At 41.9% G+C, this 144,179-nt stretch overlaps 1 protein-coding gene and 1 pseudogene across 2 annotated transcripts; one reads left to right on the top strand and one right to left on the bottom strand.

The window, feature by feature from the left end:
* Nucleotides 1-17,821: 17,821 nt before the first annotated feature.
* LOC308535024 (keratin, type I cytoskeletal 18-like) lies at nucleotides 17,822-19,035 on the bottom strand (annotated as a pseudogene). The gene has a single exon. The product of its transcript is annotated as a keratin, type I cytoskeletal 18-like (transcript).
* Nucleotides 19,036-25,448: 6,413 nt separating this feature from the next.
* On the top strand, nucleotides 25,449-129,971 carry ARHGAP32 (Rho GTPase activating protein 32). Its single transcript, XM_081113980.1, has 23 exons — nucleotides 25,449-25,683; nucleotides 38,715-38,823; nucleotides 55,820-55,911; nucleotides 56,457-56,498; nucleotides 56,883-56,967; nucleotides 63,090-63,176; nucleotides 70,885-71,022; nucleotides 73,852-73,944; nucleotides 76,614-76,736; nucleotides 78,295-78,372; nucleotides 95,365-95,446; nucleotides 109,213-109,362; nucleotides 115,082-115,184; nucleotides 116,527-116,671; nucleotides 117,141-117,223; nucleotides 118,448-118,555; nucleotides 118,963-119,108; nucleotides 119,944-120,139; nucleotides 120,964-121,109; nucleotides 121,697-121,768; nucleotides 123,838-124,797; nucleotides 125,455-126,419; nucleotides 127,616-129,971. Exons 1-23 carry the CDS (start codon nucleotides 25,568-25,570, stop codon nucleotides 129,851-129,853), a joined length of 6,357 nt encoding a protein of 2,118 aa, XP_080970106.1. The 5' UTR covers nucleotides 25,449-25,567; the 3' UTR covers nucleotides 129,854-129,971.
* Nucleotides 129,972-144,179: the final 14,208 nt, after the last annotated feature.

Here is a 144,179-nt window from a genome sequence, read left to right as displayed (position 1 = left end):
GTTACAAGACAGAGGTGGCTTACGCGTTTGGGTTCCTGTTGGGAGTTGATTGGTTGGAGGTGAGATAAGGATAATCAATCATTCCCTCAGGTCTTGAGGATGGTTCTGAGGTGTCTCTGTTTGGTTTAATGGAAAAGTAGCCAGGGGTCATTCCACCTTTAGAGCTCAGGAGCTGGAACTTAACTTCGATGTTATCTTTAGTTTAAAAGAAGCTCATACCTTGTGACCCTTAGTCAAGGCATGGCCATTGTTTCTGGCCCCCAGGGGGTTAATGACTAGCAAGGGGAATGGCTAAGGCTTACAGGGCATGCTGTGAAGAAACTGCAGCTACATAGTCAGTAAAAATCATACATTGAATTAGGCCCTTCGGTTTCACAAATACCAGAATGATCTTTGGGATTATTAGGACACCCAGCATGCCTTAGCATATAAAACAAGGGTCTTAGATTTGTCATACTTCAATATGAATTCTTCCTTACTAGTTTCTTGTGACTTTGGACAAGTTATTCAACCTCTCTTGAGTCCGTGTTTTCTAATGAGTAAAATGGGTATATTGTTACCTTGATACTCGACAGGGTTGATGTATGAATTAAATAAGATATTTGTATCACATAGTTGGTACATAATAAATGGTAGATATATTACATCATAATTTTATATGCATGGACTGCGAGTGCATATCTTTTTATATTTTGATAGTTTTGATATATTACTTCTAATTTTCCAAAGGTATCTGACAATATTAGCTGACATGTTTTAAATCCGTTCATTTGTCATGAAATCAAGTCAATTTGTTTTGCATTTTTAACTTTAAACAGCAGGTATATTTTGAATTAATGTTACTTAAAACAGTACTAGAAGTCATTAATATGAAAAGTGACCATTTCTGCTTTTAAAGATTTACAAAATTTCCAGATCTATATTATTGAAGCTCTGTAACTGAATTTTAAAATTATACTATGGATGTGCTTGGTCACTTCATGATGTTAGCGTAAGTCAAGTGCACAGAATGGCTCAGTGAAGTAAAATTACATATTGAAAATTTCCAGGTGCAGTTATCAGCTTTATTAGACAGTCTCTTTATGCTTCTGCAGCTGCTGGTGGTTAGCATTTTGTAGTGTAAGTTTTACTCCTTAGATGCTTTTATAGTCTTGCATCTCTCAGGTCAGATAACTCGCTTCATCCTATGAAGTATAGATTTTAATGAACCAGGAGGCAACAGTGAGAAAAACATGATTTCTCCCGAGTCCTCCGAATATGATCCAAGAAGGCAATAAGATATACATATTGGGCTTGTAAAAACAACGTTGCAATAATGACTGATGAAAAAATACTGAGTTGTTTGCCACTTATTTGATATAGCACTCAATGGCACTATTGTGGTCATTAGCTCTAGCAAATACTTTTTAAAAACATACATATTTTTTTGATTTTTTACAGGGAGAAAAGGAGAGGTATAGAGAGTTAGAAACATCCATGGGAGAGAAAGAGTGATTCAGCTGCCTCCTGCACACCCCCTACTGGGGATGTGCCCGCAACAAAGGTACATGCCCTTGACTGGAATCGAACCTGGGACCATTCAGTCCGCAGGCTGATGCTCTATCCACTGAGCCAAACCGGTTAGGGCTCTAGCAAATACTTTACTTAGAAACATCCTTTGGCTCTTTCTTAGTATCTTACCCCCTCCAGCTGTGTAGAGAAATGTAAAACTATGTATGGTGAATCAGTCATTGGGTGAGAAAAGGAATAAATATCAGGAAATAACTTAAGGGACAGTTCACTTGAAAGTTGCCGTGGAGTAAGCTGGAAGTGCAGTGTAGCAATTTTGCAAATTGTTATAAAGATTTGTACACGTGTAAATGCAAACACTGGGTCTTTCTGATAGTTTGCTCTTGTAAGTACGGTGCACAGAGGTGTACTGCTGGAGGCTCCTGCCACAGAAGTACCATTTGAGATGCCATGTTGGATAAAAATACACAGCACTGGCAAACAGTAGCAGGGAAATCATTCCAGGAGGTAGCAACCAGTGTTTGCACAGAGAAAGTCCTTTGAAAAAATACGACTAAAAGAATTAGAGGTTGCATTTACAGCCTTCCTGTCGAATGTGTGCTTTCTCTGTGTGGACATGATTTATCATTTTATTTGATTTCTGTATATACAGATAGAAAGGTGCTTGGTCACCGGTGCTGTTTTTGAGGCTTTAGGAAGGAGGGCCCTGCGTTCCTGTTCCGCACAATGGGTTGCGCATTGTGTGTAAATGCGCTCTGCTCAAGAGGAAGGCCACCAGTAGTTATTAAAGAGGTGCCAGGATGAAAAGGCCAGACAGACCCAGAGCATCATGTTTCAAGGAACTCTGAGGTAGTGAGCAAGGAAAACATAGCCATGACAGCAGAACAGCAAAAGGTTATTTTGTCTGTTTTTGCATGAACACTCTGCAGAGGCTCTGCTGTCAGGAAGGAAGTATGTCATCGCCATTTAGTGCTAGTCCAGTGGTTCTCAACCTTCTGGCCCTTTAAATACAGTTCCTCATGGTGTGACCCAACCATCAAATGATTTTCGTGGCTACTTCATCACTGTCATGTTGCTACTGTTATGACTCGTCAAGTAAATATCTGGTATGCAGGATGGTCTTAGGCGACCCCTGTGAAAGGGTCGTTCGACCGCCAAAGGGGTCGCGACCCACAGGTTGAGAACCGCTGTGCTAGTCCAGCACATCGAGGACCTAATGAGCCCTGATAGCCAACATCAGGGATATTTTGGAAAGCACTGCGCAGTTGGTCTGTGATCTTAACTTCTTTCAAATTAAATGCAGATTTTTTGGGGAAAACATAGGGACCTTGTAAGGAGAACCCTAGTTTCTTTTCTGTATACTTTTTTTTAAAATATATTTTATTGATTTTTTACAGAGAGGAAGGGAGAGAGATAGAGAGTCAGAAACATCGATGAGAGAGAAACATCGACCAGCTGCCTCCTGCACATCCCCCACTGGGGATGTGCCTGCAACCCAGGTACATGCCCTTGACCAGAATCGAACCTGGGACCTTTCAGTCCGCAGGCTGACGCTCTATCCACTGAGCCATACCGGTTTCGGCTTTTCTGTATACTTTTTAACTAAAGTAGAATAAAACCAGTGGATGGTTGGTTAGCGAGTCACAAACTTTCTACCAAGGTACACATAGCATCAGATGAGAGTTAAGTAGCCCTGTGTTTATTTCTTACTTACCTTACAAAGCCACATGATTTTTGCAGTGCACACAGCTTAATATATCCACATGGATAGAAATATAACAATATGTCAAATTGACACCCCCAGGTGACGTGCCATTTTAACTTTGTGTATTCCTTGGCACTTGGCTATTGTGCTTCCATTTGAAGGGTAAGGCGCTGCGGGTCAGTTTTGATTTAATTATCGGGTTTAAAACTTTATAGTTTGAAATGTCACACACTAGGATGTACAACCAGCATTTATTTCACTTTCAAATACATGCTTTTGTAGTATGTGGTTGGTGTACAAAGGCAATTACAAGTTATTTTAGATGTGAATACTCGGTTATCTAACACGAAGGGGAAACTTCCCCACAATTCTTACCAAAAAAGCAAATAAGGCCAGTGTTTTTCCCCCAGTTAAAAATATGAACTAATCTCACTAGTGATTCAAAAGATAGACATGAGTTGATGCTGGTTGTTGGTGCAGTTCTGGTGACAATAGATACAAATCTTTTTCAAGCTGACAGGCTACAAAAAAGAAAGAAACCAACCTAATTTATATACTAGTATAGGTAAGAAATGTAGCACTCAACAGGTGAAAGGAGTTGTTAACTGACTTGATGAAACCTAATTTAAAATTCTTAAAAATCTTCAGATAATCTGTGAGAACCTCTGAAGAGCACACTCTTCATGTGTGGACAGTGTTCTTGTCATCCCGATCGCGAGTGTACCAAATCTGTAATAGAAGTGTAATATGCTAATTAGACTGGACGTCCTTCCGGACGACCTTCCCTATGAAGCCAGGGCTGCGAGGGAAGCCCGGGTCCCATGTGCCAGAGGGAAGCTGGTGACAATGCCAGAGGGAAGCTGGTGCTGGCAGCCGGGGGAAGGAAGGCCTACTCTTGCACGAATTTCGTGCATCGGGCCTCTAGTTAAGGTACTAAGAATAGCGGCTGACATGGAGTAGTTTCTGTTTGCAAAAATACCACATTAAAAATCAGTGCTCTTCAAATATATTTGTTTTTCATGATAGTCTTGTTTGTTATTTAAAAATCTAGAATGAAAAATAACCCATGTTTTTATTGATTTTAGAGAGAGGGGGAGAGAGAGAAAATCAATGAGATGAGAACCATGCATCGGCTGTCTCCTGCACACCCCCTAGTGGGGGTCAAACCAGCAATAGGACATGTGCCCTGACTGGGAATGGAACTGTGACTTCTTGGTTCATGAGTCAATGTTTAACCACTGAGCAACACTGGCCGGGCCGAATTTGTTTTTTTAATAAATATATTCAGATGTGCAAAATTCAGAAGAAGTGGAAGAGTTTACAATATTTACTCTTTATGTATACTAGAGATTTTTAAAGCATTTGCAAGTATTAGTATTGGTATTATATGTATCTTTTCTCTCCTTTAAACTGAAATTGTAGCATGTTTATGTGGATTCTTCCATACGTTGATGAAAGGTTTTTTTTTACATACCACATAATTCTGTGTCATTACATAAAGTGCCTTTGTCATCATTCTTTTGTTGGGACTGCCTGGTTTTCCCTCGAATGGCTGTACCCCTGTTTTTTTAACCAATGCCTGCATTGCACTTTTAGATTGTTGCATTATTGTCTTAACTCCATAAAATATTTAGTGTTGAGAATCATTGTTTCTTGCTTTCAGACAGAAATATTGCAGAGTTATGGAAAGAATAACAAAGGATGTTGGCAGCGGCGTGAGGAAGGGTAGATCGACTTTAGCCAGTTTTTGTTTGTTAGAGGTAAAGGGTTCAGTTAAAGACTTTTTATTTCCTATTTAAAATCAGTTTCTTAGTCTGCTATCACACATGTCTCCATATAGGTGATAGCACCGTATAAAAAGGGCTTCTAAAACAAAAGCACAAAAAATCAAACAGACCTGGGCAGCATTTGGGCATCTACTGGGAGAACCTTGGGTCATAGCGCCAAGACCTAGGTTTGTATAGTGTTGAACTGGGAATGTGGGCAAGCCCCAAATTCTCAACTATCATTTTTATTTACCCTTTTAAAATTGTTTTTATCTATCTATCTATCTATCTATCTATCTATCTATCTATCTAAAAGCCTAAGCGACTGGCTGACTGTTCAGCTGGCTGATCAGTAGCTATGACACGCACTGACCACCATGGGGCAGATGCTCAACTCGGGAGCAGAAACATGGAACAAACTGATGAATCTCAGAGGGGAGGGGGAGTCGGGTGGGCAGGAAGAGATTAACCAAAGATCTTCTATGCATACTAGAGGCCTGGTGCACGGATTCGTGCACTGGTGGGGTCCCTTGGCCTGGCCTGCACCCTCTCGCAATCCGGGACCCCTCAGGGGATGTCAAAGAGCTGGTTTCAGCTCTATCCCCACAGGCCAGGCCGAGGGACCCCACTGGTGCATGAATCCATGCACCGGGCCTCTAGTAATAATAATAAAAATACTAATTGTAAACAGTTTAAGCAGTGGTTTCTATGTTCATTATTTTCTCGCTTTTTAATATAGTTTTATTACAGCTCTATGTACCCAAAGACATTTTACTGTTTTCAAGAACTTGTTTTAAATTTTATAAAAAGATCATGATGTGTGATCAAATCTTTGCGATTTCTTCCATTTACTGTTACATTGCTAAAATTCTTCCATAGTATTACTTATAAAAAAATATTGATCTGTCTTATATTGTTATGTCTATTTCACTCTATGACCATAACCGGAATGTAATTATCTGGTCTTCTGTTTGTGGACATTTGGGTTGTTTCTCCCATTTTTTGTTATTGTGAAGAGTGCTTCTGCAATTATATTCTTATGCTTGTTTCCTATTGTGCATGTACAAGAGTTCCTCTCAGTTACATGCCTAGGAAATGAGTTGCTAGGTTATAGCACATGTGAATTTTCCACTTCAGGAAACAACGTCAATCTTTTTACCAGAGCGCTTGTGCTCTAGCAAATAACTTTCTGCTTCTGTTGTGTTATGAATACAGATAGGGTTCCTACTCTCATGGGAATTATATTCTAGCTAAATAAATACGCGAGATAATTCAAGAATTATTGCAGTGTTATGCAAAAAATAGGTGGGGCGTTGGGAGCTGGGTGATGGATGGTCTTTAGCCAGTTTCTCATTGTTAGAGGTAGAGGTGGTTTTAGTTAGTGCGATTGTGGAAGGCCTCAGGGAGGGGCATGTGAGGCAAGACCACGAAGAGGCAGCTGCGTCAAAATCTGGGACTCCAGGTGTGGCTAGCGCAGAGGCCCTGGGGAAGGAATGGACAGGGTCTGTAGCAGGAACAAAAAACCATTGTGGTTGGGAGACGGGACCAAGAGGGAATGAGAGGGGTGGGCAGAGCCAAAGCCTGACAGTGCAACAAAGAGCCTTAAAAAATTGAAATAGGTGAGTGATAATGAGCTTATTACAGTTTTGGAAATGTCACTCTCACTACCATTTTGGTAAGGAATACCAGACAGGAATGAAAACAGGGAGATCGATTAGAAGCAATTGCTAGTCTAGGTGGACGGTAATGAGGCCTTAGACCAGCCGTGGCAAACTACGGCCCGCGGGCCGGATCCGGCCCGTTTGAAATGAATAAAACTATTGAAAAAAAAGACCGTACCCTTTTATGTAATGATGTTTACTTTGAATTTATATTATTTCACACAAACACTCCATCCACGCTTTTGTTCCGGCCCTCCGGTCCAGTTTAAGAACCCATTGTGGCCCTCAAGTCAAAAAGTTTGCCCACCCCTGCCTTAGACTAAGGTGGCAGTGGAGAGGAGAGGAATAGTGAGATTCAGGATATGTCTTATAGATAAAGTGACAGGAATTGTCAATAAATTAGGTTTGGATTTTTTAGGGAGGCATAAGCTTTTAATGTAGAAAACATGCCCCTTAATGATGAAAAAAAAAAAAGCAATATGCTATTTAGAAGCTTTGTCTCTGATTTAAATAATTTGCTCAGTGATTTCGGGAGTGTTAACTGATTTTTTTCCCCTTTCTTCTGCTAACTTTAGGCTTGCTTTGTTCTTCTTTTTCTAGTTCTTTAAGGTGAAGTGTCAGGTTATTTATTTATTTATTTATTTATTTATTGCGATTTTTCTTGTTTATTGAGATGGGCCTGTAATGATAAAACTTTCCTCTAATTACCACGTTTGTTATTTCCCCCAAATTTTGATATGTAGTATTAACATCCTCATTTGTCTCAGTATCTTTTGATCTCTTATTTTTTCTTTGACACAAAGAAAAAATTGTTTAATAGCATGTTATATAATCTTTCATATTTGTGGTTTTCCCACTTTCCTTTTGCAGTTGAATTCCAATTTCAAAGCACTGTGGTTGGAGAGTAAGCTGGGTGTGATTTCAGTCTTACTAAATTTGTTAAATCTAGTTTTGTGTCTCAACATATGGTGTATCCTTGAGAATGTTCCATGTGCACTAGAGAACAAGGTATAACCTGGTGTCCTGGGATAAAAGGCTCTGTAAATATTGGTTATGTACATTTGGACTAAAATGTCATTTAGGACCAGTATTTCCTTATTGATTTTTTTGTTTGGATGATCTATCCTGGTAGTCCGTGAAGAATGAGGCTTGCTCATCTTGCATCTGAAGCACGCAAGTGATATTCTCAAGACAGCCACATGTTGTGTTTTGAAGTCTAAAGTGCTTTTATGCTACTTCCCATTTCATCACACAGAACATTAAATAGATACATGGATTCACCAAGAGGCTGCCCGTTCGATTCCAGTCAGGGCATGTACCTGTGTTTTGGGCTTGATCCCCAGTAGGAGGTGAGCAGGAAGCAGCTGATCAATTTTTCTCTTCCCTCTCCCTTCCTTTCTCTCTAAAAAATCAATAAAAAAATGAAACAACAACACCATCAACAAAAATAAATATTTGAATAAGAACCATAAAGTATTTATGTGCTAATACAGTGAAAAATTATTTTGATTATTGAATTTTCGGCTTATATTTGATAGATTCTTATATTTTGTAAGTTAGCCAATCATTGAATTGATTTGAATGTAGTATTTGGTACAGTTTCTTTTGAAATCATTTAGTTTAAAGATAGCTTAATCATTTAAAAGAAAGGTTTATTCTGAGGCACACACTTATGATATATTACTCATTAGAAATATTAAAAGTACTTCCTAGTTTAATTTGATGTCTCAAATTTAGCTTGTGGAGGACAAAAATGTTTCAGTTAAACAGTTGCTTACTTTCCTGTCATATTCCAGGAACAATGCTTTCCCTTAAGATGTTTTGTAATGAAATTAAAAAAAAAAAAGTAAATAGAACAAGAAGTAAATATGTATGGAATACAGATGGTTGCATCATTCCTTACATGTTTTACCTAGATTTTTATTATAAACTCAAATGGGAGAGATTAAGGAGAGTAAACACTTTTATCTAGGTGCAGAAACAATAGTATTTCTCAGTAGCATCGAAGCATTTTCTCAAAGATATGGATTGTGGATTTGGAAAAAAAATAAATAGTTTCTTTTTAAGTATGTTTCATAAAATAATCTGATTTGGCTAAGCAGTAGAATGTTAAATTTTAGGTTCATGTTCCCAGCCTCTCTGTTACAGTAATTATGTCTTTCACAAGACTGCCACCTGATGTTCCAATTCTTTATTAGCAGCTAGCTCAGTATTTCATTTAGCAGCTTAAAATATTTTTGTTCCTTGTTATTTGGCCACATTAATATTATATATATGTATCTCTTAATATGCAGGCTGTTCTCGACATGGTGATAAAAATTAAGACCTTTAAGTAATTTAATAAAAAATATTGACATATTTTAAGGGATTCAGATATGATTTTTTCCAGTGGCCCCAAATCTTGCTGATAGCCTCTCCACTACACTACCTTTTATGCTCTTGTTATCTGCATACCTCTAATCTTCAATTGGTAGTTTAGGCAGCAGTCTTTGGGGTTGCTCCATGGTGGTGGTAGGGGTAGATTTTATCATAACACAGTGTAAAAATAATATTTATTAGCTCTTTAGTAATTCAGAGTGTTGGATACTTGAGCCAATAGTAAAAAGTTTAATTAGGAAACAAGTTTTCTTCAAGAAGGTGTGAATGAAATGACTATAAATACTAGAGGCCCGGTGCACGGGATTCGTGCACTGGTGGTGGGGGTGTGTGGCCTGTGGGGATTGGCCCGCTGTGAGAGTACCGCTCATCCCGGTCAGCTGAGCAGCTGCGGACCCACCCTCTGAGCACACTGACCACCAGGGAGCAGCTCCTGCATTGAGCGTCTGCCCCCTGGTAGTCAGTGCACGTCATAGTGACTGGTCCACCGGCCATTCTGGTCGTTTCACCATTCGGTCACTGGGCTTTTATTATATAGGATGATTTAAGGAAAATTATTTTAAAGTAAAGTAATTCTTGCCCAGCCAGAGTGGCTTAGTGGCTGAGCATCAACCTATGAACCAAGAGGTCATGGTTTGATTCCAGATCAGGGCACAGACTTGATTCCCAGTGTGAGGTGTACAGGAGGCAGCCAATCAATGGGTCAGTGGTGTAACAATGCACAACCTTACTTTTACTTTTGTGTGAATTGGGCCAAATGTACCTTCATAGGTGGCTGTGACTATTAAATAAAATTACATGTATTACATAACAGTATATGGCCAGTAGTAGCTTAAGATTGGTCAATTTTGTTGATCTTTCTCAAGGACTAACTTTTTATTTTGTCAATTTTTCTGTTTTATTATTTTTTTCCTATTGTCTCTTTCTGCTTTGGTATCTGCTTGCCTTTGCGTTTACTTTGTTCTTTTACTAGATTCTTAAGGTAGGAGGTTAGGTTATTGACTTGAGTTGTTTTAGTATTTAAAATGCAGGCATTTTCAGCTGTAACTTCCCTCTAATCACTGCTTTCACTGCATCCCGTTAGTTTTGGTGGTTGTATTTATGTTTTCACTTGTCCCCAACATTTTCTAATTTTCCTTGTGAATTCTTCTGTGACCTATTTGTTATTTAGGATTGTGTTGTTTAATTTTCAGTTACATGTGCATATCTCACTTTTCTTTCTGTTATTAATTTCCAGTTTCATTCCATGTAGTTAAGAGTGCATACTTTCAGAGCACTTTTAGTCCTTTTAAATTAATCAAGACCTGTTTCATGGTCTAAAATATTGTTTATCCTGGAAAATGCTCCCTGTATACTCGAGAAGAATGTGTATCCTGGTGTAGGTGAAACATCCCATAGATGTCAGTTAGGTTAAGTTGCCGTGTAATGTTGTTCCAGTCTTCTGTTCCCTATTAATCTTCTAATTGTTTCATCAATTATTTAAAGTAGGGTATTGAAGTTTCTAACTATTAGTGTTATATTCCCACCTCTCAACACTGGCAGCTTTATGTATTTTGGGACTCTGCTGTTAGTACATGTATATTTATAGCAGTTTCATCTTATTGACAGATTGGCCATTTTATCAGTATAAAATGTTTTCCGTCTTTTGTAACAATTTTTTTTTTCTTAAAATCATTTTCTGTTAGAATTAGTCTACCATTCCAACTCTGTTTTTGGTAGTCTGCATGAAACTTGTTTTTCATCCTTTCAGTTTATGTTTAAAGTATGTCTTTTATGGGCAGCATATAGTTGGATCACGTTTTTTAAAAATTTCATTCTACCAATGGAATGTTCAGTTGAAGTGTTTCGATCTGAAGTGAGCCTCTTGTGGACAGTATATGTAAGGGTCTTGTTTTATTAATCTAGCTAACATATGTCTTTTGATGGGAACATTTAATTCTCTTGCATTTAATTGTTGATAGACATGTATTTATTGCCATTTTATTATTCATATTTTGGAACTTTTTTTTCCTTCTTCTTAAAGAAAACCCTTTAACATTTCACATTATACTGATTTGTTGGTGATGAACTCCTTTGTCTTTTTTTGGACTTGGAAGCTTTTTACCTGTCCTTCGATTCTAAGTGATAGCTTTGCTGGGTAGAGTAATCTTGGCAAGTAGTTCCTTGCTTTTATCACTTTGAATATTTCACACCAATCCCTTCTGGCCTGCCAAGTTTCTGTTGAGAAATGACCCACCAGTCTTATGGGAGCTTCCTTGTAAGTAACCAACTGCTTTTCTCTTGCTGCTTTTAAGATTCTCTTTTTGTCTTTAACCTTTGTCATTTTAATTAAGATATGTCTTGGTGTGGGCCTCTTTGAGTTCATTTTGTCTGGGACTCTCTGTGTCTTATCCTGTCCCTTAGTTTGAGTTTTTCTGACTTCTTTCGCATGGATTTTTGGGAGATGTACTATTGCAATTTTCTTTTAAAAATTGCTTCTTGAGGAACAAGCATGGACAAGGTAAGGTAAATATGAGACATTGTTCTTACCTTTGAGATTTTAAAAAATATTTTTAATTGATTTTTAGAGAGAGGAGGAAGGGAGGGAGATTGGGTGGGAGAGGAAGACAGAGAGAGAGAGAGAGAGAGAGAGAGAGAGAGAGAGAGAGAGAGAGAAGCTCTAGACACTGATCTGATGCCTCCTGCAAGTCTCCTAGTGGGGATTGAGTCCGCATCCCGGGCCCTGCCTGGGAATCAAACCGGTAACCTTTCGGTGCACAGGATGATGCCCAACCAACTGAACCACACTGTCCAGGGCTTACCTTCAAGATTTTTATAATTTTTATTTAAAATCATGCAAATCACCTTATCCCACAAAACTAGAGTACATATTTAGTCTCATTACCTATAACTCTTACTGCCCTCATTTATTGCCTCAATTTATCATCCCTATGGTGTTCATCATGTAAGATTCATCATTTTGGCTATCATAGAGCACTGTACGTATTTGAAATAAATATTTTTAAATAGCTCATGTAGCATTACGAAAATGTTACACTATTAAAAATATTATCTGCAACATAAGATTTAATTCAAGGGAAGGGAACCTGTCATGTTTTCAGGAGTTTTAGTCTAGTATTTATATTTCAGTAATGCAGCATTCATGTAAGGCAGCTGAGAAAAGGCACACTATTTTTGATATGTTCTGCAATAATATTATTTAAATGGATTCTAAGGATACTGTGATGACATCTTGGACTCTTGTATCAGCCACCTTTCTCCTTCACTATCGCACCACCTGCTGCCAATTCCAGGAAATTTCAGCACATTAGTGTGTGCTGTGCTGCCATTTGCCTTTGCCAAGTTAATTCTGACAAATGGAAGATTAAAATCGAGGTGGTATAGGTGGTAAACCACATCCTTTGTGTCAGATAAAATATCTCCTGGGGTATTTTTCTGGTTTAGCTGAAGCAGTGATTTTGTCCATTGTCAATGAAATGTGAGTTTCCTTGAGCATAAGAGCGTGCCACTGCCTTGGGGGACATTTCTTAATTGCTCCGAATACAACTTGTATCATTTAAATTTCAAGCAGCAGAACTACCAACTGAATCAAAACAATTTGAGGCTTAGACAAATGAAAACTGAGATTCTTCAAGTATACTGTATTTTATTTGAAATATAAACTTTTGGTGGGATTTAGAGAATAAAATGAAGACATTATATATATTTTTGGGAACAACAGGTAAAGTTCAGATGAAAATATAATTTGAGGTCCAAATTAATCATGTTTGATAGCCCAAGTAGGTTTGTTCTTTATATGTAGAATAAGCAGTTTTTTAGCTCCCAAATTAGAACCTTGTTGCTTTCTTGTAAGTATTCTGGATCACACACATTTAAGTACATGTTAATTAAGTATATATATATATATATGTACATACAATGCTCTGGAGTTCTGTAGGGCATTTGATATAAGCAGACCGTGCTCTACTTGCCACCTAGAATGTTTACAGTTGTACTTCCTTATGTACTAAACTACATATAACATTCTACCACTGCAGTAGAGTCATATTAGCAGCTATACTAATAAAAGGGTAATATGCTAATTAGACCGGGTTGACCAGACATCTTCTGGACATCCGACTTCCTTCCGGACAAAGCCATGGTGGCGGGGCTGAGGCAGAGGCAGTTAGGGATGATCAGGCTGGCAGGGGAGTAAGCAGTTAGGGGCGTGATCAGGCCGGCAGGGGAGCAGTTAGGCAGCGATCAGGCCGGCAGGGGAGAGGTTAGGGGGCGATCAGGCTGGCAGGCAGAGGAGGTTAGGGGTGATCAGGCAGGCAGGCAGGCAGGTGAGCGGTTAGGAGCCAGCGGTCCCGGATTGTGAGTCGGACATCCCCAAGGGGTCCCAGATTGGAGAGGGTGCAGGCCGGACTGAGGGACACCCCCTCCCTCCATGCACAAATTTTGTGCACTGGGCCTCTAGTTTAAAATAAGAAGTAAGTATAAATTATTTTGAGGTAAATTAAGCAGTACGGTTTGTAATAGTGTAAATTTTATTGGTATAGCCTTCATGAGAATAATTTGCCCCCACAGACCCAAGAATTCCAAAATACAACAGTTAAAAGAAGATGGTGACTTTCCGTCTTTCAGATTGCCATAGCTCTGTGCTAAGAAAATGCGACTTCCCACATGTACATATGTTACAAACACCATGGTTAGCTTCCCTTTTGCACAGCGAGGGTCTTATTTGTATAGTATGCCAGGCAACTAGGTAGAGGTTAAAGTTGATAGCAATGTTACTATTTTCTTTCATTCAAGCCTTGTATTAACCACATGTGGCTAATGAACAACCCCTCCATATTTGAATTGATCAATTCTGAGTTATAGGGTTAAAAAACGTCTGTTTATACAATTTTAATACTCTTTATTTAGGAATGCTATTTCCTGTTCTTGAATTATTGGTCATTTCAGAAAGTAAAAGCATATCATTTTGGGGGCTTACTTTTTGTGCTTGTTTCTTATGGAAACGCCTGATCATGATCCAGCGGGCTGTTGGATAAATAAAATGAACTGAAGAACCTCTAGTGAAGATTCTAGCATCTGGTTTCTTGAAACCCAGTAGGTCTATGTGGATGTGGGAGAACCTGTAATTTTTTAAGCTCCTCAAGGGGTGCCCAGTTAAGTTTAGGAGTCAGTCATAGCATCTTTAAATAGTTCTCTTAAATACATTCTGAGGAACTCCTGGCTTTTGGGTTACATAGAAGGCACTGAGATGCGCAGGCCATGAATAGCTGTTCTGTTGTGTTAGATGCCCAACTTTTTTGATGGGAAAACTTTTATTTTGTAGTAAGACTTGAAATATCTGACTGTCCATAAAAGCATGTATAGTAAATATAGATATTGATTTTAAAACATTATTTTTTACACGGTGTTTTTGCTATAACATGATGTATGTCTTTCCAGAAAAAAAAAAAATCTTGTGGTTTTATAAATCATATACTAAAAAGAGAAGGCCTGGTAAAAATAAGGTTGCACAAATATCTCAAAATCGATACAGCTTTGTATTCAGAGCCCTAAGAAAATCAGGAGCGGTCCTATTAACTGTGGACCCTGCAAAAGCATCACCTACCAAGAAGGACTCCTGGTGGCTAACTGGAGTCAAAATAAAAACAAAACAAAACAGAGCCTCGCAGTCATTTCTGCATGGGGGCCTGTCACACAAACTGCACCTCAGGGAGAAGCCTGCACCAAGCTGCCTGCCTCCTGCCCTGAACCGCCTGTCCGCACTGTGTCCCTGCCATCTGAGCAGCCCCGACAAAGGTGTTCCTGGAATTGTTTTCCGCCAATAGGACCGGGGCTTTCCCTGTACAGTGGGAGCTGTGCATCTATATCCCCAACAGCGTCTTCATCAACCAATCGGAGCGGCTCTGTTCTGACAATTCAGGAGGTGCCTTTTGGGCCCATCAAAGTACAAGGATTTGGAGACGGACCAATCAGAGACCAGGGGGTGGGGACTTCTGTCTTTATAAGTCGGCTCTGCTCCCTTCTGGCTCAGAGAGCGCTCTTTCCCTTTCCACCTAAGAGCAGAGCTGGCTAGCCCAAGAGAGGCCCCCTCACAGCTGTGCGGCTTCACAGCCATGCTGCTTCCGAGTTGAACTGTAGCACGCTTGAGCTCTTCCGTGCTGGGCTGTATCACAATGGAGCTGTTTGAGCTCTAAGGCAGAAAAAGGAAACCTGAATTTCTAGAGTTTAGCTTACTGATTTCGGAATACTTGGGCTTCAAGGTTTCTTCTAGCTTTCAGATTATTTGACCCTGAAATTTCTGTTCCGTGCTCAGGGTTGATTCCAGTTCTTTATGTTTTCTGACACAAATATTTCTCTAGCCCTTCATTCTTCTGAGTGTTACGTAGCCACTGGCCAAATTCTCCTTCACTGTCATAGACACCTGCATCAGATATTCAATTTGGCAAATATTCCTAATTGCGGAGATGATGGCCTAACAAAAATGTCAGCAACAGCACAGGAATTGCCCCCATACTGATGCACAGCCAGGGGCCGCGCAGGCGATCATGGTGTCTCCCGGTGTCATTTACAGAAGGCCCGGGGGGGGGGGGGGGAGAGTATTGGTACCCTTACTGACATCCCCAGACAGTCTGGTTAATGACATGTCTGTTTCATCTGGGAGTTTTTAAGGAATTACACAAAGTTTACTTTTTGCCTTGTTACTTTCCCCCTGCTATAGTCCTTTGCTGACCAGAGACTTCATTTCATCCAGTTCTTCCTCCCATCCCATCCCTCCTTAAAAATAACTTCTGTGTGCTACTGATTTCAAGTAAATTAAGTTTTAATTGAAATAATTTCCCCCTTAAGGTTTGAATGCTCAGCCAGCTTGACACTCTCAAGGAGAATTTGCTTTTTCAATTGTTGTTAATCAAAATAAATCCCTAAATAAGTCATGAGTCATTGTTATCATGAGTGTGTACATATCCCTGAACGTTTTGGGGGCAGAAAAAAAGGATGGAGAATCTGTTTAAAAGATTCTTGAAGAAACAGCCTTAGTTTTTTTTTTCTTTGGAAAACAATGCTGCCCGTGACCTGCTCTCTCATTGTATCCTCATTTCCTGGAACACGGTGCACCTGTTTTCACTATTAAGCTCTTTAACGTGACTGTGTAGTTATTGAAAGATTATAATGAGTTCAGTTCTCAATCCTTTTTTTCTCTTAAAAGTTTAGTTTTCTAAAATCTGACTTTATATCTAAAATATATAAAATTCCCACCCTTTCCCTGGTTTACTCTCTCTTTGTCACTTGTCATTTGCTCTGAAATTTGTCAGAGTGCTTTGAAAATAGTAAATGGCTGTACTAACCTAAGGGGATATTTTTATTACTGGCTGTTTGGTTGACGCTGGCAGAAACACCAGTGAAGGTTGACTCGTCTTCTCCATTTGTTCATGTAAACTCTCCTTGCTAGTTCGTGGACATAGTTGGTATTTGTAGAATTTTTTACTTGGAGGTTCTGATGCACTGACCAGATAGTAACAGCACTTTCTTGGGGTTGGGCGGAGGAGATTGTATAGTTCTCCTTGGCAAATCTATGACACTTGTTACTAACATGTTGGATTTCCAAGCTCATGAGGATTTCTTAATGTTTTTCCCCTCTGTGTTACATTATGTCAGGAATCCATGTTTTCTCAGATATGCAGCCTGTTAACAGGTAATTATTTGACCTGATTCCTACAATCATTTAGTATCAAATATTTAAGAGTTGGTGAACTAACTTTAGTATATTAGAATGGGATTTTCCTGCATTTCAACTTTTTTCACATAATTGATCATTTATTCTGGAATGTCAGTTGTTCCTTCTTCCTGCTCAAGTGGGATCGTGTAGGAGAACACAAAATGTCATTAATGGCAGCAGAGGGTGCAAGAGCCCATTTAGGTTAGAAGTCAAACAACACTTGCAACCTGTTAATATGTCGTACCATGGAGAGCTGCCCCACTTTTACTTGGTTAAGTCATTGCGAGGTTATCTGTGGCCCTTTGGTTACTTTTTTTCTTTGTATTTTCTAACTTTTTTTCCATTTTGTTGTTCATTCGATTAACATTTTTTTTTTGAAGGCTGGTAGATAAGGCAGAAAATATAAAACTAAAGCATTCAATATAGCTTTTAGGAATTAGTGATTGAAAACATGACAGCTAGAGGAACCTGTAGAACAACACTTGGGATATAATCAGCAAGATCCAGACTGTTAGAGATTATATCGGACCTGGCTTCGTCACAAATATATGACAGGAAAAGGCGAGAAAGCCTTTAAATCATAAGAGATTTAAGACATCAATTAGCTAAATATAATGTGTGGACTTTCTGATTTAAACAAATCAGCTATTGAAAAAAAAAGATTCCTGGCCATTGGAAAATTTTGTACACTGTCTGGATATTTGTGATATTAAGGGATTAGTGGTTAATATCTTTAAGTGAGGTAATGATATTTTGGTAATTTAATTTTATGAGAATTTTGATTTCTTATCTAAAGGATAAACCCAAAACCTAGATTCATGAAACATCTTTCTTTAGTTATACCTACCATTCTTTCAGCATCTATTATTTATATATATATTGTGTTGCAAGGATACTTTATAGGTACTGTTTCATTTGATGACTTTGGTTGCAAAATGGTTAGGCATGGTTATTCTATTCAGATGAGGAAATTGAACCTCAGAGATCTTGTTTTATTTACTTTTTGATGTTTAATGATTTCAGGACTTCTTATTTGCCCACTGCACCCCAAGGGGGTTAGGGTGTTCCCTGCTTCTGAAGCTTTAATGCCTCAGAAGTTGAGGTCAACCTCATACAGGCCTTTGCTGTCCACAGTCCTGCTGGTGGTAGTCTTTTGGATGGATTGCATAGAGGTGTCCAGGGTGTCACCAAGATTGAAGTCCTCCCCTTCCTCCAGCAGGCGGCAGTAGATGTTGATCAATCTCCTGCTTGACCTTGATATTCAGCGGAGCTTCCTACTCCTGGCCCTGGCCCTGGCCCTGCCCCTCCGCCCGGGTCTGGGGCATCTCTGACTCCAGGGCAGCTGGATCCTGTTGAGCTGTTCCATCTGCATGGCATTGCCCATCTCCACCTCCCTCAGCCTGTTCTCCAAACTGGCCTTCAGATATCTCATTGAGGCCAAGTCGATCTCCAAGGACTGGACCATACATTTCAGCTCTGTGACTGCCATCTCAGCAGCTCCTATCTCAGTGGTCTGCGAGGTGCCCACTGTGGCGCTCTCCTCAATGTGCTGGCACCAGTACTTGTCTCGCTCCTTTTGGTTCTTCTGAGCCAGCTCGTCATACTGGGCCCAGGTATCTGCCATGATCTTGCTGAAGTCCTGAGATTTGGGGGCACCCAACTCTGCGGTCAGCCCAGAGTTGGCAGTCTGGTTTCATAGACCATTTACTTCCTCCTGTGGCTCTTCTTCATGAAGAGCAGCTCCCCCTTGAGAGCCTCGCTGCCTGTCTCTGGCTGCAGCCCAGTGACATGGGTGTCACCAGTGACCTTGTGGAGCCATTGATGTCACTCTCCACAGACTGGTGCATGGCCAGTTCCATCTCATCTTGAGTCTGAAGTCATCATCAGCAAGATGGGCATCGTCTACAGAACTTGCAGAGATCTGAGCCCTCAGACCCTCTCTGGTCAGAAGTAATGCCCCAGTCGCTGACCTGGGGTCCCTTTTTCTCTAGGTGTTCCCGGATTTTGCTCTGTATTCTCTGATTACCAGCTCTCAGGCTCCTCACTCTCTCCAGGTAGGAGGCCAGGCGGTCATTCAGGCATTGCAGAGTTTCCTTCTCTGTCTGGATGCCCCCAGATCATGGCCGCGCCTCTGGACCCCCCGCCACAATGGATACTGGTGGAGTGGGACATGGAAATCCTGGAGCCCGAGCCCCTGGTGCCTGCATAGACACTGGCCCTGCTGTTTGCCAGCTGGGCTGGTGGCTGAGCAACTGCCCGGAGCCCAGGGTCGGGTAAGAAGCTGGAGCAGGTGATGAAGCTCATGTTGTTCAAAGAAGGCGAGAGGCCAAGACTCAGGTTCCGGCTGCTGACCGAACTTCAGAGATCGTAAGGAAATTACTTAAGATAATAAGCGGCTTAGAAGGAATTTGAATCATTTGAGCTTCATTAAATTAAAAAATATCTACCGTTATTTCTAAAATGGAAACCATGGATACTCAAAAATACTACTGTTAAAAAAATACCACTGTTGTTTTCAATTACTTTTATATTTAACTTGACTGCTATTTATAACAGTGAAATAGTAGCTGATGCATTGCATACCAGTAAGCAATGAGTTAGATTCTAAACCTGCTTACCTTACCACAAGGGAATCGTGATATAACTTGGAGATGCTGAATTGAAACAAAAAATAGCTTCGTTATTTTGCCAGTTCTCTTTGAGACATTGTAAAATGTGCTTTGCATTCATTATATCTTTGGGAAATGTCAGATGAAAAGCACCACAGATAATAACGCTAATGCCTGGCTCCAGCAAAATCAGAAGAAATAGGCAGATATTCAATTCTTAACTAATGTGTCATTCAAACTTAAATATAAGTCTGTATGGTTTTAAAGAGCTACCTATATTAACTTCTTTTTACCTTCCTATTATATTTTATTCTTCAAAAGTTTTACATTATTATTTTTGCAATTGGTAAGTTTTACCAGAAGAAATTTCTATAACAAAAGATAATGGGAAAAATGCCTGTTTCCTGAAATAAATTTAAATGAGCAGGTAGAAACTTAATGCTCCTTTCTAGGAAAATAAAACCAAAGAATTACTGATACCAGAGTAGAAGTATATTTATTTTATCATTACTATTGTTTTCTTAAACTTTTTTAAAAAGTTGAGAGAGAGAAAGGGGGGCAGGGGGGAGAAGAGATACATCTATGTGAGAGAGACACATCAATCTGTTGCCCCCCATACTCAGCCAGCCCGGGGATCTAACCCACAACCTTTCATTGCATGGGACGACACTCCAACCAACTGAGCCACACTGGCCAAGGCTATTGTTTATTTATTTATTTTTTTTACTGTGTTGCTGTTCAGAACTTCTTGAGAACCAAAGTATGAATACCAGTCAACTTCCCTGGTTTAAACTTAATTGGCCAAAAACAGGTTATTTTGTCGCTTGAACATCTATAACCTATGCTTTGAAAATTTAAAGCAGAAAGCAAAATCCTATAGAAAGCCAGAAACCTCATCAGTACACCTGGACAGACGTTTTCTGGTAGTTTTTGCTCTCCTAAACCTTTTCCCCACACACTGCTCAGAGGCCCTTGGTCAGCACAGCCCTGGTGAGGGGCGAGGACAGAATGTTTACAGGTTCTGCAAGTGGAGACCTCACTCTCTCCATGGGATCGAATCTGGCTTTTTATTTTTTTTTGTCAAAGCTTTATTTCATTCAGCTTTCTTCCCCCCTTTCTGTGGTATTCCTTGCACCGTCTTTCCGAGTATCTGCAGTGGTAACAGTACCAAGTTTCTGTTCACATTTTTCGCACACCATCCTCCTCGGTCCCCTTAGCCGCAGAAGCAGTGGCAGCTTAAAAACATCAATCGGAAGCATGTTTATTTTAAATCAGAATTGTAGACGTCAGATTAGCTTCTATCCTTTGAGGATGGGGTGAGTGTGATGGGAGAAAAGTGCTCCTAATTCTGTAAGTGTTTTTTAAAACTTTAAGTAACTAGTTACTGCTGACTCCCACTTTTACTCTTGCCACCCCCTGTGGGTGGCAGCTGGGGAGCAGGCTGAATAAGATGAGTAGCTGCTGCTAAAATTACTTCCCTCTCAAATAAACACAGTCCAGGTAAGGATACCAGTAGGTAAAACATATGAGTAGATGAAAACATTCAATGTATTGGCATTTTTCAAGCAGTGTAGTTGGAGAAATGCTAATGGGTTTAAGCAATACCCCGAGATTTTCAAGTATGTAGGCTTAGTATAGCCTATTTATTTATTTAGGCCCAATTTCCCCCATAGTGATTGCACCCTAGTCCCTCCCAAATCTTCCACTGAGAATCTACTTAGATCATTTCTGATTATTATTCACTAAGTCTATATTTAGCATTTCTTGCAGTATTATTAATATTAGGAGGAGTTCTATTACAGTGGTAACCAGAAGTACTATATGTACAGTTTATTTTCTGCCAAAATCATAATTTTCTAGCTCTGAATTCATGAAAGTTGTAGCCTTCTTGTGCTATAACTCACTGACTATGACATATTCAATCAAAATTCTAACTCAGGAAATATTTTCTTTAATTGAACATTATATTAAAGGATACTCAGACTTCATTATCTTTACAAGACCTTTTACTATACCAATTGTGACATAATTCTTAATTTTCAACACTGTACCTTTACATTAATTAACTGGTCCACTTCCTGCTTTAGTCCTATAGATTTACTCAGATAAAAATATTGTTTTAGTCAATATGGTCATTTTAAAAGATGAGTGATTCTGTTAAATTTTTTTTTTGGCCAGTGTTTTCATTTAATCACTATATGTAGATGTTGTATTTTTGTGGTCTTTAACTCATTGCTAGGATAATTATAACTTGTTTTAGACTTTATATGTTAACAATTATATAGTTTTGATTTGTGTGTTGTTTTTTTGTAGATTGAGAGCAAAAATGAGTACCCCCTCAGACCAGTGAAGATTTCCTGAGATATCTGGAATCTAATGTATCTGATAATGCAAGCATTTCTGTTCTTATTACCTACTGAGTCAGCCAATAGAATGCTGAAGTTAACATAACTTTCTTGCTTTGTGTGTCCATGGCTGGGTAGTTGTATGCGTTGTTCTCTGTAGCCTCAGACTATTTTAATTTCATTTGGTAGAATATGTTAATACCATGTCTCCCCGCCCCCCCCCCCGTCCCCCCCTCCCTTGGCATGAGAATACCTTGAGCCTCCTGAGTGTTAGAAAGTATTCCTGGGCTGGATTTTGTGAACTTTTGAACAGAGAAGCAGTAAACGAAAGGGATGTGGCTGATGAATTGGACAGTAAGTAGATGCAGTCTCTGCATTTACAGACATAGTATGGACATTAGATTCCATTAACAATGAGGTGCAAATACCATGGATTTGGGTCTTCATAGGTTGAGGTGGGAAATATGTAGAGAAGGGATTACATTCATATTAATTCCTGATGATCAGGTTGTAAACCAGTTAGGAAAGGCAACCACAGTGTCTTCCGGAGCAGAGCCCTTTGAGAACTTCCCAGCTTCAAGGATTGGGTTGACTGCTTTCTTTCCTCCCTCCTGCTATTCAGTACCTTCTGTTCGTGCTGGGTTTTCTTTAGCTCCAGAAGAAGGGAAAAGAAATCGGAACACGTTGATTTTGGAGTTAAAAGTTCTAGTAGCAGAGTCAACCCTGTGAGAACAAGTCTAGGAAGGTTTGCTTGGTGCGTATGTCAGATTGGTGAGAAGGATTAGTCAGACTGCCCTCATGTTCTGTAGAAAATAGTGCTGACAGGCCACTTTCCTGGGTTTGAAAGGGCTTGAGGAAGTGAGATAAAGAAATGAGTTGAAAGGAAACGTGGGATTAATAGGAACATCTTAAAGGAGTTGAAATTGTTTAGAAGAAAAAGAAGATCCAGGTAGTTAAAATAGTATTGAAAAATCTGGTTCTTTACTGAGGGGTATAAAAGGTTATACTTAAAATTAGTTACTGACTTTTGGAAGGGTTATATGTGCATGACATAGTGAAAACCTGTCTCCCCCTCACTCCTTCTCTGTGTTTTTTTACTTTGGAGACAACACCTGTCATTGGTGCTGTCCTTCCGTAGAGATCCTGCACATGTCTAGTCATGCATGCTTCTTCTTCGTCTTCTTCGAAAATGTGAATTGCAGCACTTCGTAGACATTATTCCATCCCTTTATCTCTTTCTTCTTTGCCTTAAAGTGGCCTTAGGGTTTTGTTCCCTGTTGTGGCCAGTAGGGCTGCCTTGTGTTTCTCATTTAACTGTATACTAGTAGCATTCCATTCTGTGGCTAGCCCATAATTGAACTATGTAGTTTCCTGTTAATGGGCAAGGAAGGTTGTTTTTGCTATCTCTATTTTGTGATTATAAAGTTTACTACAATGAATATTTCTCTTCATCTCTTATTTCCACGTGTAAAAATAATGTAATGTCCTAGCAGGGGAATTGCTGAGCCAAAAATAAGTGCATTTTGAATTTTGGTAGATTTTTGCCAAATGGTCTTGCACAGAGGTTATGTCATTTTATATTCCCATCAACAGTGTATATTTACTTTCCCACATCTTGTTTCAGTTTGTTAAAACCTTTAAAAATCTTTGCCTGATAGATTGAAAAAGGCATCTTATTGTGTTTTTTGCTTTTCTATTATGAGTGAAATTAAATACTTAACTATGTCTTAAGGTCCTTTTATATTTTTCTATTGTTATTCTGTTTATGCTCTTTGCCTGTTATCTTGTGGATTGTTGAGTCTTGCATATATGTAGGAATCCTTTATATATTACTTGCTATATACCAGTATAGATCTCCAATATATATTTTTTGTTTGGGGAAGATTTTAAAATTTGTAAAATTTTTAAATGACTCAGTTTTTAATGGTTTCAGGGCTTCTTAAAATTATAGTTAGAAAGGACTTTCCCACTGTGAGATAAAAGCTTTCCTATGATTTTCTTTTATGGTTTTATTTTTTCATTTTAATCTTTGATCCATTGGAAATTTATTTTGCGGATGGAGTGAGGGAGGTATTAAATTTTGTCTCCTCAGAATTTTTGGAATATGATAGGGGATTTATGGCATAGAAAGATCTCAATAATACATTAATTTTTAAAATGACTCAGCCCAAAATTTGCTATGGATTTGTCTTGAGTGGAAATTATTAGACTAGTTTGCAATATACCTCTGTGTAAATTGTTCGGGAATTTTTTCCATATTTGTTGCTATCAAGAACCATTTGTTTTCTAAATGTATTCCCAGGCTTGAGAATGAATTTTGGTTTCTAGCAGAAATACATTTGATGGTCACAGTCAGTAGATTAAAATTATACAGAGTTTTGAAGCAGTAAGGTTAATACAGTAACACATTATGTAAGTTATAATTTTATAGGAAAGAAAAAAGTACAGTATTGTATAAATAAAGTCAGCTAGAAGGTCTCTTTTCCTTATTTTCAAGTATGAAAATTCAAGGGTATCCTAGTGGATGCCTTTAAATTTTTTTTTATCTGATCAGATTTCATAGATAATCAAGGCCCTGTTAAAAGGCAGAAACCTATGACTATCTGACTTGTGAGTGGATGGTACCAGGATGGCCGTTTTCTAAGTAACAGTTGTGTTGTTGCCTGTTACAGATGCTATACTTTTCACTCAATTCCCAGAAAGTCATTTTATTGCTGCTGTTGGCACCTATATATTAAATTATGTGCAAAAATGTCGCATGCTTTTTATTTGATATAATTTTTGCATGCTTTTTATTTGATACTAGAAGCCTGATGCACGAAATTCGTGCAAGGGGCTTGGCCCTCGCAGCCGGACGCTTGTTCTGCTGTTTGGTCTAATTAGCATATTAGCCCTTTATTACATAGGATAATTTTTAACATCTTTTAACTTAGGATGCTTTTTTTTTTAAAGCCATGGACAGACAAGCTTGGCTGTGAATGTCCTACTTTGGATACCTGAGCAAAGGTGTAGATGGCAGTTCTTGCTGAGGGGAAGGAAAGATGGGTGTGTTACATTAGAAGGCATGAGGTTGGCCCAGTCTCTAGACTTACCTTGTCTATAAATTGTGATCCTCCTTACCTGTGAGGCCTATAACTGTGCCTCTCAGCGTGGTTGGCCCAGGAGAGCTTTACCCATAGTGATACCTTTTCTAGTTTTCCTGTTTATTTTTCTTAAGTCTGAAATAGCAAAAAGATATAAGGGAGAGAAGCATGCCTTTTGAAAACATCTAATGTTAACTTAAGTGGACACGTTCAGAAGAGACAAATGGTGATGAAATAAATAATAAAGAATGACTGCCCTGACCGGTTTGGCTCAGTGGATAGAGCGTCGGCCTACGGACTCAAGGGTCCCAGGTTCGATTCCGGTCAAGGGCATGTACCCTGGTTGCGGGCATATCCCCAGTAGGAGGTGTGCAGGAGGCAGCTGATCGATGTTTCTCGCTCATTGATGTTTCTAACTTTCTATCCCTTTCCCTTCCTCTCTGTAAAAAAAAATCAATAAAATATATTTAAAAAAAAAAGAAAAAAAAAAAAAGAATGACTGAAACGTCCCCTTCCCCTTCCTTTGGGCTCTGCATTGGCTTATGTAGGTCACCTCCCAGGGCCCTGGGCAGTGGGCGGGGTCTGATGTCACAGGTGTAGCAGTCAGTGCAGTGAGTATGTGGTGTGTGATTTCCTGTCTTACCCACTGTAATTAACCCGGTGCGTAATAGACTGTGGCCGGCATGGCCACATATCACTGGTGTGCCGGCCACGCACCCGAGTGCAGGTAAATAGAGCCGAACAGCCTGAACACCGGCGTTCCCGACTCCATGCCTTGAGGTACACTTTGGACGACAGGATGGAGATGGAGAGTGAGAGCAGCACCTCAGGGGATGACAGTGTCTTTTGGTTGGATTCCGAAGCTGTCACCCAGGTGACTGACAGTGAAGGGGGAGGAAGGGAAGAAACTTGGAGGTAATTATGGAATCCCCAGTTCTCTCTCTCTCTCTCTCTCTCTCTCTCTCTCTCTCTCCACCCCCACGCCCCCTTCCCGTCCTCTGCGTTTTCATCTCTTCTCAGTAAGACTTTCTGTTCTCTGGGGGATGGTTTGGTGCTGTAAGAGGACAGGTTTCTAGTTGTATATCACGCTCTTCACTCCCCAGCTCGCCCTGAGCTTGTAAAATGCATGAGAAATGACTTGTTGGAACACCAGGAAGAGAAGGTGTCAGACAGGTTCTGGAGTGGCATTTCAGGAATTTCAAGTAGAGACTTGGAGTGAACTACTACCCCTTCCTGTGCCTGATTTGTATCGGAGAGATTTAATCTGAATTTGAATATAATAGGACTTTCTCTATTTTTAGAGTGTGTGTGTGTGTGTGTGTCTGCTTTTGGTGCCATACATTCATTTTCATTAAGCATAAATTCATTATTTCATGGCTTTAATCCTTAATCTTCTCTCTGGCCGTATGGCTCCCTCCCTCTACCCCCACCAGTCTTGGTTTGGGCTCTCTGACTGTAAGTCCACAATTCTCCAAGTTGGAGGAGGCTCTCCAGGCTCAATGGTGGTGAAGAAAGAGGTCTCACTCGGCCTGTGGACACAGGGCCATTTGTTCGTTAATTCTGTTGCACTGTTACAGATTTTAGGAGGCTTGATTTTGGCTTTTCTTTTTTCCAAAAGGCTTAGCAAATTAAAGTTTTTTGGAGGCATGAACAAAATCTCTGGAAGAGTGTGTAGTACAGATTATCACTGCCACCCACATGGGCAATTAAACATCATTTATAATTTTACCTGTGAGTACTCGGGTAGGTGAACATACCATTATTTCCATCAGATCTTGTCTTTGTGTTTAGTGTTCCAAAAGAGTATCTCTCTTTCTCAAGGTAAAGGACTTCTGTATCCACAGATTTCATTTTTTCAAGTCTAGGTTAAATGACAGAAGGGATTGGATATTGGGATCTCTTGATAACTCACACTAAATTAGCTAATCAGCGGTTAAAACGAATAAGACATATGTTTAAAATTTTGAAAAATAATGTTAATGCTCAAAGGAACTATTTTATTAGCACATGGCATTCTGGTGCGAACTTTCTCACTCTCTCCATGACTTTATTTAGTCTTTCTTTTTTGAATGTGCCATTTTTCTCCCAAGGTTGCTGGAGTTACTCACTTCTTTGTTTTCAGCGTGGTCATTCTCACGGACAACCAGTAGGAGTAAAGTATTTATTTTGTTTGCATTGATACTGTTTGACCCGGTATTGAAATTGTGGGGTATTTGTCAAAGGAAGAAAACAACCTGGACTCTGTTGTTATAATAGATTCGGTGCTGTGAGCCTCCATTAACTTGTTAGGCAACAAGAGCCTTCCTGGGCATGTGCCCCGACTGTGAATAGAACCAGTGACCTCTTGTTTCCTGGGTCAACGCTCAACCACTGAGCAGCACCAGCCGGACACGGATACTTCTTCTTACATCTAGTACTGTGGGAAGTTGCCCAATCTCCTTCATGACAGTAGTTCAAAGGTGTCTACCGCTGAGTCACAGATCTCTCATTTTCTAATTTCTTACTTGTAGAGGGAAGTTAATGTCTCCCATTTCTCTATGGTAAGATAGTTCTTGGACTGAATATTTACAGATCATTAGAATCCTTAGAATAGAATACTCCTTAGGGATTATCAGAAGGGGAATGTGAGGCAGAAAAGGAAAAACAAATGTTTTAATTCTTTTAAGAAAGAAAAATTCTACTCAGGAGTTGTTATATGCAGTGTACTAACCCAAATATGTTATATACAGAATATTCCTTATCTACTCCTATACAGTAAGTCTTATTTTACCTATTTTCCAGATTAAAAAGTTAAAACTTATAAAGCAATTGACCTTATTGTCAGAATACAGTAGAGCAAAATTCTGAACTCAGGTGTAACTGATGTTGAAAGTGAAAGACTAGTTTTAGAAAAGATTTTTGATATGTCTGCTGCTAAGTGTTATGCTCTGGTCGGTAGTAATAACTGCTGGAGGCTGTAACAGGTAAGCTCAGTTTTGTGAGGAGTTTTGAGCATCCGTGATGTATAGATATGTAACCAATATAAAAGTGAGTTAATGCATACAATCATGTGACCTTATAAAGATACGACCTCTAGGATACCTAGCAATCATTCCTGACTCACATTCACGAAAAGCTCTAGTTCTTTGGTGTTTGAGGGTAGGAAGGGTTATTATATAATCTTTCTTATTTTTTATAGAATCTTTCTTAGTCTTCTCTGACATCACATTATTGGCAGATAACATAGCCTGGCAAGCAGGACATGTAGTTTGAAACAGTTACAGAGATGATATGGTGCATAATTGAACCACATTTTTAGAACTATCTTTTTTTTTTGTTTTTTAATCCTCAACTGGGGACATGCTTAGAGTGAGGAAGGGAGAGAGGAAGAGAGAAGGAGAGAGAAAGAAAGAGAGACTGATGTAAGAGAGAAACATCAATCAGTTGTCTTCTGTATGTGCCCTCACTGAGGACTGAACCTAATCCCAGGTAAACGCCCTGACCAGGAATCAAACCTGCGACTTTTCAGTGCATAGGACGATGCTCAGCCAACTGAGCCACTTCAACCAGGCAGAACTGGTATATCTTTAAAATCAGAGTCTGCAGATGCCCGGATCTCTCAATCAGATCTTCACTTTATCTCCATTGTAAGGTAATTGATTTCAAACGAGACAAGAAACTTCTCACTTCCGTTACACTAGATGATTTGGTGAACATATTTTAATTTTCTTGGCATGTCTATTGCTTTATAGCATCCCAGGACTAATACAGTCCAGGAACTCGATTGGCTGGTTGCTTTATTCATGCGCTGCCTTATTTAAAACGGTACCATAAGCTAGATGTTGCAGCAGTAGAAATAGGTAACAAGGCTTGGAATGTGGTGTTATATTTCTTCTCATTCATGTTTTAATCACATTGAGGACAGTTTACTTTAATGGCTAAATTCTTCTGGAAGTTCCTGCTTTTAATACCTTGACTGTTCCTTTGTCTTCTGTAGAAATTCGTGATTTGGAGGTTCTCAATCACTTTTTATGGGCTTGGAAGGCTAGAGAGGTAGCATTAGCAAGTAACTATTGACATATATGCCAATATCATACTCTGAAACTACTTATCCTTAATAATCTATTATGTACAATGCCAAAAAAGATGTGTATTTTGCAAAAAAGGTTATATTTATATTACTTTATAACCTTTTATGTGTGATCTAGAGTGTAGTTTAGCCGTTCACATATTCTTTCAATATGTGAAATATAACTTGCACCTAACATACCCCTCCCAGTGTTTGAGAAAAATAATAAATTTAATTGTAAACAGCAGAGTCTTATGTGAACATTGCTTTATCTCAGAAAATTTTATGCCATACTGGAGTATAGCCATTAGCCTGACTGCCTTTATAATCTGTGAAATGAATCTGTCTTAATCATGGGGCATGCTAGTACAAGACTCTCTTGGTATTTCAGTCATTAAACTCTTTGCGATGGAATCTAAGGTGAGCCTTTTTTATATCTGTATAAGGTTTTTGAAGGTCAAGACAGGACTTAGAGCACAGAAACTATATAAAATTTCCTAGTTATTAAGTTGTTTATGCACAGTTAAAACTTTAAAAACCTATTTTTCCTTAACTTTTGCATTCAACTTAAACATTAAACTCGCTTAAAACAGTCAATTGTATGTTGAAACTTAGTAAATAAAAATTTCTGAAACATTTAAAATTCTGTTTATAAATGTCATATACTCAGTTTCCTTTAAAAAAAAAATCACGTGACTAGCCTAGCAAGATTATATCTCCCTCTTAAGATTTTCAGAATACTCGTACTTCCTCTTTCTCTCATTTCCCTTCTGCCTAGATGAGACTTTCTGCATTCTTTATTTATCACCATTCTCCCCCACCCCAATCATAGTTTTTTTGTTGAGATTTAATATTTTTATCATTCATTCAGATTTAATTGTACAGGCATACCTAAGAGATATTGTGGGTTTGGCTCCAAACCACTGCAGTAAAGTGAATATTGCACTAAAGCAAGTCACATGACTGTTTTGGTTTCCTAGTGCATGTAAGTTATGCTTACACTATACTGTAGTCTATTAGGTGTGCAGTAGCATTATTTTTTAGACATAATGTACCTGCCTTAATTAAAAATACTTTATTGTTAAAATATGCTAACTATCTCCAGGCTGGTGTGGCTCAGTGGTTGAGCATCGACCTATGAACCAGGAGGTCATGGTTGGATTCCTGGTCAGGGCACAAGCCTAGGTTGCAGACTCAATCCCCAGGAGGGGGCGTGCAGGAGGCAGACAATCAATGATTCTCTCTCATCATTGATGTTTCTCTCTCACTCTCTCTCCCTTCTGCTCTGAAATCAATAATAATAATAATAATAATAATAATAATAATAATAAAAGAAATAACTGTCACCTGAGACTTTAGCTAGTCATAGTCTTTTTGCTCGTGGAGGGTCTTGCCTCTGTGTTGATAGCTGCAGACTGATCAGGGTGGTGGTTGCTGAGCGTTGGGGTTGCTGTGGCAATTTCTCAGTGTACGCTAACAATGAAATTTGCTGCATGATGGATTCTTCCTTTCACGAATGCCTTCTCTGTCGGATGTGATGCTATTTGAAAACATTTACCCACAGTAGAACTTCTTTCAGAATTGGAGTCAGTTCTCTGAAACCCTGCTGCTTCTTTATCAACTCAGTTTGTGTAATATCCTAAGTCCTTTGTTGCTGTTTCAACAATCTTTACAGCATCTTCACCAAGGATAGATTCCATCGGACATCCCTCTCACAATCTGGCTCCTAACTGCTTGACTGCCAGCCAGCCTGATTGCCCCCTAACGGCTCCCCTGCTGGCCTGATTGACGCCTAAACTCTCCCCTGCCAGCCTGATCCCCCCCAACTACCCTCTCCTGCAGGCCTGATTGCCCCCTGCCCCCAACTGCCCTCCCCTGCTGGCCTGATCACCCACAACTGCCCTCCCCTGCCTCGACCCGCCTCCTCCGCTGGGCCCTGCCATCTTGTGACAGCCATCTTGTGACAGCCATCTTGTGACAGCCATCTTGTGATGACATTAGGATGTGATGTGTGAGGGTGTGACGACCACCATGCTATTATTAGTATAGATATAGATTGATTTCAAAGAGGAAAGGAGAGGGAGAGAGATAGAAAACCAATGATGAGAATCACTGATTGGCTGCCTTCTGCACGTGCCCTACTGAGATTGAGCCTGCAACCCGGGCATGTGCCCCGACTGGGAATTGAACCATGACCTCCTGGTTCATAGGTCGATGCTCAGCCACTGAGTCGCACCCACTGGGCTACCATGTTTTCTTTAGTCTTCACATGATGCGTATAGCATCTGCCTTGCTTCTCTTAGGTACAAGCACCCACATTAGGAGCCCTAGTCCTTCTAATTTGTTGTTAAATTTCTTTCCAGGTAGTTTTCCAGGTTTTATTAATTCCTTGGAGTACAGATCTCTCCTCTGTTGTGGAGAGAAGTGGGAGTGTAGCCTTGAACCTTTGGTTTCTCAGTCAGTATGCTCCCACTTGCTTTTTGTCTTCCAGAAGCTTAGCAAGATCACTGGCCAGCCGATCCCAGGCATGCCTTTTTGCTAAAGATTTGCTTTTATTAGCTTACTTTTCAGAAAGTGGGAGAAGGAGAGATCTGTTCCTCTACATATATGCAGACTTGATGGCAAGCCTACTGGAGTTTTCTCATGGCTCTGAGAGGGAGCTTTTGTCTTGGTATCTGTTCCCCAGTCCAGTGGTCCTTAGAGATGGGGTTGGCTTGTTTCAGTGTCTTCTCTAGGCTGGAAAGTGGGATAATCCAGGAGAAAATGGCCTATCACATCGGAGTGACTGAGATGTGTTAATGTGTTTCAATTTTTCTATCTGCATAACAGGGCTAATGATAGTGGATCAGACAGTAACCATTGAGAAGATATAATGGAAGGGAAGGTGCCATTTTTAAGAGCAACCAAAAAGATAGCATAATCAAAAGTAAACTTAATAAGGAACTCTAAGACCGATATAAAAATCTAAAACATTACTAAATGTTTTGAACAAATGAATACTGTACCTTGTCATACCTGGGAATATTCAACATTATGAAAATGTCAATTTATTATAAATGTAATGTGCTAATAAGAATGCTTTTTAAAAACCTAGATAGATTGATCTAGAAATTAAATTGATCTTGGCTTAATAACTTAGACAAGAAACCTTTTCTGGAAAATAAACAAAGCAAGTATTGCCCTGGCCGGTGTGGCTCAGTTGGTTGGGTGTTGTCCTGGCCATTGAAATGTTGCCAGTCCATTCCTAGTTAAGGCACATGCACAGGTTGTGGGCTTGATCACCAGTAGAGGGCATGCAGGAGGCAGCCAGTTGATTCAAGTTTCTCTCCCTCTCTCTAAATCAATAAAAAATCCTAAAAAAAAAAAAGCAAGGATAGTGGATATGACTAGTGCAGCCAGATATTATACTTAGAAAGTCTCAATAATTAAAACCTTGTGGTATTGTCATGGATAGTAGGCATAATGGGTAGAATGGAAAGCTTAGAAATATACTCAAATAGACGCGGTAAAGATGCCTTCTCAAAACCAATGGGATAGAATGTACTATTCAATAAATACTTTGTGGGAAACTGGATGCTCATCTGCAGAAAATAAAATGGGAGTTCTACCTCATCCAAGGATAAATTCCAAATGATCAAAGATATAAGCATACTAAATGAAACCATAAATTTTTTAAAAGAAAACATGGGAAAATTTTAAAAAATTATTTTGGATCGGGGTACGCATTTTTGAACTATGATTTAAAATGCAAACCAATAAAAGAAAGGGTTGTGAAATTCAGCTATATTAAATATAAAACATATGTATTATAAAAAACCAAAATGAGCAAGGACAAATGATATCCTGGAAAAACACACAGATAAAGAACTAATCTGTTTAATATACATATAATGAACTAAAAATAGATTTAAAAAAGACTAACAACCCAGTAGAAAAATGGGCTAGTGCATGAAAATAATTTTTTTCATTGATGAGAATTCTCAGGTATACTTGTGCATGTGTAGTAGTGACATATTTACAATCTTTTTGTAGCATTGTTTGTAATAGCAAAAGGTTGGAAATAATTCAAATATTATTCAGTAGGGGACTGGTTAAGTAAGTCATGGAATATCTAGTTAGTGAAAACAACAAGGAAGCTCTTTATATACTAACCTGAGGCCCGGTGCACGCATTGGGGGGGGCGGGGTCTCCACAGCCTGGCCTGCGCCTCTTGCATCTGGGACCCCTCAGGGGATGTCTGCCTGCCTGCTCGCTGTGCTTGCCAGCCGTGAGCCTGGCTTCTGGCTGAGCAGCACCCGCCCTGTGGGAGTGCACTGACCACCAAGGGGCAGCTCCTGCATTGAGCGTCTGCCTCCTGGTAGTCAGTGCGCATCATAGCGACCAGTCTTTCCACTGGTCATTCCCCCGTTCGGCCAATTTGCATATTAGGCTTTTATTATATAGGATGTGTGAAGTTCTCCAGGGTATATTAGAAAACGATGCAACAGTGTGTACACATACTTTTTATGTGAAAAGTAGGGTGGCAATGGAGGAATAAAAATTATTATTATTATTTTTTTACACAGAGCATGTTTACACATTGTTTCTATATTTTGTTTTGTGTGTATATGTTCTTTAATATATATGAACAATCTCTCTCTCTATATGTTTATATATACAGACATAGTTAGTTGCACTTTGCTGATACTGTTTTTGTGGGTTTTTTACACAAATTGAAGGTAAGACTCTCTATCAGCAAAAAGATTATGACTCACTGAAGGCTTTGGTGACGCTTAGCATTTTTTAGCAATAAAGTTTTTTTGTGCTTTTTTGTTGTCAATTCTCACCTGAGGATATTTTTCCCCATTGAATTTTAGAGGGAGTGGCAGGGAGGCGGGGTGTGGGGAGGGGGGGGAGAAGATCATTGTGAGAGAGAGAGAGACATGGATTGGGCTGGGGATCAAACCTTCAATCCAGGTATGTGCCCTTGACTGGGGATCGAACCTGCTATCTTTCAGTGTTCTGGCTGAAGCTCTAACCATGGAGCTACCTGTCAGGACAGCAATCAGTTTTTAAAATCAAGTTTTATGCACATTGTTTTTTGACATAATGCTATTGTGCACCCAGTAGACTACAGTATAATGTAAACGTAGCTTTTATATGTCTTGGGAAACAAAATATGGGTGGCTCTATTTATGAAACTATAATTAATAAAACTATAATTAATCACTTTAAGGGTTAAATAAGTCCATAATTTAAAGAGAACAAGAGTCAAATAAATAGATATTAAGTGTTTATGGTGTTGATTCATTGTGACATGACCCAATGCATATAAATAATTTTTATACCTTTTAAAATAATGTGTAACATTTGCCAATACACTTATTTAGATATAATTTGCATATCATAGTCCACAAATCATAAGCATGTATAGCTTGAAGAATTTATATAGGTGTATATGCCCAGGTAACACAATGCAGTTAAGATATAAATTATTTCCAGCACCTCACAAGCCCGTTGCCTCTCCTAGTCAGTACCTCTCCCAAAGGTACATTATTCTGACTTCTGTCACAATAGATTATTTTTGCTTGTTTTTGAACTTAATGTAAATAAAATTATACAATAGGTACTCTTTTTTTCAGCTTTATTGAGATATGATTAACATATAACATTGTGTAAGTGTAAGGTAAAACAATGAGATGTGTTTCTTAATTTCCAAACATTTGGGAGAATTTGTAGTTATCTTTTTTGTAGTAATTGATTTTTAGTGTAATTCTAGAAAGGTCACAAGTCACTTCATTCATAATTTAAATTCTTTGTTGAGATTTACTTTATTGTCTACGTATTGTCTCTTGATAAATGTTTTAGATGTACCTGAAAAGAATGCATATTCCGTAGTTGGGTTTAATGTTCTATGTTAGTTCAGGTTGGAATACTGGTTTCAAACGTTCTGTATACTTACGACATTTTTTTCTGTCTGATTATTCTGTCAATTACTGAGAAATATTTATTAAGATCTGCAACTGTAATTGCGGGTTTATCTCTTTTCCTTTTAGTTCTTTCAGATTTGCTTTATGTGTTTTAAAGCTGTGTTAATTGTCACATACAGATTTTATTATATCACCCTATTCGTTTGACACATCATTGTGAAATGTGTTTCCTTTATTTTAATGGACTTTTTTTTTGGTCCACTTACTCGTTTTTGAGGTATAATTCACATACTAAAATTCATTCTTTTAAATTCTACAATTAAATGGTTTTTAATATATTCACAAAGTTATACAACTACCACCATTATCTAATTGTGAACATTCCAGAAAGAAATCTCCTTTTCATTAGTAGTAGTTCTCCCATATCCTCCTACCCTGAGTCCCTGGCAACCACCAATATACTTTCTGTCTCTATGGATTTGACTAATCTGGACATCTTGTTTATATGGAATCAAATAATATGTGGCCTTTTGTGTCTGACTTCTTTCATTTAGCAAAAGGCTTTTACTATTCATCCATGCAATGGCATGAATCAGCACTTCATTCTCTGTTTTAATAGCTGAATAATTTTATTATATGGACCTGGTACATTTTGTTTCTTCATTTTTCAGTTGATGGACACTTTGGTGGCTCATAGTTTTTGTCTGTTATGAATAATATTGGTATGAATATCTATGTACACGTTCTTGGTGGATATATGTTTTTATTTCTCTTGGTTTAATACCTAGGAATGGAATTGCTGGATCATAAGGTATTTGTATTTTGTAAAACTGCCAACCTGTTTTCTACAGTGGCTGCAACATTTAAATTTCTACGAGCAATGAGTGAGGGTTCCAGTTTCTCCACATGCTTGCTTACTGGCGCATTCAATTTAAAAACTACAATAATGTACTGGGATTAAAGTTTACCATCTTGGTTTTTTTTTATTCTTTCCTGCTTTCTTTTGGATTAATCAAGCATGTTTTATTTTTCAAAATGTTCTCCTCTATCAGGTTTTTAGTTATACATTTATTTATTATTCTTTTAGTGGTTACCATAGAGATTGCAACTTTTATCTTTGACTTACTGCATTCTCTAAGATTGGACTTATTTCACTTCTCAAAAAATAGAGGACTCTTAAACTGTGTGCATGTACGTTTCCAATCCTCTGTGCTTTGTTTATTATAAACCTCTGAGGATGTTATTTTTGTGTGTGCTTTAGTTAGCTTTAACACCAATATTTACGTAAATTTTCCTACATTTTGTTCTTTATTACACTCTTTGTTCATTTCTGAGGTTCTGGGGTCAGTTTCTTTTGGTGGGAAGAACGCTCCTTTTATTTTCCAGTTTTTCTGGTGGGAAATTCTTTCATCTTTTGTTTGAAAATAACTTACTTTACATGATTTTACAAGGAGGAGAATTCTAGGCTGGCAGTATTTTTCCTTTTATTAAGTTGAAGATTTTCTCCATTATCTTCTCATTTCCATTGAAATATCCTCTGACATTGTTATTATTGCTTCTTTGAAGTCAACTTGTCTTTTATTTTTTTTTTTTTAAGATTTTTAAAATATATATTTCTATCAATTTCAGAGAGGAAGGGAGAGGGAGAGAGAGTTAAAAACATCAATGATGAGAGAGAATCATCGATCGGCTGCCTCCTGCATTCCCCCTACTAGGGATTGAGTCCGTAACCCAGGCATGTGCCCCGGATGGTGATGGAACCTCGGACCAAACCCGGGACCTTTGAGTCTGAAGGCCGACGCTCTAGCCAGTGAGCCAGACCAGCTAGGGCTCAACTTGTCTCTTATTCTCTAGCTGTTTTTAAGAATGTCTTTGTTTTGTTTTTTAAATAAATGCTGTTTAAAAATCCTGCTTGAGGACTTCTTCAATCTGTAGTTGGATGACTTTCATCAGTTTTGAAAAGTTTTTGGCCATTATTTTTTCAAATATTGCTTTTGTCCCTTTCTCTCATTCTATTTCTTATCTCCGAGTTGCTAGCTTTAGACATATTTGAGACCTTTTACCAAGTCTCTTTGCTGTTCTGTGTATTTCTGTTTCTATTGTCTTTGTTCTTCAGTGTAGAACCATCTGCTAGTTCACTAATCCTCTCTTTAGCCACGCCCATTGTTCTGTTAAACCCATCCATTGAGTTCTTAATTTCAGATATTTTATTTTTTGGATGAACATTTTTTTTGTTTTTCATAATTACAATTTTCTTTTGAAGTACTTTATCTTTTCATCTATTTTATTATAAACATACTTTTCTCTGAACGCATTAATTATAAATATTTTTAACAGCTTGATACTGAATTCTTCTTACCAGTTGTGTCTCTCTCTTCTACCCATGCCTGGTCCTAGTGACTGCTTGTGAGTTAGGTCATCTTGGATATTCCTGTCTTTCCTTGGAGTTTAGGCCAGTAGTGGGTTGCCACCAGACCTCGGTTTTTTGGTGGATTCAAGAAAAGTGATGATTTCGTAGATTATCTGTCTTGTTGTTAGGCTGGGAGTGATGCTTTCTACATCATACCCAGAAGCCAGAAATCCGTCATAACCACTTTTAAGCCCCTTTCTGATAATTCTAAAATCTGAATCAAACGTGACTCTTTCTCTGTTTTGACTGCGTTTTTTCAAAATTTTGTTCATTTGTTCCTGTTTTCTTAAAGCTCGCCTTATAATGTTTATTGGCTACCAGACAAGGCGGATGAAAAATTTGCAAGGGGCCTGTAGAATGTTATTTTCCTCTGAAGAGAGTTAATTTTTCTTCTGAAAGTTCTGACCATGCCCGAGGCTCGGTTTGGGGCTTTGTTTGAGCTCCTCTGTTGCTATTTTGTCCTTAGTCCTGAGGCGTGGCTTTTCTGGAGTCTCAGTTGAGAGTCCAGCTTTCTTTGTTTTGTTTGTGTTTTCAGTGCCCCTCTGTTTGGGGCAGTGCTTGCCAACCTCCCTTTCCTCAGCTTGGCCAGCCTGTGAAATGTCTGCTGGGCCCACTAGTTACCCCGCAGCTGTTTTTTTGATAGGTTTCTTGGCATCTTGTCCTACCTACGTACAAGCTGAGGAGTCAGTTCACAATTTGAGGGGAATTTCCATGTCTATTTTTGGACTCTTCCTCTACAGGTCTTTGAGGGGTGGCATTTTTTTTTACCCTGAATCCCCATCTGCTTTGATGACCCCAACATCCAACCTCTGCCTCTTCAGCCTAGTTACGCTATCATATTATCCTCAATCATTGATTTGTATAGTCTGTTATACAAAAGGAATGATTAAGTATGGACTTTGCTTCATGGGTTTTCTTCTCTCAAAGAATGTAGCCCCAGATATACTATTTGTATGGATTGCTTTCTTGTGCCTTCAGGCAAGAAGCTTTATATGATTTGTCTAAAATTCATAGTTATTCTCCTTGAGAATGTTAGTTTAATACACTGTCCTCCATAAATTGGAAAAAAAAAAGTACTGTATCTGTCCCTTCATCCTGAAATTTTACTAATGCTTAGCACAGTTCTTTAATATTGACCACTGTTGCAAATCTTTTCAAGGTACCAACTATGTTGAACTGATAAAAATCAGTGCTTATATAACTAGAGGCCCAATGCATGAAATTCGTGCAAGGGGCTCGGCCCTCGCAGCCCCGGTTTCATCCGGAAGGTCGTCCGGATGGTCGTTCTGCTGTTCGGTCTAATTAGCATATTAGCTCTTTATTATATAGGATTATCACAAATCATAAAGGTTAACTAGTTAAAGACCTCAGTTTTATCTCCTGGAAAAAAAGCAGGTGTTTGGTACATCAGGAAAGATCTCCGAAAACTAGAGTAGAAATAGAGGAACAATACTAGCCCACCAAAGCTCTTTTAAGTAAACTTTAAATCTCACGTAATTTTCTGTTCTTTGAATTGTAGTCATTGGAAAGTTTTTATAGAAGCATAAATTCTTATCAAAGTCTCACTTTTGATCTCTAGGAAGATGAAGTCCTCGGCACATTCTGAAGAGGATGATTTTGTTCCAGAACTACACAGAAACGTCCACCCCCGAGAACGGCCCGATTGGGAGGAAACACTGAGCGCAATGGTAAATCCGTGTTATGAATGTGGATGCATGCATTTATTACAATATATTTTTATCGATTTCAGAGAGGGAGAGGGAGAGATAGAAACAATGACCAGAGAGAATCATTGATTGGCTGCCTCCTGCATACCCCCTACTGGGGATCAAGCCCACAACCTGAGCATATGCCCTTGACTGGAATCAAACCCTTTGGTCTGCAAGCTGATCGATGCTCTAGCCACTGAGCCAAACCGGCTAGGGCAAAGAATTATCAAACAAAGAGTAAAATCAAATTGGAAATGCACCTCTTCCTGAAATAGATATTTTGCAATTAGTGTATATATTTATGAGTACATACCACTTAATGCTGGAATGGATGCATGCATATTTTACTTACATAAGAAAGAGGAGCTGAAGAAGCCTTACTTACAGAAAATGTGTTGCTGTTGTTGCTTTGTTCTTTTATTGAGGAAAAATTTATTCCAGGCACTGGTTTAGACTCTGCGGGTAGAACCCTGAACAAAACACGAATTTCCTGCCTTCGTGGAGCTTATATTTTAACGGGGTAGGAGGAAATGTGATTAATTAAATATATAAGATGTAAAGTGGTGGTATGTGCTATTGTAGAAAACGAATGCAGAGTAGTAGGGTTACAGAGGGTAGGGCAGTGTGAAAGGATAGTTGCTAGTTATACTAGTACACGGTGGGTACAGACAGCCTCTGGGACAGCGGTTCTCAACCTGTGGGTCGCGACCCCTTTGGGGGTCGAACGACCCTTTCACAGGGGTCGTCTAAGACCATTGGAAAACACATATATGATTACACATTGTTTTTGTGATTAATCCCTATGCTTTAATTATGTTCGATTTGTAACAGTGAAATTGGGGGTCACCACAACATGAGGAACTGTATTAAAGGGTCGTGGCATTAGGAAGGTTGAGAACCACTGCTCTGGGAGGTGATTTATCTGGAACAGGTCATTTCAGGCAGTGGAAGAACAAGTTAAAGTCTGGGGCAGAGGATTAAAAAGCGTTGGGACAAACCCCCCAAAGAGGACATGTGGCTGAAAGTGAGCCGGGGGAAAGTGGAAGGAGTTGAGGTCAGAGAAGGGGTTTGGGTGAGTGGAGAGCAGATCTTGTAGTTTCTTGTTGTCCATAAGGTCTTTGGTTTTTTTATTTGGGTGAGGGAAATCACTGGTGGATTTTTGGCTGAAAAGTAACATAATCCGGCTTAAAATTTTAAAGGGAGTCTCTGGTTGTTGTGAATAGGCTAAATGGGGAGTTAAAAGAGGAAATAAGGAGACCAGTTAGAAGATGATTGGATGAATGATAATGATAAGCTTGAACCAGGATGGTAGATACGATGAAAAATGGTTAGATTCTGGATATAGTTTTACAGATAAAAGCCAACCGTTTTTGGCTGATGAATGGGATACAGAGAGCGAGATAAAGAGAAGCCAAGGGTGACTTCAAGTGTTTTTGGCTTTGATCAACCTGAAGAATGGAGTTTACATTCACTGAGATGTTGGAAAAGCACTTTTTGTTGGGGGATTAGGTGGACCAATCCCATGCAGTATAGTTTTCCACATAAATTTAAAATACCCATTTAATCTAGTATAACATGATGTAATTCCGGTCTCTTAATAAGAACAATGAAATCTTTCTGTGGAAAGTAACATTTTATTTAATTGTAATTAAAAGTTAGTGTTTCTCATCATGAAAATTGAATGCGAATGTTCATCTGTCAGTGCAGATCAGTAATGAGATTTTACATATTTCACTTTTGAAAATGCCTTTTCACTCGGATATGTCCTGCCAAATACTGACATCTGTGTGTGAGCATATGATTTTAATTGAGCGTATTCATTGCTTAGAAGGCATTTTCAGGACTCTATTAGATTATTCGTTTAATATTTGCCTTTTAGCATAACATTGCAAACTTCGATTTGAAGGTTAGAAGGAAGCGCCTCCGTTGCACAGTGAAGTGGATTTTGCAATATGGAAATTTACTTTGCATTTGCAGTGTAGTCTGAAAAAGCCTGCTGGAAGTGGAGTTGGAGCTTGGAAAATATATGCACTGCAAGTTGATGTGGTGATGGAGATCTCCCATCTCGGTTACATGTTTGATAGCTGGAAAGGATGTATAACAGCTCATGATTACTTGCCATTCTGACAGTATTATCCCCGTGTAAGTTTTGCCTTGTAATTTTAGGTAGAATTCATTAAGAAATAGCATCAAATGTGCAGCAGAAACTAATTACAAAGGCCATTTAGTGTTCAGTAGCAGAGGTGGAAAGGATGTCCAATCCTTTCTCTGCTCCACGCATATTTTTTTGCCCTAATCAGTTTTAATGTCTCTTAGTAGATTCTACTTCAGGTTGTACTGGACTAATGTTTGCTGAGTTTACTTGAGAATATTGTCGCCTGTAGTTTCCCTGTGCAGACTGTTCATAGGAACTAATTCTTGAGCCATTTTAAACTTGGCATTGCCTCCTCGACCATTGAGCTATATTGGCTATGTTTGAGAGTCAAGGAAAGCCAATTGCAGTCATTTGCCTTGTTTTTTTTAAAATATACTATTAATTTTGCTCCCAATAACCTCAACTCTTCAAACAGCCGTTCTGACCAAAAGGCTAATAGGCTTAAACAGTCTGTTTTTTTCTGGATGCATTTCTTTGGCGGCTGCAGTCAAATACGATTTAATGGATTCACCACTGGTAAGTGGTACCATGACTTTCCTTGTTGGCTAACCAATGAGCAACCTGGAAATTTACTTTGGATGCAGCCTTGTTTCTGTTTTTGTGAAGAAGTCCTGTGTGGTGATGATAACCTTTTAGAATTTTGGAATTTTTCAGATCATGGCTTTCCTATTATTTGAGAATATTGTGATGAGTGCAGAGTTTGGTAATATTGATGTATATTCTATCTTTCAGCATAACTGTAGTGTCATTGGGTAATAAGCACAATGTTCTACCATCTGATTTGCTAACAAAACCATACTCTTCTGTGCTTTTAAAGCGTGACATTCAAAGTCCACTTGTCTCTTCTTTGCTTATTTTTACATGATCGGTACCAAGTGGTAATTTAAGAAATGTGGTATGGTAATACCTGTGGAACTTGAAATGCTGTTGAATTATAACTCAGCTAGAGGCCCGATGCATGAAATTCGTGCAAGAGGCTCGGCCCTCACAGCCCTGGCTTCATCCAGAAGGTCGTTTGGCTGTCTGGTCTAATTAGCATATTACACTTTTATTATTATAGATACTGCAGTTTATGGTGGGCGTGTGGATTGATGAGAGTGCCACGGAAGGTCTCTCACAGCTACTCAGCCCTGTCATTGTAAAATGAGAGCAGCCACAGATAATACATTGAGTGTAGCTGTGTCCCCATAAAATGTTATTTGTGGACACTGATATTTGAATGTCATGTAATTTTCACATGTCATTAGATAATCATACTTCTTTTGATTCCCCCCTCCCCCTAACATTAAAAAAATGTACAAAACATTTTTAGCTTATGGGCTACACAGAAGCAGGCAGTGGGTGGGTTGGCCCTGGATTCGTGGCCCCTGCCTTGTTATATAATTGTAACTTAAGAGGTAAGACTCTCTTAAACCTTCCAGACAGAAAAGGGTTTTATTTTACTTCTCATATGTTATTCATATCTCTCTTGTAATATTTACCCTCATCCTAGTTGGCTAGTCATATCTCTCTTGTAATACCTACTCTCATCCTAGTTGGCTGTTTTCCTCACCACATTGTGAGATCTCTGAGGAGGCGTGGGGATCATTTTGTATTCATTTTACTGAAGGATGAAGTTTAGAAGAGGATGTAAGCATGACTCTCAGACAAATATAAAATGAACACATACCGAAGATATTTCACTCATTAATTAATGAAGGAATCAGTCAAGTGTTACAACTGGTTCAAAGGAGAATTTGATGTTACAAGTTCACCTTTCTGCGGAGGTGTAAAATAGCCAGGCAAACAAAGCAAGCCCCACACCCCTGTGGAATCAGGTAATCCCTGGAGGTGCCAGCATTCCATCGAAAGGATGGATATTCAGTAATCTCTGCCATTTTTAAATCTTCCACATTTGCCTCATACAATTCTTATAACCTCCCCGAAACCTACATTGAATTTATCGAATGGGAAGAAAGGTGTTATCTGTTATTATATGGTGGTTTGTATTAAAATGTCATATGCCGCATACATTGAAAGCTAATGAATTATCCTTTTTGGAGTCCACATTGATATGTTTATGGAAATTACCAATTATATCATCCTAGAGGCCCGATGCATGAGCAGGCCTTCCTTCCCCAGGCTGCCGACACGGGCTTCCCTCTCGCACCCAGGACCCGGGCTTCCCTTGCAGCCCTGTCTGGAAGGACTTCTGGTCTGATTAGCATATTACGCTTCCATTATTATAGATGTGGTAGCACCTTATTGTATTATTAGTTTGGTATTCTAATTTTTTCATGTGTAAGTTTATTTTGTTTTGATTTTTTTAATTCTCACTTGAGGATCTTTATCCCATTGAAAAATATCCTCAAGTGAGGATTAACAGTCAATGACGTGTCTTTCCGTGTTCAGGTTATGCATCTCCTTGGTTAAGTTTATTCCTAGATGTTTTATTCTTTTTGATGTAATTATAAATGGGATTGTTTTATTAATTTCTCTTTCTGATGGTTTGTTATTTGCCTTGAGAAGTACAACTGATTTTTGTCTAACGATTTTATATCCTGCAACTTTGAATTCATTTATTGGTCGTCAGTTTTTTAGGGGTACCTTTGGGGTTTTCTGTATGTCACCTGCAAATAGTGATAGTTTTATTTCTTCCTTTCCAAATTGGTTGCCTTTTTTTTTTCTTCTTGCCTAATTGCTCTGGCTGGGACTATGTTAAAAAGACAAGGTGAGAGAGAGGAGGCATCTTTGTCTTGTTCTTGATTTCGGAAGAAAAGCTTTCATGTTTCTGTATGATGTTAGCTGTGGGCTTGCCATATATGGCTTTATTATGTTGAAGTACTTTCCCTCTCTGTTCACTTTATTGAGAGCTTTCATGACAAATATATGTGGAATTTTGTCAAATGCTTTTGCTTCATGCATTGAGATGATCATAAGATTTGTGTAACTGGTTTTGTGAATGTGGTGTACCACATTGGTTTGTGGATGTTGGGCTATTTTTGAATTTCTGCATTAAATTCCACTTGAATAATTGCCGAAACCGGTTTGGCTTAGTGGATAGAGTGTCAGCCTGCGGACTGAAACGTCCCAGGTTCGATTCCGGTCAAGGGCATGTACCTTGGTTGTGGGCACATCTCCAGTGGGTGATGTGCAGGAGGCAGCTGATCGATGTTTCTCTCTCATCGATGTTTCTAACTCTCTATCTCACTCCCTTCCTCTCTGTAAAAAATCAATAAAATATATTTTTTAAAAAAAATTCCACTTGATCATGGTGTATTTCAATGTATTGTTGAATTTAGTTTGCTAATATTTTGTTGAGGATTTTTCTTCAATGTTTATCAGGGATATTGGCTTGTAATTTGTGTGTGTGTGTGTGTGTGTGTGTGTGTGTGTGTGTGGCTTCATTGTCTGGTTTGGTAGCAGGGTAATGGTGGCCTCATAAAAAATGTTTGAAAGTTTTCTTTCTTTTATTTTTTGGAAGAGTTTGAGAAGGATTGCTATTAACTTTTCTTTAAATGTTTGGAAGAATTTATCAATGAAGCCATCTGGTCCTGGAGTTTTATTTGTTGGGGGCTTTTGATTACTGATCGTCCCCTTTTTAGTATTTGGTCTGTTCTAAATAGTCATTTTAAAATCAAAACAGAAAAAACAAACCATAAAATAGGACTCTCTCCTTTTTTGATGTATGGCTCATGATTTATTTATTCTTCTTCATCAACTTGTAACAAAATAATGAGTTATCTTAAGAAATCAAAAGCTAGAGTTTTAAAAAATGAAGAGTAAAATAATTATTTGCAGGGTCTTAATAATAAATTATATACTAGGTAAACATTACGATCTTAAAAAATAAGATAAAAGATGTAAAAAGAAAGTAAGAGGAAATCTCTCACCAGTTTTTAATATTTTAACTAAAACCACTTCAATCATCATACCTCTTAGTGTTGGGGCTTAAAATGATCTCATATGCTAACAACTGGGGTCTTGAAAAATAAAGTGTAAATTTTGTACTTCCAAAATACTGAAAAAATTTAAAAGGCACGGAGTTAATTTTTGGATTTGTCAACTGTGTGTGTGTGTGTGTGTGTGTGTGTGTGTGTGTGTCCATGAGTGTTGCTCTCCCCTTCCTTCCTATGCCTCTTCCTCTTTCATAAACATATATATGTGCATGAGCATGTTCTCTCTCTCTCTCTCTCTCTCTCTCTCTCTCTCTCTCTCTCTCTCTCTTTCTCTCTCTCACACACACACACTCACTCACAAGGGTGGGCTATTTTCCTCTGTCTCTCTTCCCACCTGCTGAAAGCAGGCATTCTCAGGGTTGTATGTCATCTCTTCATGCTTGCTCCCTCCCAGTTCCATGCTGGTCCTGCAGATTTCATTGTCTTCTCTATACAGATGACTTCTATGTCCGTGTCCCTAGCCCTGTAAGAATTCATTTCCCAGCTGAAGGTCCTGTGGAAGACGCAAGCTGTAGATTTTCGCTAAATCTCATCTTTCCCGCTCCCTCAATGAGCTTCTTTTTAACTTTACAGATCATGTTAATAACACTCACTTTATTTCAGTCACCCAGGTCTAAGACCTTGTGGTTTGTTATAAATGAAATGGTTTCATTTCATTTCCCTTAAAAGCCAAAGCCCTTCCTCACTTGATCATTTTGCTCCAGTTACATTGACCTTTTTGCTATTTATTTCTGGACTCTGCCAAGCATTAGCTACTCCGGGGCCTTTATGTTTGTGTTTTTTTTCTTCTTTCTTTCTTTTTTCTGAAAGCACTTTTCCTGCATTATCTGCAAAGCTTGCTCCCTCTCTTCCTTCAGTTCCCTCTTTACAATTAAGTGCTGCCTTCACTCACCGTCTTAGATGAAATAATAACCCTGCCCTCCTGTCTTTATCTTTCTTATGTTGCTTTAGTTTTCTCCACAGTGTTTAGACATACTGAATATTTGTATGAAAATTGTCTTTCTTTTCCATGGGATTGTAAGCTCCTTGAGTACAGGGACTTTGTCACTTATGTTTTGTCTCTTGTGCCTGGCATAGTAAATTCTCAGTAAATATTTTTTTGAATGAATGAAATTGTCATTCTCTGGACAAATTGAACTAGTTGTTTTTTCCTTGACAGCACCCGAATTTCCCTGCTTTTCTTTTTTTTAAGTATATTTTATTGATTTTTTACAGAGAGGAAGGGAGAGGGATAGAGAGTTAGAAACATCGATGAAAGAGAAACATCGATCAGCTGCCTCCTGCACACTCCCTACTGGGGATGTGCCCGCAACCAAGGTACATGCCCCTGACCGGAATTGAACCCGGGACCCTTCAGTCAGCAGACTGACGCTTTATCCACTGAGCCAAACCTGTTAGGGCTCCCTGCTTTCCTTTATCTCATTTGTTAATAATGAATTTTCTTTTCTTTTGTTTTCTTCTCCCCTTCTTTCTTTTCTTTCTGTTTTAAATCAAAAGTTAGACCATTACATTTTTCCAAAAGTACTTCCCTTGTATTTGGACCACATTCCCCATATTGCCTGCTTTCTAAAGAGGATTGATAGAGTAGTCATTCTTCCTGAATAGTCTTGAAGCGGTACTTTTGGAAGACGTGTGTATTTTGTGTATTGCTCTACTCTCTATGGTTCCTTTTACCCATCAGTTATAAAAACATTTGCCATTTGAATAAGAGAGAGAAAAGTCTTTGCAGATGCTCCTACAGTGAATTTCTTTAGCTCTTTATTACTGTGTGATGTTTAGCTGTTCATTTTTGATTGATGGGTGGATTTTACTCATGATTCAGAGACACTGATGGTGTTCATCATTTCAGTTTTAAAGGCGGGATGTCTTGTGCAGAGTTGCTTTGTGAACAATCACAAATGCACCCATTGATTACTATGCAAAGCCCAGGTTTTGAGTTTCTGCCAGTATATTCAATGCTCTTCAATAAACAACCCCAAGCCCACCCCATTCCATGGTGCATTCGGTTCTGGCTGAAGATGGTGGGAATTCTCTGGCATGAATCAAGCAGTGTTAATTATGGAAGGTAATTAATGCACTCCTGGGGGAGTTCTGGGATTTATATTAGGTTGAATGTATGAACTCATTCATTTTATAGGTTAAAAAGTGTTGAAAATGGGTAGTTTTATAACGTTAAGCCTAAAATCTTTTGAACTGGCGAACTGGTCATAAACCCAGCATTTATTTGTTAACTATTAAACTAAAAACTACATTACAAATATTGTACTCTTTAAGACTTTAAGTGATCTGGATGTTACTTTTACTGATAGAATTTGTTATATGACTTTAAGAAAATGTTTAAACTTGTAAAATATTGAAGGAGGAAGTACATAAAACACATGCAGTTAGAAGAATGAGGTGTCAGGGGTAGTCTAGAATCTTGCCATTTCTTCCTTTAGTAGAATATTTCCAATTCAGTGTCTCCATCATTTGTGGTTCTTGATCCCCTTCCATCCTTCTCTTCATACTTTGCCTATTCCAGGAAGAATTCATATTTTATGTTTTTATAATACACGGTTAAACGTGTATTTTATAATACACATTTATATGTACATTTTTACTAGTAGATCTGGTGCATAAAATTCAAGTGCAGAAACAGACCATTTTCCAGCAGCACAGAAGAATACCAGTACTTTACCTGAATAAAGTACCTACAAAGTTAATCGTTTTTAGATTTTTCTAGGAATCTTTTCATAAAATGTCTGGTAAAAGTATATACAACATGGGACCGCATGTTTTCAGCAGAAAATATCTGCTGAATCAGTAGGATTATCTTTAATGATTGGGGCAGATAGGAGTGAATATATAAATCTGCATTATAGAAAAGTAGAAACTTCAGAATGTTTTAAGATTTTGCTAATATGTCAGTGTGTTAATTTTTAAGTTGCTTGCCTACCTGTTGCCTAGAGAATTTGTATTATTATTCTGATGGCACTTGCTGATCATTTTTCTTAAATTATTTTAAACATTGCTCTTGGATAATTTTCCCCCAGCTGTTGCATGTTCTTTCCGAGGAGATATTTTCTGTTAGAAGTGAACTTTAAAGGCAACTCCTTTGTGCAAAAGTACTAGTTTTATAGTCAGGTGCAGAAATCTTTTTTTCTTTTCTTTAGTATTCCCACCCTGTTGTTCCTCATCAAAATAGGGAATTAAATAGGAGTAACTATATAGTTTACTCCTGGGCTCGTTTGATAGCTACTTGTATGATTTGTGAATTTTCCACATACTTAAACCTGCCTGCCTCCTTTGAGTCCCATTTCTGTTATTTAGCACTTGCACATTGGGAGGTCTAGATAACATACTGGAGGAAATAAGTGAAGAAAATTGCCTGTAATATGTTTTTAACATCAAGCGTATTTTGCTGTACAAAATTCTCTTGAAAATATTCACACATAACTCAGTTAATTGAATTTCTTTGTGATCTTCTTTAAGAATCATTTTACTGATAATGTAATGCACTGTAGATTTAATAAATTTAGCTTTTCTGATGTATTGGGATGATGATTATTAAATTTTACCCCATTGTCTCCTCTTTGTAAGAAAGGGAATAGTATTTAGACTAATTAAAACTTTGTAAACTTTTCATTACAGAGATTTTTTGCATTTATTTACTATGATTAAACTGTGGTTGCATTTGGAAACCGGCAGTCCTGTTTGCCTTTCTTGGCAGAATGAATTTTCCATTCAAATACTGCTTTTTCAGTTGACTGTATATATGTGTGGGTACGTCCCATTATAAATGTGTTTTTATTCTTATTCTTCCCAAAATATGGATACCGAATTTTGCCCATTAGAGTTCTATAGAATATATAATTTCATTTATTTATGACAGTTTGTTATGCATTTGCAAATGGTTGCTGTAAGGTAGGTAACATGCGAGGTGGGAAAAGCTAGCTAGTCTGCTTTCTCTCTTTTTCTCTCTTCTCCTTTATAAACACAAACCATGCTTATATAGAAAAGGCAGAAAATTGAAGAGAGAGAGAGAGAGAGAGAGAGAGAGAGAGAGAGAGAGAGAAGAGAGAGAGAGAGAGAGAGAGAGAGAGAGAGAGAGACAGACACTGTCAACCATAATCCCATTTTGCATAGTGGTGAGATTATTTTGGTATATTTCTTTCATGATTTCTTGCAATGCAGAGTTTTAAATTTAACATCATATAAACACGATTTTCTTACATAAAATTTTCCAAATTGTTTAGTTTCAAAGAATAGTTTCAAAGAATAATGCTTTGTTTATCTATCCCCCTTTCCCATCAGGCGTGGAAATGTGACTTATAATTGTAAACCATATACAATTTTATCTCTACTTCCTACTTAGCATAAGCCTTCTACCTTATTATTAAGGTGCTGCAGTTAAGAGAAGCTTGAATGTTTCCCAATGTGCATCATGGGAAGTGTCATAGGTACAAGCGTTGCTGGTTCACTGGAAGGAGAGACCTCTGGGAAAAACTAGCTGCTGGAGATAGTGTAGGGACATCTGGAAGGGGGGTTAAAACATGGCTGTGAAGGGGAAGGGAATTCAGTTTCCCTTAGGAGAAAATAGAGAGGCTTTGAGATCTGCAGAATGGGATATGGGACAGATTGTAGCACGCACATGGAAATGCATGGTTGCAAGAGAGAAGGAGAGATGGCTGAGGCGCTGAGTCAGCTCTATATTTCCCACCAGTTACGTACTCCACCTGCCAAATTTGCACTTAATTCTAGGCCTTGGCTTCTCATGAGCAGCGTACTCCCGAGGCGTGCTTCAGCAGAAGCCTTGGGAGACTATGAAGTAGGCTCACCCAGATAATTTTCCTACTTTAAGATCCACTGACCTGGAATTTTAATAATATCTGAGCCATCTCTTCCCAGCATGGCTCACATTAGTGTTTGAATAGCCAGGAAGTGACAGAGGAATCTTGGCGGGGATTCTCTTTAGAATTTTTCCTCCCACAGTGTTACATAGCCTTTCTCTGGTATTTATACTTCATGATATAGTTAACATATGTGATAACATTAGTTGATGGAAATTACAAAAATTTTAAAACCATTAATACTCCATAAAACTTGCCTGGGAGAAATTTATGTATACATAATTGGTGCTAAATTAAAAGCTCTTCATAAACAAAGTTAATGGCTACATAATACCCTATTAGACAGGACATATTATTGATGTTTCATAGAGTAGTAGGACTTTGAGTTTGTTTTATATTTTTCATGTTGATGAATATCTTTGTGATGAATTTTGCCTTGTCTTTTTACTGTTATGGGGAAGTATCTAAAGAGTATGAAAGGATTTTGTTAATTTGTATTCTAGGCAGTAATGTTTCGTGTCTTTTGTGCCATATCTTTTCATTCTTAGTTTTTCACATTTTGATAGGAGTAAAACTATTTCCCACATAATATTTGGTTAATAACATGTTGCTTTCTTTACAGTTGGCTACATGATCTGGTTGAGTTCCTGTCAAGTTCATTCTGTTTACAGCTGCAGCTGTAAAATACTGTGCTGCATCTTAACATTTAGCAACAAGAGCATTTAGTAAGAACTGCTCAGACCTTGAGACCCTGGCCCTACCTAACAATTTGGGCTTTTTGTGTAGGTTATAATTTTCATCCAGGAATTTTTGTCTTTTCAATATGTTTATGATCCTATATAATAAAAGGGTAATATGCAAATAGACCAAAAGGCAGAACAGCCAGAATACCTGTGGCCTCTTGCCCCAGCCAGCCCTGCCCCCAGTCGGCTCCCCCACCCCAGCTGGCCTTCCCCTGATAGCCCCCATCAGGGCGGGTGGGCTGGACCCCACAGTGCCTGAATTTGTGCACCGGGCCTCTAGTATCTATTATATAAAAAGCCCATGGCCATAATGGCATAACAATCAAAGACCGGCATGGGTGGGTGGGGCTGTGAGCGCGTGAATTCGCATGCTGGGCCTCTAGTATATGGTATAAAGTCTTTGGTAAGTCCGACGTTTGTTTCATCTCATATTTGGTATCTGATTGTCTCTTTTTGGGGAATTGCTCATATTTTACAGATTTTTAGTGTATCAAGTAATTTCTTATTGTGTCATGGATATTTTTAATATTATGTTGCGAGACTGTCTCCTGTTGAAATCCTCTGGAGAATGTTGACTTTCCTGGCTTATCAGGCATTATCCTGGTGGGGCTTAGGTTGACGTTTCTATCTGGACTTGTTTAGGTGGTGGTTTTAGCATCAGTTCAGTTTCGATTTGGTACCCACTGTCTCCTCTCAAAGGATGCTTTTCCTGGCTTCTCTGGCTGGAAGGAAGGAGTAAGGAGTTCTCCAGGAGTGTTACTCTCTGTACTGTACAGTTTTTCCTGACTGGGGCTGCCATCAGGCCTCAGCAGTGAGAGAAAAAAGAGGAAAAAAATAAGGATTATCCCTACAGTCTTTACCCAACAGGGTCCCCTTTGATTATTTCTCTAGACCAGTGATGGCGAACCTATGACACACGCGAACACTTTTTTTTGGTTGATTTTTCTTTGTTAAATGGCATTTAAATATATAAAATAAATATCAAAAATATAAGTCTTTGTTTTACTATGGTTGCAAATATCAAAAAATTTCTATAGGTGACAGGGCACCAGAGTGAAGTTAGGGTTTTTCAAAATGCTGACACACCGAGCTCAAAAGGTTCGCCATCACTGCTCTAGTCAGAAGGATGGGTTTTCACTCAGGGTCTTATGTGTCCATGGTACAGCTGAAGTGTTGCTCCCAAGTCAGTCCTTGGAAGAGAAGCAAAACAAAAAGAAAGAAAGCTCTTGCCTATTTGTTTCCAAATTCAAGGGCCATTTTCTAGTCAGAAAGTTGTAATTCCTTAGAGTTTTACTAGTCATGCTTGTTGCTTATATCATGAGTCAGCTTTTCCTTAGGCAATTCCAAGAGGTAAAGGGTTGGGGGGAGGGGGCGGCGGGCAGGTTTGAATCCAGGAAACACGCTGTCAGCCTATGATTAGTCATTCTTCAGGTCTTGACTTTACACCCCAATCCACTTACTGTAATTAAATATTTTAGAATTCTCAGGTAGTTGCTTGTTTTTATTTTATTTCATTTTGTTTTCTGTAGCATTTTTGTTTATAAACAGCAGAAGAGACTAGAAGCCTCCCAATCTTTTTTTTTTTTTTTGAAATAAATTTTGCTGGATATAGAATTCAACGTTGACAGTTGTTTTAAAAAGCAATGGAAAGAACCCATTCCACGTTTTCTGCTTTTCTCATATGTAGTCCTGTGAGTGTAATGTGTGTATATGCTTTCCCCACCTTGGCTGCTATTAAGGTTTTCTCTTTATCAGGGGTTTGGCTGAGTATGGAGTTTACCTTATATAATCTGTTTCTTTTAAAGGTCATAGCCTCTTATGTCTTTTCTGTATGATGGAACTTTAGTGCTTTAAACAGTTGGTTTATACATTTGTACAAGTTTCCTTAATCGTGTCCTCACCGGTGTTGAAAGTTTCTTGGGTGGTTTTGATGTCTGTGTTAACTTATAAAATAAGTAAGAAAACAGTCTTTTTAAAAATGTTCTTTGAAATATGATTCTCTTCTCACTCATCATCGTTTTCCCAGTTATAACTATTTTAGACAAATGTAGAACCAGTGTAAGTTTCACAAAAATTCCTATTGACATGTTTTCCTGTTAATTTTTAATACAAACACACACAGTCACATACTGTAGTAATGCCTACATTTATTAATGTTTTTAATGTTAATAAATTTTTTTTCAAGCACAGCATTCCATTGCATATACACCCTATAGTTTATTCAGCTATTCCCCTGTTTTTGTCTATTTTGGGTATTTTTGTTTTATAATGACCATTTTCTGGTGATTGTAAAAAAGCTATGAATGTTTATGTACATGTTTACTTGTGTACATATGGAATATTTTTGGGTCTATATTCAGGAGTGTAGTTGCAGGATTATAGGTAGATTCATGTTTAACATAATAGGAATTATCAAACAAATATCCTAAGTGGTTATTACTATTTTACACTTTAATCAGCAATAAATGAGAGTTTTAGTGCTTCATTTTTTTTTTCCAACTTTGGTATTTTACTTTTTAAAAAAAAAATTTAGCTTTTTGCAGAGTGTGTATTATCCCATTATGGTTTAATTTTGCATTTCTTTGATGAGTAATGACATTGAGTATCTACAATTATTGACCATTTGGCATCCTCTTTTATGAAATACCTGTTTAGATTTTTTGGCATTGAAAAAATTGGGTTGTTAGTTTTTAATATATTATAAGGAGCTCTTTTTAAATGACTTGTTTTTAATCTTGATGTAATCAAATTTAATTTTTTCCTGTAAGTAATACTTTTTTATTTCCTGTTTAAGGCACTTGTACTTATGTTAAAGTTATTCTTCTGTATTTAATTTTCGCAGCATTATTAATCCTCACAGTGAGTGAATTTTGTGAAGGTTCAAGGTTTTTTCTTATGTTGCATACTTTATAAAACTTCACCAATCTTATTTATTGACACATTAGTATTCTTTTGAATTTCATTGTTACTTTTTTTCACAAGTTAAGTTTTGTTGTCTATATGTGGGCTTTCTCTGGACTTTCTGTTATATTTATTTACTTTGTCCTTCCTTACTCCAGTCCAGGATCAACTGACTTAAATTACTATTCCTTTATAGTAAGTCTTTAAATCAGGCAGTGTACAGACTAGATCTTCCAGGTTATTAATTTTAATGACAAGCTATTAAATCTCGATATTTACATATCAGACAGATATGACTAGCTTTCACTTAAAAATGTTCTTTTCTCTGAAAAATCTAAAAACCAGAATCTAACAATAAGTATGTATATATACACACACACACAATAATACAGATGCCCACTAAAAGTGTGAAACTTTATTGAATCTTTTACCTATTTAATTAGAAAAAAAGATGATGAAGTAATCCTATTAGATGGCAATGTTAAAGATTGATAATATTCAGTGTTTGTGAGGTTGTGAGAGAATAGGCATCCATGTACATGGGTGGTAGTGTTGTAAGTGGGATCAGTGTTTTCTGGAGGATTATTTAGCAATGTGCATCAAAATAGAGAGCCAGGACAGTGGAAAGCTAGGAAAATTCCTTGCAAGTGGAACGGGGAAACTGAGACAGACAGCTGAATGAACTGGTCTGAGCACTTTACAGCCAGATACGGAAAGTCACCAGGGCCGAAAGCCCTGGGTGTGGTTTAGAGCCCCTGACCTTTCCTCCCCGGAGATAACATCTAGGCCTCCATTTCAGCCCCAGGCCCAGAAAATCAGCAAAACCAGGTGGGTGACGCCAGGACCAGCTGCAGTGAGTGACTAAGGTGCCCCCCAGCCAGTAGAGACCGTGACCTTGATAGATGTTACTATCAAGGAGGAAAAGCAGCCCCCCCCTCATTTCTCGCCTGTTGCTTCTTCTGTCCTAAGCCCTTCCTTGGGTCACTGTCCCAGCTTTCATAAACTCACTCTCAAAATCACCTGGACTCGTGCTGTGAAGTCTTACCTGCTCGAAGCCAGGAACCCACACATGACAGGCCGGCCTGAGGCAGACCCGCTTCAAGCCTGATGCCCGTCTGATCACAGCAGTAGTAGTGCTCCCACATGTCCAGCTTGGCCAAGTAAAGCTGCACCTTTCACAGATGCAGCACAGTACTGCTAACTATAGTGACGTGTGTGTACGCCACTTCCCCATGGCTTCTTTATTTTATAACTGGAAGTTTGTGCATTTTGACCCCGTTCACCCATTTTACTCACTCCCTACCCCCCTGCTCTGTCAAGCGTCAGTCTCTTCTCTGTATTTATAAACTTCTGTTTTTTGGTCTATATTTTTAGATTCCACATATACGTGATATCATGTGGTGTTTGTCTTTCTATTTTTATGTATTGATTTTAGAGAGAGAGGAAGGGAAAAGGAGAAATATCAAGTTGTTGTTCACTTATTTTTGCATTCATTGGTTGATTCTTGTATGCATCCTGACCGGGATCAAACCCGTAACCTGGGAGTATAAGGACGATGCTTAAGCAACTGAGCTACTGGCCAGGGCTTGCTTGTCTGTCTTTATCTGATGTATTTTGCTTAGTGTAATGCCCTCAAGGTCCAACCATGTTGTCACAAATGGCAAGACTTGTTTTTTTTTATGGCTGAGTAGTATTCTATTGCATATATTTACCACATCTCCTTTGTGAATCTCCTCTTAACTCAGTTTAACTGCTCACCCCATATTATTCTCCCCTGTTGCATCAGGTGGCATTGGCTATACTAATTAAGGTTACAAATCATGGATAATATAGCATAAATGTTTTTTATAGATTTTTGGATTTGCTATTTATTTTGTTCAGAGTATGAAGAACCTTGCAGTTGGATGTGTCACTAGAGTTAAAAAATCACCACATGAAAACTGTGTCAGATGAAGGAGTACATTTGGAAGTATTACATAGATGTCACTTTCAACTTCTGTTGTGAGAAATGCATGTTGTCATCTCCTAATTATGTTCCCATTACCATTTTACCTTTTATTAATCATTGTAACCAAGGTTACTTTATTCCACCAACTCCCTGGGGAGGTTTAAGTGTGTGTGAGACACATAATAGCTGATTTTGAAATTTGAGTATAAGAGCATGAAAATTCTTAACAGAACATTTTTTTCCCATACTGTAAAGTTAAATATTTAAATTAGGTGAATAATTTTTTCTTATTCTTAATTAAAACTCAGTAAATTATCATTTTAAGAAGAGATTATTAAATCAATATGTATTGCTCATGGTACAGAGTCAATAGAATCATTAAAATGAACTATACTCTGTTTTTTAAAACATACGGGTACTAAAGGAATAGTCATACATCTTTTTTCTTTATTATTTTTAAGGCAAGAGGAGCAGATGTGCCTGAGATTCCTGGAGACCTTAGCCTTAAGACATGTGGCAGCACAGCTAGTATGAAGGTTAAACACGTGAAAAAGTAAGTATAACTTTACCGCAGTTTTGAAATGAATTCCTATAAATGGAAATGAGTTCTTTACTTTAGTTCTGTTAAAACCTTTATTTAGATTTCTTACTAAATAAGCTGTTACTGTCCATACATTAAACTATACTGTTAAGCCTTAATTTATGACTCAGCAGTTAGTAGGCTAGGTTTGAAGACTAGCTCTGGTCTAAAAATACCCTGTAATTTTGTTCTTGCATCTTTATGTCATTGTCTATTAGACTGCATTTGTTCATCAGGAAAAAGCCAAGTATGTCCTTCTTGGTACCTTTAGTAGGTGTTCTCACCCATTTAGAAAAATCGAGTTTGTTGTTTGAGTTATGGGAATTGCTCTATCTCAGCTTCGCCTTCACAGGGTAGGGAATGGGTGCCAGAAGTTGACTCTCAAGTGAAATATCCTCAGGTATCTGTTTCAGTTTTAAGCAGAAAAACCACCTTGTCAGCGGGTAGAGGGTTAGATAGCTGTGTTTTCATGGCGGGTATAGAAAAGACAAGGATAAAAGTGTTCATTCTGCATCCAGACCCACCAACCCAGGACTGATGGGCTGCGACAACATGCACAGGTAACACCTGGCTTTGTGTTCTGTGGTGGGAATGCTGCTTCTGGCTGGAAGCTGGCTCGTCTCAAGTTTCCATAACATTCACCGACAGCGTAGTTTTCCTGTGGGCACTGACTTGGGACACGATGAGGAGAGTACAGCGATGCTTTTTAATTTTTGTTGTTGTTTTTTGACCCGTGCACTCCATGTAACTTCCATTGGATTCCGTGCATTTCTGAAAGGGTGTGTGTGGGTATATGTGTGCTCACGCGCATGTGCTTATTAAATAAACTATTAAATAGTTTGCTTGCATGAGCTCCTAAACCCGTTTTATTTTCTCCGGAGGCTTAGCAGTTTCTTCACTGTTGCGGTGTCTTGTATCTCACTGATTTATCTCATGTGCTTCAGGTTGCCCTTCACCAAAGGCCACTTTCCGAAGATGGCCGAATGCGCACATTTCCACTATGAGAACGTTGAGTTTGGCAGCATACAGGTATGCTTGAAGTGGTTCCTACGTGCTGAGTTAAGTTTGTTATTCACGACTCTTTTTCAGGAATAAACCAGGCACGTTAACATATGCTATACTAGTATAATATACGCTATACTAACATATTCGTTTCAGGTATACAAACATAGTGATTAGACATTTATATAACTTACAAGTGATCACCCCAATAAGTCTAGTACCCATCTGACACCATCCATAGTTATTACAATATTATGTTATTGTGTGTGTTTTTTTAAATACAAATAAGTGGCTCTTTTTTTAATATCTCCACAGGAGGATAATTTTTCCATTGGTTTTTAGAGAGAGTGGGAGGGAAGGGAAAGGAAGGAAAGAGAGAGAGAGAGACATCAATGTGAGAGAGGATCATTGATTGGTTGCCTCCCACACTTACTCCAATTGGGGGATTGAACCTGCAACCCAGGCATGTGCCTTAACTGGGAATCGAGCCAGTGATCTTGAGTTGCATGGGATGATGCTCCAACCAACTTAGCCACACTGGCCAGGGCAATGCTGTTGTTTTTTAATCAGTGCATTTAAGTTTGGAAAAATTTCCCCTGAATAGTACATTGAACAAACTCTATAGGTTTTGATATATAGCGTTGTATTATGTTTTGTTTAGAGAAATTGAAACGCCAGTGGAAGAAAAAAGATAATTTCTAAGAAGGACTTCTTGTTTTAAGTAAAGCCATATAGTATACCCCACGTTCAAAGGCTGTTAAATCGCGTTGTTTACCCAAATCTTCAGAAAAAAATCACTTCTACTGTCGTGGTAAACAACCTGCTTCCCTATTTATAATGGTCTGCCCTCTAGCAACTTCAGCGCGAAATTGTAGCTAATTTGCCTACAAACGTCAGGTGGTCATAATAATCTGGCCACTCAGTGTATAGTTTGATTTTGTAAATTTATTATCTTTATTACACTTCTCTCTGTTGTATCATCTCCACTGTTCAAAAACTAAGATTTATTCAAATTTCAGAAAATGTTTTTTCAGTAAGAAGGGAAATAATCCCTTGTAACATGCAAATATCAGTAATCAGTTCATTCTGTTTTACCCATTTGAGGCCTTGCTCTCCTCCTGCTGTGGCTGGTGTGGTGCCGCCATCTAGTGTGGAGGACACTAAAATGTTTGTGTGGTTTGCATTTCCTATTATTTGCTCATCTGAAGCTGAAATTAATGTTTCCTTTTTCTCTGATTTCATATAAAGCATTGAGGTAAATTAACCTGAATCCAAGAGAGCAGGTCTTACCTGAAATAAGGCCTAGGAAACGTATGACTTTAATACCTATTTCTTGAGCATTCGCTGCTGAAGTTACTGTGCAAGGGCCTGGGAAATGCTACTGTTGCTTTCTGGGGTCAGATACACTCTTGTCTTCATACTGAGAAATGTGGAAAGAGGTTGTAATGTTTGACCCAAGTGTGAAAATGTTGAGGAAAAATCATGTGAAACACAAATCCTGACTTTTCATTTTAAATGAAGTTATCAGGATTATGGTAATCAAATACAAGCCAGTATTTATTGAATGTTTTCTGTGAGTCAGATTTACACTAAGTACTATTTGTATATTGTCTGATTGAGTCTTCACAACAGTTTCAGATGAGGAAATGGAGGTAGGAAGAGTTTAAGAACTTACCTAAGATCACAGCCGGGAAGTGGAGGGGTCTGTGTGTACATCACAGCCACGAGCCATTAACACCCTGGGATGTAAGCATAGGGCTCTGGGAGAGAGAAACCTCTTCTCTGACCAGAGGGCTCTATTTGTAGGTTTGCTGTTCAGTCGTAACCCAGGTATCAAAGCAAGTCCTGACCACACAGAAATGTGGAAATGCCCATGAGGCACTCTTTTCCTGATGAGTGTATGTTCTGGAGTGAGCACCTGTAAGACAGGAGCTGTGATTCTGCCGGGGTGTCATTCTCGCTCATTTCCCATGTGTTCTGCATGCTGCGGGCATCTCACTGAGCTGAGGGGGATTCTAGTGTCTGGAGATGAGCAAACCTGGTCGTCAGCATAGGAACAGTGCTCTCTCCCAAGTCTGGAGGGAAAAGTGGACCGCGAGGCTTATGAAGATGCGTGTAGGTCTCTAGCTTTTCCCAAAGGAATTTGAAGTGCAGTTTTGTCTACTATTGATTTTTGCCTTATATGCTGAAATTAGAACTTAGTTCACTTATTACTCACCTAAAAGGCAACTCTAATATGTATTCTTCCACTTGGCATTCTCGATTCAGGAGTTTTAAAGTGGTATTGTTACTCTTAATGTGTTAGGGTGTTGACGGCGGGCATGCGTGGACCACATAATATTGTGAAACAGAAATATTTTTCATGTTTCCACACCTCGTAGAGGCTACAGAGGTGAAATGTACGAACTCCAGAGGTATGTCACAGTGCAATTGCAACCGTACCAGAACTAAATAAAAGATGAACATTTGAAATCTGTTGATTAGGCTTTGATGACCGGTATTTTATGTGGGTGGGGTGATGTAGTTCTACCCTGACTTACAAAACTGATGTCCATGCTCCCTGTAGAGAAAGGACTTTTCTGAATATTGGAAGGCTTTCTGGATAGAGTTTTATTTTTAAAGATCCTAACAACACTAATTGCAGATTGGTTACCATGGTGATAGAAAAGTGAATTTGGTATAGGAAAAATAACTCCAAAAATAGATTTGTAAGGAATCTAGAAGGATGGGACTTGGTCCTTCTGTTCTCCCTTCCTTATAGACAAAGCACTGAGATAGCATTACATTGAAGGAAGTACAAATAATGTAAATCATTACGTTCATGTCATTCAATAGGCAAATGTAGCCCAATTGTTCACATGTGGTGTGGGTACTGCATAAAATCTCGCCATTCTGACTTATTCATAGGGTGTCTTAAAACCAACAGACAATTCATCAAGAATGCTTTTCTTGAATACCTTGTAAGAGATTCTTTCCTCAGGGGAAACAAGCAATATACCAGTACACCTAAGAAAAATGTAATACATATTGTGAGAGTGCCTGTATAGGCATTCAAAGGCAAGAGAAGTTACTTCCTGTGGCACTCAAGGAAGGCTTTATTGGAGCTTGAATAGATCTGGGATATGCAAAGACAGAAGTGCAGAGCATTTAGACAAGGAAAATTAGCTTAGACAAAGGCACCTGGGAGCGGCGGGGAGGGGATGAATGAGTTAGAAGGATTATGGGAAAACGTGGTTTCGAAGATATTTGGAGCAGTGCCTTTCTTCAAAGCTCATCTAAGCTTCTGGACTTTGCATTTAAATTACCTTCTTAGTAGGAATTGAGAACGCATTGAGAGATTTTGAAAAGAAAGTGCCATAATCAGGGTGTGAGGGAAATGGAGAGAGGCCAGTGGGAAGACTACTGCGAATGTCCAGCCAGCAATATTCTAGACCAGACACTGTGAGGCCCAGACCCAGGGGAGGAGCAGTGGAGAAGGGGAAGAAAGGAACAGGTGAGGTGTGAGAGGCAAGTTTTGGGAGACTAAAGAGAGAGATTAGGGAATCAAAGGTTGAGATCAGATCTTGACCCTGGGAATATAAAAAGAAAGGACATGTGGAGAGGCGGAGGGGAAGATGGATCCGGGATGATTAGCTTGGTTAACAGTGAATGGTTATGAAACCAGACACAATGGGTCCGAGGCTGCCTGTCACTACTTGAGCCAAATTAAACAGAGACAGGGTTGAATCATATATGAGCGTTTATTCCAATACTGCCGGCAGCATGGGGGAGCAGTTGGTCACCCTGGAAATTCTGCTCTGACCCCTCTCGCCAGTTGGCTGATTATATACACACGAGGGAGAAGATGGCTAGGTGCGGCTGTGAGCGTAACATGGAAAGGGAAGAGGAGGGTCTGCAGTTGGGCCTTCAGGAGCTCAAAGAACCGTAACAAGGTGGCTAATCTTCTATGATGCTACAAACAGCTCAGCCCATTCCTGAGACTGGAGAACAGTCAGCGTTCCTAAGGCAGACTCCTGGAGGGGGTCAGGGTCCAGGCACAGCAACCAAATCAAAGCGTGTCCTGTCCTTGGTCTGTTCTCAGAATGTATTTCTTTCCTGAGTCATGGACCCATCGAGGCATCTTATCTTTTTACAGTTTTGTTTCATCCTTCAGTTTCCCGGGGCCTGTAAGAAAACTTCTCTTCTGTAGTTAGTAGGTGTATAGTTATTAGACCACTGTGGCTCTGTTCTTATTACGTGCCCTTCTCCACTATCAGGTATGTTATGCTATTGATTAACTTGGGGAATTAAGGAGGAAGAAGCGAATATGTGAAGAAAGCTGATGAATTTAGTTTTGAAAGTGAGGATTGCATTCCAGTGAGACCATGTTTGTTTATTCAGTCACTCATCAGATAATTAGTGACCCTTACTTAAATTCCAGGTACTTTTCAAGATGTTTGGGTTAGGCATATACCTGTCTCATTTTTTCCTTATACTAGTATGTGATAGTTTAAAAATCTGCCAAATGTGTATTCCAGATGTTTTTTATCCCCGTTTGTAACGCCTCTTTTCACTTGGTTTGTGGTGTCCCTTTTGTGAGAACTGTAAAGTTTTTGATGTAGTCAGTCTCTTATTTTTTCCTATCGGCGTTGCAGCTAAGACATTCTTTCCCAGCTGTGGGCATAAAGCTACGTTCCTGTATAGCTTTATGGACTGACCTCATGCACTTGAAGGAATAGCTGGGGAAATCAGTGGGTGGGCGGGCGTGGACGCTGGTACCAGGTGTTCCTTGCATTGTCCTTTATCACTGCGGGCCGCATGCGGCCAGTCAGGGTTTGGCTGGTTTCTCCTGACCTTGGCTGAGGCAGGTTCTGGATCCTCCTGTGCCTTTTCCAGGCTTCCAAACACATCCATGGACCTCTTGGGTCTCATGAAAGTCTTGTCACTTTCTGCAACTTCATTCATTCAGGTTTCATTTCACCCTTCATTTTTTTTTTTTTTCATCTAAAAAATCCCCTATGACTTTGTAGTTCATCTGTTTTTGGTTTTTTTTGGCTAATGTGAGAATGATTTTTCTCTCTTATAAAGGTGTTGTTGTTGTTTAATACTTTCTGTGGTACTGCTTTCAAAAACAGAGAACATATCTTCGTCATCCTTATATTTCTGATAACCTTAACTGTAATAACAATCATTTATTAAGTACTCACTGAGTGCCAGGTGCCTCAGTGAGTACTTAATAACTGTTATCTCATTTAATACTCAAAACCTCGAGAATAGTTACTGTGACATCATCTCCATTTTCCAGGTGAGAGATTCAGTAGGGAGGTCAATATTGCACAACCAGCGAGTGACTCTTCTGCACTCAGGGTTGTCTGACTCTGGCACAGAGTTTGCCAGTGCATCCCTAGTTAGGGCAGGCAGGTAAGGTGAGTGAGCGCCGTGAGTGGGATAAGAAATAGCAAAGCAAGCAGCACGACAAATGACAGTTAACATCCAGCCTCGATGCTGGTGAAAAAATAAAGAGGAATCGATTCGGTGGCAAAGTCTCTTGGAGCCACATTCACAGGGGCTGGTCGCCTCTCAGCCCCGGCCAGTTGTTGCCCATGTGAGAATATGGGTCCAATACTTCAGATTTCCTGTTGTTTCAATAGAAGCCTAGAAATTGTTTTTTTTTTTTCTTCATATAAAACCACCCTGATTCTAAATGCTATTTTGTGTTTCGAATAAAAATAAAGTTCAGTGTGCAGACCTGCACGGTGAGTCTACAATGAAATGTAGCTGGACCCCACGCTGTTCTCTGGGCCCCAGTCTGCAGTGTCTGTAGCAGAGCTGAGCCCGGGGAAACCAGCTGCTCACCTGCCTCTCCTTGGCCCCTGGTGCCTTCCTTCCCGCTGTGATGTCAAGTAAGGGCATGAAGACCTGCCCTGGAGCGAATGTGTTTTATTTGCTGCTGTTGTGCACGTGTTGGTTTAGAGACAAGCTACAATTCTGAGTCACTTCTTTTTTAAAATCTGGAATTCTTTATCTGCCTTCAAGTAGTAGAATTCTACTCTGAGGCACACCTTATTCCATCACGTTGATGTGAGAACGAAAGTATTACTGAACGCTTCGTTTGTTCTTGCTCACTAATCACGGCTCTCCCTCTCTCTGCCCTTTCTTCTTGGCCTCAGCTCTCCCTTTCAGAAGAGCAGAACGATGTAACGAAAAACGGCTGTGAATCGAAAGAGCTGGTCTACCTCGTGCACATCGCTTGTCAGGTAATTTTGTGGATGCGTTCTCCGTTTCACATAAAATGTACTAAGGATTGTTTTGAGCGATGGTTAAGTTCCTTTCTGTAACGCTTTTCTCATATTGCCTAATAGAATCCACAGGAAAATACTTGTACAATATTGAAAGGGAATTGGACGATGAATGGCTATTGTTAAGAAAATAAATGGTATCCTCTAAAAAAGAGGAATAAGTGTCTTTATACAGAATCAAGTGGATTGCACAGTTTAGTATGATGGCTCGCATATCTTCTGTGCGTTTTCAGAAAGTTTTTAAGGCTTTCGACACCTGTGAATGCATAACAGTGACTATGGAAATACAGACGTTTTGATTTCTTTCTCTTAGTCATTTTGGCATTTCTATATGTACTCAGAGTTGAAACAGTCAGTTTAAAAGAATCCGTTTTCTAGACATTTAATTTACAAACTGCAATGAAAATTCTTCTTGTAAGAGCAAGGGGAGTCTGTTGTTTATGGTAAGGTGCTAAGAGCCCACAAAATCATCTCTGCCTGGGGTGCTCACATTTCTAACCAGGATGGTGAATTCCACTGTGGTGTGATAGTAGAATGTGCGCATGTTCTAGAACTGTGCTGGTTTTGACTTGCTTTTAGTGAGATTTAAAATATGTTACATGTAGCATTGATTCTTTCCTCTACCAACTAATCAGGTAATATAGTTTATTTAGTCTGTGTTTATTGAGCCTTCTGCCTGTCTTCAAGCAAAAATTTCTCGTATACAAAGTTTTTCTTTTTCTTTGGGAGAGAGTACGATAGGGTCATTTATTTTATTTCTCCCCCACCCCCAAAAGTATTATGTATGTACCTGAAGTTAAAATTAAATAACCTTGGAAAGTCTAAGGCTTATCTCATCTGGGAAATACTGAAGTTCTTAATCTAAGTGACCTTAAGGAAAGCCTTTCAGAATTAAGTGCTTTTTTATTTAAGTGCTTTTAGGTGTCAGTGTATGATGCTGGAAATGGAGTTTTTCTTTTATGTTTTAGGGACTATCATCTCGGAAGTAGGCAGCTCTAAACCACTAAGTTTCATGTTGTATTTTTATTTGGTGAGTTAATCTTTAAGTGAGAATATTAAGTGCTTTTATGATGAGCCTTTACTGATAGACGAATATAAAACGTATCTTCTGCCCGGCTGGCGTAGCTCAATGGTTGAACATCAAAGTATGAACTAGGAGGTCACGGTTCAATTCCCGGTCAGGGCACATGCCCGGTTGCATGCAGGCTTGATCCCCAGTGTGGGGTGTGCGGGAGGCAGCTGATCAATGATTTTCTCTCATCATTGATTTTTCTCTCTCTCTCTCCCTCTCCCTTCCTCTCTGATATCTATATCTATATCTATATTTATCTATATCTATATCTAATCTGTATCTATGATAAAAACATACCTTCTTTATCTAGAGTACCTGGTTGACATGTCATAGTGAATTCATTAATCCCTCTATAGCAGCCGTGGGCAAACTACGACCCGCGGGCCGGATCCGGCCCGTTTGAAATGAATAAAACTATTGAAAAAAAAGACCGTACCCTTTTATGTAATGATGTTTACTTTGAATTTATATTAGTTCACACAAACACTCCATCCATGCTTTTGTTCCGGCCCTCCGGTCCAGTTTAAGAACCCATTGTGGCCCTCGAGTCAAAAAGTTTGCCCACCCCTGCTCTATAGCCTAGCACTTTTCAGCATCTTTTTTTTCCTCACTATTAATTTCCACATGTTCTGACAAGGCAAATATTTTTTACTCTCATAAGCAAAACACAGTGTCAGTAATACCTGTGCTGGCTTTCAAAAATGACCTTCAAAAGTTATCTGTGGTATTTTGATACCATACAGTAGCATGTATAATTGTTATTTGATTATGCTTCCATGAGTAGTGACCTAGATAGGTAGGCTGTTTCCTAGTAGTGAACATCTTGTCAAACTGCTTAGAAAATTTTAGACTCCTTGGTATGCTGTTTATTACATCAAAGCAGTAATTTACTGCATTGCAATAATGCCACCACACTGCTCTGCCTCGGCGTAAGTAGTCATTGCTGCCTGCCCATGGCTCACCTCCTGTATTCTTGCCATGCAGCTCAGCCACAAACCATATTAAACGAGAATCCTACTTTTTTAATAACTAAGAGAGACTCACAATCAAACCCTCTAATTTTGCAAATGAGGGAATTGAGGCCCAAATGCCTGAAGTGGCTTTTCTAAGCTGTAGGGAATCTTAGCAGGAGCTGCTAAGGACTTCAGTTCTCCGCTTGCCAGTTTCTCCTGCATCTCCTTGGAATTCACTGGTAACAGCAGACGTGGGGGGGTTGCATAGTCTTCAGGTAAGATAAGCTCATCACCGCTGATGGGATCTGTCCATCTCAGAGGCTATTTATGCACGTTTCCTATCTTTGCTAATTTCTCATTTTAATAATGTGCTCTTGAAATTCTTTTTATTTAACCAAAACCCTTGCTCCTTCATCTTAACCCACTCTCTTCCCTTGTTCTTTGATCTTAAAAATAATGGCCAATTAAATAGTGATCTTTTCCCTTCCTATAAGTCAAGTGATAACTGCTTCCTTTAGGTCTTATCTTCAAACCTTCTAACCGTGCCTTTGCCTCTGCCCTCTAAAGTCTTAATTTCTTTTAAAATTGTGAACCTAGAAATATAAACTGTGCTCGTCTGGTGAATTGGTCCAGAGTCAGTGGGCATTTTGGGGCGCCTGTGTGTAGTCATCAGATATTCTGACATGTAGTCTGTCATTTAATTCTTACAACAACCTGTGAGGTTAATAGTCTGGTTTCCATTTTACAAGACTCACAATTGTTACTTAAAGAGAAAGACCAAGATTTAAACCTCAGTCTAGTGGGTTTTCCCCCCCTATTCCTTCACCATTTCCTAATATGATCTGTACCTGGGTGGCTACTGGGAACTTTGTGAGCCTATCCCAAATATTAATAAAAGGGACCCAAACTGGCCATCTAGGTTTCCTTGAATGACTTAAGTGGACAGGGCGTGGGTAGCACACATATATGAATAAAGACACTTACAGAGAGAACATGAAGTGCAACTTTCAAATGAAGAGCCTCTGAGCAGAGGTGAGGCTGACTGGGTTTCGTCCCAGGCCGAGAGGCTATGTAGACTGAGTGACTGTAAAACTATTTAACAGCTGGCATGGCAGGGGCCATGCAATAGAGCAGATACTGTCATACAACCTCAGTTATCCAGGTTGGTGTGTCTCAGCTGAGTGGTAACCACGGATTAAACTGCTCTCCTGGATGCCTTGAAGAATTGATGTTTAATGTCTTGCCTGAGCCCTCATTCCCCTCCCTCTTGTACGAATTATTATTTAGAATAAGTTGCCTTAACCAACATAGGCTCAGGTATTTCCTTTCTTACCTTTTTATTCTATTCTCGAAGGAAATAAAGTGTTAGGTAGAAAAACAAGTTAGCTAATGTGGATGAAGCAATGCTTTTCCAGTTTGTATCATGATGTTTATCTGAATGGAAAAACGTTGTTTTTTTGTTTTGTTTTCTGAAAATCATACTAATTTTTTCTTTGCATTTTACTCACTTTTTAGGAAACATGTTTGTAGTTTGAAACCAATGAAAAATTCTAAAAATCTTAGTAAATTCAGGTATATGTTAGGGTAGATATAAGATAAACTTTTATTGTCCCAAATGTTGAAAATTTAATAATAATAAAAAAAGACCAAACTAGATAAACCCTGCCACTAATTATATTGAGCCCACTACAAAAAATGAAGCATTTATAAGTGAGATGTTAGTGGTAGTGAGTCTTAAAAGCATTCTGTAGTCTACTGTTTTATTCTTTGGCAAGTAAGCAAACATCAGCCTTTAAAGGTTAATATTAAAATGGCAATTTTAAACCTAGCTGTTGCAAGAATTTATCCTGACGTGTGCTCTAATGAAAATCCTGTTCTGATCTTTCCCTTCTGTAAGTAGTTTTGTTACTGTAAGCATAAGTGTTGCTTCATAAAATACTGTGTATTTTATTGTCTCTCAGTCAGCCTTATGGTTGAAAGTAATGCTTCATGCTGAAGCTGGATTGTATTAACTACTTCTGTATTTTAACCAGAATTCATCAATATAATAGTTTATTTTTCTGAAGATCCAATTTTTCATAAATGTTTACAGTAATATGAAGGCTTCGTTATGCCCTAGTTGTTGAGGTAAACAGTTGGTTTTAGGGGAATGCTTTCCTACCTCAAAATACCTCCTGTATGTTGATGCTTGAAATTCCACCATTAGAAATGTATTCCTCGGCATTAAATATTTCCTCCACTGGGTTCATTTAGAAAATGTGGTTCCTAAGGGGGCGGGGTTTGCATGTGGACATTTGCAGAGCATCTGTATTCACACAATGTACAGGCTGATGCAAACCTCCTGATTTAAACCTCACACCTCTTCTGTGCCATGTAGGTGGTGCTGTTCCCAGGCCCCGATGAGATGAGTAAGCTGCTGCTCACAGGTGTTAGGTAACCTGTGTGACGTCCTGTAGCCAGGACACGGCCAGGCTGAGATTTAAAGCAGGTCTCTCTCGTCGCCCTGAACTTCATCATACAGTGGAAGATATGATTCATAGCACAGTTTTTCCCCAGATAAATTTCCCATGATAAAGAGACTTCCCAGGACATGGGTGAAGACTGTGCCTCGCAGAAAGAACAGCAGATCTATCTAGAATTCCTCTCTCTCTCTCTCTCTCTCTCTCTCTCTCTCTCTCTCTCTCTCTCATATTACCAAGCCAGCACAAGCCACTCCCTCTTGCTGAGCCATTGTGATAGCATGCGTGTTTGCGCCCTGGAATCGAATGTAACCCACTAAACTGCCGAAATGATGTAAAGTGTACATTGAAATGTGTTCCTTCAGTGATTAAAGCGCTACAATAGGTTTTCACTGTATTTACAAACTGAAACCACTGCTTGGCAAGGCCTGGGAGGACCTTGCACCCTTGGACTTGCCTGTCTCTTCTCCATCATGTCTTGACAGCTTTCTCTCCTCTGCTGGGTCTCACGAGCTTCACCCAGTTCCCAGGAGACACTACTTTCTTCCTGCCCAGGGCACTGAGCTTCCATCAGCCCCTAACTCTTCCCATTGAGCACTAGCTGGGTCTAGTTCCTTCCCAGTTTTTATTTTTTTAAATATATTTATATATATTGTTGACAGTATTATAGCTGTCTCCCATTTCCCACGCTTTGCCCTCCTCTACCCAACCCCAATCTCCATCATTTACTTGCTGAGACTGTGAAGGTTACGGCGTTCATGTGGTTGGTGGTTGATATTTATTTCTGTGAACAAGACTGCTTAGATGACAGAGAACAGGATTACCTTTTAAAAATTAATGAACTTTATTTTGTGGAGCCGTTTTAGGTTCCCAGCAAAAGTGAGTGGAAAGTACAGGTTTCCCTCATACCCCTCGTTTGCACATAGGCACAGCCTCCTCCACTATGGACATTCCCTGCCAACGTGGTACATTTGTTACAACCGATGAACCTGCCTTGACATACCATTGTCATCAAGAGCTCACTCAGGGTGCTGTACATCCTATGGGTTTGCATCCATTTATAATGACGTGGATCCACCCTTACAGTGTCACACACAATAGTTTCTCTCCCCTAACAATCATCTGTGCTCCGCCTGTTCATCTCTCACTTCCCAGGAACTCTTGGTAACCACTGATCTTTTTATTGTCTCCATAGTTTTGACTTTTCCAGAGTGTCCAATGGTTGGGATCACACAAAATGTAGCTTTTTCGGGTTGGCTTCTTTTGCTTAGTAGCATGCATTTTAAGTTTCCTTTATTTATTTATTTTTTCATAGCTTCATAGCTTACTTCTTTTTATTGCTGAATAACATCCCATTGTGTGGATGTACCACAGTTTGTTTATCCTTTCACCAGCTGACCATCGCTTCCAAGTTTTGGCAATTATAATTAAAGCTGCTATAAATACTCATTCACAGGTTTTTTGTGTGGACAGGACATAACTTTTCAGCTCGTTTAGGTAAACACCAAGGAGTGCAGTTGTTGGACCTGATGATGGGAATATGTTTAATTTTGTAAGAAAATGACAAGCTGTCTTCCAAAGTGGCTATGCCATTTCAGCAATGAAAGAAAGTCCCTGTTGCTTCACATGCTGGCCGGCTTCGGTGTTATCAGTGCTCTGGATTTTTGTCATTCCGATACGTGTACAGTGGTGTGTCCTTGTTTTCATCTGCATTTCTCTGATGACGTGGTGCGGAGCAACTCTTCATATGCTTATTTGTCACTTGTTTATCTTTTTGGTGAAATGTCTGTAAAGGTCTTTGACTCATTTTTGAATCAGTTGTTTGTTTTCTTATCTTTGATTTTTAAGAGTTCTTTCAATATTTTGGATACTTACCGGGTATGTCTTTTGTGAGTATTTTCTCCAAATCTGTGGCTTGTCTTTTTATTATTTTTTTTGACAGTGCCTTTGACAGAGTGGGAAATACTAATTTCAGTGAGGTCTAGCTTATCAATTCTTTTTTCTATGGATTGTGCCTTTGATATTGTATCTGAAGAGTCATCACCAAACCCAAGGTCATCTATATTTTCTTCTATGTTACCTTCCACGAGTTTTATTATTTTGCATTTTACACTAAGGTCTGTGATCCATTTTGAGTTAGTTTTTGTGATAGGTGTCAAGTCTATGTCTATATTCATTTGTGATTGGATGTCCAATTGTTGCAGCACCATTTGTTTAAAAGACTGTCTTTTCTCCATTGCATGACCTTGGTCCTTTGTCAAAGATCAGTTGACTATGTTTAGGTGGGTCTGTTTCTGGGCTGCCTATTTTGTTCCATTGTGTTTGTCTATTCCTTTATCAATATCACACTTTACAGAAAATCCTGAAGTAGGATAGTGTCAGTCCTCTAGCTTTGCTTCAACATCCTGTTAGCTATTCTGGTCTTTTGCCTCTTCAGATAAAATTTAGAATCAGTTTGTCAACACCCACAAAAATAACTTGCTGGCATTTTGATTTCAATAGCATTGTGAATGTATAGATCAAGTTGTAAAGAGCTGATAACTTGACATTATTGAGTCTTTCTATCCATGAAAATGGTCTATCTCTCCATTTATTTATCTTCGATTTCTTTCACTAGAGTTTTGAAGTTTTCCTCATATAGATCTTATATGGACACTTTCTGTTAGATTTATACCTAAGTATTTCATTTTGAGGGAGATGCTTATATAAACGATATTGTGTTTTTAATTTAAAATTCCACTTACTCATTGCTGGTATATATGAAAGCAATTGGCTTTTGTATAGTTCCTTGAATTTTACTGTTTTACTATAATCACTTATTTCGGGAGTTCTTTTGTCAATTTTGTTTTGCATATTTTACCTAGACAATCATGCCATAATGTGTACAAAGGCAGTTTTATTTTTTTCCTTCCCAATTTGTATCTTTTATTTTCTTGCCTTACTGCATTAGCTAGTAATTACAGTACAGTGTTGAAAAGCATTGGTAAAAGGGAATAGCTTGGCCTTATTCTTGATCTTGTCATGTAACTCACTACGTTGTTTTGGAGTTTAACTACTTATTATCAAGTTAATAGAAGCTTTCCATTATTAAATTTAAAATCCTCTGAATGAAATACCATTTTAGAATAAGGTTTGGTTCATAATAGAGACTAATTATAGGAGCCTTTTTTTCTTACCAATAGGGCAAAAGTTGGATTGTCAAAAGAAGTTACGAAGATTTTCGAGTACTTGACAAGCATCTTCATCTCTGTATTTATGACCGAAGGTTCTCCCAGCTCTCAGAGCTTCCCCGTTCCGATGCCCTGAAGGACAGTCCAGAGGTAATTACTCCGCCTAAATTAGCAGACATTTTTGCTTGCATACTAAATAAAAGCTTAGATTGAACACTCAGGATGATTCCTGAGATTATTTAATTGTTTCACGAATGAAAAATTAGCAATGCTGGGTAAGAAGTTTAGTAAAGTAGATTCAATGTATAATTTTATAACAAACAAACAAACAACCTCAGATTGTACTATATAAATGAGTAGACTATTCTCCAAAGAGAAGATAAAACATGGAAGCAAAAATATGGAAAGAAATTGACTTTAGCAATAATCAAATAAATGCATATTAAAACAATCCTGTTTGCTTAGTTTGGATGGCCGGCTATCTCTTTGCATCCAGCTGCACACCTGCCAAGTATTCCTAGTGAAAATATAAAAGAGTGAAAGAAATATTTTTAAAGGGAAGAGATTTTTTTTATGACATCAGAAATAAAAAATTGTGAGGAATGTTTGAAAGTACATGGGGTAAGACTTATGAGGGCAAAAAATATAGCATAAAATACATGGACAAGAAGACAGATAAACTAGAAATCTTATAGGTAAAAATAGCATTACATTATGCGCTGCATGATAACAGATGGTCAACAATGGACAGCATATGTGACAGAGGTCCCATAAGATTATAATGGAGCTGAAATTTTCTATGGCCTAGCGACATAGCTGTCATAACATCAGAGTGCAATGCATTACTCAAGTGTTTGTGGCGATACAGGTGTGAACAAACCTACTGTGCTGCCCGTCACATAAAAGTATAGCACCTACATGCCCAGCTGGCAGGTCACAGTTCGATTCCTGGTCAGGGCACATGCCCGGGTTGTAGGCTCCATCCCCAGTCGGGGGTGTGCAAGAAGCAGCTGATCAATGATTCTCTCTCATCATTGATGTTTCTGTCTTTCTCCCTCTCCCTTCCTCTTTCTGAAATCAATAAAAAGGCATACAAAAAAAAATAAAAGTAAAAGTATAGCACGTACAATTATGTACAGTACATAATACTTAATGATAAACATGTTGCTGGTTTATGTGTTTATCATAATATGCTTTTTATTGTTGTTTTATAGTGAACTCTTTTTACTTAAAAGAAAAGTTTGCTATAAAACATTATGCTGTGTCATCCGGCAGCAGCTTCACTCATCTCATATTTATTGTGTCTCTTGATTGCATCATTTTCTCTCGGGCTTGATTTAATCTCACATTGTTTTGTACACAGCATGCTGTGCAGGTTTGTAGCCTAAGAGCCATAGGCTGTACCGTCTAGGCTTGTGTCAGTGCACTCCATGATGAAATCGCCTAAGGATGCATTTCTCAGAACATGTCCCCGTCAGTTAAGAGGTGCATGACTGTAAACAACATAACTGAGAGGGGCAAACAGCGGGCTCTGAGGAGCACGATTATTACACTCAGGGAGAAAGGGAAGCAATCACATTCATGGAATGAGAGAAGAATTTGATAAAAATAAAATAGAGAACTTAGAAATGAACATACAGTCATTTAAATTAATTTTAGTAATAACAAGCCTGAATAGCTGAACTACACACAACATTGACACAGATGAAGAGAGAATTAGTGAGCTGACAGATCAAACTTTATGAGAACACAGCCCAAAAGGAATAAAATGTAAGAGAATAGTCTGAAACCATGGAGACTAGATGGAGAAGTCCCTACTTCCCTCTCGTCGGGAGTAACTAAAAATTAATATAAGAAAATCCCCTACAGCTAAAAAAGGCATGTTTTCAGATTAAATGGTCCCGTTAAGTGCTGATACAATGAGGGGAAAGACACACTTCTAGAAACATGTAGTGGAACTGGAAAATGCCAAAACAAAGAGAAAACCAGAAAAGCTCCTAGAAAGCAAAACACAGATGTTCTCAAAAGAACAAGAATTGGATCAGCATTGGACTCCTCAGCGGCTGCAGTGGATGCTTGGAAACAGTACCAAACCTCATCCAAGTCCTGAGGGGAAGCCATTTCAATTCCGTAATTAATTCCAAGGCAGTTAACACGTTAAGCGTCCAGCCTGTTTTGTCTTCGGGACGGAGAGTATAGTGTCAGTCACCGGTGCCTGACAGGGCGCTTCACGTGTTAAGGATGGAGGTAAGGTAGCAACATCATCAGTCATGTGGGAACTGGCCCTACAGCAGAGCCTCGGGAACGTCTTAGATCCACCGGTTCCTTCGTGTCATAGAAAACCTGGGCGTCTTTCCATCCCCATTCCCATCTCTTTGTGCTACATTTTTCTCTCTCATACTGTCTCAGAACATGGTCACCACCAGTGGGTCCCAGGTTTTTGTCTAAGCGAAGACAGCAGCCAGACTGAGCTGAAATTTTGTATCCTAATTCCTGATGCCTACAGTCACTCTTGCTAGGCCTGTTCGTGTGGTGTCACATTCCTGGACCAATCGGCTGGACCTCGGTGTAGGACCATGTATGAACATGGCTGTCCTGCCGTAGCTGGGATATAACAGAGAAAGAGTTTCAGAGTAGCTGGGAGAAGCCGGGCAGGGGCCTAGTCTGTCTCTGCTATCATCGTTTACATTTTCAACACAAAAGTAGAAAGAAAAAGCAGTAAAATTAGTAGCTATAAAATAGTCTGTCCCCTGATGATGAGGGGTTAAAAGCCAAAGTTCTGTGCAATACAGAGAATTACTATGTATGTGCCTGTAGTTCCAGCTCATGGAACTGTTTCTCTGGGAAGAATCCTCTGTAACTATGGAAATGCCAAGAAATCTGTAGAGTTGCCTTTTCCCTCAAAACAACCAATTTGCAGCATTTCCTCTGGCAGAGAGTAGTATCTGAGTGACCACGGAATCTTCTCTTTCCTTTCAGTCCGTCACTCAGATGCTTATGGCTTACCTGTCCCGCCTTTCAGCTATCGCCGGCAACAAGATCAACTGTGGGCCTGCCCTTACTTGGATGGAGGTATTATCTAATTCACCTCTTATTAAGGTTTATTTTTAAAGTATCTACGTAAGAAATCTAATAATAGTTTAAGTTTGATAGCTATTTAAATTTTAGGAATCAAAGAAATGGTGTCTGTTCTATCTTCTAGAAGGATATAGATGTGACACATTAGATATTTTTCATCTGAAATCTTTCTTTGCTAATCCAGGCAACTTATTTTAATACTATTTTGGTGCTTAATATATTAATGTATACATTTAGAAAGGTGTGTATCTATTTTCAGTTGACTTAGTAATTGAGAATATTTTCCAGTTATTTATGAACAAGCGACAACTAACCTTTTAAAGGATCTGATTTAAGAAGAAGTCTCGAGTGCCTTCTGGAAAACTCTGTGCTCACCTTCTCACATGGCCACAAGAATGACAGCTGAATTCTAGAACAGCCATCCTTGAGAACCACTTGAAGACTAGCTGGAAAGAATTTCCATAACTAAGGATATCTAAAAGAAGCCATATTGAGACTGGTGGGAAGGGTGGAGATGTAGAACAGGCAAGTCCGCACCTGGGTGTGGCATTTAAGAACTGGGAGGGATATCTCAGCTGTGCAGGTCTCCCCCTAGGAGCAGTGGTCCCCGCCTTACACTGGACTCCCTAGCCCAGGGTATCAGTGCCTAAGACATCGAAGAAAGAAATTCAAGAAGATGCAAATATTTGGAAGCACATACTATGCTCATGGATAGGAAGAATTACCATTGTTAAAATGTCCACACTACCCAAAGCAATCTATAGATTCAATGCAATCCCTCTCAAAATACCAATGGCACTGTCCATAGAATTAGAAAAAATAACCCTAAAACTTATATGGAACCAGAAAGACCTGGGATAGCGAAAGCAACATTGAGAAAGAATAACAAAGTTGGAGATAATACTCTACCTGACATCAAATTATACTACAAGGCCATCATAATAAAAACGGCATTATTACTGGTATAAAGAGAGATACATAGATCAGTGGAATGAAATAGAGGTCCTGGAAATAAACCCATGTCTGTGTGGTCAACTAATCCATGACAAAGGAGGCAAGAATATACAATGGGGTAAAGACAGTCTCTTCAATAAATGGTACAGGGAAAACTGGATAGATACATGCAAAAAAAGAAAGAAAGAAAGAAAGAAAGAAAGAAAGAAAGAAAGAAAGGAAGGAAGGAAGGAGGGAAGGAGGGAAGGGAAGGAAGGAAAGAAAGGAAGAAAGGATGTCTTTCTTACACCATATGGAAGAATAAACTCAAATGGATTAAATACTTAAATGTAAGACCTAAAACCATAAAACTCATAGAAGAAAACATAGGCAGTGAACATTTTTGTCATTGCTCTTAGCAATATGTTTTTGGTTATGTGAGGGAAACGATAGAAAAAACAAATGGGTCTATATCAAACTAAAAAGTTTTGCACAGGGAAGGAAGTAATCAACAAAGTGAAAAGACAACCCACTGAGTGGCAAGAATATATTTGCTTACCACACAACACAATACATCCAAAATATATCAGGAATTCTACAAGTTAACCCTCCCCCAAAAGAAAACAACACATACAAAAAAACCGCCCTAATTAAAAAATGGGCAGAGGACCTGAATAGACATTTCTCTAAAGACAGACAATGGCCAGTAGACATATGAAAAGATGCTCAGCATTCCTAATCATTAGGGAAATGGCAAATTAAAACCATGAGATATCACCTCACACCTGTGAGCATGGCGATCATAAATAAATCAAGAAACAACAAGTGTTGGCAAGGACGTTGAGAAAAGGGAACCCCTTGTGCACTGTTGATAGAATTTTACATTCCTGCAGCCACTATGGAAAACGGTATGGAGGTGCCTTGGAAAATTAAAAATAGGACTTTGCAATTAAATTAAAAGTGTGACCTCGAAATTCCTAACACAAATTGGAAAAGATATGTGCACCCTTATGTTCATTACAGCATTATTTATAATAGCCAAGATTTGGAAGCAACTTAGGGATCCATCGCTAGTCGAATGGTATGTATACAGTGGAATGTTACTGAGCCATAAAAAGAACAAAATCTTGCCATTTGTGACAACATGGATGAACCTAGAATTATTATGGCATGTGAAATAACTCAGGCAGAGAAAGACAAATACATGAATTCCCTTACATGGAGAATCTAAAAAGCAGAATAAATAAACAAAATAGAAAAAAAAGAAGTCTTGGGTGATACAATATCCAGTAAATATGTTAGATATTTTTTCTTAAGTTACATTATTTTTTTTCCCATTGGAAACTGGAAGGCAGGATGGAAAGTAGAAAGATTGCAGAACTTAGAGCCACGTCAGCTTGTATTGAGATCTTGGCTCTTTCACTATTGTCTGTGTGATCTTGGACAAATGATTTAATCTGTTGCAAGTTACATGACCTCGTTTAGCTTTAGCATCTTCGTCTTTAAGGAGAATGATGATTAGAATCTTTTGGAGTGATGAGGATTAAATTAAATCATAATGTCATATGAATAGCACCATGACTATCATACATTAAGTATTCAGTAAATGATAATACCCTTTCTTTAAAAGATTCTTTGGGTTATAGTCTCCCTAAGTCAAATGGAATGTCAGAGAAACTTTGGCAAGTCTCATGTCTTTAACCATCTCATAGCACTTGTTTTTGTTGTAGATTGATAACAAGGGCAATCACCTTCTAGTCCATGAAGAATCGTCCATCAACACGCCTGCTGTCGGTGCAGCCCATGTGATCAAGAGGTACACTGCTCGGGCGCCTGATGAACTGACCTTAGAGGTAAACGCCTAAAGTTGCTGCTCTGGGTTAGCTCGGCCTCATTCTTAACCGTGTTAATCATTTTTTCAATGAGAAGCACCAGGTTTTTCGTACCCCATTATCGTTTCGGTTGGCCTGCCATTTATGTTCACTGAAATGACTGTATTCACCTTTGAAAATTTCAACTTTAGTGTCTCCCATTTCTCTAGGCAGTCATTCCTGCTCTCCTTCCCCTACTCCATGCAAATACGTCTCCACCCCAAGTGTGGCTTGAATGCCATTCTGAACCCTTCGCCTGGTTCATCACCGAGTGTCACTTAATTCCATCCACTCGTAACTGTTCTCCGGTTGGTCTGTTAGCTTCTTGAAAGCCAGGTCTCGATCTTTTTTTCTTACTTTATGTTTTCAGTACCTCACAAATGATACTTCTTTCTTCTCATTGTTTGTTCAAAGACTGAGCTAATGATGGGTGAGAAGAGAAATGAACATTTCCTGCTTTCAGATGCAAAAGGAGGGGAAGTAATTCTTCCTTTAATATCGGCAGATGAGAGAGAAAAACCAAAATGCTAACAGTATTCACTTTAAGGAAAGTCAATATAAATTTTTACTGTATAGCATCTGAACTGTTCTCAAACTTAACCCAGAGCAATGTAGATCTTGAAAGATGCCAAGTCTGTTAGCAAACGTGGCTTTGTAAAGGTGACTCTTCCCTGACTTAAAATATTCATTGTGGATACACAAAGAAAAATTCCTAAAGCAACATGAGACACATTTGCAGCATTGCTGCGCAGTACTTAACTTTGCCCTGTCACAGAGAGCATCACTTGCTTTGATCGAAGGATGCAACTTCCATTAAATACGTTATTAAAAATGATGATTGCCATTTTATATTAATGATTTTGTAAAAGTTTGTGCAAACTCACTAGTTTTTTTGTTTGTTTGTTTGTTTTTTTGTTTGTTTGTTTGTTTTTAGAGTGAGGGAATAAGCTATTATACCTTCTATGGAAAGAAGTGTAGTTTTCCAGATTTTACTAAGAATAACCCAGGAATTGTACACATCTTAGGCTTGTCTCGGATGATTAAGTAAGATAATGCCAAGTGCTCAGCACAGTGCCTGGCACGTGGCAAGCGCTCACTCACTGTGTATTAACAGAAGCTGCTGTTGCTCTATGAGAATATCTGCCTTTTATAAGTGAATTTGGTCACTTTCAGTAGCAGCAGTAAGAGAGGATTGTAACAGCTGATGGGGTGACGCCTAAGCCTTCAAAAATCTTACGCCGTCAAGCTGGCTTCCTGCAGTCACTGCTCCGGTGATGCCCGATCCCAGTCTTTTTTTTTTTTTTTTTTTTTTTGATGCCAGTCTTTGTGCTGCATTACTATTTGTAGCCCTCTGCTTAACAGATGGTTAAAATTATTATTAAATTCTTTACAGAAAGAGGTAGTATGGTTTTTCAGAAAAATTAGCCAGAGAGGAAGATAGTGCTTTTAACCCTTGCGCTCCAGTTCAGGTTAAATTCGAGACCTAACAGTTGGTTTCAAATTTGACTGAACGCATTTCCCTTACGTTTTATTCTCCTAGGTGGGCGACATCGTTTCTGTGATCGACATGCCCCCGAAAGTGTTGAGCACGTGGTGGAGAGGCAAGCACGGATTCCAGGTAGGCAGTGGAGAATCGGGTGTGGGAAAGGCAAAAGAGCAGTTTTTCTTGGCTCTTCGATAGTATTTTGGTTTACAGCGTGTACTGGCAATAGACTTTGCCGTCAGAATTCTGCGTGCAGGGGGAGAAAAATGTAGCTGATTCTAGACCTGCGTTTTCTTTGCCAGTTACTAATGTGGTTATTTTTACTGCCTCCTCCTTTCCCAAATGGTGATCGACCCGAAGTGCGAGCAGAGTCACAGGCCTGACGATCACTTTGCGAGTATCAGGCCTGTGACTCTATGTTGCTTCTAATATTGTTTTTAAATCATGGTTTCCATGAGTCTATGCTAGGCACAGATTTCTCTCCCTAACTGTTTTATTTAGAGTCACACAAATTAGTTTATTGCCTAAACAAACTAAGTTTTTAAAAAAGAAATTAGAATAAAATAACTCGTTAAAAATTAGTTTATTGCCAAAACAAATTATTTAAAATAAATACAGGGTTTTTAAGCTTTAAGAATTGATTTGTAATTGATAACGAACGGTGTTTTTTAATATTACAAATGCTGTTTTTTCATCCCGATTGGTCTTGGAAAGGGGAGTCTTACCTGTTTAGATCATGTTGGAGTATGCCTGTGATTTGGGCTGTGGAGCGCCCATGAAACCAGGGACAGGTCTTAAATGTCAAAACTTCATTTTAAAAAGGAATCTAGTACTTTAAGGAACGAATCCACTCTTCCTTGCTGTTCCTAAACAGTAGTCCATTTGTAAGTGCATCTTGCTATGGTTTATTGCAGGGGTGGTGTGCGTGGGAAGACACGTGTTAAAGCATCGGTTATGTGCAAAGTATCGCGAGGGTCTTCATACACGTTTTCTTTAATCTTTGAAAAACTTCATGGCAGTTGCTATCCCCCATTTTATGGAGAGGATACAGTTTTGAGAGGACTAATAAGCAGCCAAGATGCCAGATCAGTAAGTGATGGAGGACCTTTATCTGCCAAGGGCCACTTGGATATTTATAACATCATTTGCAGGCCATACAAAATTATCAGCTTAAAAATTAGCCTACTATATTTGGTCAAACATTTAATTAACTCACCCCTAATGCCTTGGCAGGGTGAGACCATAGGATTTTGTGGGCCTAATACGGCCCGTGGGCCAGACGTTCCCCACCTCGGGACTAGGGACTCAAATCGGGGCTGCTGAGTCGCATCGCCTGAAGAGCATGAGCGTGATTTCTACACTGACTCTCCTGTTCTTGATCTTCTCCACCTCACTTTCCTGCTCTAGAGAAGAAACATCTTTTCTTTTCTTTTTTCTTTTTTTAAATATATTTTATTGATTTTTTTACAGAGAGGAAGGGAGAGGGATAGAGAGTTAGAAACGTCGATGAGAGAGAAACATCGATCAGCCACCTCCTGCATACCCTCCACTGGGGATGTGCCTGCAACCAAGGTACATGCCCTTGACTGGAATTGAACCTGGGACCCTTCAGTCCGCAGGCCGACGCTCTATCCACTGAGCAAAACCAGTCAGGGGGAAACATCTTTTCTTTGTAGCCAACAGGAATGTTACAAAGATTAAGCAACTGTGGGCTGCAACATTCAGGTTGCTGGTGGAAACTTTGCCGTTACCAGGGGTTACATTTTTACATGATGACTAGTACCTTGTATCTGGAAAAACTCCTCTTCAGGTTACTTGTGACAGTGTTGACTCTTGTTAGGTAAGCTTGTGAGCATATGCTGATCTCCTCTCAGATATTCTGTTGAGAGAGGGAGATAATCGTAATTTACTCCACGTACAGTGTCAGTCCTCACTTCCCATGGTCAGTCGGTCCTGGGACTTTAATCGAAACGATATAATAAAGCTTGTTTGACCACAGCTAATTGATAGAAACAGTTGTGTTCCTACGGCATCTCATCAATGTTATGACGAAATGAAGTGACATTGAATGAAGCCATGTTATTCTAGGACCTCTGTATATGATGCTTATAGATCAGATCCCTTTACTATCCTGAGTTTTAAGTTTGAAATAACTGGAATAATGGCTTAGTCCACTGGTTTTCATAATAAAAAACAAAACAAAACACAACACAACAGAGGAACTTTTTTTTTTTAAATATATTTTATTGATTTTTTACAGAGAGGAAGGGAGAGAGATAGAGAGTTAGAAACATCGATGAGAGAGAAACATCGATCAGCCGCCTCCTGCACACTCCCTACCGGGGATGTGCCCGCAACCCAGGTACATGCCCTTGACCGGAATCGAACCTGGGACCTTTCAGTCCGCAGGCCGACGCTCTATCCACTGAGCCAAACCGGCTTCGGCAACAGAGGAACTTTTAATTAAACAGCACTTACATGGAACCTCACTGTGGGAACATGTAACGGGGGAGCTGCCCTGGTTAGTTTGGTCAGGCACCCTGGGCCTCGTGCCCCATGGAACATGCCTGGTTGACCCCTCTCAGACCTCCTGCGACATCCCAGAGGGGCCTCCGTGGAGTGTGTACAGGTAACACTGCTGGAAAACCACTAGTTTACCTGGTAGGTTACTAGTACTCCTTATTTTTTTTTTTGTGGTGGATATATCAAAGGCTATTTTATAATTTGGACTTTTAAAAGCCAGTTAAGCCCAACCTGTGTGGTTAAGTGGTTGAGCATCGACCCATGCACCAAGAGCATTGGCCCACGCACCAAGAGGTAGACAGTTTGATTCCCAGTCAGGGCACGTGCCAGAGTTTCAGGTTTCGGGCTTCATCCCCTGTTGGGTCCTTGCAGGAGACAGTCAATCAACGTTTCTTGCTCATTGGTGTTTCTATCTATATCTCTAAAAATCAATAAAAGCATTGCTTTTTAAAAAGCCAGTTAAAGGTTTCTCTCTATTTCTTCTTCTCATTACAGCAATCCCTTTAACATTTCTTGCAATTCTGGCTTGGTGTGGTGATAAACTCCTTTAGCCTTTTTTTTTTTTTTTTTTTGTCTGGAAAGCTCTTTATTTCACCACCTATTTTGAATGATAGCCTTGCTGGATATAGTAATATTGGTTTCAGATCCTTGCTTTTCATTACCTTGAGTACTTCTTGCTATTCTCTTCTGGCCTATAGAGTTTCTGATGAGAAATCAGCTGACAGCCTTATGGGAGCTCCTTTGTAGGAAACAAATTGCTTTTCTCTTGCTGACTTTTAAGATTCTCTCTTTGTCTTTAATTTTTGGAATTTTTATTATGATATGTCTGGGCATGGGCCTGTTTGTGTTCTTCTTGCTTGGGAATTTCTGTGCTTCCTGAACTTGGGTGACTTTTTCCTTCACCAGGTTAGGAAGTTTTCTGCCATTATTTCTTCAAACATGTTTGCTATCCCTTTCTCACTTTCTTCCTCTTCTGTCACACCTATTATGAGGATATTGTTACGTTTCATGGTGTCCCACAGCTCCCTTAAGCTGTTCTCCTGTTTTTTGATAGTTTTTTTTTTTTCTTTTTGGTTCTCTGATTGAGTGATTTTTTCCAACCTTGTCTTCTAATTTACTGATTTGATTCTCAGCTTGCCCTAATCTGCTGTGTATTCCTTCCAATGTGTTCTTAGTGCTGTGTCATTCTTTATTTCTAACTGTTCTTTTTTTCATAGTTACTGTATGTTTTCTCGTGCTGTTGAGCATCTTTACCATCATTATTCTGAACACTATGTCAGATAAACTTCTTATCTCCATTTCATTCATCTCTTCTTCTGGAGAACTATCTTGTTCTTTCATTTGGGGGTTGTTTTTTGATCTCCCCATTTTGGATGCCTGTTTGGTTTGTGACTATGTAATAGGTAGATCTGCTATGCCTCCCAATCTCTAGTGAAAGACAGTTATCTGTTTCTGACTAATTAGATCTGGTAAAGACTCAAAGCCTCCAGAGATCTGCCTCTGCCTGCAGACTGATTGGATTTATTCTTCCCTCAGGCAATCATCCACAGGTGTAGCCAGAGGTTTCCCAATAAGGTGGGTCAACTGTCTTCCTCCCAGGCAAAAACCTCCTGGATAGCAAAGGTCTGCCTGGAAAGATGACCTCTGCAGTATGAGGGAATGACTCAGCACAGGAAACTGGGGTGCCTACCTTATAAGATCTAAACCTAGAGCCCCAACCCTGGCCTCTGTTCACATATCTCCAGTCACAGCCCAAGGTGTGGTGCACACGAAATTTTGTGTGTTGGCCCTTTGAGAGGGTGACTGCATATCCAGCCATCTATCCCTGACAGACAGTAACCCTGCAGCTTTTGATAGCCAGATGTTATGTGGCACCTTTCTCAGTTCTGGTGCTCTCTGCTGGGGGGCCCGGCTTGGGGCTTAGACCCAGAGTTCTCAGTGGCAACCCACACAGCTGACATAGTTCTTCAGAACATCAGTTGCTGTCTGTGGGAGCCTGGCCAGACCTTTTGCGCCTCCTCCCTTCCTACCAGTCTCTGTGCAGTCTCCACTTTCCATCCTTGGTTACCAAAGTTTTCTCCTTCAGTTAATTATTCAGGATAAAAAAGGAAAAAAAAAAGCCAGTTTATATGCTAAAGGGATTATTAGATAAATTTGTTCTTTATATAAGAACATTTTTTTATGTGACTCCTTTTAGAAGGGTGATAATTTGATTTTTAAAATTTACGTAATGTAAATTGTCTGAATTCCTGGTGTTTCATATATTCTGGTGTAGATGGATGATACAGGTTTGGAATGCAAATAATCACCATCTTTATTTTTGTGAGATTGTTTTGTTTCGAAGGTTCATCTACTTGCTAGGACTACCATCACCACATACTGCAGACGGAGTGATTTAAACAGCGGAAGTTTCCTTTCTCAGCCTTCTGGAGGCTGGAGGTCCAAGGGTCAGGGTCGGTTTCTTCTGAACCCCCTCTGCTTGGCTTTCAGGTGTCCCCTTTTTGCTGTCCTCACATGCATTTTTTTTTCTTTGTGTGCACACATACTCAGTGTTTTTGTCCCTGTATCTTAATTTCATCTTAGAAGGACAGCAGGCAGATTAGAATGGACACACCTAAATGACCTCATTTAACTTTAATTGCCTTTTTAAAGGCCCTACCTTCAAATATACTTTGAGATGCTGGGGGCTGGGGCTTCAAAATACGAAGAGGTTTCAACCAGTCATGAATGGCTAGGTGGTTGAGGTCTCCTTTGGGGCTGGTGTGAAGGCCCTCAGGGACTCTCACTTAGACTTGATAAGCAGCAGGGCCCTCCCTGAGCCAGGCTGGCCCTCTGGCGAGGGCGGGCAGAGCTTGGGGGCATTGGCCATGACTGCAGACTAGGATGTTACAGAGATTAAGCAACCGTGGACTTCAAAGCAGTGGGTGCTCAGTCCCGCTGCTGTCCCAGGTGCCGAGGAGGCCAAGCAGAGCAGCATCCGAGAAGTTGTCCACCTCGAGCTCACAGGCTGGTGTCAGGCCTTTTTTCATTTATGACAGAAGGCCTTCCTGGCACTGGGCACTGTGCCTCTGATGCGGTACAAAGGGACAGGCAGGCCCTGGCGCTCTTCTTGGGACCTCGCATAAGAGTGGAGGCTTAGAGGCCAGAAAGCTCCCTGTCAGGCCCTGGAGGAGGTGGCTTTTGAGTGCTGAGCCTTGTGTATGTCTTCTGAGGACAGGATGTCCACATGCCCCAGGCGGACTGGCCAGACATGGAATAGCCGTGGGACTGGTTGGCCAGCTTGACCAGTTCTGGTCCCGCAGATGGACTCTGTACACTGGGCTCTGTGAGTAGACCAAGGGGGAAGCACAGAGACAGGAAGCCATATAGTGCGGGAGGAGACAGGGCTTGATTGGCCTTGAGGTGGTCTTCCTGAGGATCGAGACCCGTGAGAGCAGACCACTCCCCAGAGAGTGACGGGAGCTAGGATGTGGCCGCTGCTTCCCAGGTGGAGGCGACTGAGGTGTGCTGCTCTCACAGCGCGCCCTCAACCGGCAGGTCCCAGGGATCCCCACCGGCAGGGCTGCTCCACCGGATGTGCTTTGACATTTCACATGGACTCCACTTGGTCTCTTGTCTCGGTCACGTGGTTGCTTATCTTCTTTCTGGCCTGTTGTCAGGGCATGACCAGGTGTGGCAACTGAAGCTGCACCATGGCTGGGTTGTGACTTTACTTTATTACTATTTTAAAAAATAAATAATAGACCTTAGGTTTTAGTACAAATTTACAGCGTAATTGAGTAGATAGTACACAGTTTCATATAATACCTCCCCAGACACACACAGTTTTTCATATCATGAACATCTTGCTTTATAATTCATTGAACAAAATGCCCTGTGTGCCACGTACTTAACCCCTCTCCCCTCCTGACCCTGAAAACCACTGATCAGTTACTGTCTGCATGGTTTTGCCTTTTGTAAAACATCATGTGGTTGGAATTCTACAGTATGTCTCTTTTTCAAACGTAGAAAAATGCATTTAAGCTTCCTTCATGTCTTTTTATGGTTTGCCAATCTCTTCTTAAAATATGGTTGATTGATTGACTTAGAGAGAGAGAGAGGAGGGGAGAGAGAGGGAAACATCGATGTGAGAGAGGAACATCAATCAGTTGCCTGCCATACGCTCCTGGGCCAGGGATTGTACCCACAGCCTGGGCATGTACCCTGACTGAGAATAGAACCCACAACCTCGATGTGCCCTGACCAGCAATTAAACCCACCACCGTTCAGTGTACTGTTCGGACACTCCAACCAACCGAGCCACACTAGCGAGGGCAGTGATGGCGAACCTGTGACACGCGTACTCATTTTTTTGGTTGATTTTTCTTTGTTAAATGGCATTTAAATGTATAAAATAAATATCAAAAATATAAGTCTTTCTTTTACTACGGTTGCAAATATCTAAAAATTTCTGTATGTGACACGGCACCAGAGTTAAGTTAGGGTTTTTCAAAATGCTGACACGCCGAGCTCAAAAGGTTCTCCATCACTGAGCTAGGGCTTGATGCGCTCTCTCTCTCTCTCTCTCTCTCTCTCTCTCTCTCTCTTTTTTTATCACTCTCTAATATTCACTGTTATGGACGTGCCAGAGTTTATTATTAAAGGACTTCTTGGTTTCTTCCAGTTTGGGGCAATTATGAGGAATGCTGTTCTAAATGTAAACACCCATGTGCAGGTTTTTGTGTGGATGTAAGTTTTCAGCTCCTTTGGGTGAATACCCAGGAGTGCAGCTGCTGGATCCTACGCAAAGCCTCTGCTTAGCTCTGTAAGAACCCAGCTGTCTTTCAGCGGGATCGGACCATCTTGCATGTCTATAGCGATGCTGCTGCTTGGCTTTCTCACCAGCATTTGATAGCTGTCCGTGGTTTTGGATTTTAGCCATTCTAATAGCTGGGTAGTGGTATTGCATTGTTGTCCTAATTTGCATATAAGTTGGTCCAAGAAAAAGCACTTACTAATTAATATACTAAAGGTGCTATCCTGCCATCTTCATTCTTCCATTACCAATACTTCTCTCCGTTCTCCCTTCCCCAGATTCTGAAACTTTAATGTATTTAAGAATCACTAGGGGAACATGTTAAAATATAAACCCCAGGACCTAATCCCCTCCATTCTGTCTCAGTGGCTGTGGGATGGGATTCTGGTCTAGGTGTTCCTCAGTCCAGTCTCCTAGGCTCAGCGCTGACTCTGTGCTATAGGTAAACTCCGAGTCAGCCTGTGCGTGCTAGAGATCGGCATTTGCCAAGTTCTAGTCTGTGCGTTGCTTTAGCCTAAGCCATCATTTAGCGGTGGGAACAGAAAGATTAGTTCATCCCCGTGTTTAAATTATACCATGACTCCGTGTCTTTTCTTAAACTCTGGGAGTAGGAAGTGTTATATTCACTATAGTAATTTGAAATTCTGAAAATCTGTCCTTTATTTTTTTGTCTCTTGAAGAGTATTGAATCTTTTGTTTTCTGAGGTGTTTCATCAGATAATGTACTTTAGCCAAAAAATACACTTTGATTTTTTTTTTTTTTTTGACTAAATGGCATCGGCTTTTGTGGCTGCCTGTAGACTCCTGTTGGAAACAGGAGGTGAGTGTGTGGAAAGCCTTCTCTTCGGAGTTTAAAGGCATCACACAGGTATAACGTGCTGATGTCTTGGTTTGTCTGTTTTCTCCGGAAGCCACAAGCATCAGAAGGATCTGAGAACCCAGCTACAGCTGGGTATTCCTAATCAGACTCTTGGGTGGGGGTGGTGAGCGGGGTGGGGACAGAATCTGAATTTATCAGGTTCCTCAGATGAAGGGCAAAATGTGAGAACCACTGATCTCGCCTCCCCTTGTGTATCTTGTGCCCAGATCAAACAAGAAATCAAACACAGTTTAGCAAATGTTCTCTTCTTCCCCAGAAACATCTTCCTTACAGCACATTTGGGAGGTTCACCTAGTGCAGTGGTCAGCAAACTGCGGCTCGCGAGCCACATGCGGCTCTTTGGCCCCTTGAGTGTGGCTCTTAAGCCTTAGGAGTACCCTAATTAAGTTAATAACAATGTACCTACCTATATAGTTTAAGTTTAAAAAATTTGGCTCTCAAAAGAAATTTCAATCGTTGTACTGTTGATATTTGACTCTGTTGACTAATGAGTTTGCCGACCACTGCCCTAGTGGATAAATTTCGTTGAGAGATGGACAGGATTTCATGCACCTTGCGCTTCCCTGGTTCTCCACCGGGTGGTTGAGGACCAGCTATTTATTTTATTTCTCAGTTACCACAGGCTGTTCTGTAAGCGCTTTTGTGCACACGTCTCAGAGAAGCACGTCTTGGGCAATAAACATGTTCTTACCTCAGGAGTTTAATGTGGTTCCAAATAACTTAATTTCAGAAAGGTATTCTTTAGGCGAAATGGAGATATTCGGAAACCTTGCCCATTTGTAGTAGTGTAACAGGAGAAGGCCGTTTGCCTGGTTATTTATATGAAGCCCGTCATCTGTTTGTACAGAATCCAAAGCTGCACTTTTCATTACTCAAAAATCAAATGGAGCAGAATATTTCCTTTCCAGCTCATTGACGGGGATTCGTGTACTGTAATTTTTCATCTGTAATGTTATATAATTTCAAGGGAAGGAGAAGTATGTGACACTACAAGCAGTAGTGACTTGTAACACTTTCCGGGCGGTTCTCAGATGAGCTGTTCTGTTTTCGCCTTTAGTTCTCACAACTCTGAGAGAGGTACCATTATTGTCTCTGCTTTACTGATGAGAAAACTGAAGCAGACAAGAATTAAACAACTCGCCAGTGCTACTCTGCTGTTTAGTGCCAGAGCTGAGAAACCTAGGGATTCTGGGCAAAGAACAGGTCATAGAAGTAAGTTGATGAACCAGTTGTGGCTTCTACTTGTCTACTTGTGTGAGTCATGGGTTTCTATAGTGAAGCAGAAGATAGTGGATCATCTGGGCCTGAACTGTCATTTAAAAATTCCAGAATTCCAGAGATAAAGGAATTTAGGTACAGTGTTCTGACTCACAAAGACAGTAGGTAGTGGTGTAGCCAGGACCAGAACACAAGGTTGGTGAGTTCCAATTTTGTATTTTTCCCTCCTTGGATCACAAAAACATGTATATTTTCTTCTATATTTCTTGTTGCTGGTTTTATTTTTCTTAGCGGTGCTATTAGCAGCTGCCATAGATTTAACGTTGTTCCTTGATAGCTTTTTGTTAATTTATAGCATCAGAATGTGTCCTGCCAAATGATGTTAACATTCAGTTTCATGAAAACTGTTTACTAAATGGCTCAGAGCAATAGTTCTTAACCTCATCAATTTTTATAACCCTTTGTTATGCTAAGTATTTTCTAAGCTCCTTCTTTAAGATTCCAAAGTGAGACGTACAAATGATATAAATGTACAAATGAAATAGCTACCCACAAACACAGTTTCAAAAAAGGCAGCATAATTTTTCACATATAATACAATGAGGAAAAAAGGAAAGTAATTTATGTATTTAAAATATACAATATATATTTAAAATATAAATACTGGGGACAACTCTGTGAGAATCTTGTTACAGATTAGCAGCATTAATGTCAGTCAGAAAATATAAACTCCATTTATTTATTTTTTTAAACTCTATTTATAATAGCATTAAAATATGAAATATTTAGGGGTGTATCTGAAAGAAAAGAAATGAAAGATCTGTTTACTGAAAACTATACAACATTTCTGGGAGAAGTCAAAGAATCTATAATAATCAAAGCATAATGTGCTAATTAGACTGGATGACCTTCCAGATGAAGCCAGGGCTGCGAGGGAAGCCCAGGTCCCGGGTACCGGAGGGAAGCCGGTGCCAGCAGCTGGGGGAAGGAAGGCCTACTCTTGCATGAATTTCATGCATCGGGCCTCTAGTATCCAAATAAATGGAGAGATTCATCCTGTGTATGGGTCGGACATCTTTATATTGCCGAGGTATCATTTCTCCCTAAATTGATCCCAGTCAAAATCTCAGCAAACTTCTTTTGTAGAAATTGATAAGCAGATGAAACAAGTCGTATGAAATACAAAGGACCTAGAATAGAACAACTAAAACAGATCTTAAAGAGAACTAAACGAACCCTAATTGAAGAGTTACTATACAGAGACAATATCAAGAGAGTGTTTTCTTCTCTTGCATCCAGTGGCCTCTGTTGGCTTCCTGCAAAAACGATATTTCATTACTCCTCTTACTTAAACTCTCCTCAGGATTTGATTAATCTTTTCCTGACACGTCCCTCTCTTGACGGACATGACACCACACTCTTACAGTTCCTCCTATCTTCTCAGTCTTCTTTCATGTCGCATCCTCCTCTACTGGACCTGAAAGTTGAGGGTTGGGCTGCCTTCTCATTCTACCCGCTTTGTCCTAGACTGTCTTACTCTCTTAGCTTAAAATGCCATCAGTACGCCCAACTCCCAAATGTATATCCTGATCCCTGACCTTGTTTCTGAGTCTCAAGAATGTATGTTCTATTGCAAGAGTAATGTTTTCAGGAGTGGAAATCAGGGAGCTGGCATTTAAGGTTTAGTAGAAGTATAAATCAGGCAAAGAAACCAGCAGCAGTGTGGTATTTTGGGGGTGTGAGTGGGGGAGTGAGGAGCAGGGGAGGTATAAATAGGACTGTCTTTAAAAAGCCCAGTGCAAGAATGATTAGACCATAAGCAAATGGAACCAGAAACTGGCAAGTAAGGAATTGAGGGAATTTGTTTCTTCTTGGTCTAATCCTCTTAAAAAAATTTTTTTAGTTACAACTCAACGGAGATGATTAAGAATTCTGACTCAGTGCCCTATCTGGTTTAGCTCAGTGGATAGAGTGTCAACCTGTGGACTGAAGGGTCCTGGGTTTGATTCCAGTCAAGGGCACATGCCCAGGTTGTGGGCTCAATCCCCAGTAGGAGGCAGCCGATCAATGATTCTCTCTCATCATTGATGTTTCTATCTCTCTCTCCCTCTTCCTTCCTCTCTGAAGTCAATAAAAATATATCTTTAAAAAATCTGATTTAGTTACAAATCTTAAGAGACAGACTGATTGACTCCTAAACTTGTGGGCTGATCAAGACAGGATGGAGACCCCAAAGAGCAGGGGTTCTCTGAGAAAGTCTGGGGAGTGGGGAGACATAATCGGCATGTCACATGTCTATGAATGTTTCTCTGTTTGAATCTCCTCAGTGATGTGATTCTTCTCCAGCAATAGAGAGGCCTGCAATCTCTATCTGACTCAGTTTTGCTTTGCTGGATTGGTTTGGCAGAAGGTTAATATTGCCAGGAAATGAAGGGTACTGATTTTATAAAAACTTCAAGTGATCAATCACTGTGTTCATCCTGGGTATAAAAGCAAAGAGATCTGAAGGGAGATAGGCACCGTGGTGGGGGGGAGTACAGGAAGGCAGGGATGGGAAGTCTCTGAACTTGAACTTCACTCATTATGGAATGTGAACATTAGAGACCTGGCTGGGTAGGAAGCTGTCCTCAGAAAATGAGGAACTTGGAACCTCTGCAGCCAAATGTTTTCCACTGATGAAAATGCCTGCATATCCCTAGAAGCAGTGGCTCTCAACCTTCCTAATGCTGCGACCCTTTAATACAGTTCCTCATGTTGTGGTGGCCCCCAACCATAGAATTATTTTTGTTGCTACTTCATAACTGTAATTTTGCTACTGTTATGAATCGTACTGTAAATATCTGATATGCAGGATATATTTTCGTTGTTACAAATTGAACATAATTAAAGCAGAGTGATGAATCACAAAAACAATGTGTAATTATATATGTGTTTTCCGATGGTCTTACGCAACCCCTGTGAAAGGTTCGTTCGACCCCCAAAGGGGTCGCGACCCACAGGTTGAGAACCGCTGCCTAGAAGCAAGAGCAGTACATTACTAAGCTTAATTAAAAACATACTTTGTGATGCTTATAGCCCTAAAGTTTCACTAGCTGTAAACTAAATAAATAAACCATTAAAGTAGGAATTCCTGACAGAGTTCGCAGTAAGCACATTGTGATGTTGAAATTCCTTTTTAGATTTTGGTCGGTGACATCCCACAGTTAGGCACAGGCTTTCTCCTTACGTAGCGATCCGTTTACCTTCCCTCTGCTCCCAAGGCTCCAGGCTTATTTTATTGCAGTAGCTTCGTACCCAGCACTTCCTCTAGGCTGTACCAAAATGGTTTACAGCGCCTTCTTTTCTGTAGCCGGACCTGTGTTCTGTCTAATGTGAGCGCATCCTCGAGGTCGAAGATCAGCAGGATCAGGACAGGGCCTGTTCCCTTTAGCTCTCTCCTTGTTCTCCGAGCGCGGATTCCTGTCAAGTTTCTCGCAGCCTGTTTCCAGGGCAGGCGCAGGACCTAGAAATAGAATGGATTAGTGGTGAGCTGGAGCCAGCGGTGTGATTGTTAGGAATTTTGTAGGACAGTTATTAAACATAGCCGTTATTAAACGTTAAAGCACATACATTTACAGGTACACGAATTATTATGAAACACAAAGGGAGTAAATACGAAAGGCATGCTAGCTACTTGACTGGTATCTGTGCCGATGACTTCCACCTCGTGCCCATGCACTATATGGTCAAAATACTGCACAGCAGGCTGTCCTGCATCCCTTCCCTACGCCGCATTCAGTTGTGTTAGGCTGGCAGCTCCAAACCAGCCAACTCCATAAATCAAGGCCTTTCCTCCCTGAAGAGCCTGTTGTTAAACATGTTTACCCTTTGGTCCACGGGCCGACGCTCCAACCACTGACCCAAACCGGCCAGTAATGGGGTTTGTTCTTTTCCTACCTCCTTAAGGTGTAATGTTAGGTTTTTATTTGTGTATTTTCCTGGTTTCTTGAAGTAGGCCTGTATTGCTATAAATTCCCTCGTAGTACTGCTTTTGCTGCATCCCAGGAATTATAATACGTCGTATTTATTTTCATTTTCATTCGGCTTGTTGTATCTTTTGAGTTTTTTGGGTTTTTTTTACTTCATCTTTGACCTAGTCATTGTTCTGTAGCATGTTGTTTAATCTCTACATACTTGTGATTTTTTTCAGCTTCCTTCCTATAGTTGATTTCTAGATTGATACCATTTTGATCACACTGAATGCTTGTTATGATTTTAGTCTTCTTAAATTTATTAGACTTGTCTTCTGTCCCAACATATGATCTGTCCTTGAGAATGTCCCATGTGCACTTGAGAAGAATGTGCATTCTGTTGTTTTGGATGGAAATGTCTGATACATCTACTAAGTCCAGCTGATCTGTGTCATTTAAGGCCAGTGTTTCCATGTGGACTCTGTGGGGGTGATCTACCCATTAACAGTTTCTCCCTTTAGGTCTATTAATAATTGCTTTATATATTTTCATGCTCCAAAGTTGCATGCATATATGTATATGTATATGTATGTTTATATGTATATGTATATGTATATGTATATGTATATGTATATGTATATGTATATGTATATGTATATGTATTTGTTGTTGTGTTTTGTTAATCCTCACCCAAGGAGATTTTTAAAAAATATTTTTTTATTGATTTCAGAAAGGAAGGGAGAGGGAGAGAGAGATAGAAACATTAGTGATGAGAGAGAATCATTGATTGGCTGCCTCTGTATGCCCCACACTGGGGATCAAGCTCACAACCCAGGCATGTGCCCTGAATGGGAATCAACTGTGACCTTCTGGTTCACAGGCTGATGCTCAGCCACTGAGCCACGCCAACTGGGCTCCATTGATTTTTAGAGAGAGTGGAAGGGAGGGGAAGAGAGAGAGAGAGAGAGAGAGAGAGAGAGAGAGAGAGAGAACCCTTCGGTCTGTGCGCTGACAGTCTAACCACTGAGCCAAACTGGCTAAGGCAGGTGCTTATATATTAATAAATGTTATATGTTCTTGATAGATTGTCTCTGTTATCATTATAACGTGTCCATATTTGTCTCTTTTACCTTTTTTTTTTGTCATGAAATCTACTTTGATATAAAAATGACTGCATCTTCTGCCGGAACCGGTTTGGCTCAGTGGATAGAGCGTCGGCCTGCGGACTGAAGGGTCCCAGGTTCGATTCCGGTCAAGGGCATGTACCTGGGTTGCGGGCACATCCCCAGTAGGAGATGTGCAGGAGGCAGCTGATCGATGTTTCTCTCTCATCGATGTTTCTAACTCTCTATCTCTCTCCCTTCCTCTCTGTAAAAAATCAATAAAATATATTTAAAAAAAAAAATGACTGCATCTTCTTTACTCTGGATGCCATTTGCTTGGAGCATCATCTTTCACCCATTGACATTGAGCTTATGCTTGCTTTTGTAGCTGAGAAGGTTCTCCTGAAGGCAGCGTGCAGTTGGTCCTGTTTTTGTTGTTGTTGTTGTTGTTATTGGTTTTTTTTAAATCCATTCTGCTACTCTATGTCTTTTGATTGGTGGTTTTCCTTTGTAGGTTACTGTCTTTTCCCCCTTGGCTGCCTTGAATTTAGAAACGAGGCTAGCTGCTTTCACACAGTTATCTAATATTATCCCCATTTTGACAAATGTAGAAACTGAGACAGAGGATCAGAAATTTGCTCCAGATCACAGCGCCGTAGCAAATGCGCGAGCTAAGTTTGGAGCCTGGTCTTTTCTCCAGAGCAGATTGCAGAAATGTTTACAAATGGAAATGAATTAGACTTTTATGGAAATAGTTGATAGTGAGGACACTTAATACACACTTGCAAAAGGTGGTATTATGTGCCATGAATATGTGCCTAAGGGAGGAGCTGGAGCCCTCTAGGTCTTCTCGCATCCGACACACTGGGAGAATAGTGGATAACAGTGTGTGTGTGTGTGTGTGGCGGGGGGTGGGGGGGAGGGCAGGGATTTACTGTGTGTAGTTTCCTTACACTGTCCCCTTTAATTCTTATAACAGCCTTTATGAACTCGGTGCTATTATTACGTTTAGATGAATAAACTGAAGCAGAGAGGCTTTGTTACAAACCCGATGGCGTAAGTGGCAGTCGGAGAGCTGACCCCAGGTGCTGTTACTCTGGAGGCTGTGCTGTTAACTGTTTATATCACATGCCCTCTCGTAATGACTGATTTGTGTAAGAGAGAATGGGAAGGATTTGTCACACTGATTCTTATCTCACGTCGATTCTTACCTGGCTCTAACCAGGCTTGTAAGAATTTCTGCTTGTTTAGTTAAATAGGAAGCCCAATAAAATGTCATATAGAATAAAACACATACTGAATCCCAAATTCAGATCTTTCAGACAAAACTGATCATTGTTAATAACCCCCTTTTAGCTCATGATAACTGGTTACATCCTTATAATTTTAAGAACAACCATAAAATATTGATCCAGAAATTGGAATGATAATGCAGCCAATGAGTGCGTGAGAATAATCCTACACAGATGGGAAGGCTGCAGCTCAGAGCGCGAGGATGAGTCATGGTCTTGGAAGACGGTCGCACGCTTCCCCAGTGTCTGTCAGCAGAGGGATGTGCAAAGTGATGTGATTTTCATGTTTTAGCCTTAACATCTGCTACATGGCAGCTCGATTATATTCCTCTCGAGGGAAACATCTATAAACATGGGTAGAGATTGCCTTTTTACTCATGTCTCCAGGCTGCTTCGCTCTGTAGTCATTCTGTTGGCTGCACTGTACAGTCTCCCTGGGTGACTTGGTGCTCAGCGTTTTCCCAGGATTTGAGCTTCTTAGGATTTGACCTCTGCCACGAGTAATGCTACCAGGTCAAAGTTTCTCAAAGCCAGATTCTGTCACCCCTGTGGAGATTGGCTCTTTCCTCTCTCTTCCTTTCTCACTTACCTGCACACCACTAGTTCTTCAAGGACAGTTAAGAACCAGGATTTTAAATGAGCAGTTGTTTAACCAATTTACTTTAGTTTTGTCACTTTTTTTCATGAAACGTGGAAGAATGAAAAAATTTGGAAGGTGGCTTAGTGTAGGTTTCCATAAAATCATAGGGAAGATAATAAATAGAAAAATTCATAGTAGAGATAGTAACACAACTAGATTGAAATGTCAGCAGAGTAAATTATTGAGAGGTAAAAATGATAACTACTACATGTATAGGTTAGTACAGCCGTGGGCAAGCTACGGCCCGCGGGCCGGATCCGGCCAGTTTGAAATGAATAAAACTAAAAAAAAAAAAAGACCGTACCCTTTTATGTAATGATGTTTACTTTGAATTTATATTAGTTCACACAAACACTCCATCCATGCTTTTGTTCCGGCCCTCCGGTCCAGTTTAAGAACCCATTGTGGCCCTCGAGTCAAAAAGTTTGCCCACCCCTGGTTAGTATCAGACTCAGTATTTTAATTGGTGTGAAAAAGTGTGGAAAATTAAAAGCTAAAACTTAAAAAGCGGACTCAGCTATTTGGACAATTAAAACACATAGCTCTATACTCATAGCAACAGATGGTTTCATTGTTTGTTTGTGTGATTGGTATCATCTGTGATTTAGTCTTGGAATAATAGGGTCAGTTGGGAGGGACTGTGGAGTCATTACGGGAATTGAATTGGCGCTGTTCACACACTGCTCTGCTCTCTGGTTTAGAATATCTCTCTGCTGCTTTTCTCAGGTGGGACTCTTCCCTGGACACTGTGTGGAGTTAATTAATCAGAAGGTCCCCCAGTCAGTGACCAACTCAGTGCCAAAACCAGGTGAGTGCACTCATCAGCGTGGTATTCTGCCAACTGCTTAAACATCCAGACTTCCTCTTCTAGTCAGGCACGTAGCTTGTTTTTGCAATACTTCGTATTTCTCGACATAATATGCATTCTTAGTTTTACGTGGCTTTGATTTTAAGTGATTTTTTTTATTTATTTCTCTATTGGTCATTTTACCAAAGTTTACGCGCATTCAAAATTTTAGACAACTTTAAAGAACTCTTTGCTCCACTAAGCTTTGTCATTATTTGTTTTTACAATTATATAGTAGGAATATAGCTTCTTAATGAGTAAAATGATAAAAGAAAATACTTTCAAAGAACTGACAGGGAAATAGAATGATTAGCTGAAACTTAATAGATGAAGGGGATGTATAGTTTATTGGTGCTTGTGAGTTTCAAAACTATTTTAAACAACATATCTTATATAAGCATATGTATAGTGCACTATAAATATGTGGAATTTTTTACAAATAATTAAAGCAGTGTTAAAGTTTTGGGGTGAAATCTTGCCAAATCCTACAGAGTATCTAGTCTGGAACTTTTTAATGTAATAGTGTGGTCAGTACTCTGAAATTATTACAATTTAACATCACAAATTTATTGTGATTTCTTGTACATTGTTTTACACAGTTTTGCTCTACAAGCTCAACTTTTATTAGTTATTAAGCCTCATCTTTGGTCATTTTGCCTCAGAGACATACTGTAAAGTGAGTTTTTAAAAATTAGTTTAATATTGGTATTTAACTGTATCAATCAAAGACTTTCTCGTGTTTTGAATGAGAAAGTGACATTTCCAATTGTGATAACTTCCAGAAGCTTTTAAGACGTGAGCAAGTTAACCAGTTATTGGTATTTCTGGGAAATGGGTTTCTATGAATAGACTTGCATGGCATTGTTAATTCTAAATCAGTAATGACGCAGAATGACAGCACCCCTTCAAAAGCTCCTGTCTTCTCTTCTGAGAGCGGCACCCCAGGGCTGTCCTGGGGAAATGTGCCTTCTTGATACATTTTGTAAAGGACAATGTGAGTTCTGCCAGCCTCAAGCTTGTTTCACACTTTAAAACGGTCTCTGCCTGTGATTTATTTTTACCACGGCCATCTGTCCCTGCTGGATGCCAGATCTGAAAGATGGAGCTACAGTTTGCTACTGAAATGCAAAGCTCCCTATATTCCGGCACAACAAGGGCGACAGGAAGCAATTTCCCTTTGGAGCTCTTCTTAACGTTCCCAAATGTTCAATTATTTGTGGACGTAAAAATAAAATTAATGGGTCGCCATGTCCTGCTGGGAGTTTACTGAGCAGTGGGTCTACTTATTGATTTCTTCCTTCAAGTTCTTCATGCTCCCAACTATTATCTCTTCATTTATTTCTTTTGTGCATTTCTCTGTCTCCCTGTTCTTTTACACGTCAGTTGCCAGTTATGTCCTTTGATACTGACTCACACATCCTCTCTTTCAGGTTTGGGTACTTTCTAGTGACCTGTCTTAGAGTTCACTGACCCTTTCCTCTGTGTAGGCATCTCTCAAGGCACCTAATAAGTCCTTACATTCTCAGCTCATGTATTTCATTTCTAGGATCAACATTGGGTCTTTTTTATAGTCTCCAAAGATGAATTCCCCCATCTTCTGACATTATTTACCTTTTCCTCCGCAAAGAAAGAACGAGGAGTCGGGAGAGGGAAGGAGAGGGTGAGGAAGTGGGGAGAAAAGGTGAAGACAGAAGAAAAGCAAAGCTTACTCTTGAGGCATGAACTTCTAAAAATGAAGGACTAGGGAATTCAGACAAACCTTCCTTGAGAAGGGTTAGCAAATTTGGACCGAAATGAAATTCTCTCTTTAAAGCATTTGAGAATTAATAAGGCAGTAAGCAGGCACTGAGTAAGACTAAGCAGAAGGAAATCCGGTGGAGTGTGATGATGGAGACATTCTTTCCCTCCTGTATCTGCTGGTAGAGTAGAGAGTCATTGCTGGGGGCGGGGGGGCGGGGGGGGGGGACAGAAATTGGAGCTCAGAGCCCAGGAGGGCATAGTTGCTGATAAATGCCCCAAGCTTTGAAGTTGGGATTTTTGTGGAAATTGAAAACTGATTCTAAAATGTAGATGGAAATGCAGAGCCGGAAGTACTCCAGACCATTTGGAAGAAAAAGAAAGTGGGACACTTACTATAATAGACACCAAGATTCATTGTGAAAGCTTCACTAATTAAGATACTGGTATTGACATAAGGATTGACAGTTAGATCAGTGGAACAGAGCAGAGTTCAGAAACCAGCCTGTGCACACAGATCCTGATTTACAGTAGAAGCGGCGTTGGCCAGCGTTGTCAAGAGGCAGTCATTTCAGTAAATGGTGTTAGGTCACCTGGGCAGATTTTATATCTGGTCCTTATTTAACCCCATACACAGAATCCTTTCCAGGAGAATTATACATCTGTATATGAAAGGTAAAACTACTGAAAGAGAATGCAGTAGACTGTCCTCATGCCATATTTTCATGATCTTAAGTTAGGTATAATGGAAAAGCTTAGTAATTAAAATTAAAGTTCAGACCACTGTCATAATATGCTATGAAGATAGTGAGGAAGGCAAATCACGAAGTGGGGACACACTGGCAGTGCACGTATCTGAGAAAAGTCAGGCAACCAGGCTGTGGAAAGAAGCAAATAAGAAGGGGACAGATACACTGATTTTTTTTTAAATGAGTGAAAACTTGCACAGGTACTTCACAGTAAATGTCCCAAATGCTCAATAAGCATGTGATAAGATGTTCAACATCGTTAATCTTTAGGGAAATGCAAGTTAAATCCTTATTGCCTCATATACACACACCCACCAGAATGGCTAACATTTAAGAGTAGCAACACCAGAAGTTGGTAAGGATATAAATCAGTGGGAATTCTCATACCCTGCCAGTGGGACAAACATTCTTTATACACTCTTAGGTCTATATAGAATGTTCCTAGCAGCCTTGTTCCTAATTGTCAAAAAACAAGAAAAACTCAAAGATATGTCCGTAGAGGAGTGGGTAAATAAAGGCATGCCCATTCAGTGGACTTCTCAACACCAGGGTCACTGGAATGGCTCTATGGATGAGTCTTGCAAACATAAACGCTGATGAGGAAGCCTGGTCTCCATGCATGATTACACCGTGAAGTGCCATCAAGCAGAGAGAGTTCAAAGTCACGGAGTCTGAGCCCATTCTGTGGTGATGGAAGTTACACAGTCCTTCACGGGACCCACACAGTTCGCTAAATATGAGAGAAAAAAAGCAAGTGACCTCTCCCGTGCCATCGGCAGCTATTCAGTGACAGCAGAGTGCCTTTCAGTCCGCCATATATTTTAGCTTCTCATTTTGAACTAATGGGAGTCTCAGAGGAAGTCGCCAAAGCAGCCCAGAGGTCCCATATACTCAACTTCTCCCAGTTGTCACGCTCACACAACTACGTATATAGGACAGTATCAAAACCAGGAAGTTGGCATTGTTCAATCCTGGTGAGCTTAGACTACAGCCGGTGCTCCAATGTCGCCAGCTTTGCACAACCATTTTTCTTACCACGCATTTCTAGGTGGCAGAGCGAGTGCAGCCTTTTGGGGTTCAAGTTCAAGTTACTGTTATGAAGTAGTGCTGCAGACCATTGTGGAGTTGATTTATCCCGCCCTGTGTTTGTAGGTTGGGTTATATGAGGGGATGATGAGTTGTGCGAAGTGTTCCCAGGACAGCTTTTCTACAGCATGGATTTCCCCTCCTCCTTCTTTCTGCCTTTTCTTCAGCTTTCTCTTTTCTTTCCCCTTCCCCTGCCTCACCCCCTCCCTTGCAGTCTCCAGTACTGACCAAGAAAACGGTGGGAGGAGGGGTGCTTTTCATTTAAATTTTCACAAAAGAAGGGGGGCTTTGAGTTCTCCACTCTGAATAAACATAAGCGCCTCATTTCGTATACACAGCAAAATGGGAACCTCCACAGCCTTTGCATTGGTCAGAATTAACATGTTTTTTTGTTCTGCCGCATAGTAGAGTTCTCTGTGGCCTTTCATATTTTAAAATCACATCAATTCACTGTTTTTTTTTCCCCATTGTGCTCTACCATTTATAGACAATTTTGTATTCAGAGCTGTATTTGGAGAGGAAGGGAAGAGGGAGTTTGATCTGTAGCGGAAGACGTTGGCAGGGTCCTGAGAAGGACCCTAAAGATCTTGAATCAGGCAGCTCCGACCTGTGAGGCCTGGCAGTGGCTGGATCCTTCTGTCTTGGCTTCCTCTCCCCTGTGGTTTGGGATCTTGGAATCGGCTTCCTAGGGTTGTAATGAAGACTGTTTGTCAAGTGCGTGGATTGTGCCTGGCACCGTGCAACGCTACTGTGTTTATCAAAAACAAGTTCCTCAATGTGGATTTGCAGGGGTGTTAGTAAAAAGTCATTTGGAACAGAAAATACGTAAACCTCTTCCAATTAATTTATTTCTTCAAGTAATTCTAATAGGGTTAACAGTGCCTCGTATAAATATTGACTCTCTTAAGTATTTACATAAGTCGAGTTACACTTTTAACATTTGGTCAGTGTGTACAGGAGGAGGCCATACGCAGGAAAATTTGTTTCTAGATTTTCAATTCTGAAAAAAACAACACCAAAACTATTATATTTTACCCTGAGATGCTCAAGAGAGTGCTGTCTGTCAGGATTTTTCACACAGAGGCAGTATGCATGGACACTTTTTAAAACATGCTATTAGAACAACTGCAGCTTATCACCAGCAGAGATATTAAAGGGCATGTTTTCCCAGCCTGCTGCTGCCAGTGTGAGGAGTCAGCCTTTTACTGGCAGTACTTCCTGCACGATCCGATCCATGGCTTCTCTCATTTACTGGGGCCTTCAGTGCCGTCACTTTCCCTGGATCCACTTCTCCCGACCGAACGGTGTAGCTTTGAAAAGAGTAAAAACACCACCGAACGTCAAGTTCTGCTGGGGGTTCTGAGCAGGAAGTTCACCTGGTGAGGCCGAGGGGACGGGTGGGGCTGGGCCGGAGCAGCCTGTTTTGCCAGTGGGAGTGCAGGCGGGCGGGGCGCTTGGGGGGAGGCTGCAAGGCAGGACCTGCTGAGAAGGGAGGACTCAGCCCTGCAGGCAGGAGCTCTTACCCCCCGCACAGGGGGCGAGGCTTCCTAGGAACTAAAAGCCGCCGATGGGGGGGCCTGGAGACAGACGGAACGGGAGCCCGCGAGCCTGTGGGGTCTGACTCGGAAAGGTCTGAGCAGGCGATCACGCTTCATTCTGTCGGCGGCTGCGTAGACTGCAGAGCTGCTGTTTCCCGGCGAGTCCCTGCTGAGTGCAGTCATTTGGAATAATCTTAAGTATTGATCCTCAAGCCTGTGCCACAGCAAAAGGTAAGGCTACCTCAGCTAAATTCAGACGTTCCCTCCAACAGCATCTGGAACGTTTCACGGTGACTGTTTTTGCATTTTATTTGGGCACATGTGTCCTTGGTGGCTTTTAAGTGAATGGTTGGTGAGTGTTTGGAATGTCTAGAAATTGCTTAGTTGAGCCTTCATGCCTGTAGAGGGATCATTATTTCTTTGAAGTAGGCTGTACCACATACGTACTGGGCAGTGTATCTCTCTCCTAGTTGGGCATTACCCATTTTTCTATTGGAAATCAGCTTCTTTCTTAATGTTTTCTAGACCTTAAGTTAATGCACGAACGTTTTTATGATGAAAAGAGCCTCCCTGTGCTTCACAAGCCACCGGTACAAATCATATTTAAATCTTTTCCGGGCGGGTTAGTGTAGCACAGGCAGCACAGATTTACTAAAGAGGCTGCGCAAATTAGCAGGAGGAAGTCACCCTTCTGCCCTGTTACCTCCCGTGTTGTGTGTTTTTTCCTCGTTGGCATTGGTGAGGCTCGCCAGCTCTGTCCATGAAATACTTGTGCTAGTCTGTTTCTTCCTGCAGGGATTTCCTGCCACTGAGGCAGCAGTCCGCGTCTCTAGGGACCTGCTCTAGCCCTTTCATGAACATAGCGGGGACACCAGAGTTTTCTCTGAATCAGTCACAGGTCAGCCCTGTTAAGAATTTGAGCACCCCTCCCCACCCCCGCCAGAAAAGTTCTACTGTTTAAATGATACCAATATTTTAATTTTCAAAACCGTAAATGGGGGGGATTTCACATTTTAGAGCTCTTTTTCATTGTCAACTTTAAAAACCCTCTACACTTGTAGCTCATATTCATGGTTTGAGACCAGAATTTATCTCTTTTACAGTATCGTGTAGTAATTAATACTTTATAAGTATTCAGCGGAAGAGAGCAGAAGTCTGCGGTTTCTGAGGTCTGGTTTACATTGAAGAGCATGACAGGAGGAAGGGCTGGAAAGTGACTGTGTGTGCGCCTTCCTGATGGTCCCAGCCCTGACTCAGGAGGGACACCCAGGGCCCATGGAGCCTGGTTTGCAAAGCCTCGGGTTCTGGTTAGCTCTGTGCCATGCAGGATCCTACAGGTTCTCAGACCAAAGGTCAAGAACAGCTGCAGTCATCAAAATCACCCCTGTGGATCGACACTTCCTGAGTGAGCGCTTGGCCTATCTGTAACTTCATGAAAGCATCATAGTAACCCCGAGTGATGTGTATTATGGTTGTCATTCTCACTGCGTATTTGCGGGAGCTGAGACTTACCTAGGGAATTTGCTCAAGACCTTGCAAATTAGGAAGCTAAGGACTCAAACCCTCAGGTCTGTCCGTCCCAGAAGCCCATGTCCTTGTTCCCCAAGCGGAAGGTGAGGTCTTGGGTAGGGCAGATTCCAAGACGTTTGCTTTCGGTAGAGTCTTCATCATCAGTTCAGTGCTCTCAAATATAGAAACGTTTCCCTCCAGCTCCTGAAAGAAAAAAAAAAAGGAAAAGAAACAAACCCAACCCTTAGAAGCAAACAAAAACCACGTACCTAGCCGTGTTCTACCCCAAACTCCACAGCTTAAGGAAGTGCAAGAGTGTGTGACATCAAAGGGAATATGATTTTAGTCTAATTAAAAAAAAAAATTCAAGACAAGAGAGTTTTCACACTGTTAAGCTTAAGGTTCTAAGTTTTCAGATAAATTTCATAAGAGGAAACTTGTATATACATGTCTTCCTGGTGTAGCACTAGTTTTTTGTTTTTTGGTTTTTTGAAATATATTTTTTACAGAGAGGAAGGGAGAGAGAGATAGTCAGAAACATCGATGAGAGAGAAACATCGACCAGCCGCCTCCTGCACATCCCCCACCGGGGATGTGCCCGCAACCCAGGTACATGCCCTTGACCAGAATCGAACCTGGGACCCTTCAGTCCGCAGGCCGACGCTCTATCCACTGAGCCAAACCGGTTTCAGCAAGTTTTTAAACTTCTGTCAAACAGTGCGAGTTCATCTTAGAAAAATAGGAACCCAGATCATTTTAAAATCCTTGGCAGAGTTGCTTGTATAGCCGATGTCATATTCAGCCTCCTAGTGTTGGGATCTGAGTGTCAGGAATTCATACCCACATCTTGTTTCCTCCTACTCGCCTCTGCTCAAATGCAAATCCTTTTTGTTCTGTATTTAGAAGTGCATTAGTCAGTCTTATATAACTGAGGTGGTAAAGTCACCACGTTAAATTTTGTTTTCACTTTGCTCTTTTTATAAAGTTAAGGAACAACACCAATCACTTATTATTTAAGTGTTTAATTTAAAATAAAAATCAGTATCAGTTTTACTGAGGAAAATGTATAGCTTTTTTATATCTCCCTAAAAAGGCACGCAAGCTAAATTTGAACCTTCTTTGATATTTATTACTGAAATGTGTAGCGCCTGGAAAAGCAAATGTATTATGTAAATAACAAGAGTGTTTTAACCTGTGACCGGTTTCCCCAGGGAACGGTGACTTCTAAGGTCTGACGTAACACGCCATCTCTAGTTTATCACTCTGTGTATTCTAGGAAGGGCAGCAACATGACATGCTTTGGTTTCATCCTTAAGTGAGCGGAAGAAAGGTCCATTTTTATTCCAATACCCAGGTATTTTAGTTAGCCACCAGTGTGTCTGGGTACATAGGAGTGGTGCTGGATAATCTAAAGAAGCATTACTAGTAGTGGCTCACTTTCTGCTTTTCTTTTTTTCAAGTGAATGGCTCTTCTCTAAAACTTACTATGGATTTGTGTTGTGATCCCTGCTGTCATCCTTTTGCATTTCAGTTAGTAAGGGCTTTAGCCCGCCCCGGAGGAGTGGCTCAGTGGTTGAGTGTGGACCTATGAACCAGGAGGTCACAGTTCGATTCTTGCCCAGGGCACATGCCCGGGTTGTGGGCTCGATCCCCAGTATGGGACCTGCAGGAGGCAGCTGATCAATGATTCTTTCTCATCGTTGATGTTTCTATCTCTCTCTCCCTCTCCTTCCTCTCGGAAATCAATAAAAATATATCTTCTTTTTTAAAGGGCTTTGAAAATGCCTCCTCTTCTCTCTCATGAGTAAGTGGAAGCCAATTTGATTAATGTGATTGTTAGTAGCTTCCTAGTTTTTCAGCCAAGAGCCATTACTGTCCGTGTTATTTTTAGTTCAGCATTGGGTGGACATGACATTTCTCAAATACCTGGTGTCCTCCCTCTGAGGATGGAATGTGCAGATATCAGAGCAGTCCCCACTCCAGAGCCTCATCCCTGTGCTGGCCCCAGAGACGGTCCCCGGGAGTCGCGTGCAGCTGTTACGGCACCGGTTGGAGAATTGTGCGTCTCTTCTCCTCCCAAGCTGCTCATAATACAGTGATAAAAATGATTATGTACTTTCTTCCACAACCACTTCAGCGCGTATCAAGATTTAACACTCAAATTTTCCTAAAGACTTTCTTGGACATCTTGAGGGGGTGAGGAGAGATGACATCCAAGGCTGAAGCTGCTGAATTCCCGCTCTGAAGCTTAGATTGCACGCAGCAGTTCCCCGAGAGGCAGGAGGGGTGTCCATTGAGCACTGCCCTGGTGGGATGCAAGTTTTCCAAAGGCAGAACCTACATAGATAATGTTTACCTTTTTTTCTCTCTTCCTAGAGTGAATTCTTAAACCTCATTCAAAAATTAACCTCTATAAAACATTCAGCATCTATATAGAAATAATATTATAAATGACCATTATATTGTTCACCAGGGTCTTCCTAGCAAATAAATCAATGAAACAAAAAGTGGCGTGTTGTATGGCATGAATAACAGTTGCGAATGGCTTTAACAATTAAAGAAGATAGTACGATTACTCACTAAGTCCTGGAAATAGTATAAGTATGTTGTGTGAATTAGTTATAAAAGGGCTCCTTACTACTCTTTTAAGTTTTCATGGGGGAAAATGCATAATTTAATTTAAAAAGTGCTAAGCCTAATAATATATTATACATGAAACAGTAGCATTTTAAATGACCTTTCTATCTTAAGTTCTTATGCCAGCCCTTTCCAAGATGACTTACCCTAATTTATGTTTTTTTGACACTGCCTGCCAATGAAGTTTTAAATGGTGGCCTTTTTCCCTCCTGATAAATTTTCCTAAAACAAAGGTATTTTCAACAGACTTTAGAGCTTTCCATGCTTTATACTTTCTCAGTATTTCATGATTTCTCAGCTGACAGCTAGAATTCATAAATTACTTGGCGAAATTCCTTTTTTTCTATTTTTAACCTGTAATCTAACCTGGTTAATTGCCCTGTCTAAAATCTTACAGCAAGTTTTTGGCAGAATCAGGACTAAAACCTTTATCTTCACATTTTCACTTGTTCATGCCTGGCCGGTATGAGGCATGATTGGACGGACGGCCTGCATCAGACTTTTATTTAACTGCAGCAACTTTAATATACCCTATTGGAGCTGGAGTTACCGCGGCTCCTGAAGATCCAACTACGAGCTTCAGACTTTTATTTATTATTGGGAAGGTATAAAAGCTTTCAATTATTAGGCTATTGGTTCAAGGATGTATTTCTAAATCATCAACTAGAATTGCTAGCATTTTATGCTTACTGAATATTTTTACCACATACAAAAGCTATGTATTTAGATATTTCAGGATAGTTCCAGATACACTAAGGAAAATGGATTGAAATATGAGAATTAGGTCATCTTGAAAATTAGATCTGGAAAACTAGAGAAGAGAGGAAAAGTATAAAGTGTCGTTATTCTGATAACCTTAATTCCATTTAGAAGTCATTACATGAATGTAATGGGAGATAAAATAGATTTTTATTTAATAAACCATTCTATGAAAAACTATTATGAACTGAATTCTAGTGATTAGATACTGGTTTATATTTTGAGTTTAAATCATTCAGAGAGTGATCCTAACACAAAGTGAGTATAAATGAGCTATTGTTGGGGCTTGATCCCTGGTCAGGGCACATATAAGAATCAGCTAATGAAAGCATAAATAATGGATATTTCTTTCTTTTTCTCTTTTGTTTCCTTCCTCTCTCTCTCTAAAATCAGTCAGTAATTGAAATAAATAGAAATATGGCTGAAAGCAAAATACTCTACAACCCAGCAATCCTACTCCTGATTGAGGATGCCAGAGTTCTCTCCCTCGTGCCCAGTGAGACACTGAATGAGATTTTTCAATGAATTATTGATGGTAATAATAAAAACTTGGAAACTCTCTAAATGGCAGTCAGCAGGAGAATGGAAATATAAATTGTAGTATATCTATATATATAAAAGCCAAGTGACCGGATGCCAGAATGACCAGTTGCTTTGATGTGCACGGTGGCCATGATCAGCTCCCCCACCCCGATCGGGGGCGGGGCCAGCTGGCCAACTGCCTGCGGTCCCTCCCCTTGGCCAGCCAGCCCCGATTGGCCCCAATTGGGGCTGGCTGGCCAGACTCCACCCGTGCACAAATTCGTGCACTGGGCCTCTAGTATACCTATAAGGGAATAGCTGTGCCTGGGTCACCTTGGTCTCGGCTTGCCACCACTGTGATGGGGGTGTGTGGCAGTTGAGAAGGGAGCCCAGTTTGCAAGGTGCAGCCCCCGCACCTGCTGCCACCTATTTCCTGTGGCTGCTGAAACTGCAGCAATGTGGCCAGGAGGCTGGAGATACATCTTCACTGCTGCTCCCAAGGCTCCCCTGGTCTGAGCACTCTCGTAATTGGGGAGAGAGCCAGGTATGGGTGCTGTTTGCGGCTGCTGCTGCCTCTCTTATCCTCTGCTGGGCTGTGTGGTAAGGGCTGTACCCTGACTCCTCCAACTGCTGCCATGTTGGTTGGGGCTGTGGGTTCACCTGAGGTGCCTGTGGGTTCTGTTCTCTCTCTTTACCATTCTGCCTTCCCTCCATGTGCCAACACACTCACCTTCAGATGTACAGCTGTGGGCACCTTTCAAGAAATCTCTTCACTGAGCAGAGGAACCTGGGTTGTGGGATAAAGGTCCTCTTAGTTGTAGATAGATGGGAGGGGAGATGGGTACAATGGGGTCCACTTGCTCTGGGGTCTGATGCTCACAGTATTTCAAAGTATACAATAGGGACTTAGAATTTGGGAGGATAAGAAACTCTTAAATATCAGTTGCCTGTGCTTCTGTCCCCCTCTGTTAACTTTCTTCCAAATGGTCATTTAATCTGTGTTTGAAAACTTTGAGCAAAGAAGGATTTGTGTACAATTGTGAAAATCCATTTGACATGCTACACATTACACTCATACTCGATTGTTACCTGGGTTTGATCAGGACAACCTCTGCAGGTATTACGCATCCCACCCCTACCCTCTCGTTCTGTCAGCTTGACTCTGAATTTGCTACAGATCTTAGAATGTGATGCATGTAATCAAATAAGCGTAATGCTGAGGCCATTAACGGGCACCAATCATCTTTCTTTAATGTCCTGAGAAATTAGTTCAAAACAGTCTAGGAGGTTTCTGAGACCAGATTTAGAGAACTCTAGATTAGGTGAAGTATTATGAGAAAGAAAAAATTCTTTGGCTTTGCTAGAGAAATGTTTTACTTGGGTAATTTAAGACACCCAGTGCCCCATTTCTCCGTGTCAAAGTTCACTGGGGCTCACTGAGCTGCCGTGAGGGTAGCTCTGTAAACTGGATATTGGTGTCATAAAGATTTGTGTTGGAGATACTGTGTGTCATACTGTTAAAGCTTTTAAGTACTGGGAAGACCGGTTCGGTTGGGTTCGTCTCAGGTTTGAAGAGAGATTGCAGATGTAAAATCTGTCATATCTAATATGGAAGCAGTCACATTGGGGCACATGTCACATTTTAACACTAGAACAGGAAAATGGAATATAAGTCGGAGTGATTTGCTTTTGTCTAAGTATTGCTGGTGCTTTATTGTTGAGGTATTTTTTCTGTGGAAGTGGCGTTATCATTTTCATGTCCCTAATCCAGCATATTTGGTAGACTTTGACCTTAAGACCCGTAGCTGCATTGCAGTCTCCTCTGTTGAAATGTTTTATAAGCACTTGACTGTCTAAATCCAAACTCCCACTCTGCCTCCTCAGTGGAAGTCTCATGAGATTGTTGACAGCATTCCAGACTTCTGTTCCTCAAACGATAATTTTACTAACTAGTTTTCTCATTTGCCATACAATTTTATTTATTTATTTACTTACTTTTTAAACTCTTTTGTGAAAACGAAGACAAACACACACATTAGCCAAGGTTTACATAGGGTCGGGATCATCAGTATTGATGACTTCCACGTTCATGTCCATGTCCGTGTCCCACAGGTAGGTCTTCAGGGGCAACACAGCCTCTGTCCAGCACCTAATTGCTGAGCTTATGATACTTGCTGTATGTGGAATTTTAGAGTAGTTTATCCTGTAAGCTGTGCTTAAAGATTTGTTTGCATTCAGTTCTTTCACTGTTGTCTTTCTCATGTATCAATCAGGGGAAATATTCTTTACATATCTCTTGCCTTGATCTACAGAGGACTTAAGGTTGTATTTAGTATACCCTAGATCAGTGGTCGGCAAACTCATTAGTCAACAGAGCCAAATATCAACAGTACAACGATTGAAATTTCTGTTGAGAGCCACATTTTTTAAACTTAAACTATATAGTTAGGTACATTGTTATTAACTTAATTAGGGTACTCCTAAGGCTTAGGAAGAGCCACACTCAAGGGGCCAAAGAGCCGCATGTGGCTCTCGAGCCACAGTTTGCCGACCACGGCCCTAGATGAATGTTAATAGAAGGTCTAATTTTTTTTATGGGTGTGTGTTTTGTGTTTATGTAGCAGTTAGTCTGACAAATGTGTTCTGTATCCTCATGGGGTTGTTCTCTTCATAAAATGAAAGAGAGAGAGGTTTTTTTTGTTTGTTTTACTGCCCAGATTATAAATGCCATGACAATTTCTTACCACCAAGTAAAATATTTTAGAAATTGACTAGAAAGTAAAACCACATTCACAACGTTTTCAGGCTCAGTTATTATGAAGGTCTCCAAAGTGACATATTAGAGTAAAGCTTAGATACCAGTCATAATCCTGGGGCATCCGTAGGTATGCATTGGGGAAATGGCTGGTTCACCAAGCTTGATTTAGATGTCACGGATTACAAGACCTACAGTTGCTCACAGTCCCATCAAGTCAAATCACAGACTGGTGAGAGGAAAGTGCAAAATTGTGATGTTCTCTATAAATAACTGTTTCCTAAACTTCTGCTGAAAATGTCTACAGAATATAAAGTGTACTTTGAATACGTGATTTGCAGTCAACCGGTCAAGACCTCCATTTCTTTTCATACTAAGTAAAAATGTAACCTCTTGCCACAACTAAGATGTTTTTCCCTTATCCCTGCTTTTTAGTGTCTAAGAAGCACGGCAAGCTCATCACTTTCTTACGCACATTCATGAAGTCTCGACCAACAAAACAGAAGCTGAAGCAGCGGGGGATCTTGAAAGAGAGGGTGTTTGGTTGTGACCTGGGGGAGCACCTTCTCAATTCTGGTTTTGAAGGTAAACATACATTCTCTACTCTTATCATTCTAGTTTCTAATCTCTACATGTTGATTTTCTAGAACCAATTGTGCAATAGATTAGGCAAGTAATTTCTGTTCCATTTAAGTTCGGCAGCAGGTATTGAACATTCTTGGGTCCTTATCTTAGTTCTGGGGGAGCTGAGAATAAAACTGGGTCTAAGAAGGTACTTTGAATCAGATACTTCTGTTTAGGAAGAGCAAGACATTTGCGGGAAACATGGTCAGTTGGCATTATTTTTATATCTGTCCAGATAGCTTTCTCAGCCAGCTTTCCCCTCCCACATTTTGTTCTAAAATATTTACTTAATTTCTTGTTTGAAAAATATAGCCATAGTTTTGAGGCCATAAAATACCAAGCCCAGTCTCCCAACTTTTATGGCTAAAAATTTTAATTTCCGACTCAAGAATTCAGTGGGTGGTGTGAATGGATAGAGGGGAATGAATAGATAAGAAGAAAGAAAAATGGGGTTTTCTTTTGATTTAAAAAAAATGCACTTCCCTTTACCAGTAGAGATGCTAGAGTCTTAAAGTAGTATCCAAAGTACCTATAATGTTGATAAGTACCAGAAATAGATGATTTGTAAAATTCTAAATCCTGATGAGAATACCCATTGTATTTTTTAAGACCGCTGATGAAAAGTAGTGTAAATATCAATACAGTAAACAAAATACAGAAAAGTGTTTATTCTCATCGGTAGCCATGAAAATGTATTTTCGAGCCATTTTGAGATATTTTATATTGATAAACATCATTAATATAATAAAGATGCTTTTCTAAATTATGATCATATTAACTGTAACCAAATGGACAGCTATACATTTCTCTAGCAAAATGTGTTTATTCAGGAACAACGAAGAATTACAATTTAGGACATCATGTAGTCTAACTGAGAACCATGCCCAAGTCTAGGGAAACAAAGGGGAGAAAATGCCTTTTTAATGGATTGGGGGCAGGGCTATTGTAAACCTAGTGCCCATTGGAGGATACTGAAAGTACGAAGTGTAGTGACTTTTCATTGGCTGAGTTTTGGCAATCTCCCATTGGTTGAGCTGTTCCTGGGAAAGGAGGAGCCTTCTTCCTCCTGCTGAGGTGGTCAAGTATCACTTCCTGTGACAAAAAAATCACTTTCTGTTGGAGGTGAAAGGTATGTTTCTTGTTGGGGTCAGGAGTGTGTGTGAAGTGACAGGTGCATAAAAGTTGTCTCTTCTAGCCTCCTGACTGCCTTTTAAATAATATTTCTGTTTATTAATTTTCACAAATCCAGTACCAGTAAGGCAGCAGCAATTTTATCAATAGACAAAAGCTGTTGGTTTCAGGTAGCTTGGTGAATTGTTAATTTTTTGAAAAAACATTTTGGTACTTCACAGCAAGAAACGTGGTGTGTTTTTTTTTAATAGTGTTCTTTTCATGTAGCAGTTCCCCTTAGGGATTTATCCTAAGGTTATATTTCAATATAAACAAAAATGTTTATTATAGCATTAAGTATGAGAGCAAAAAACTTGAATATTCACTTTTGAACCATAAATTGAAGGTGTTAAAATTGTAAATTTGAGTACAGTGTGGAAATTTGAAAAATTGATAAATATATATATAAAGGCCTGTCCTACCGTCCGGCCAGTAGCTGTGATGCGCAGTGAACACCAGGAGGCAGATGCTCAATGCAGGAGCTACCGAGCTGCGGTGACTTGGCAGCTGCGGTTCTCAGGTAATGCACCCAGAACCAGAGAAGAGGGAGCCCAATTCCAAGGTGCATCACCCGAGAACCGCCCTCTTGCAATCCAGAACCCCTCAGGGGATGTCGGGGAGCCGGTTTTGGCCCAATCCCCACAAGCCAGGCCAAGGGACCCCACCAGTATTCATGCACTGGGCCTCTAGTGTTATATATAAACAGTAAGTTTACCTTTTTATTTTTTTAAATATATTTCTTTATTGATTTCAGAGGGGAAGGGAGAAGAGAGAGATAGAAACATCAGTGATGAGAGAGAATCATTGATCGGCTGCCTCCTGCACACCCCCCACTGGGAATTGAGCCCGCAACCCAGGTATGTGCCCTTGGCCGGAATCAAACCTGGGACCCTTCAGTCTGCAGGCTGACGCTCTATCCACTGAGCCAAGCCGGCCAGGGCAAGTTTACCTTTTTAAATGTATGAATAGTTAGAAGATATATAAAATAAATGTAATTGTGGTGGCATATTACATGTGGAAACTTTGTAATTTTTTTTCTTAGTTTTCCTGCCTTTTTAATTAAAAAGAAAAAAATACGAGTAGAATGTTAGAAATTAATTTAATAGTCATGGAAGAGAACTCTGCTAAAGGCTGATCCAGAGGAGAAAGTCTGTTCAAGTGATTAGAAAAAGAAAAAAGGAAAAAAAGTTAATGTGTGACATTAGAGTGTAATTGTAATTTAATAAACCTTGAAGACTGAGGTCACATACATCTAGCTGGTATTTTAGAATAATTTCCTCTTTATTGGGGATGATAACAATGATGAATAAATATTCATATGACAGAAATAATTTGAATATTTAATAAAGACTAAATTAACACAAAGAGAGAAACCTTTAAAGTTTATCAACTAAAATTTTAATTAGGAAAGAAAATGGTTTTTAATATTAAATTGATTTATTAATTTGTCTTTGATTTAATAAATGTGTGAGGAATTAAAGTTTTTTAAGATTTTGAGACTTTATATGTACTGTATATAGTCTATAACTAGTCATAACATATGTGCATATATAGAAAGATAGAGAGAGAGACAGACTATTTCAAAGCTTAAATTAAAACAATAGAATTGAATGTATATTATATGTAACTAGAGGCCCAGTGCACAAAATTCATGCACTTGGAGGGGGGTCCCTCAGCCCGGCCTGTGCCCTCTCGCAGTCCGGGAGCCCTTGGGGGATGCCCAACTGACAGCTTAAGCCCATTCCCAGCTGGCAGTCAGACATCCTTAGCACTGCTGCAGAAGCAGGAGAGGCTCCCCCCACCGCTGCTGTGCTCACCAACCATGAGCCCGGCTTCTGGATGAGCAGTGCTCCCCCTGTGGTAGTGTACTGACCACCAGGGGGCAGCTCCTGCATTGAGCGTTTTCCCCCTCATGGCCAGTGCACATCATAGTGACCAGTTGTTCCGCCATTCGGTCGATTTGCATATTAGCCTTTTATTAAATAGGATATTTAGAGTCTGAGTGAAAACAGAATAATCCTGAGGAGGAAGAATGATATGTTGATATTTTATATATGTAATTGTGAGGAGAGAGGAAATAAAAATATGGATAGATACATAATATGTGTGATCATTCTTCCTCATGATTACCCTATTAGTTGGGACTTTAAAATATATAAAATATAAAACATAAATATATACAATAGATTATGCACCAGATTTTTCTAAGAAGGAAGCCCATATCAGTAGAATGTTTTGCTACGTGACTCATTCTCTGGATTGTATTCCTAGTGAATAATCGACTTTATGGAGAGCTTATCCTGTTAACACTTTCTGAACTTGTGAGCACCTCCCTGTGGGATCAAGAGAAAAGCCTGACCTGTTTCTTCTGCAGCAGGGTGTTGTAAGAATTCGCGTAGGAGCCTGACAAGGCCTTTCAAAAATTCTTTTATTTGTGATCCCTGGTGTCAGAATTCACTCAGGATGATCTTACAGTTTCAGCTCCCACAAACCACAATACTTATAATTGAGTTAATTAAAGGTTATAGCACAGTTACTCACAGAACCAGTTTTTTTTTAAAAAAAAAAAAAATCTCCCCACATGGTACTTTTTTTGGATAGATCAAACTAATTTGTCATTTACTGTTGCACCCTGAGTGATGGAGTCAGATGTTTTTTTGTTTCTTTTTGTATTTCTTTTTTGGTTGTTGTTCAAGGTTGCTTGAATGTGATCATTAATATGAGGGAGTGTTTTCCAGTTTGTTTGCCATGCTTATTACCTTTCACACATCAATTCAGCACTTTTTAGTTGTACTTAGAAGTTTCTGGTGTGTTTTCATTCTTCATAAGTACAATAGGAGAGGATGGTTGCCAAGATTTAATAAGGCAACCAACAGGTTTAATAACTATAGTGTTCATTCATTCCGTAACTATGATAAAATCTATTCTAGTGAAACCGTTTTCAAACGTCATCGGTTTCATATAGGACTTGTTTTATTTGTTGCACATATCTGAAACTGAATTTCCTTACAATGAAATTTCAGATGAGTTTTCTTTAAACAAAAAAGCAAGAACTTGGTAGGACTCGGTAAAATGGTATTTGGCACAAAATATAAAATCTATTTTAAAACTCAAGGTGAGGAAACTCTGTAGTCTGAACTTACTTCTGTGTTTGAGTTTTTTCCAACTATTTTTTACAATAGTTAGAAAAAACAGGAATTTTATAATCAGAGCGAACTTGGGGGGAAAAAACGAACAAACAAGGTCCAAATAACCTCTGAAATTAATTCCTTAGTTAATCATATTTTCCCAACAAAAAGTCACGATGCATTTTCTAATAACGCCGCACAGATGCTGCTGGGAGCCGCCACCCCGAGATGAAACAACTTTTTCATAGGATTTCCATGAGATTTAAGTGAGGGTGTCCATTAAAAGCATGTAGACTGACACATATTACATATTCAGTAATATAGCTGCTTAAAAAACTCATTTAAAGCTAAGGAGCTTGTTTTAAATGTAAGTTATAGGATCTGACAGTTTAAAAGGTAGAATGCAGGAAGGACAACAAAAGGCAGGAAAACCAAGGAAAAGTCTGCAGGTATAATCATGATGTACAGCAAGTCCTGGAATAACATCATTTCTTTCAGCATCATTTTGTTATCATGTGGGTGAGATGCCGGTGTAGGAACTCTTGTTTGGATCAATCAGCCTATTGGAAAACTGATTCCATTATATGTCATTTCACTTACAGTTTCAGAATCCTTAACAACGTTCAGTGAGGACTTACTGTATACTATACGTGCAATACATTACCCAGAAGTATCTTCTTAAATATCATTTTATTCACCACTCCTGTGCGTTTCATATCTAGTATAGTTGTTCATTGCAACCAAGTAGTATTCGTCCAAGCACTGCTTTTCGGGGATTTGAACTAAAACTATCAAATGAAAGTTACTAAAAATTTACCAGTCTGTATTGCAAAACAGAGTTCAGTTTCAGCTGCTGTACATTTTTGAATGGTTATAAAAAGAGCTTTATCATATAGTTTGAACGTCCTTTTTTACATGGTAGGCCCCAAATAGTTGGCCATTTGTGTCAGATATTCAGTGAAGTAACCAGACAGTCCCCATCTTTTCTTTCAACTTATTGTTGGGGCGCCCTTTATAAGGAGCTGATAATATTAAGTCAAAAGGTCAGTACTTATAATGTAAAGATAGGCAGGAAATTAAGGTCTTATCTACTTGAAATTGCCTTGACCTTTGTGTTACGTTGGTGTTTCATTTACTAGATAAAAATAGAATTAGCATTAACTATGAAAAGATAAAAGAAACTCTTTTAAAAGTGAAAAATTGCAGTTATCTGTTGAGATGTGAAATTAAGTAGACATGCCCTCTTCATTTTCTGTAGTAGATTAAAATTCCACCCCTATAACTTTAACTCGCACATTTTATTTTGCTGATGAGAACTAAGGTATTCTCATTTCCTGCGGAGTCCTTCCCATCTAACCCACGTCTTTAACATTACTCTTCAGTCCCCCAGGTTCTTCAGAGCTGTACGGCATTCATCGAGAGATATGGCATTGTGGACGGAATATATCGCCTCTCTGGCGTTGCCTCCAATATCCAGAGGCTACGGTAAAACCTGCTATGGCATTTCTTTTTTCATTCCTATTGTAATTCATTAAAATGAAATTCAGAATTAAATCTCTTACATTGATGACCATAATTCAATAAGACAGTTTAGAAAAAATAGGCAACACTAAACGTATTGTTCTCTGTGTGTATTTTCCTAAATGCCATTTACAGCATCAGAACACCATGCCCCCTTCACCTGGTCAAGCCTTGTGTTTTCCCTTTACAATAGCTGATGATTTTAGCTATTGAACTTGAACCCATGACAACCATGGCAGATGAAGTTTACATTATCAGAATAGAATTAATAGAATTAGTCTTTCATTCCTCATTAAAATTGACGAGGGAAACTTTCTGATCTCCTTGGATACCTGTTCTGTATTCTATGCTCAGGTATGCGCGTGTTAGTGTATTTCACATCCTGTCTCATTATCTTTCCCCAAATCACGGTGTCCTTCACACCAGCAATAGAGATTTTATTTTTGCTCAATCTCTTAGCTTCTGGTCTATTCTTAATGTGTTGTTTTTCTTTCATTTTCACTGTGGTGCATGGAAATTGCCGTTTCCTCGACGGGGGTTTTAATATCCTAATTGACTGCAGAGCTCCCCCCTGTTTTCAGGAATACATATTGGAAAGTACTTCACCTGATTCTGGTACTAAGGACAGTTTCAGTCTTTCACATGCAGCAGACCTCATATTCTCAATAAATCCACAAACACTAATCCTCTGGGCTGATGAGTGGTCTCGTGCCTGTAGATTAATATTAATTAACCTCCTGGAGCGTGAGCGTAACCTGCCCTCGCTTTCTGAACGCAACCTTTATGCCATTCACTTCAGTGCTACAGATTTTACCGTCTGTTACAATGTGGTGTTGGCTGGGGATTGGTTGATGTTGTCTCTGGCTTTCTTATCCGTCTTTAATAAACCACTCCTGGGCCATACTTCCTGTAGCTGAGGGGTTTCCGGGCACGGTTATTCATGGACCAGCTGCCACTCAGTCCTCGTCTCCAGAATTGCCAAAATCTCACAGATTCAAACCACGAGGAACTGAGTCCTGTTTTTAGATCTGTGTATGAAGAGCTGCTCATTCATAAGCATTTCAGAGATTGTTGTCCATCTTAATGTTAAAGCTGTACCCTTAATTTTCACATAGAAAAACACGTATGATCAAACATCCAATTACCGCTGGAAAAAAACATTAGTTCACTGAGGTAAAAATATCCATTCATATTTGTCCATACATTTATATTTATTTGTTATATATTTTATTTGGGTCCGTGCTTTCCCAAATATTCTTGCTTTTCCTTTAATAAAATAATTTTGTCACTCTGCTGTCTTTGTTAGCCATGAATTTGACTCTGAACATGTCCCCGACTTGACAAAAGAACCCTATGTTCAGGACATCCATTCTGTGGGCTCCCTCTGCAAGCTGTATTTCCGAGAGCTCCCAAACCCTCTGCTCACCTACCAGCTGTATGAGAAATTTTCAGTGAGTACCAGTCACTTTTAAATCAAGTCCTCTCTGGACTTTTGTTCAAAATGTGTAAAAATTGTTTTGGCCAGGTAAGAAATAGTTCCATGCCTAAAATGACTCCTTTAAAGGAAAAAAACAAACACAACAACAACAACAAAAAACCAGTCACTGCTACGGGTTCCTAGTTTTGGCTGATTTTACATTTTCATTCTTTTAGTTTCTGACTTTGAGCCACTACTCTTATCACACTTAATATTGGTGACCATAAAGTTTTTTAAAAAATTATCTTTTAATAGATTTCAATGTCCACATAGTGTGGGGGGAGGTTTACTTCCTTGATGCTGTATGGTGTTTCCTCATCGCTCAGCGCCAAAGAGTAGATAGAATGATTTATCTGAGAGTGAAAAAAGCTAAATTGTAAGTGGAGAACTTTGATTTTTACCAACAAAGTCCACTGGTTGATGTCGCATTACGATGGTTGCAGGATGCTGTCTCAGCAGCGACAGATGAAGAAAGGCTGATCAAGATTCATGATGTCATCCAGCAGCTGCCCCCGCCACACTACAGGTAAACCCCATGGGGAATTTCAGCCACATGTTTTCATCCTATGGGCTGCTGACTGGCTAAGTTTTCTTGGAGTTGCAACTATTTATTTATTATTTATTTATTTTTATATTTTTATTGATTTCAGAGAGGAAGGGAGAGGGGGAAAGAAAGAGAAACATGAATGATGAGAGTAAATCATTGATTGCCTGCTCTTGCACATCCCACTGGGGATTGAGCCTGCAACCCGGGCATGTGCCCTGACTGTGGCCTCCTGGTTCACAGATCAAAGTTCAACCACTGAGCCACGCCATTTGTCCATACATTTATATTTATTTGTCTGTGTATCCCCAGGGCCTGGCACAGTGCTTGGCATGCAATAGGTTTTAATAATGTTGAATGAACGAATACATGAATGAGCAAATGGATGGTTGACTAAACCTGTTTGTTTGTTTTGCGATACTGAAAAATACTGCTGAAGGTACTGGGATGTCTGGCCACAAATGTGCAGACTTGTGAATTGCTTGAATCCAAAATATGGACTCACTGCTGGGTGCCTGTTTGCTGGTTTCCTTTTTTGCAACCCTCCTTTTTTTAAAGAGGAAGGGAGAGGGAGAGAGAGATAGAAACATCAATGATGAAAGGGAATCATTGATCGGCTGCCTCCTGCCCCCCCATCCTGGGGTTCGAGCCCACAACCTAGGCATGTGCCCTGACCGGGAATCAAACCATGATCTCCTGGTTCATAGGTCAACACATTCACTGAGCCACGCTGGCTGGGCCCTCCTTTGTTTTTCAAAATGTGTCCAAGCCACACAGAGCATGTCTGCTGCAACTAGAGCAGCATAACTTCACAGAATCGTTTGTCTAGACACCGAAGGGGAGGGTTCATGTCCCTGGTGTCTTGAAACCAGGTGTCTGGCAGCAGGAGCAAATACTGCTAAAGGTTTTTTAAAAACTCAGGCTGTTTTCTCAGAGCCAGTCCTGTCAGAAGCTTGTTTCTTGCCTTAGATGTTTTCCGTAGTATCAGTAGATGTGGTTATTACACCTAGGTATAAAATTCATACTGATCTGACAGTTCTGTGGTAATAATGTTTAAACCTAGTACACAGCATACAGTTTGCTGAGGTTTGTATGGTTTCCATTTTGCCATCGAACATTATGAGTTCGTGGAGTTGTTATGCTCTGTACTGCTACATGATGGGTTTTAGAGTTGTTCTTGTTCAAGTGTTGTGTTTCGTTTTCCAGGACACTGGAGTTCCTCATGAGACACTTGTCACTTCTCGCTGACTATTGTTCCATCACAAATATGCATGCAAAAAACCTAGCAATTGTTTGGGCTCCAAACCTGCTCAGGTAAGTTGCATTTGACATTTGACCTTAAGTAGATCCAATCACCTTGTAAAGTCTAATTCATCAGTGTTCCTTAAGGACATCCTGTTCAAGTAAAACTGATCTGTTGTTTTTATGCGCATCTCCCCAAAACAGGCCAGTGGTACTTAGCTGAGGCCTGTGAAAGTATTTTTCTTACTTGTGTGGGATTTACCAAAGGACTTGTATGCATACATATAAGCATAACCAATGGACACAGACATGAGGGGGGCATGAGTGCGGGGATGGGGGAGGTAAGGGGGGATAAGGACACATGTAATACCTTAATCAATAAAGAAAAATTAAAAAAAAAAAGGATTTACATGTTTTAAAAAATGCCCTTTAAGACTGCCATGTCTGTGACTCTGATGGCGATCTTGTCTGCCCCACAGATCGAAACAGATCGAGTCCGCCTGCTTCAGCGGCACAGCCGCCTTCATGGAAGTGAGGATTCAGTCTGTGGTCGTCGAGTTCATCCTCAACCACGTGGACGTCCTCTTTAGTGGGAAAATCAGCGAGGTCATTCAGGAGGGGGCAGGTGCGGCTCGGCCAGAGTGTGTTCCTGGCAGGAACGTGCACCTACACTTCCAGAGCCATGGAAACCGCATTTCTTTCTTTCTTTTTTTTTTTTTTTTTTTTGTAATATATTTTTATTGATTTCAGAGAGGAAGGGAGAGGAAAAGAGAGATAGAAACATCAATGATGAGAGAGAATCATTGATAGATAGGCTGCTTCCTGCACGTCCTCTACTGGGGATCGAGCCTGCAACCCGGGACCCTTCAGTCCACAGGCCGACCTATCCACTGAGCCAAACCAGCTAGGGTGAAGCCTGCATTTTTTATCTCAGTTTCATGACTCCGTCTTTGGTAGAAAGCAGTTAATTTATGGACATTTCCCTAAAATGCACAATTTAACAGTTATTTTCTGGGTACTTTGTTAATGCTACATATTAGACCTTTTGTGAGCTACGTTCATGACACATTAAAAAAATATGCCGTGTTACTTATTGGTGGATGTAAAGGCGTAAGATGGAGCAGCAGCAGAAAAATTCTTTCCAGAACTAAAAATACTGAGTGATACCAGGCAAGGCCACATTACTTAAGAATTCTAAGTGTGTGTGTGTGTGTGTGTGTGTGTGTGTGTGTGTGTGATTGCTAACAACCTGGTATGTCACCTTCTATTCCTCACTTAGTATAAAATCCTATTATTTTTGCCACTTAAAAAACGGAATGAAGAAAATTTGAAACAAGACAGGTAGGTAGGTAGATGGATAGACAGATAAGCAGGTCGATAGCCACACACTCACACATTAACATTTTTCCCCCCATGCAGAAACGTTTGACTGTCTTTATTGTTTTTCTTTCTTTCCAAAGCTTCTCTATCCAGGCCCAAGTCCCTGCTCATTTCCTCTCCGTCCACCAAGCTGCTGACATTGGAGGAAGCCCAGGCAAGAACCCAAGCTCAGATCAGTTCTCCGCTGGTGACGGAAAACAAATACATTGAAGTCGGAGAAGGACCCGCCGCACTACAGGGGAAATTTCACACCATCATCGATTTCCCGCTGGAGAGGTAGCGTTCATTAAATCCCCGTCGGTGTGATCTCATGCTGGGCGTCCTCTTGGTTTTACCTTTGCCTTTGTATTTTTCCTATCACTCTGTTCCTGCAGCGGCTCTGGGCCAGTCCCAGGCATCCTGTGCTCTTCTGACGGTGGGTGACACTTCCTAGGGAATGAGAGACATATTTCTCGAGAAGCATTGCAACACCACGTCGTTTTAAAAAGAAGAGAGTCCACTGTACAGGAAAAAAATGGTTAGGAAAAAGGATACAGTTCATTGGCCGGCTTTATAACATGAAGGCAGTTCACTAAACGTCTTAGTGTTGTAACTTGCTTAGCTGTGAAATGAGAATGTAGTACCCGCCTCATATGATTTTATCTCATGTAAGTGCGATATTACATAGAAGGCAGCACAGTGCCTGGCATCCCGTATATGTCAGTTACTGTTCTTAATCCTTTTCTTCGTGTTTGGCTTCATTCACTTTGCTCACACCTAAAATCACTTTCCCTAACTCTAGTTTGGGAGTGTTAATATTTCCTATTCCCAAATATGCCTTACTCTTAGTTCCCTGATTGTGAGGGCAGTTCTCAGTGTGGCAGTCTGTGTGAACACTACGCTGTGAAACTAACCCCGGGTATGTTTCACACTCCACGCTCAGCTACACCGCACGGCTGCCCTGAGTCGTGTGCCGTGTGCCATGTGCCGTGTGCCGTGTGCCGGTGGGTGTGTGCTCAGCTGTGCTCTCCTGGCTCCGGTTCTTCCCATCACGTGCTCATTTTCTCTAAGTAAAGGGAGCCCCTTGGGTATCTCAGTGCGGAAGTGTTTCTCTCTCACAGGAGGAGGCCTCAGAACAAAATGAAGAAGTCCCCCGTGGGCAGCTGGCGTTCCTTTTTTAACTTGGGGAAATCGTCGTCTGTTTCCAAGCGGAAGCTGCAGCGCAATGAGAGCGAGCCCTCGGAGATGAAGGCCATGGCTCTGAAAGGTCAGCGCCCTTCCCCCCCCTGTCCCCGTGCTGCGCCGAGGTCACCTCCTCCTGCTGTCACGGCGTCTCTCTTCTCTCTCCGGACCCACACCCGACACGCTCCAATGGGAGGTGCTGTCTCCGGGAGGCTAACCTCTGAGATCGCGGTGTCAGCAGGGCCGTCTCTAGGTGTGAACCCTGATCCCTTGGCTTGTGGTGGCGTCACTCCAGTCGCCGCCTCCGTCTTCAGAGAGCATTTTCCTCTGTCTCTCTGGGTCTGCTCTTAAAGGGTCACCACACCAGTCATTGGGTTTAGGACCTACCCTCAAGCCGGAATGGCAGCACACTCCTCTTTAGGAAATATAAAAGGAGATGTTTTTAAATTCATCTCTATTCTCAAGTTCTTAATCCTTTAGAAAAGAGATTTTTCCTATAGGCAACCACTTGAGAACAACAATACATTATGTAGCATGATGCTAAATTGAGTATGGGTGTCAAAATGTACAACTAATCGCTCTTGGAAGTTTAAGTATGTGTAGAGAAAAACACTGCTCCTTTTCACGGCAATAATGACTAAAACGTCACACTGTTTGGTTTTGATTCTATAGGTGGCCGGGCAGAGGGAACCCTCCGATCAGCCAAGAGTGAAGAGTCTCTTACTTCCCTCCATGCCGTCGATGGTAAGAGGAAACGCACCGGTCGTTTTATTCTATATTTCAGAAAAGAACATAACAAGCAAGTGTGTTTTATAAATACACGCTTCGCAAAGAGGCCGTAGAGCATCACTTCTTAAGAATACTAGTATCTGTTTAATATTTTCCATTGATGTTTTAATATAGTACCAGTCTCTAATTTCTTCACTTTTGACATAATTGCTATTCAATTTGCATAAGAATGGGCGAATTGGTTTAAGTTAACCATTTATATTTATTAATGCCCAGTGAAAAATTATATTATTAGTATTTCTTAGATTTCACAGTGAGAGCACAGTGTTACAAAGGATAAAATTAAGCAGTTTTGATATTCAGACTAGAAGACTTTTGTCTTAAAAATGGCTAACTTAATGTTAAATTTCATAGGTCAGATCAGTTATGGAGGATAATCTTATCAGGAGAAGGCAACGTAAAGTGAATCTGCTTAAAATGGGGACCTGAGTTGTATGCTAAATCATGCAGAAAGGGTGGATTGTAACTTGAAAAGCAAAACTAACAGGTTATGAACATAAGTTTTAGCTTCTGTCTACAGTCGGGTTATAGTTGCCACTGATTTTCAGAATGAACAAAGCACTCCTTCATTGTTGACTAGGAGGGAAATATAATTTTTGACAAAACCACATAATGGCAAGTAGGACATCCTTGACGTCATCTTTGGCTTCTAATCCTTTAGAAAAGAGTTCGTAAAGAAGGCGGCAGGTTGTAAAGACAGCCCTTTTAAGAAAATAATCAAGAGCCACTCTAATTGCCCAGGGGTTTTCCTTAGTCTGTTGATGCCCAATTCGTGCTCTTTAGAGGTATCCTGGGATGTCCTATCAGCCTTCTCATCTTCCTTTACTAACTGTCCTGAGGGCACCTCCTCACTGGCCAGTGACTGTGCTGTGATTCAGCAAGTCCTCACATGTCACTGTAGTTGGGTGTCCCACATCTTGTAGGTTTTGCAGGATTTTCCATTTCACTTTAGTTAAGAGAGTGCTTCACAGAGCAGTGTAGTGGGCTGGGTAGATGCTAGGATTAAGCAGAAGGTAATTTTCAAGCAGGGATTCATTTTACACGTGGCCAGTGCATTAGCGAGTATTTTTATTAAGACAGTTTCTGCCTCTCGGTGGTACATGTTCACTCTGGCAGCTCTCACCATTGTAATCGAATGCTGAGATAGAGGACTTCTGTCAGGGGGGTGCTTGGCAATGGCATCAAACTGTGCGATCTGCAGAGGCCTCCACCACTTTCGAGGACTGCCTGCCTTAAGCCCGCTCTTAAGGGGGGAAAAGGAAATTACTTTTGTTGAAGTATCTGAAAGGAATCCCTTACTAAATAGATGTTAAGACTTTATAGGATTGTAGGGATTTTTTAAACTGAGAAGTTAATTTTTAGAAATTTGGGGGTTATGAGAATTTTTCCCTCTAAACAAAAACCTCTTTTGCTGCTGTGTATCCAAAGTACTATTTAAAGTGAATGATTCCACCCGGCCGGTGTGGCTCAGTGGTTGAACATTGACCCCTGGGAGGGCACGGTTCGATTCCCTGTCAGGGCCACGTGCCCGGGTTTCAGGCTTGATCCCTAGTAGGGGGCGTGCAGGAGGCAGCCCATCAACTCATCATTAATGTTTCTATCTCTCTCTCCCTCTCCCTTCCTCTTTGAAATCCATAAAATGTATTTTAAAAATAAATAATAAAAATAAAGTGATTGACTTTGCCTCAGAAGTCATGTGTGAGGTCAGTGATAAAATAAGACAAAAAGAAATAAAAAAACTCGCCTAAAGTCACAACAAAAGTCAGTGTTAGACGAGTGGTAGAACCTGGCAGCTCTGAGTCCTTTTCCGACGGAAATCGACAACCGCCGCCTTCTCCCTCCCATCATGTCAGAGGTGCGTGTCCTTGAACATTTGGCTTGGGGGCCCCATCTGTGAGCCCCAAGAGGCAGTTACCCATAAGAAAAGGAGATGTGCCCTTTCCTTTCCCCGCGTGTCCTCGGTAGGTGAGCAGTGGGGGTGCCGCTGTGACGTTCACACTGAGAGACTGTTGTCCGTTCACCAGGTGACTCCAAGCTGTTCCGGCCCAGGAGACCGCGCTCCAGCAGCGACGCCCTGAGCGCCTCTTTCAACGGAGAAATGCTGGGGAACCGCTGCAATTCCTACGACAACCTGCCCCACGACAACGAGAGCGAGGAGGACATGGGGCTGCTCCACATCCCAGCCCTGGTGTCGCCCCCTTCGGCCGAGGATGTGGACCTGAGCCCGCCGGACATGGGCGTGGCCAGCCTGGATTTCGACCCCATGTCGTTTCAGTGCAGCCCCCCGAAGGCTGAGGCCGAGGGCCCGGAGAGCGGTGCTGCCTTCTTAGACTCCCCCACGGGATACCCCAAGGATAAGCCAAGTGCAAACAAAAGGGACTCGGAAGCCGGCGGCAGCCGGGCCCAGACCCCGGGCAGCACTGCCAGTTCTGAGCCCATGTCTCCTCTGCGGGAGACCCCGAGTCCCTTCTTCACCCTGGACTTGAGCCCGAGCGAGGAGAAGTCCGCCAAGCCGTCCTCCTTCACGGAGAAGGTTGTCTACGCGTTCTCGCCAAAAATCGGACGGAAATTAGGCAAATCACCATCTATGAACATATCTGAGCCCATTTCAGTGACCCTCCCCCCCCGGGTGTCAGAAGTCATCAGTGCGGCCTCCACCACGGCCTCCGCCATGGCCTCCGCCACAGCCTCCACCACGACCTCCGCCATGGCCTCCGCCACGGCAGCCCAGACCCGATCTCCTCCCACCTGGCACACAGGTGTGGACGAAAGTGCCGTCGGAACTAGCTCCCCTCCCCAGGTAGGAAAGGTGAAGGCAAACGAGAGGGAGGCCCTGGAAGGATGTGAGCCTGGAGTCCAGCCCCCAGGCCTGGCGGTGGCGGTGGCAGCGGCCGCAGAGGTAGAGGCGCCGGGACAGGAGAAGGAGGAGCCATGCGTGTCCGACGGTCAGAGTAAGGCTGTACCTTCTGGACAGGCTCAGACAGGTACCGTTTGCTTTCCTCCACTCTTTCTTTAAGCTGAACAGGATCTTCATGCCCATGTGCCGCCTGTGCCTTGTCAGGGAGAGATTCACTTCACACCTGCCCTTTAGTCAAAGAGAATGCGGTTCCGGGTGGTGCTGAGTGCTCCAAGCCTTACACTAAAATCAAACAAGACCCGCGAAGGGCCGGTGGTCCTGTGTCCGACTCCATAGAGTCCGCGGGTCTCTTTGGACAGTCAGAATCCATGGATATTTTTTGCACAACTTCGTAGCTCTTGATTCTGTTTTCTCTTCTTGTAAAATGCCTGTATGTTAGCCTTCCACGTTAAGCAGCCAGCCTCCACCGGCACAACCATCCTAAGCCATCCGCAAGCGCGTGGAGCTTGTGTTCTAAGCCATCTTGCCTGAGCCACGTGGGGGACCTGCTTGTTGTAGCAGCTCACGAGGAGGGGCAGGCCTCACCCTCTCGCGGTGTCAGTGTTCCTCCGAACCAGATGTTTCTGCGGCAGATGTTGCATGTGGGACGGAAGATCGTGGATTGCCATTTTGAAATATGGAAGGCCCCTGTTTTTTTAGGGCCCAAACGGGGAGTGTTGACTTTCCATAGATGGGATAACAAGCTGCCTTTTCACTCTCATTTTTTCTCCCAATTTCCCACCAGGAGCAGTTACCCATGACCCCCCTCAGGAGGCCATGCCTGTCAGTTCAGTGTCTCTTATCCCACCGCCACCGCCTCCGAAAAACGTTGCCCGCCTGTTGGCGCTGGCGTTGGCCGAGTCCGCACAGCAAGCCTCGACGCAGTCGCTGAAGAGACCGGGCGCTTGCCAGTCCGCTCCTGTGAGCTATGGAGACGCGGCAGTGGCTGCAGCCGAAGAGCAGCTGCCTGTTTACCACCCTCACGGGACTCTGGACAAAGCCTGTGTCCCCGCCGATGGGCCCGCAGAGCACTTCCTCCTCCCGAACCACGCATCCGGGAGCGGCCACCAGCTCCTGCCCGACCCGGCCACCGCCGGGCACCCAGCCCACGCCAGCGCCCCCGAGTCCGGGCAGCAGCCCTGCCAGGCCGACTTCCAGCCCCATCGAGCCTGTGCACCTGGGGACCCAGACCAGGCCAGAACCACTGCAGGTCCCTTAACAGACTCGCAGTCTGATGAGCACATCAGTTTCCGGGAAGACCAGCCGGGGAAGACCACCGGGCCGACCGTCTCCTTCGCGGATCAGGACCAGACTCAAGTTTACTTCTACAGCGGAGATCAGCCGCCTTCTTATCTCAGTGCAAGTGTGGATCAGCCCCATCAGCCCTCACAACTCACTGACAAATCTCCCACACCCTCTAGAGACAAACCCTGCCCTCCTGGGTCCCCCGAGGAGCCTGTCGGCACAGCCGGCCTGGCTTATGTGATGACGACAACGATGACGACGGCGGCTGACACAGGCGCCTGGGAAGCCTGCTGGGACCCGGCGGAGCAGCCCACCGCGGCGGATTTTGCCGCCGCCACCCTCCAGCGTCCGCACAGAACCCACCGGCCCCTTCCCGCACCTCCTTCCCAGAGACCAGCAGAGCCGTCACCAGCTGTGGGGCAGGTGCCAGCAACAGCCTGCGCAGGGTTAAATAATTCCCACAAGGTAAGACGGGGGAGACTGAAGGGAAGGAAATGCACTTTGCAAAGGTCTGTCCCTCTTCAGCAGGGGGTGTGGTCTTGGAGTCAGACACGGAGTCTGTTTTCCAGTCCTCGGGCGGGTTTTCAGGAAGCGTTTCCCCTTGGAGGTTGGGATCTGCCTTTTCCTCCTTGCTGGTTTTTCTCAGGAAGGAGCAGTTACACAACGACCGTGGCCTAACCACGTCTGCCCGCTGCTGCCTCCCGCCAGCCTCCGGGTCGTTTCTTCAGAGCGATACCAGAGGTGATAGTGAGTCAGACGGGGCTTCGGGTATCAGGGCTGCCCTGGTTCTCCCGGCCCCGGCACTGACTCATCGTGACCTCGGGCAAGTCACTGAACCTCACCTGCTGGTTATTCCCGTCCGCCCCATACCGGCGCTTTAGTCTCAGGAGGTGTGTAAGGCGTGCTGCCTTGAAGGCTTTTTAGAAGAGTGAGGTTATTTTCTCAACATGAAGCAGCAGGTTCTGCAATCGAGTGAGCACCCATTTCGATGAGAGAACGTTGTATGCAAAATGCTAAGGTTTTGTCCTAATTTTCTCATATTTTAAAAAAAAATGCCCCGGGTGTATTGGGATCACCTTGAATTATTGTCTAGTCTTCCGTGGAGGACGCTGTGTCTACAGCTGCATCTCAAGGCGGGGTGTTTGCAGCCCTGGCCTCTGCGGCCACCCCAGGTCGGGTCGAAGGCAGAGGGGGCGGTCGGTACCTGCTGGAGTTCAGTGCCCCCTGGGGCTTACAGCTCCTCACTTCAAACATCTCTCCAGAGAGAACCCCTCTCTTTGTTGAGCAAAATGTTTCTGCTGCTGGTGAGCCTGAGCTGGGCAGAGAGTCAGCATGTGTTTTTAAGCGTGGCTGTTACTCGATTAAACCTCTGTTTTGGTCTGCACGTTAAGACAACGTCACAGGCAACCTCATCTCACTTTCATACCCATCACCAGCTAGAACAGTCCTCACGATGGAGGTGGCCACTCCGCCAGGTGGCCCTGCGGGCCGTGTCCTGGTTGTGGGGACAGGGTGGCCTGCTGTCCTGGCCAGCACGACCGTGTGGCTGGGGGAGTTAAGCTGCTCTCCGCGTAGCCTCAGCTTGTGAGTTACAGGGTGATGGTGCTGACTCCACAGCGGGGAGCACGGAGAACACTCACGCTGTCCTCATTTCTCCGTAGGTCCTGGGAGTAGTGCCCACTCCGGAGAGGCCGCAGGAACCCAGGGCCGCAGACGACCCCCCTCCCGGCCTCGTCGGTGAAGGCGGGGCTGCCGCTCCGTGTCCCGCCTCTGCCCCCACTGTGTGTCCTGCTGCCCAGCCGGGCCTCCCCGAAAAGCTGCGGGAAGGTCCCCGCGCGCCCCCACTGCATCTGCGTGCGGAGTCCGCCCCCGTGCACGGCCCCTGTGGCTTCCCGGCCCCCGTGCCCCCCACCCGGACGATGGAGAGCAAAGTCGCGGCCGCCATCCACTGCGGTGGCGCGGAGGCGGCCGGCGGCGCCAGTTACCACCCCTTCGCCTCGGCCGCCGGGGATGATGTCTTGCCTTTGCCACTTCCCGCCCCGCAGCCGAAGCACGCGCCTCCGAAAGCCGCTTACGCCACCTTCACGAGGCCCGATGTCACTCCCGAGCCCTTCGGTCCAGAAAACTGTGTGCATTTCAGTCTGACTCCAAACTGCCAGTACCGCGCCCAGAGCGTGCCGCCCCATCACAGCGGCCTGGAGCCGCACCACGCCTACGGGGCCCGGTCCGAGCCGCCAGCCTCCGTGGGTCCCCGTTACAACACCTACGTGGCCCCCGGCAGAAGTGCATCCGGACACCACTCCAAGCCGTGCGGCCGGGTCGAGTACGTGTCTTCTCTGAGCTCATCTGTTCGGGGCGGTTGCTACCCAGAAGACCCGTACCCCACCATCCGGAGGGTACAGTCTCTCCACACCCCCCCGGCTGCCATGATCCGCTCTGTCCCCATCTCCCGGACGGAGGTTCCCCCCGATGACGAGCCGGCCTACTGCCCGAGGCCCCTGTACCAGTACAAGCCATACCCGGCCTCCCAGGCCCGCTCGGACTACCACGTCACGCAGCTGCAGCCTTACTTTGAGAACGGCCGGGTGCACTACCGGTACAGCCCCTACTCCAGCTCCTCCGGCTCCTACTACAGCCCCGACGGCGCCCTGTGCGACGTGGACGCCTACGGCACCGTGCAGCTGCGGCCCCTGCACCGCCTGCCCAGCCGCGACTTCGCCTTCCACAACCCTCGGCTGCAGGGGAAGAGCCTGTACGGGTACGCCGGGCTGCAGCCCCGGCCCCGGGCCACCGTGACCGGCTATTTCTCCGGTAATGACCACGGTGTCATCGGCATGCCCCCGGCCGCCGACGGGAAGCACACGTACACCTCGTGGGACTTCGAGGACATGGAGAAGTACCGCATGCAGTCCATCCGCAGGGAGAGCCGGGCCCGGCAGAAGGTGAAGGGGCCCGTCATGTCCCAGTACGACAACATGAGCCCGGCCCTGCAGGACGAGCCGGGGGGGCTCTATGTCATCCACCTGCGCAGCAAATCCGATCCTGGGAAAACTGGACTTCTCTCCGTGGCCGAGGGGAAGGAGGCCCGGCCCCCGGGGAAGGCCCTCAGCCCCGAGGGCGGCGACCCCTTCTACAGGAAGCACCCGGAGGCCGAGCTGGACAGGGCCCATTACCACGGTGGGCACGGCAACGGGCAGCCGGAGAAACCGTCCCTCCCGCAGAAGCAGAGCAGCCTCAGGAACCGCAAGCTCCACGACCCGGGCTGCGGCCTCCCGGAGCACAGGGCACACCAGGAAGCAAGCCATAGGCACCTGTGCGAGCCGAAGAGCGGGCCCCCTCACCCCCAGGGGGCCGGCCACTTAGATTATGGGGCCAAAGGGAGTCCGGACACCTGTGAGCCCGCCAGCTACCATAACTCCGGAGGGAAGTACATGACCATGGGCCCCGAGTCTTTGCGTCTGAACCACAAAGAGGGGAGGCTCTGCAAAGAGCTGGAGAGGCCTCGGGGCAGGCAGCCCCCCGCCCCAGACAAACACCCCCGAGACTGCTACCCGGAGGAGGAGCCACTCGGCCAGGCCTCGGTCCCACCCCCGAAGCCGGAGCGGAGCCACAGCCTGAAGCTCCATCACACCCAGAGCGGGGAGCTGTGCCAGTACCCAGCGCACGGCCGGCGCCAGGGCAGCCTGGCCACCGTGTCCCAGTACGACAACCTGGAGGGCTACCACTCCCCGCCCCAGCTCCAGCGAGGAGGCTTCGTGGGAGGAGCCATGGGGGCCTACCTGCCCCCTGGCTTTGCCCACCCGCAGAGCAGGACCTATGCCACCGCGCTGGGGCAGGGCGCCTTCCTGCCCGCGGAGCTGTCCCTGCAGCACCCCGAAACCCAGGTCCACGCGGAATGAGCCCCGAGAGCAATAGAGTTGAAGCAGCCTCTGCTGGACAGTGGACTGTTCTATTTTTTTCAGTAACCAAAAAAGATTTAAAAAAGAGAAAAAAGAAAAAAGCTACAACCCCCCCCAACCACATTCAAAAACAAAACATAGTAAGAAAAATCAATCGCCACCCTTCTCCCCTTCCTGTTCCATTTCCGCCTCTAAGGACTCGCTTTGTCACTAGACGAGATCTGAGTGGTTGTAAAGCACGGTGTTGACAACCTCGGAGAGAGCCTGTCGCCACCTCACGCGCATCCGTATGAGCCTGAGGACTGACTGCCTGGACCTGCGTTTGAATGTGGCTTTGTCCTTCCTGGTGTCGGCCGTATATTTCAGAGCAGTTGCCATCCGTTTCCTTTTGCATTCCTACCGACATCTCCAGGGCCCGTGTCGCTGGCTCAGGCTGGCACCCAGTTGTCATGTCATTCTCCCCGTCTCGTGTTCAATTCCAACAGAGAAAACCCCCCTGATCCTTCAGCTAGGTCAGCTGAACATTTAGCAGATTCCGACTAAAACATACAGGAAGTAAGACTAAGCGTTTAGTAGAGTCGTTGTAAAGAGTCAAACCATGTAGGCCCAGGCTGCCCCATGTCCTGCGCATCCTTATTCCTCAGGGGTGTGTCTCAGCTCCCGGAAGAACAGGCTCAGATCCCAGGGGAAGGCATGGTCAGGGGCAGAGTCAGACATTCTCAGGCGGGCGCCAGGGGGCGCTGTTAGCACCAGAGCGCTCTGTCCCTGCTTCCAGTGTGCCCTTCCGCCTTCAGTTACTGTTTCTCTTAAGAAGAGTTAATGACTTGTAACCCTAGTAAAACGTTTCACACCATTTGTTTCCCTAAAGCAACTTTTTTTTTTTCATTAAAAATGGAAACGACCCCCAGCATGGTTTGACTAGACAAACACACAATTGATCATGATGGCAAACTTACACGTTAATTTCTGTTTCTGACTGCAGGTTTCCTGGGGACACTTAAAGTAGCCATGTAATACCTGTTCGTAAACCTGCAACAACGGTGCAGTACACAGCCCCGTTTCACCGTGGGCATCCTGGGCGGTTACGTTGCTGCTCTGAGGGATGGCGTGCTGTTTGCTCACTCCCTCTGCTATCACAGTCTACTGTAACTGCCATCGACACCAGCATTTCCGGTACCATTCTGATAACTCCGTGGGCATGTTACACGTGCCCGGCACCCACAACTCTCTTTAGAAAGTTGCACTCATTCCTGACTCGAGTTGGACTAGGCACCTCTCCAGCCCAACGCAATTCCATTTTCTCAACTCGCCCCGATCGCGCGCGACAGGCGAGCGAGGCAGTCCTGCCTTTACCGGGACGCGTTTCGATTGTCATTTCATTCCAGGACTCTTAGTAACACTTGATTTTTATACATTCACCCCTGGGGGCTTTCATTCCATTCACTGGATGGTCGCTGCTCTGGCTTTTATAAAACTTGGAATTAACTTGTATTTAGAGCAAAGGAAGAAATCTTTGAAGAGGCTAAATTTATGCTGCTATGATTGCTGTGAATTTGTATAAAGATTAGGAGTCATGCCAGTTCCTTTTTTATTTAATAAAAACAAAAAAATAACACGTGTGACTGCATTTTAAGGGTTTATATTTAGGCAAAGAAATAAAGTTTTAAGAATGACACGTTGATTTATATGTGAGCATACTCTGTAAGGTTTTCCTTTGTTGCCCCAGAATTGATCAGAGGGATTCCGTCAGGATCCTGGTAGAAGAAACCCCGAGATCGATCTGTGAGGAGGCCTGCGGGCCGCGGGCCTTCCCGTTAAAGGTGCAGACCCGCCTGGCCCAGCGTCCGTTAGGCAACCTGGCCGGCTCCCGCTCGGTACATGAACCGCGGGTGCTGTGACAGGCGCTTGGTCTTTGGCACTGGTTTCGTTTTATTTTTTACTTTAACCATCTTTTTATCAAGTAGGCAGCCCATTGCCCTTTGTGATCACACGGCCCTGTGTTCTCCCGGCAGCATGGCCATCGGAGAGAGCTGCTGTGACGAGGACAAGGATGGCTTTAATGACAGTTTTTTCCCCTCAATATTTGGTAAAGTGTCATCCTGGTAAAACATTTCACACCGTTTGTTCTCCTAAAGCGATATATATATATATATATTATTTTTAGTAAAAAAGAAAAAGGATTTAGAAGGATGTGAGTCCAGAAGGGCGTGGCTGAAAATCCCTCCGTCCAGTCTTAATAATTCGTGGATTTGTGGTCACGCACAATTTCTCCTGCGACCGAAGTCTTTTATAAACAGTAAGGTCAATTCCTCAAAGCAGTTATTTTACTCGTGTCCTATGGGCTCAGAAATATCAGGTAAATATTTTGATTACAGAAAAAAATGACTCAAATTACCGGTATGAGTGTGAAACACGAACTCTAGGTACAGTCTAGCGTTGTTTCACTTCCTGTGTGTAGAAACAGCCTTAACTTCGGAGTTTGTTATTTAAGGGACGTTGCCTGTGTCTTTCCCTTTCTAATACCGTCGGGTAGAAATCGGATGGCAAATCACTGTGAGCCGGGTTACCTCAGTATAGTCCGCCTGTGCGACTTCCCAGAGAGTGTGATGAAGGATGGTTCCTTTCCAACGGTGGCGTGGAGCATTCTGATCAAGGAAATGGAGCTGCCTTATGCATCAAACCCATATTTCTATTGGGATTCTCATAATCCTCTCTCCAGGTTTTATCTTTGGCAAGATCCTGGTGCCAGTCTGTTTGGTTGGGTCGAAATCAATATTCCCCGGGTGTCTGGCCAGAGACGTTGCTAACAGCCCCAGAGGCGCCATTCTCTTGTCACTAAATTTCATCTGAGCCTTATTGCTTACTGTCTTCAGTTTCCTTTTAAAACGCAATCCCTGGACGGCCCCACGGGGAGGCCTGCACATGTTTATAATGACAGAGAGCATTTTTAGAAAACGTTAGGGTCAGGTTGAAAATTCTAGGGCTCGTCTGGACAGAGTGTGGAGGGGGCGGAGAGGCGGTTCACACATCGGAGGCGGCAGCGGATGCACACAATGTGAATTTGAAGTCTGCCCCTTCTGCTAACGAGGGAGCCTGCCAAGGCCACACGCCTGTCCCCTGCCCTGCCCACCACCCATCCAGTGTCGGCAAAGCGTTACCTGAGCAGGGTGTGTAAGGAAGTGATGATGAAAGCAAGCGTATGTCAGGAGGTTACTCCCCAGTGGTTCGAGGCATGTGACTGTCAGTGCTGTGTGTGCCGGAAACGCTGGGGATGGTGTGTTAACTGTGCAAGACACGCAGAGTGTGCGGGCTCTGCCTTGTCCGATGTGGACTGTCAAGTGTTCAGAGATTAAAATGGTTGGTTGACAGTGTAGATTCTGAGGTAGCAAAACCTGATTTTTCAACCATGACCTGCATGAGAGAAGCATCCTAGGACGTTGTAGACCACACTTTTGCGTTCCTTAATTTTAATTTATATAGTGGTTTTTTTTTATGTTTTAATATTTTTGTGAACCCGTGTAAATTGTTACTGCATATACGGCTTGTGTATTTTTGTAAATAGTTTTGTGATTTATTTCTCGATCCATATGTAAATATTTAGAGTCTCATTTCTTTAAAACTCATTTGAAGTTGAGTTGTGGGTTTGGGGTTTTGTTTTGGATTTGGGGGCGGGTGCGGGGTGGGTGCGGGGGGCAGAGAAGGGTTTTTGTACTATGATCATCCAGACGGAGAATTCTGTGGTTTCAAGCAAATGTCCCACTTGAACGCAATTCAAAATATCAACAAAATTATTTCAGGTTAAAACAGACTTCTTTGTGTGTGCTTCCTTTTTAACCTAATATGGATGGTAACAAACTAGATGGGGTGATTTTCCCAGGTCAAACAGCATCTTGGAGCTGAGAGGACTCAATCTCACTGGGCTGCCCTGGGGAACCCTGGCACTCCTACCGCCACCTGGCTCAGAGCTGGCCGCCCCCAGGAAGCAGTTGGCTTCATAGCTCAGGATCCTCCAGACGGGATTCTGAATAACAGGCATGTGTCTAGATTCCCACAGAGCATCTTGGATCCTGATTGCTTATCAGAGTTCAGGGACCAGACAAGAACCACCTCTTCCACTTGCTCCCCGCTGGCCAGCTGGTTGGTGGCCAAGCCACACAAGGTGCGTGAGTCGGGCAAGTGCAGGGAGTAGCCCAGCTGCCTGGCGGGCTCCTGAGCGCATTCCTGTGCCAGGTTCTCAAAAAGGAAACATTTCTGAATCAACCAGGATTTTTGGAAGGGAAAACACACACACACACCTCTTCGATAGGATGCCATGGAAACACTAATTTTCTTACCGGAAGTCATAAATGACAAACTGTTCTTCATTCTAAAAGTATTAAGAGTGTTTCCCTTTTTGCCAGAAATAGGGGATATTGCCTGTGGTCCAGGTGACCCTGGGCAGCTACCCCTGCACCCCACACTCCTGACCGTAAGCATAGACGTAACACCCGCCCTAGGTAATCACTCCCAGACCTGAACGTGTCCCTGTGGAAACTGCTCAGATGGGACTGAAGAAAAGACGTGGGTGACATTCCCACTGTGTTGTCTTCTGAATTTTCTTGGCCTCTCATTTCCATTGCCAACTATTTCATCGCCAAATTTCCGTCACACCTGATGGAAATGTAGTTCATGCCTCTTAACGTGCATCCTTGAGTGATTGGCGACAGGTGCCGCGGTGGGGTTGGCGACTTTAATCGTCTGGTGCTATGCGGAAAGGCACATTTTGAAGTAGCACCGCCTCCCCATCACAGTCCAACTTCCTGCACTGACTCCCCAACATTGATTGACTCTTGTTTCTCCTAATTCATGGGTGAGGCCAGGGTGCAGAGGTGAAAGTCTGCCACTGTCACGCAGGTGTGAGTTCTGGAGCCAAGTCGGGCCGAGCGTGCTGGACCCAAGTTCCCGCTCTAATAAAAGACGGCTTGCCAATGGAGAGTTGCATGTGACTGCCGCTTACTAATTCTAAAACCCTTGCTGAATTCAACCTTGCGCAAGGATTCCTAAAACTCTTACTAAGCCATGGCTTTTCCATCTTTAAAAGGGAAATAATAATAGTACCTGCTGCGTAGGGTAGCTTGGAGGACTAAGTGAGATAATCCATGTTTCTAAAGGGCTCCTCCGGAGAGCAAGTGCCCGTTCAAGGTAGCCAGGACTTGTACTTTGAAATGGTGCAAGACCGCACAGCAGTTAAAGAAAAGGGTTAGATGATGCTTATGCAGCTACATCACCAAGAATTTAGTCAGTCGAGTTAACCTTCCTGCAAAGCTGAAGTTTAACACAGTTGAGGTACTTTTTGCAGGAAGAGCCTTGGCAAGGAGGTGTGAGACATGGTTCAGGGGTTGACATGAGACTTCCCAGTGGGACGCAGCATGACTCAGAGTTAGGGAAACCCCTGCTTTCTAAAAACATGTTGCAGGTGCCCGGCTGGTGTGGCTCAGTGGTCGGGCGTCGACTTAGGAACCAAGAGGTCACTGGCTGGATTCCAGGTCAGGGCACGTGCCCGGGCTGCGGCCTCAATCCCTACTAGGGGGGCGTGCAGGAGGCAGCTGATCAAAGGTGTTTCTCTCTCATCGAAGTTTCTCTATCCCTCTCCCTTCCTCTCTCAAAATCAATAAAAACATTTTTTTAAAAAATAAATAAAAATACGCTGCAGTTACTCAGCGGAAACCTTTATGTGGATAGCACTGAGAGCAGCACCGAGCAATGCCCACGCTCCGGATTAGACATGTTCTTTCCATTGCATTCCCTTGGCCTGCTGACTGCGGCTCAGGGCCGTGGGCATCGAGCCTCTGAGAGACCCTTCTCTGCTGAGGCAGCTGCTCCCGGCAGGTGAGATCACTCTCCTCTCCATGGGTAAACTTACAGTAGCTAATCAGGGCTTTCCCGTTACTCTTACACACCTTTTTCCTGACTCACGATCTGTTCAAGCAAAACGCTTATCGGGAGGGGAGAGTGTGGTGATTGCATTGATAATAGCTACCAGTGCTGGCGGTACCAATTTATCCACCAATTATCCAGGCCATTCTAAGTGTGTGACATACACTAATAGGAACTCGGTCTTCCTAACCATTAGGCAAAGCAGCATTACTGCTTTTGTTGCCATTGTACAGATACAGCAACCGAGGCCCAGGAAGGTGAAGGTACGTGCTTGAGTTCATACCCCAGGTAGGTGGGATCCAGGCCAAAGCCACCTCCCCCGCCCCCCACTGTGTTAGCTGCTTTCATTAAGTAGAGGCCAGAGAATGCGGCACTGTATGTGCCATTTCCAGGGTGTGGGGTTACCGATGATGATGATAACTGATGAAAAGGTCATATAGGCGGGTGGTGAGTTAGACAGGGAAGATGGGCCTGCTGATGTGTGGGGGGAAGAAGAGGAGAGAGAGAAACATCAGTGAACTTGGCAGGGATGAGAGCCAGAGGGCACCGTGATGGCAAGACCTTTGCTACAGAGAGCATGAGGTCCAGGCCCAGCCCTCTGAGTCCGGAGCCTGCGGTTTTGCTTTCTGCTCTGCTGCTGCCCAGAGTGGACCTTCGAAGGCCGTGAACCCCTAAAATAAGGGCAAGGAGGACCCTATTCTGCAGGGAAGTCAATTCTTCCCGATCAGAACAGTCTGGGTTCATGCTGCAGCAACGACACCAAAATGCCAACCCAAATGTCAGTATCTTAACACACACACACACACACACACACACACACACACACACACACACGGAAGGTGTCTCCTGCTCAATCCGAGTCTGCAGCAGGTGCAGGGGACTCCGGGGTAGCGTCTTCCGTGCGGCCTGGGCAGAGGGTGGCTCCCCATCCATCAGGTACGGCATCTGGAACACGTCCCTGGGACGCTGTGGCGAGCGGGGGAGCACAGGACGGCCTTGTGCATCTTGTAGCCCAGAAGTGATACGGGTTGTCCCTGCGCAGAGCGCACAAGCCGGACCTGGTCCCGAGGCCCCGCCCCACCGCAGGGAAGGGGCAAGAGCAGTGCGGGCTGCCGAGTGCCCGGGAGGAGAGCTGACCGGGGCGGCGGGGGCGGGGTGGGGGCTGCACTGACGGGTGCCACGCCCCTTAGCTCTACACCCAGCTCCTTCCACGCACCTTGATTATCGACAATCATGTCCTGGCGTGGGAGACTGCTAGCCGCTCCTTCCCCCCACCCCCCACCCCGCCCCCTAGACAAGATCAAGGACCAACAAATAGTTCTGGGGGGTGGGGGGGGGGGGAGAATAATCCAGGGCCGTGGAGTGCTGGCAGATGCCTGGCGAGGGGTCACTTTTGGGTGTGCTACACGGTGGCAGGACATTGGCCCTGCACCTAAATGTTTCTGATCACAATTTGGAAAAAGGTTTTGGAATGTAAAAGAGAGAGTGTCTTGCTCCAGGTCCAGAGGGATGGAGGAAGGCCTGTGAGGGGCAGGGGTGCCAGGAGTGCTGCTTGAGTCAATACAGCACACTCCCCTTTCCCCGTCACTCCGGCCTCATTGGGATCCTCATTCCTCCGCAAATGCCAAGCAGCTCCATACACTCCGCCTTCGCCTTCCCACTGACGGTCCTCCCCCTCGAGGCTCGGGTCTCGGGCGTTTACCCGGCTGCCCCTCGCTTTTAGCCTTTGCCCAGATGTCAACAGCTTAGGAAAGGCTTCTCTTTATTTTTATTTTTTTAATATTTTTATTGACTTCCGAGAGGAAGGGAGAGTGAGAGAGAGAGAAACATCAATGATGAGAGCGAATCATTGATCAGCTGCCTCCTGCACGCCCCACATGGGCACCCAGCCTGCAACCCAGGCATGTGACCTGACCGGGAATGGCACCGTGACCTCCTGGTTCATAGATTGACGCTCAACCACTGAGCCACACCAGCCGGGCTGAAAAGACTTCTCTTGACCACCTTTCTGAAACAGCGTCTCCCCTCGCTCTCCATCCACTCCCTCTGTGATGTGTAATGTCCGTATCTCCTGTAGGATGTGAACGCCAAGAGGACAGGATGAGGTCCTGTTTCCCGGAATACCCTAGTGCCCTAAACAGCACTCTAGCATAACGTGCGCACCCGTACTTGTTGAATGAATGAGCAAAGGAGTCTCTTATCCAGGTAACGATGGGAAGCAGGGGCTGGGAGACCCTGGGCTTGGACGCTGGAATATAGCGGGTTATCTTCCTTCGGCGGGTGGACGAAGCCAGCACCGCTTGTCCGGTCTGCTGTCCTGTGTGGCAAGCACTTCGGGACACTGGTGTTGGTCGCTGGCCCCCAAAGGGAAGCAAGTAGGCTCAGCATATCTACATTCACCAGCTAGCGCGACTAGACACTGCTGGGATTAGTCAGAACTTCTTGTTCAAGGAGGTCAGTTTTGAAAAGTGTTTGGAAAGAAGTGAAGGAGAGTTCCTGGGAGGAAAGGAATGGAGAGCCATGTGTCCAGGAGTGACTTTCTCTCCACACTCAGGCCCACCCCGCAGTGCATGTGAGGGTGGGGGCCTGACAAGATGCAATGTACCGTTTTCTTCCAGAGAAGACAAACATAAGGCTTGAATAGTTTTCAGCCAATATACGCAGTAATCTGTGTACCAAGGGCTGGTGGAATGCAGGGAAAGCTAAATGAGTCAGTTCCTGCATCATCTCCTTCTCTAAGTGATATGAGTTTTAAAGGAAGTCGATGGAAGTGTAGGAAATGACCTCCCTGATGTTACCCAGACCCCTCAGGGTAAAGTGCCTGGGACTCTAAGACCCCAGGAGCCTGGAGAACTCTGAATGTCATTGCCAAGGCTCTGGGCTTCCTGGTGGCCTGGCCCTTCTTTCCCTCGCTGGTCCTCTCGATGCCACTTAGCTAGTGTCTTACACTGATCATGGTGGGGAGTGGTTCTCTCCCTACCAGAGTTTATGATTCTGAGGGTGCCAGAGGCGGTCTGGACTCTTTTGATTTTTATGAACCTTTACTTAAGAATAAACTAACTGGTCCGGCCAGCGTGGCTCAGTGGTTGAGCATTGACCTTTGAACCAGGAGGTCATGGTTCGATTCCCAGTCAGGGCACATGCCCAGGTTGTGGCCTGGATTCCCAGTGTGGGGTGTGCAGGAGGCGGCCAATCAATGATTCTCTCTCATCACTGATGCTTCTGTCTCCCTTTCCCTTCCTCTCTGAAATCAATAAAAATATATATTTAAAACAAAAGAATAAACTAACCAATTAAAACATGTAGAGTAGCTTCCTAGGGGCTAGGCAAAAGCATCCAATGTTGGACTAAAAAATTATTTTGCGACACTGCAAATGGGTAGTCCAGGATAGCATGCTAATACCGTGACCTCCTATTTTAAGGTAATCTTTTTGGCTATCTGGGATCTTTCCTTTTAAAATTTTTATTTATTTATTTATTTATTTATTTATTTAATATATTTTATTTATTTTTTTTTGGAGAGGAAGGGAGAGAGATAGAGAGTCAGAAACATCAATAAGAGAGAAACATCAATAAGCTGCCTCCTGCACACCCCCTACTGGGGATGTGCCCACAAACAAGGTACATGCCCTTGACTGGAATTGAACCTGGGACCCCTCAGTCTGCAGGCCGACACTCTATCCACTGAGCCAAACCAGTTAGGGCAAAAAAAAATTTTTTTTATTTATTGACTTGAAAAAGAGAGAGAGAAACATTGGTTTGTTGTTCCACTTATTTACATACTCACTGGTTGCTTCTTGTATTGCTCTGACCAGAGATCGAGCCCCCAACCTGGGCATATGGGGACAACGCTCTAACCAACAGAGCTACCCGGCCAGGGCAACTGGGATGTGTCCACTTTGCAAAGATGGACACATTTGTCCCCTATCTTAGAGAATGTGACGTGTGTCCAAAGACCGCCTTAGCACCTGGGAAGGCACCTGCTCACCTGCTCCGGCTCCTCCTGGGTGACTCAGCAACGTAGTCAGCTAATCTGTGACCCATTGCAGTGACGAGAGGAGGCGTGGGAGGGAGTGATACGCAGGAGAGTCAACCTAAATATATGCAGCGCTCTCAGAGGGAAAGAACTTAGACTTGTTCTCATGGATCCTAAATGGTGGACGCAAGGGGTAACACTGAGCAAGGCTTGGCAGGCGGGACTGAGTCACTGGGTGCGTAATTTGAATAAAATTTGGAGCCCCGCCCACCGCGGAGGTCCTGTTGTATTTGTGAAATCCTAAGGCGTCATGGCCTGTGGGTCATTTGGAAGCTACCTGCTGTACTGCTGAGCCAGCGCACCGTTCCTCCCTCTCCCCGTCCTGGCACCTGCCCCATCCAAACTCTCCCAATAGCACTTACAATTAAACCCAAACTCTTCGATCTAGCAGCCTAGCCCTGACTTCTCTCTGTTGCCTCTCTCTCTCTGTGTCTCTCATTCTCTCTTGTTAGAATTCAGATGACACTGGCCATTTCTTTTCCCTTTATACCAAGCCCGTTCCCATCACAGGTTCCTCGTACAAGCTGTCCTCTCTGCCTAGAAGGTTCTGATGGGAGACCCATCTCTTCATTAAGATCTCACCACTTCCTTGAGGACCCATCCTGACGTAGCCACACACTCGCATCACCCTCTTCATTCTGTAAGTAGCACTTCCCACTCAGACATTCTTTATACTTATTGGTTTATCTACGAATTGTCTCTATTTCTTCACTAGTTTGTGTGCTCCATGAGAGGTTGGCACATGGTATGTCCTCAGATAGGTTTGCTGAATGAATGAATGACATTTAAGAAAGAGTGTGTGTGTGTGGGGGGGGGGGGGGGCTGGATGAAAAAGGGTGAAGGGATTAAGAATTACAAATAGGTAGTTTCAGCATGGCCACAGAGATGTAAATCACAGCATAGGGAATATGGTTGATAATATATTACTATGTCTGGGGCCAGGTGGGTACTTGTAATATTGGGGTGACCACACTGTAACGTAACTGATCATCTAACTGCTATGCTGCACACCTGAAATTAATACAGAATAATATTGAATGTGAGCTGTAACTGATAAAATAAAAAAAAAGGAAGAAAGAGGTCATTGGCAACAATAACTTCGAGGAAACTTTATTTTGCTAAGCTCAGCCATCCAGGTAACCATGCCAACTAGTTTATTTTGAAGCAGCCACCAGGTGGTGCTGTTGACACACTTTTTATTCTCAAGGCTCTGTTTATGGGCAGGTTCACGGGGCCTCTGTGTGAGTCCATGGGCTGCTGCTTTCTCACCTCCTCACCCCACCTCACAGAGCAGTGTCCCCGTGGTGACCTGGCCACCAACGCGGGGAACTGATCGAAGGAGCTATTTTTTGGAGGCAGCACAGAAAGAAGAAGGTGAGGTTTGAACTGTGACATGCAGGACCCAGACAAAAGTGCCATCTGTCCAAAGAACTCTAGCGGGGCTTTGCTTTCCTGCTAAGGGGAGACTATGTGTTGCTAAATTCTCAAAGAGCATTTATTGCTATTTTAAGGAAATAGTATAACATATTTAGAATGCGGTGTCTCTATTTCCATATGCAAAGTCTAGGCAGGACTTTGGAACCTCGGCGGAAGGTCCCACATTGGACGCACGTCAGAATTCCCTGAAGAGCATTTTAAAAATACAGCTTTTCACCTGGCCGGTGTGGCTCAGTGGTTGAGCGTTGATCTATGAGCCAAGAAGTCCTGGGCAACATGCGTGGGTTTGGGGCTCGATCCCCAGTAGGGGGCATGCAGGAGGCTCCCAGGCTGCTGGAGGACAGAGACTCCCTCCCCACCTGCTGCTCCCAGGCTGCTGGGGGAAGGATGGGAGCAGAGCCGCTCATGGGCAGAGCTCACACTCCTCTCCATCCCCCACCCTTTGGGATACAAAGAAGAACACATCTTTGGACAAAAGCCACTCATTGCATAATTATAACTTTTGCTTTGGGAACGCGACAAGGAAGTATGAATTACATCTCTCAGAATGCAAATGAGATTTTGAGAAGCACACGGGAGTGTTCCTCAGGGTAAGATGCCTGATCTGGTTTAATGAAGAGCCTGGGATTTCTCCTCGGCGCGTGCTCATCCCACCAGGCTTCCTTCTCTATAGAGAAACACAAGCAGGGCCGGTGAGAAAGTCCCCGGGACCAGAACACGGAGCTCCAAAATGGGAGACTCTTGCAAGGAATGTGCACGCCTACGTCTACCTCTGAAAGTTGGAAAGGTATTAGGAATAAAAATGAAGATCCTGCCTGTGACCACAGCTTTAGTGGATGATGCTTCGTTCCGAAGCTGATGTCTCCCTTCCCGGCAGGGGCTGGAATCCCACGGGGTAACTGCGAAGTAGTCAGGCCATGGGGAGCTGTGTCCACACGAGAAGGCGGACTCACCGTCACCTTGGGCCATCTCTCCTGGTCGCCTGAGCCAGGATCTTGCATTTTCCCCCGGGCAGACTCCCTCTGGGTTAGGTGGTCTCTTGATTAAATTGGGAAGGAACTCCAGAAGGTTGCCAGAGGGATTTTAAGAAATGATACATGTAGCTTCGTGTTCAACAAACTGGCTGCCCTGGCCAATGTGTCTGCCGGGAAACGGGCGGGTAGGAAAGGACGGGCTCTCTGTTCCTTTTACCCTGAAGTGTGTGGTCCCATTATCTCAGCTTCTGTCCTGGAGGGCATGGCCCCTGCTGCTCCGTGCGTCTCTGGAGGGGCCTGGTGGCCTTCGCTGGCCTCTTCCTTGGGCACCTTGGTGTGCAGAGCAGCCTCAGAAAGAGCCAGTCATGGATGCTGAGGTAGGCCTGCCAGGAGCCAGGCTCTGGGGTAGGGAGTTGGGGGGGAGTAGGCCCTGATTCCAGATGGAACTGCTCTGGAGACTCGTGTGAGAGAGGGAACAAGGGGCGGGGGGGGGAGGGGGGTCCAGGCAGCGGGGAGGACACACAGGGGGCCATTGGAGGCCAGGAGGTGCCAGCTGCCCTGGACCGGGGAGCAGAGGACTGGAAGGAGGTAGAGGGAGCAAGAAGTGGGAGGTGGAGGGGTGGCTACCATCCCCGCTCACCCACTCGGGCCCAGGACAGTGTCCTGTCTGGCTCTCACCTGTGACAGGACCCCGTCTGTCCCTGTCCCTGAATCTGAGAGCTTTCAATGGAGGGTCTCAGGGTGGATCGGCTCGCTCTTCCCCGGGCCCAGGCACTTGTCTATTCACCAGGGACCCTGACTTTATTTTTTCTTCAAGGACTATTTCATAAGGCAGATAACATATGCTTTTCTGACACGTGTTTTGATATCACAGAAGCTTAAGCAAATCAAGCCGTGCCTTGGGTGAAAGAGCCTGTGTATTGCGCGTACACTGAGCACAACGGGAAAAAATGCTGTCATTGTCATCCCAGACCTTGGAATGGAACAGGTGGTGCCCACGTTGCCCGGGGCCAGGGACAAGGGGACGGCTGTGAATCCTGCCCTCAGGGGAAGGATTTCAGCGGCTGGGAGCTGAGCAGGCCGGTCCCTGCCCCCAGCTCCCTCTGACTCTACCTGGCCGCCTCCCAGGGTTTGTTGGCATTCGTGGGGCTCCCCTTCTCCCCCACCCCGGCCGGAGCAGGTGCCAGGCACAGGTGGGACACCCCTCCTGAGGGACGTCCTGGGGGGCGCCTGACCAGTGGCCCAGCCAGGGGAGCAGTGGCGTCCTGTGGGGGACTTAGCAGTGGGCGGCGCCGTCCACCTGTTCCTCCAGGTCTGCGCCTCCTTCTCCCCAAAGGCCCGGGACCCCGACATATGGGGCTGATGGAGGGCCCGTGTTTCGGTGAGAAGGGGGGGAAGGTACCCAGCGATCGGCTCTCTCCGTTCCACTCTCCTTTGCTCTAATGACCTTGGAGAGCCTTTTGTTCCTCCTGTCCTAGTTCAGTTGCCATGGGAACCAGAGTGGCAGCGTCACCCCGCTGCTGAGGTGCCAGGCCCCCAGGATGCCATGAATAGTGAGGGGAGAAACCATCAGAGAAGGAAAACCCATCCCCGAAGAACTCACCCCGCAGGGCACTTCCTGACTCAGCGCCCCTGTTCTCCCAAGTTCTAGGTGCTCGGTTTTTGTCCCCGTGAGGCTGAGGGGACAGGCGCTCCCTTCCATTCAGCCACCTGTGGTCCCTGGCGACTGCCCAGTGCCTGGTTGGTGTGTGAAATCTGCTTACTGAGTCAATTCACAGGCCCGGCTGCGAGCAAATGGAGACGTGTGATGTCCTCTCAGTAAATCCGAGTAACCTCAGGGATCTCTGAGTTCTGGCCTCTCCTCAAATTTGCCGTCTGACAGAGTGACCTCCTGACGGAGTCATGAACCGCTGTTGATATATTTTATTTGAACTTTTCACAAAAGCTGATGGTCCGTTGAGGA

The sequence above is a fragment of the Myotis nattereri genome (genome assembly GCF_964212035.1).
Source record: "Myotis nattereri genome assembly, chromosome: 19".
NCBI lineage: Eukaryota > Metazoa > Chordata > Mammalia > Chiroptera > Vespertilionidae > Myotis > Myotis nattereri.
This window is presented reverse-complemented; position numbering and strand designations above follow the sequence as displayed.

Excerpts from the sequence above, each read along its gene's own strand:
- ARHGAP32 (XM_081113980.1), top strand. The coding sequence starts at position 25,568 with ATGGAGATGGAGAGTGAGAGCAGCACCTCAGGGGATGACAGTGTCTTT. Across the intron at positions 55,912-56,456 it reads AAGGTTAAACACGTGAAAAA|ACCCACCAACCCAGGACTGA; the intron begins GTAAGTATAACT and ends TTCTGCATCCAG. Across the intron at positions 95,447-109,212 it reads CAACTCAGTGCCAAAACCAG|TGTCTAAGAAGCACGGCAAG; the intron begins GTGAGTGCACTC and ends CCTGCTTTTTAG.